Source organism: Coregonus lavaretus, assembly GCF_964263955.1.
Source record: "Coregonus lavaretus genome assembly, chromosome: 11".
Lineage (NCBI taxonomy): Eukaryota > Metazoa > Chordata > Actinopteri > Salmoniformes > Salmonidae > Coregonus > Coregonus lavaretus.
In genome coordinates this window covers 5,785,946-5,930,124 of record NC_139998.1, presented here as the reverse complement: position 1 = coordinate 5,930,124, position 144,179 = coordinate 5,785,946, and the positions used below count along the sequence as shown (strand labels likewise).

At 43.4% G+C, this 144,179-nt stretch overlaps 5 protein-coding genes and 1 long non-coding RNA gene across 14 annotated transcripts in view; 4 read left to right on the top strand and 2 right to left on the bottom strand.

Moving 5' to 3' along the window:
- LOC311137383 (histidine ammonia-lyase-like) overlaps positions 1–17,920 on the top strand; it is a 19,909-nt gene extending 1,989 nt beyond the window's left edge. For 2 of the 9 annotated variants that reach the window (XM_084171842.1, XM_084171841.1), the window contains exons 2-6: positions 4,625–4,652; positions 4,744–4,818; positions 7,666–7,813; positions 8,093–8,215; positions 17,116–17,920. In XM_084171842.1, the coding sequence (XP_084027968.1) occupies positions 4,804–4,818; positions 7,666–7,813; positions 8,093–8,215; positions 17,116–17,177 (348 nt within the window). In that variant the 5' untranslated portion in view covers positions 4,625–4,652; positions 4,744–4,803 and the 3' untranslated portion in view covers positions 17,178–17,920. Of the gene's footprint in view, positions 1–4,562; positions 4,653–4,743; positions 4,819–7,665; positions 7,814–8,092; positions 8,216–16,738; positions 16,763–16,829; positions 16,891–17,031 lie in introns of those variants that run through there. The other 7 variants (XR_014613946.1, XR_014613947.1, XR_014613948.1 and 4 more) reach the window with 7 other exon arrangements.
- Positions 17,921–27,498: 9,578 nt separating this feature from the next.
- LOC311137363 lies at positions 27,499–29,001 on the top strand. Its single transcript, XR_014613945.1, has 2 exons — positions 27,499–27,795; positions 27,974–29,001. It is a non-coding gene; the product is annotated as an uncharacterized lncRNA (long non-coding RNA).
- A 6,147-nt stretch (positions 29,002–35,148) lies between these two features.
- Positions 35,149–36,497, bottom strand: LOC311136832 (small nuclear ribonucleoprotein F-like). The gene is made up of 4 exons (XM_084171120.1): positions 36,443–36,497; positions 35,987–36,112; positions 35,694–35,758; positions 35,149–35,430 (listed from the first exon to the last, which is right to left on the bottom strand). Exons 1-4 carry the CDS (start codon positions 36,443–36,445, stop codon positions 35,361–35,363), a joined length of 264 nt encoding a protein of 87 aa, XP_084027246.1. The 5' UTR covers positions 36,446–36,497; the 3' UTR covers positions 35,149–35,360.
- Positions 36,498–58,279: 21,782 nt separating this feature from the next.
- On the top strand, positions 58,280–66,642 carry LOC311137006 (netrin-4-like; the record flags this gene model as incomplete). Its single annotated transcript, XM_084171334.1, has 5 exons — positions 58,280–58,394; positions 58,801–58,989; positions 60,600–60,672; positions 61,170–61,339; positions 66,446–66,642. 5 exons carry the CDS (start codon positions 58,280–58,282, stop codon positions 66,640–66,642), a joined length of 744 nt encoding a protein of 247 aa, XP_084027460.1.
- A 6,459-nt stretch (positions 66,643–73,101) lies between these two features.
- LOC311136896 (methionine aminopeptidase 2-like) lies at positions 73,102–85,990 on the bottom strand. Its single transcript, XM_084171210.1, has 11 exons — positions 85,814–85,990; positions 84,920–85,036; positions 84,475–84,537; positions 83,143–83,245; positions 82,396–82,557; positions 81,228–81,409; positions 80,405–80,499; positions 79,964–80,060; positions 78,042–78,145; positions 75,750–75,865; positions 73,102–74,042 (listed from the first exon to the last, which is right to left on the bottom strand). Exons 1-11 carry the CDS (start codon positions 85,965–85,967, stop codon positions 73,790–73,792), a joined length of 1,446 nt encoding a protein of 481 aa, XP_084027336.1. The 5' UTR covers positions 85,968–85,990; the 3' UTR covers positions 73,102–73,789.
- A 7,255-nt stretch (positions 85,991–93,245) lies between these two features.
- Positions 93,246–137,084, top strand: LOC311137005 (FYVE, RhoGEF and PH domain-containing protein 6-like; the record flags this gene model as incomplete). Its single annotated transcript, XM_084171333.1, is given in 22 exon segments — positions 93,246–93,392; positions 99,441–99,569; positions 99,654–99,717; positions 109,050–111,237; positions 115,526–115,667; positions 115,838–115,936; positions 116,862–117,013; positions 118,162–118,318; positions 118,446–118,533; positions 120,189–120,239; positions 122,013–122,071; positions 122,163–122,303; positions 122,495–122,578; positions 123,585–123,664; positions 130,916–131,018; positions 131,250–131,288; positions 131,290–131,409; positions 131,677–131,782; positions 132,406–132,500; positions 132,686–132,814; positions 136,658–136,812; positions 137,048–137,084. Coding segments are annotated over 22 exon segments (4,365 nt in total).
- Between the last annotated feature and the right edge of the window lie 7,095 nt (positions 137,085–144,179).

Sequence of the window (144,179 nt, the reverse complement as noted above, 5' to 3'; positions counted from 1 at the left end):
CGGCGTTGGGCAGACGGGCAGTTCAGGCCCCGTTGGGCAGACGGCAGACTCTGGCCGTCTGAGGCGCACCGTAGGCCTGTTGCGTGGTGCCGGAACTGGAGGTACCGGGCTGAGGACACGTATCACAGGGCTAGTGCGGGGAGAAGCAACAGGGCATGCTTGGCCCTGGGGACGCACCGTAGGCCTGATGCGTGGTGCCGGAACTGGAGGTACCGGACTGAGGACACGCATCTCAGGGCTAGTGCGGGGAGTCGGAACAGGGCATGCTGGACCCTGGGGACTCCCATAACGCCTAGTGCGGGGAGCCGGAACAGGGCATGCTGGACCCTGGGGACTCACCTCACGCCTAGTGCGGAGAGCAGGAACAGGCCGGGCTGGGCTGGCGACGCGCACCGTATCCCTGGTGCGAGTGGCCGGAACAGGCCGGGCCGGGCTGGCGAAGCGCACCGTATCCCTGGTGCGTGGAGTAGGAACAGGCCGGGCTGGGCTGGCGAAGCGCACCGTATCCCTGGTGCGTGGAGTAGGAACAGGCCGGGCTGGGCTGGCGAAGCGCACCGTATCCCTGGTGCGTGGAGTAGGAACAGGCCGGGCTGAGCTGGCGAAGCGCACCGTATCCCTGGTGCGTGGAGTAGGAACAGGCAGGGCTGAGCTGGCGACGCACACCGTATCCCTGGTGCGAGTGGCCGGAACAGGCCGGGCCGGGCTGGCGAAGCGCACCGTATCCCAGGTGCGTGGAGTAGGAACAGGCCGGTCCATACCGGGAACACACACCACTGGCCTCAACCGAGGATCAGGAACGGGCCGGACCGAACTGGTTACACACCCCAGTACCTCACGCCGTGCCTCAACACCTTCCCTCTCTGCTTTACCCAGTAGCCCCCTTGACCTGGTAGCCCACTGAATCCTACCCTTCTCTGCCTCCGTCAGCCCCCTTAACCTGGCCGCCTTCTGACTCTCCCTTGTGGCAGCCTCCTGCTGCTCCGTCGCCCAAGCCATGTGCCCCCCCCCAAAAATTTATTGGGGTTGCCTCTCGTCCTTACGACGTTGAACCTGCTGCCGCCGATGCTCCTCTCTTGCCAGGGCCTTGATCTTCCCCCAAGGTCCCTTGCCTCCGAGCATGTCCTCCCAGGACCACACTGTGCCCACCTGGGCCATCGCCAGCCTCTCCATCTCCTTGCCCGGCGCCTCCTCCCATGTCCAGTCACCTTGCTCCTGGACACGCTGCTTGGTCTTTCTTTGGTGGGTTTTTCTGTCACGATCGTGTGAAGGATGAGACCAACGCGCAGCGTGTTGAGTGAACATCGTAGACTTTATTGAGTTAAAGCACGAATAAACAATAAACCACGATCATGAAGTTCCACGGTGCACTCACCGTAACGGAAACAAAAACCCACAACCCCACAGGAAAACATACAGAAATAAATATGGCTCCCAATCAGAGATAACGAGCCGAACAGCTGACACTCGTTACCTCCGATTGGGAGTCATTGAACAAACCTAGAAATACAACCAACAGAAAGGCAAACCTAGAAATACAACACCAAAACAAAAGACACCCTAAATGAAAATAACAACCCTGGCTCAACAATCAGAGTCCCTGGAGCCAGAGTGTTACATGCAGATAGCACTGCTGTGTGATCTGAAAAGTCATAGTCAATCGATCAATAATATACTAATACTTTTAGCAAAAATGTTTATTTTCAATTTACAATCTGTAGAAACAATGAGAATAGAACGGTTCTGAACTTTTGTAAAACATCACAGTACAGTTAAAAAATATATGGCAAATAGAAATCCAATATGGATGGTGTTAAGAGATAGATGGGTGGTGTTGAATGGAGTTGAAGGATGTGACTAATAACAACTAACAACAACTAATAACAACAAGATAACTAATGTAAAGCATACTGTGTCCATAATAAGTATATAGGTTGAGAGCTTTTGTGAAAGAGCACAGTTAGAAAGATATGGCATATAGAAGCAAACCGGATGGACATCATGAAAATGATCGGAGAGGTTGAGGGTAGAGGAAGTTCATGAGTAAAAACAAACCAAATAGAATTATTGTAAAATTGACTGTGTCCAAAAAATGTATATAGTATGTATAAGCTGGAAGTAGAGGCCTAACCATTGTTGTTCACTAGTTTACTCCAATTAAGGAAGGGGTGGTGGGGTTGGAAAGTAATAAAGGGAAATATATATATTTTTAAAGGATATATATATATATATATATGTATGTATGTATGTATATATGCGAGAAAAAAAACATATGGGGGATTGGAAGTGATGCAGACAATTACATTGATGGAAGTTACAATCTATCTGCAATATTAAAGCTGATCTACCCCCCCCAAAAAAAAAACAAAAAAAAAACGTATCACCTAATTTGTTGTGTACCAATTATAGTCGTTGGGGAAATTATTACAGAAGGTATAAAAATGGAATAGAACAAGTACATTTCCTCAGGTGGAACGAAAACATGACCATGTTCCATGCATGCCTAATGAAATTAATGCGATATAGAAAATTGCAGGGGATTGAGCCAATTAAGCCAGCCAGCAGCGTGTGTTTCCTTGGAATATTGTCTATGATTAGGTGTACTGACTGATATTATCTATTGTATAGTTTATATTGATATAATACAATTTACAGTGCCTTCGGAAAGTATTCAGACCACTTGACCTTTTAAACATTTTGTTACTTTACAGCCTTATTCTAAAATTGATTACATTGTTTCCCCCTCATCAATCTACACACAATACCCCATAATGACAAAGCAAAAATAGGTTTTTAGAATAATATTAATAAAAAACGAATATGAAATATCAAATTTACATAAGTATTCAGACCCTTTACTCAGTACTTTGTTGAAGCACCTTTGACAGTGATTACAGCATCGAGTCTTCTTGGGTATGATGCTACAAGCTTGGCGCACCTGTATTTGGGGTGTTTCTCCCATTCTTCTCTGTAGATCCTCTCAAGCTCTGTCAGGTTGGATGGGGAGCGTTGCTGCACAGCTATTTTCTGGTCTCTCCAGAGATGTTAGATGGGGTTCATGTCCGGGCTCTGGCTGGGCCACTCAAGGACATTCAGAAACTTGTCCCGAAGCAACTCCTGCGTTGTCTTGGCTGTGTGCTTAGGGTTGTTGTCCTGTTAGAAGGTGAACCTTTGCCCCAGTCTGAGGCCCTGAGCGCACTGGAGCAGGTTTTCATCAAGGATCTCTCTGTACTTTGCTCTGTTCATCTTTGTCTCGATCCTGACTAGTCTCCCAGTCCCTGCCACTGAAAAACATCCCCACAGCATGATGCTGCCACAACCATGCTTCACTATAGGGATGGCGCCATGTTTCCGCCAGATGTGACGATTGGCATTCAGGCCAAAGAGTTCAATCTTGGTATCATCAGACCAGAGAATCTTGTTTCTCATGGTCTGAGAGTCTTTAGGTGCCTTTTGGCAAACTCCAAGTGGGCTTTCATGTGCCTTTTACTGAGGAGTGGCTTCCGTCTGGCCACTCTTACCATAAAGGCCTGATTGGTGGAGTGCTGCAGAGATGGTTGTCCTTCTGGAAGGTTCTTCCATCTCCACAGAGGAACTCTAGAGCTCTGTCAGAGTGACCATCGGGTTCTTGGTCACCTCCCTGACCAAGGCCCTTCTCCCCCAATTGCTCAGTTTGGTTGGGTGGCCAGCTCTAGGAAGAGTCTTGGTGGTTCCAAACATCTTCCAATTAAGAATGATGGAGGCCACTGCGTTCTTGGGGACCTTCAATGCTGCAGACATTTTTTGGTACCCATCCCCAGATCAGTGCCTTGACACAATCCTGTCTCGGAGCTATATGGAAAAACCCTTCGACCTCATGGCTTGGTTTTTGCTCTGACATGCACTGTGAACTGTGGGACCTTATATAGACAGGTGTGTGCCTTTCCAAATCATGTCCAATCAACTGAATTTACCACAGGTGGTCTCTAACCAAGTTGTAGAAACATCTCAAGGATGATCAATGGAAACAGGATGCACCTGAGCTCAATTTCGAGTCTCATAGCAAAGGGTCTGAATACTTATGTAAATAAGGTATTTCTGTTTACAAATATATATACATTTGCAAAAATGTCTAAAAACCAGTTTTCTCTTTGTCATTATGGGGTATTGTGTGTAGATTGCTGAGGATTTGGATTTATTTAATCAATTTTAGAATAAGGCTGTAATGTAACAAAATGTGGAAAAAGTCAAGGGGTCTGAATACATTCCGAAGGCACTGTAAATAATATATTTGTAGCCATTGAAGGAGATGACAAGTGTCCAGACTTTGTTCCATACCAGCCTGGAGTTTCACACCTGCGTCCTTATTGTGCTTGATCAACTGCTCATGTAAATGTTGGAATGGAATTTATTACCAAGATAAGTATTTGTATTATGAGTATAATTTCACTTCAAATGTGTGTCATACATTTTCTACAAATCTCATATTAGTTGTCATAATAAATGTGAGCTGGGTTGTCATTATGCATTCACATGTCAAAATATGTCATAGTACTTACGGTCATTGATTGAGACACCATAGTCATTTGTGGGTTGATATTGTATATAGCATAATTTCTGGTCCATATCCTTAACCACTATCAAACAGAACAGCTGCATACAGAGAATCAGACGATGTGAGTATTATTGTCTCATGACAAATGTTATTTCCTCATATTCTATAATTAACAAGTGACCATGTGTTGAACAAACACTCTCTCTCTTTAGTACCTTTTCTTAGATGGCAAAACCCTGACTTCGACGGACCTGGTGAATTTAGGAAGGGGTATGTACAAGATTAAGGTAATTATTTATTTTCCCCTAGTTATTTATTTAAAAACGTATTATTCATTTTGGCAATATCTCTAGCAAATGTAGGCCAAATAGTTGTTTGTATTTGCCATTTTGAAACTGTTTCACCAAAAATGTATAAACAGTTGATCACCAAAAACAGATTAAAGGTAATGATCAACAAGCTTGTAGTCTAGCTGTGTTATCATGACAGTAACGAGCTGATAAGGCCATAAGTAAACAGGAAAACGCTCATCCAGGAGGCAGCGCTCCTAGTGGCCGGGGACTTTAATACAGGCAAACTTAAATCCGTTCTATGTCATTTTTACCTGCATATTAAATGTGCAACCAAAACTCTAGACCACCTTTACTCCACACACAGAGACGCATACAAAGCTCTCCCTCACCCTCCATTTGGCAAATCTGACCATAACTCTATCCTCCTGATTCCTGCTTATAAGAAAAAACTAAAGCAGGAAGCACCAGTGACTCGGTTAATAAAAAAGTGGTCAGATGACGCAGATGCTAAGCTACAGGACTGTTTTGCTAGCACAGACTGGAATATGTTCCGGGATTCTTCAGATAGCATTGATAATTCCAGCTCTCACAGACCTGTTAGTTTTTCTTTAAGAAGCCCTCCTGTTCTCCACTCATTACCTGTATTAACTGCACCTGTTTGAACTCGTTACCTGTATAAAAGACACCTTTCCACACACTCAATCAAACAGACTCCAACCTCTCCACAATGGCCAAGACCAGAGAGCTGTGTAAGGACATCAGGGATAAAATTGCAGACCTGCACAAGGCTGGGATGGGCTACAGGACAATAGGCAAGCAGCTTGGTGAGAAGGCAACAACTGTTGGCGCAATTATTAGAAAATGGAAGAAGTTCAAGATGACGGTCAATCACCCTCGGTCTGGGGCTCCATGCAAGATCTCACCTCGTGGGGCATCAATGATCATGAGGAAGGTGAGGGATCAGCCCAGAACTAAACGGCAGGACCTGGTCAATGACCTGAAGAGAGCTGGGACCACAGTCTCAAAGAAAACCATTAGTAACACACTACGCCGTCATGGATTAAAATCCTGCAGCGCACGCAAGGTCCCCCTGCTCAAGCCAGCGCATGTCCAGGCCCGTCTGAAGTTTGCCAATGACCATCTGGATGATCCAGAGGAGGAATGGGAGAAGGTCATGTGGTCTGATGAGACAAAAATAGAGCTTTTTGGTCTAAACTCCACTCGACGTGTTTGGAGGAAGAAGAAGGATGAGTACAACACCAAGAACACCATCCCAACCGTGAAGCATGGAGGTGGAAACATCATTCTTTGGGGATGCTTTTCTGCAAAGGGGACAGGACGACTGCACCGTATTGAGGGGAGGATGGATGGGGCCATGTATCGCGAGATCTTGGCCAACAACCTCCTTCCCTCAGTAAGAGCATTAAAGATGGGTCGTGACTGGGTCTTCCAGCATGACAATGACCCGAAACACACAGCCAGGGCAACTAAGGAGTGGCTCAGTAAGAAGCATCTCAAGGTCCTGGAGTAGCCTAGCCAGTCTCCAGACCTGAACCCAATAGAAAATCTTTGGAGGGAGCTGAAAGTCTGTATTGCCCAACGACAACCCCAAAACCTGAAGGATCTGGAGAAGTTCTGTATGGAGGAGAGGGCCAAAATCCCTGCTGCAGTGTGTGCAAACCTGGTCAAGACCTACAGGAAACATATGATCTCTGTAATTGCAAACTAAGGTTTCTGTACCAAATATTAAGTTCTGCTTTTCTGGTGTATCAAATACTTATGTCATGCAATAAAATGCAAATTAATTACTTAAAACTCATACAATGTGATTTTCTGGATTTTTGTTTTACATTCCGTCTCTCACAGTTGAAGTGTACCTATGATAAAAATTACAGACCTCTACATGCTTTGTAAGTAGGAAAACCTGCAAAATCGGCAGTGTATCAAATACTTGTTCTCCCCACTGTATGTAGCTTCTTAGTGCTATGTAGCTTCTTTGAGCAGTATTTGGACAGTGACACATTTTTTGTTGTTTCGGCTCTGTACTCCAGGACTTTGGATTTGAAATGATACAATGTGGGTGAACCATTTAGAAATTACAGCACTTTTTGTACATGTTCCCCCCCATTTTAGGGAACCAAAAGTATTTGGACAAGTTCACTTATATGTGTAGTAAAAAGTTAAGTATTTGGTCACATATTCATAGCACAGAATGACTACATCAAGGTTGTGACTCTACATATTTGTTGGATGCTTTTGCTGTTTGTTTTAGTTGTGTTTCAGATTATTTTGTGCCCGATAGAAATGAATGATAAATAATGTATTGTGTCATTTTGGAGTCACTTTTATTGTAAATAAGAATAGGATATGTTTCTAAACACTTCTACATTAATGTGAATACTACCATGATTACGGATAATCCCGAATGAATCGTTAATAATGATGAGTGAGAAAGTTACAGACGCACAAATATCATACCTCCAAGACATGCTAACCTCTCACCATTACAATAACAGGGGAGGTTAGCATTTTTGGGGGGGTATGATATTTGTGCGTCTATAACTTTCTCACTCATCATTATTCACGATTCATTCAGGATTATCCGTAATCATGGTAGCATCCAGATTAATGTAAAAGTGTTTAGAAACATATTCTATTCTGCACTTTAACCTCATAGTCATTGTCCAAAGTGCTGGAGTACAGAGCCAAAGCAACAGAAAATGTGTCACTGTCCCAATATTTTGGGAGCTCACTGTATGTGCCCCTTGTCATAGTTTGTCTGTGTGTTTAGACATGCAATATCTAACTCCCGTTCCTCTATTATTCTCTCTCTGTCTATAGGTCCTGGATTTCTTGGCTATAGGTGTGTATGAGCTGGCAGCCATCAGTCAGAGAAGGATTGAGCGGCTGTGTAACCCCACTCTCAGTGAGCTGCCAGCCTTCCTAGTCAATGGATTCATGATCGCACACTGCACCGCCACTTCCCTGGGTTAGTGTACGATGGCTTACATACAGAATACTATACTTCCCCTACATTTCTGAACTAGCCTTGTCCTGGATCTGTTTGTGTTGTATAGCCAACTCCTATGCCAAACAACAACTATAGGAGTTGGCAAGACAGCACAACGAGAATACCATGAGACTTCCATTTGTTTTATTTAATTAGGAGATTCCCTTTTGGCCAATTCCCAATCCCTATTCCCAATAGGTTGCTCCTAAATTCATCCATAACCTTTCATTAAACTGTATATCCTCTTCCCTTGTGTAGTTTCAGAGAACAAGGTGCTGTGCCACCCGTCTTCAGTGGATTTCCTGTCCACAGAGGACCACGTGTCCATGGGAGGCTGGGCTGCTAGAAAGGCCTTGAGGGTAGTGGAACACGTGGAACAAGGTAAGAAACTAACCATTCATTTGGACTTGATACAGTAGATATTCATCTTTTGAATATTTGTTACTGTTGAAAGTAAGCAATATTTAAATACTAGATATTAATTAATTAGTTACAGTTGAAGTCGGAAGTTTACATACACTTAGGTTAAAGTCATTAAAACTAGTTTTTCAACCACTCCACAAATTTCTTGTTAACAAACTACAGTTTTGGCAAGTCGGTTAGGACATCTACTTCGTGCATGACACAAGTAATTTTTCCAACAATTGTTTACAGACAGATTATTTCACTTATAATTCACTGTATCACAATTCCAGTGGGTCAGAAGTTTACATACACTAAGTTGACTGTGCCTTTAAACAGCTTGGAAAATTCCAGAAAATGTTGTCATGGCTTTAGAAGCTTCTGATACGCTAATTGACATAATTTGAGTCAATTGGAGGTGTACCTGTGGATGTATTTCAAGGCCTACCTTCAAACTAAGTGCCTCTTTGCTTGACATCATGGAAAAATCCAAAGAAATCAGCCAAGACCTCAGAAAAAAATTGTAGACCTCCACAAGTCTGGTTCATCCTTGGGAGCAATTTCCAAACGCCTGAAGGTACCACGTTTATCTGTACAAACAATAGTACGCAAGTATAAACACCATGGGACCACGCAGTCGTCATACCCCTCAGGAAGGAGACTCGTTCTGTCTCCTAGAGATGAACGTACTTTGGTGCGAAAAGTGCAAATCAATCCCAGAACAACAGCAAAGGACCTTGTGAAGATGCTGGAGGAAACAGGTAAAAAATGATCTATATCCACAGCAAAACAAGTCCTATATCGACATAACCTGAAAGGCCGCTCAGCAAGGAAGAAGCCATGGCTCCAAAACCGCCATAAAAAAGCCAGACTACGGTTTGCAACTGCACATGGGGACAAAGATCGTACCTTTTGGAGAAATGTCCTCTGGTCTGATTAAACAAAAATAGAACTGTTTGGCCATAATGACCATCATTATGTTTGGAGGAAAAAGGGGGTTGCTTGCAAGCCGAAGAACACCATCCCAACCGGGAAGCACGGGGGTGGCAGCATCATGCTGTGGGGGGTGCTTTGCTGCAGGAGGGACTGGTGCACTTCACAAAATAGATGGCATCATGAGGAAGGAACATTTTGTGGATATATTGAAGCAACATGTCAAGACATCAGTCAGGAAGTTAAAGCTTGGTCGCAAATGGGGTTTCCAAATGGATAATGACCCCAAGCATACTTCAAAAGTTGTGGCAAAATGGCTTAAGGACAACAAAGTCAAGGTATTGGAGTGGCCATCACAAAGCCCTGACCTCAATCCTATAGAAAATGTGTGGGCAGAACTGAAAAAGCATGTGCGAGCAAGGAGGCCTACAAACCTGACTCAGTTACACCAGCTCTGTCAGGAGGAATGGGCCAAAATTCACCCAACTTATTGTGGGAAGCTTGTGGAAGGCTACCCGAAACGTTTGACCCAAGTTAAACAATTTAAAGACAATGCTACCAAATACTAATTGAGTGTATGTAAACTTCTGACCCACTGGGAATGTGATGAAATAAATAAAAGCTGAAATAAATCATTTCTTAAAATAAAGTGGTGATCCTAACTGACCTAAGAGAGGGAATTTTTACTAGGATTAAATCTCAGGAATTGTGAAAAACTGAGTTTAAATGTATTTGGCCAAGGTGTATGTAAACTTCCGACTTCAACTGTTCCTGTCAGATTTTCTCTCTAATTCACACATAAATATTGGTTTGGCTGGGTTCATACACAAAGCAGCAAAAATAAGGAAATCATTTAATTTGTTCCAGCCTGGGCTGGGGCATGCATGTCTGCACAAGGTTTCAATTGTTTGTTGAATAGAATTCCCACCACGAGCTGTGTGTATCAAATTGATCACTCATTCAAAACCTCAACGTTATCTGCTTTTGATCAGAGTAGTATTATGGTCATGTCAATAGTGAGCAGCAAACAATGGAAGTTAATAAGGATCATACTGATGTTTATGTAGTAGAAGGGTTGTTCAACTTACAGTGGTTGCAAAAGTATTCACCCCCCTTGGCATTTTTCCTATTTTGTTGCCTTACAACCTGGAATTAAAATGGTTTTTTGGGGGGTTTGTATCATATGATTTACACAACATGCCCACCACTTTGAAGATGCCAAATATTTTTTCTTGTAAAAAATAAAAAAATAAAAACTTGAGCGTGCATAACTATTCACACACCTATTTAAATGTTTCCCCTTAAACCACTCAAGTGTTGCTTTAGCAGTATGCTTAGGGTCATTGTCCTGCTGGAAGGTGAACCTCCGTCCCAGTCTCAAATCTCTGGAAGACTGAAACAGGTTTCCCTCAAGAATTTCCCTGTATTTAGCGCCATCCATCATTCCTTCAATTCTAACCAGTTTCCCAGTCCCTGCCAATGAAAACATCCCCACAGCATGATGCTGCCACCACCATGCTTCACTGTGGGGATGGTGTTCTCGGGGTGATGAGAGGTGTTGGGTTTGCGCCAGAATGCTCAATTTTAGTCTCATCTGACAAGAATACCTTCTTCCATATGTTTGGGGAGTCTCCCACATGCCTTTTGGCGAACACCAAATGTGTTTGCTTATTTTTTTCTTTAAGCAATGGCTTTTTTCTGGCCACTCTTCCGTAAAGCCCAGCTCTGTGGAGTGTACGGCTTAAAGTGGTCCTATGGACAGATACTCCAATCTCTGCTGTGGAGCTCCTTCAGGGTTATCTTTGGTCTCTTTGTTGCCTCTCTGATTAATGCCCTCCTTGCCTGGTCCGTGGGTTTTGGTGGGCAGCCCTCTTTGGTGGGCAGCCCATTTTTTAATAATGGATTTAATGGTGCTCCGTGGGATGTTCAAAGTTTAGGATATTTTTGTATAACCCAACCCTGATCTGTACTTCTCCACAACTTTGTCCCTGACCTGTTTGGAGAGCTCCTTGGTCTTCATGGTGCCGATTGCTTGGTGTTACCCCTTGCTTAGTGGTGTTGCAGACTCTGGGGCCTTTCAGAACAGGTGTATATATACTGAGATCATGTGACACTTAGATTGCCCCCTCAATGTCCAGAAGAGGTGGAGGGACCTCCCAAACCTCAGATTCCTGGAGCGGACCAGCCACCACCAGCCTGAGGAGAGACACATGAAACGAGGGGTTAATACGGTAATCAGGGGGAAGTAATAACCTATAGGTCACCTCGTTGATTCTCCTAAGGACTTTGAACGGCCCCACAAATCGCGGGCTCAGCTTCCGGCAGGACAGGCGAAGGGGCAGATTCTGGGTCGAGAGCCAGACCCGATCCCCCGGTACGAAGACCGGGGCCTCACTGTGGTGGCCTTCTGACAACGCACGGCGCGTTGGAGGTGAACGTGGGCAGCGTCCCACATCTCCTCCACGCGCCGAAACCAGTCATCCACCGCAGGAGCCTCGGTCTGGCTCTGGTGCCACGGTGCCAGAACCGGTTGGTAACCTAAAACACATTGGAATGGCATTAGGTTAGTAGAGGAGTGGCGGAGAGAGTTATGGGCATATTCTGCCCATGCCAAGAACACCCACCACTCCCCCGGCCTGTCCTGGCAGGAGGACCGCAGGAACCTACCCACATCCTGATTTACCCGTTCCACCTGCCCATTAGACTCGGGGTGGAACCCAGAGGTCAGGCTGAAGAGACCCCCAGACGTTCCATGAACGCCTTCCAGACTTTGGATGTGAGCTGGGGACCTCGGTCAGACACTATATCCTCTGGTACCCCGTAGTGCCGGAAGACATGTGTAAACAGGGCCTCCGCAGTTTGCAGGGCCGTGGGGAGACCGGGCAGAGGAAGGAGGCGGCAGGCCTTTGAAAAGTGGTCCACAACGACCAGGATGGTGGTGTTACCTTGGGAGAGGGGAAGATCAGTCAGGAAATCAACACTTAGGTGAGACCATGGTCGTTGTGGAATTGGTAAAGGTTGTAACTTACCCACTGGGAGGTGCCTAGGTGCCTTACTCTGGGCCCACACCGAGCAGGAGACACACACCCTCACGTCCTTAGCCAAGGTAGGCCACCAGTACTTTCCGGTCAGGCAGCGCACTGTACGACCGATACCTGGGTGACCAGAGGAGGGTGACGTGTGTGCCCAGTAGATCAGACGATCACGGATAAGAGCAGGCACGTACCGCAGCCCAGCTGGACACTGAGGTGGAGATGGATCTGTGCGTAATGCCTGCTCAATATCGACATCCATCGCCCATACTACCGGCGCCACAATGCAGGAAGCCGTGAGTATGGGGGTGTTGTCTCTGGGCCTCTTCTCTGTGTCATACAGCCGTGACAATGTGTCTGCCTTCACGTTCTTCGTACCCGGGATGTATGACAGTGAAAAATCAAACCGGGTGAAGAATAGGGCCCACCTGGCCTGGCGAGGATTCAGCCTCCTCGCTGCCTGGAAGTACTCCAGGTTACGGTGGTCCGTCCAGACGAGGAAAGGGTGTTTCGCCCCTTTGAGCCAATGCCTCCACACGGTAAAGGCTCGGACAACAGCCAACAGCTCCCGATCACCAACGTCATAGTTCTCTGCCGGGCCGAGCTTCTTAGAGAAGAAGGCACAGATGCGGAGCTTGGGTGGCGTGCCCGAGCGTTGAGATGGGACAGCGCCTATCCCTGCCTCGGACGCATCCACCTCCACTATGAAGGGTAGTGATGGATCGGGATGGGCCAGTACCGGGGCTGAGGTGAACAAACCCCTCAGTTTCCTGAAGGCCAGGTCAGCCTCAGCAGACCAGCGGAGCCGGGACGGCCCACCCTTCAACAGAGATGTAATGGGAGCTTGTTCAGTGGTCGATAATCAATGCAAGGGCGCAGACCACCGTCTTTCTTCTTCACAAAGAAGAAACTTGAGGAGGCGGGTGAAGTGGAAGGACATACAGTGGGGAAAAAAAGTATTTAGTCAGCCACCAATTGTGCAAGTTCTCCCACTTAAAAAGATGAGAGAGGCTTGTAATTTTCATCATAGGTACACGTCAACTATGACAGACAAATTGAGAAAAAAAATCCAGAAAATCACATGGTAGGATTTTTTATGAATTTATTTGCAAATTATGGTGGAAAATAAGTATTTGGTCACCTACAAACAAGCAAGATTTCTGGCTCTCACAGACCTGTAACGTCTTCTTTAAGAGGCTCCTCTGTCCTCCACTCGTTACCTGTATTAATGGCACCTGTTTGAACTTGTTATCAGTATAAAAGACACCTGTCCACAACCTCAAACAGTCACACTCCAAACTCCACTATGGCCAAGACCAAAGAGCTGTCAAAGGACACCAGAAACAAAATTGTAGACCTGCACCAGGCTGGGAAGACTGAATCTGCAATAGGTAAACAGCTTGGTTTGAAGAAATCAACTGTGGGAGCAATTATTAGGAAATGGAAGACATACAAGACCACTGATAATCTCCCTCGATCTGGGGCTCCACGCAAGATCTCACCCCGTGGGGTCAAAATGATCACAAGAACGGTGAGCAAAAATCCCAGAACCACACGGGGGGACCTAGTGAATGACCTGTAGAGAGCTGGGACCAAAGTAACAAAGCCTACCATCAGTAACACACTACGCCGCCAGGGACTCAAATCATGCAGTGCTAGACGTGTCCCCCTGCTTAAGCCAGTACATGTCCAGGCCCGTCTGAAGTTTGCTAGAGTGCATTTGGATGATCCAGAAGAGGATTGGGAGAATGTCATATGGTCAGATGAAACCAAAATAGAACTTTTTGGTAAAAACTCAACTCGTCGTGTTTGGAGGACAAAGAATGCTGAGTTGCATCCAAAGAACACCATGCCTACTGTGAAGCATGAAGGTGGAAACATCATGCTCTGGGGCTGTTTTTCTGCAAAGGGACCAGGACGACTGATCCGTGTAAAGGAAAGAATGAATGGGGCCATGTATCGTGAGATTTTGAGTGAAAACCTCCTTCCATCAGCAAGGGCATTGAAGATGAAACGTGGCTGGGTCTTTCAGCATGACAATGATCCCAAACACACCGCCCTGGCAACGAAGGAGTGGCTTCGTAAGAAGCATTTCAAGGTCCTGGAGTGGCCTAGCCAGTCTCCAGATCTCAACCCCATAGAACATTTTTGGAGGGAGTTGAAAGTCTGTGTTGCCCAGCGACAGCCCCAAAACATCACTGCTCTAGAGGAGATCTGCATGGAGGAATGGGCCAAAATACCAGCAACAGTGTGTGAAAACCTTGTGAAGACTTACAGAAAACGTTTGACCTGTGTCATTGCCAACAAAGGGTATATAACAAAGTATTGAGAAACTTTTGTTATTGACCAAATACTTATTTTCCACCATAATTTGCAAATAAATTCATTAAAAATCCTACAATGTGATTTTCTGGAGAAAATAATTCTCATTTTGTCTGTCATAGTTGACGTGTACCTATGATGAATATTACAGGCCTCTCTCATCTTTTTAAGTGGGAGAACTTGCACAATTGGTGGCTGACTAAATACTTTTTTTCCACACTGTATATACCCCTGGCGCAGGGACTCGGCGACGTATGTTTCCATAGCCGCCGTTTCAGCCTGCGACAGGGTGTACACATGACTCCTGGGAGGTACAGCGTCTACCCGGAGGTTTATCGCGCAATCCCCCACCCGATGAGGTGGTAACTTGGTAGCCTGTGTTTTAGAGAATGCGTGCGCCAAATCGAGGTATTCGGGGGGAATGTGCACGGTGGAGGTACTGTCTGGACTTTCCACCGTGGTTGCACCAACGGAAATACCTAGACACCTACCCTGACACTCTCGCGACCACCCCGTGAGAACCCTCTGCGGCCATGAGAAGGTGGGGTTGTGGAGTGCTAACCAAGGGAGACCTAATACCACAGGGAAAGCAGGAAACTCAATAATATAAAAAGTGACCTGCTCACAATGAGTCTCCTGGGTAATCATGGTGACTGGTGCAGTAACTTCCTTAACAAACCCGGACCCTAATGGTCGACTATCAAGTGCTCTGATGGGGAGTGGAATGGATAGGGGAACCAATGAAATGCCTAGCCGGTGTGAGAATGCCCTGTCCATAAAGTTCCCAGCTGCGCCTGAATCGACTAGCGCCTTACACTGGGGAACTACCATGTGATCGGGAAAGTAGATGGGTAGGAAACAGTGCGCAGCAGAGGGCTCTGAACGAGTGTGGGTGTTCGATACCTGGGGTGATGCGAGATTGCCCTGCCTGCCGCCTCCAGACCCAAAAGAGCGCTGACGACAACGTGTGGTGTACTGTCCCTTCTTGCCACCAGTGTGACACTGTCGCTGTTGTCCTCCGCTCTCTCGGATGGCGGTTCCACCCAGCTCCATCGGCTCGGGATCCGAGTCGGCCGAGGTGGGAACGGGCAGACCCCTTCCAGGACGTCCTCTGGCTGCCAGCAGGTTGTCCAAACGAATGGCCATGTCCACCAGTTGCGCGAAGGACAACATGGTGTCCCGGAAGGCTAGCTCCATTTGGACGTCCTCCCGCAGATGGCACCGGAAATGGTCGATAAGGGCCCGCTTGTTCCACCCGGACCCCGCTGCCAGAGTCCGAAACTCCAAGGCGAAGTCCTGTGCAGTCCTCGTCCCCTGCCTCAGGTGGACCAGCCCCTCGCCCGCCTCTCGACCTTCGGGCGGGTGATCGAAGACAGCCCAAAAGAGGCGAGCGAATTCCCCGTAGTTCTCCAACGCGGCTCCTCCTTCGTTCCACACCTCGTTGGCCCACTCCAGGGCTTTCCCCGAGAGGCAGGAGACGAGGGCGGACACCTTCTCCCGCTCCGATGGGGCCCGCCTGATGCTGGAGAAATAGAGCTCCAGTTGGAGGAGGAATCCTTGGCAGAGAGCCACCGTCCCCTCAAACTCCCGTGGTCGGGATATCTGGATCCCTCCGGGTGCTGGGGTGTGGGTGGCTGGATCCGGTTGGCCAGCTGGTCTCGACAGATCGGGTCCTCTCCTCTCCAGGCGTTGGACGACCTGAAGAACCCGATCCATCGCTTCCCCCAAGCTGGCCAGCATCATGGAATGCTCCTGGTCCCGTGCCACGACTCCAGGCATGCACTCCTCTCCCATTGACTCCATAGTTGCAAGGTGGGGGATTCTGTGAGAGTGTGATTTGAAGGAGTCAGGCGCAGGCGGGTAAATCACTGAATACAGAGTTTATTCCATAGGACACAGTTACGCTGGATAGCGCCAACAAAATACAGGCACATGGGGAACAATATCCCCGGAAATTGGGAAACATTGACCCAGTTACTTAGAAAATGTCCTAGGCTTACTTCTACTGACAGTAGATATTCTCTGTATGTAACTTTACAGTGATGCTGACAACAGCGGTATAGGAGTTCATACAAACAGAAAAAGATACAGAGTTAAAATACTTTTTACCTGTATGCAAGGTTTTTTTTGTTCTCTATTTTGGCATATTTCTGTGCATTGACCATTACTAAGAAATTAAAAAATGTATTCATGTGAATGATGTGTTATTTTGCAGGTCCATGAATGGTACATAACCTCCCTCTAACTCCCCCCCCCCCCCCCCCCCCCCGAGCTGCTAGCTGCCTGCCAGGGCATCGTGTTCCTCCACCCCCTGCGTACCACAACACCATTGGAGAAGGTCTATGACCTTGTACACAGCGTAGTCAAGTAAGGGAAACAGATCTGGCCAGTATGTACACATTGTAACACACATCTCAGTCCCCTGAAATTATTGAGCACATTGGTTAATATTTATCCAATGTCCCTCTTTTTCCTGTGACTCCTCTTCTCCTCATTCTCTGCCTCCAGTCTATTCTCCTCCCTCTTCTCCCTCACTCTCCACCTCCACCCTCTGTCTCCTCCTCACCCTCTCTGTCTCCCCCCTCTTCTCAGATCCTGGATCAAGGATAGGTTCATGTCACCAGACATTGATGCTGTCCATCGTCTTCTTCTAGACCAGAAGGAAAGTGTGTGGTCATTATAGATGTCACTCTGAGCCTATATTTATTCAATAAATATAAATATGGCCATTTAGTAGAACGCTTTTAACCAAGTTTGTGTATTTGATGTGATTTTTCAGGTGTGGAACGTGGCTCAGCCATACATTGAGAAGTATAACATGGAGTTCCTTCCTGAGTCCCACCCCATCTCTCCTACTGCTTTCTCATTGGATCCCCCGGCATCACCACGGAAACGAGACCGCCTCGAGTGAAATCATCGTCAATATCATCTTTGTTACAGTTCATATAAGGAAATCAGTCAATTGAAATAAATTCATTATGGATTTCACGACTGGCAATACAGATACCTTTAAAAAAGGTAGGGGTGTGGATCAGAGAACCTGTCAGTATCTGGTGTGACCACCATTTGCCTTATGCAGCGCGACACATTTCCTTTGCATAGAGTTGATCAGGCTGTTGTTTGTGGCCTGTGGAATGTTGTCCCTCTCCTCTTCAATGACTGTGCGAAGTTGCTGGATATTGGTGGGACCTGGAATACACGGTCGTACACGTTGATCCAGAGCATCCCAAACGTGATCACATTTCTGGGATCTTTTATTTCAGCTCATGAAACATGGGACCAACACTTTACATGTTGTGTTCATATTTTTATTTAGTATTGATAGAGCTTGATTTAATGTATTCAACTTTATTCAATTACTCATTTTTCAATAAATGATACTCATTTAATGCCTTAATATTACCTCAGTTATTTCATATATTCATACTTCTTTAAATTGTAATTTTGGGAACTGATCGTACACAGAAGTTACTTTGTAATTCGAGTGAGGGCTGGATTCCATCCTTATCGCAGAATTATCGCGGAAGATCCTAAATAAATTTGAAGGTAATTTCCGATTGAGCCGACAAACGCGTTTACCGTGAATGCAGTCTCCACGGACGCGGTAAATTTCAATCAAGCTATAACGGGGATCTTCTGCGATACTTCCACGATACGGATTTAATCTAACCCTAAATAATGAATTAAACCTACAATGTCCACCTGAAGAATTTAAACAGTAAACAAATATGTATTTTCGACACTGAAATTGGATTTGGTATTCCATTTTGCATTTTTACACTGCTATTTCCCCATAACTGAAGATGAACTGAAGATTCTTACAACATTAGGCCTACATGTCCACACTGTATTCTTCATGTTTATGCAAAATATGGATTATTGTATGGGGCAATATACAAACGTTTTTGAGAAAGATCATTTGAAAGAAAAATGTACTCAATAAAATTGTATTTATTGGTTTATTTTCATTTTGATAAGAGATGAAAATGCAATGAATTGAAGGTTATTTGTTGATGTAAAAATAAACAATTTACAGATTTTAAGGTTGTGTCATTAGATTTGGGGTGGGATCGCAATAAATTATTGGGGGAAAAAATGGGGTCCCCAGAGATTCTAGTGGAAAAAACCACTAGATACCACTGCTTTACATTATAGCACTCAATAAAGGGGTAATAACATGGTAATGGTTATAGTAAAATAAATATCCAACAACTGGATATTTATCACTCACTCACTCAAGTGGATTTCGGAGTTGGTGGTAGAACAAACACAGTAGCTGTGTAAATATGTATTTTCTGAGAAATGCAACTGAACAAGTTCCTGTGCAAGACATAATGCTGTGCCAGGCCATTTTATGACATGGAGAGAAACCACCCCATTGCACCCAATTGAGTGGGATTAGAATAGAATATGTAAATTATATTTATATGAAATTAGGTAATATTATCCACATTGGTAGATTTGCACTGGATTTCATTTCATTTCAAGAGAAAAAATGTAGGCCTAAGCTACTTCTGTAGGGACATGGTGGAAATAGAAGATTGAGTTGAAGTTATACAATTCTCTAGACATTAAACATTTCAATCTGTAAATCAAATCAAATCAAATTTTATTGGTCACATGCGCCGAATACAACAGGTGCAGACATTACAGTGAAATGCTTACTTACAGCCCTTAACCAACAGTGCATTTATTTTAAACAAAAAAAGTAAGAATAAAACAACAAAAAAGTGTTGAGAAAAAAAGAGCAGAAGTAAAATAAAGTGACAGTAGGGAGGCTATATATACAGTAAAATAAAGTGACAGTAGGGAGGCTATATATACAGGGGGGTACCGTTGCATAGTCAATGTGCGGGGGCACCGGCTAGTTGAGGTAGTTGAGGTAATATGTACATGTGGGTAGAGTTAAAGTGACTATGCATAAATACTTAACAGAGTAGCAGCAGCGTAAAAAGGATGGGGTGGGGGGGCAGTGCAAATAGTCCGGGTAGCCATGATTAGCTGTTCAGGAGTCTTATGGCTTGGGGGTAGAAGCTGTTGAGAAGTCTTTTGGACCTAGACTTGGCACTCCGGTACCGCTTGCCGTGCGGTAGCAGAGAGAACAGTCTATGACTAGGGTGGCTGGAGTCTTTGACAATTTTGAGGGCCTTCCTCTGACACCGCCTGGTAAGGTCCTGGATGGCAGGGAGCTTTGCCCCAGTGATGTACTGGGCCGTACGCACTACCCTCTGTAGTGCCTTGCGGTCAGAGGCCAAGCAGTTGCCATACCAGGCGGTGATGCAACCAGTCAGGATGCTCTCGATGGTGCAGCTGTAGAATTTTTTGAGGATCTGAGGACCCATGCCAAATCTTTTTAGTCTCCTGAGGGGGAATAGGCTTTGTCGTGCCCTCTTCACGACTGTCTTGGTGTGTTTGGACCATGATAGTTCGTTGGTGATGTGGACACCAAGGAACTTGAAGCTCTCAACCTGTTCCACTACAGCCCCGTCGATGAGAATATATATGTATATATATAGGCCTATGTATCTATAAATAAACAAATGGAGTTAAATACTGAACATAATTTTTTTTTGAAAGAAACCACGAAGGCCTCGTATTTCAGTGATGGAATCAATATTTCCTTGACATTCTTTTTGTAATGGCCTACAAATCAAATCACATTTTATTTGTCACATGCTTCGTAAACAACAGGTGTAGACTAACATTGAAATGCTAATTTACGGGCTTTAATATTACATTCACTCCCCTCGAAGAATGCCTGATATAAAGCTGCATTTACAGCTGTTAATTTGTTGGAAATATTCAAGCAGATTTATATCTAAACATTATTTGTTGATATTTTATGATACCATCAATAGCAATGTTTGTATTTTATGTTCTTTCAGTGAAGATAAACTGGGCACAGACGTCAGTTCAACGTCTAACTTTGATTTACATTGAGTAGTAGACGTAAATGTACATTGAGTTGTCAACTAACGGGAATTCAACGTGAAAACAAAAAATGTCACCATGTCATTGGATTTAGGTTAAAAGTTGTGAAAAATACGAAATGTCCTTATGTTGATGACTCTGCAAATCCAATCAGTTTTCGCACATTGAGTCAACATCATCAAACAGATTTTTTGGGTTGAAATGATGTTAAAACTACATTGATTCAACCAGTTTTTGCCCAAACACTGCTGCTGAATACACTATATATACAAAAGTATGTAGACACCCATTCAAATTTGTAGATTTGGCTATTTCAGCCACACCCGTTGCTGACAGGTGTATAAAAATCGAGCACACAGCCATGCAATCTCCATAGACAAACATTGGCTTGTTGGAAAGGTGGCATCCTATGACGGTGCCACGTTGAAAGTCACTGAGATCTTCATTAAGGCCAATCTCCTGCCAGTTCGTCAAATTTCTGCCCTGGTCAACTGTAAGTGCTGTTATTGTGAAGTGGAACATCTAGGAGCAACAACGGATCAGCCACGAAGTGGTAGGCCACACAAGCTCACAGAACTAGACCGCCGAGTGCTGAATTGCGTAGCGTGTAAAAATGGTCTGTCCTCAGTTGCAACACTCACTACCGAGTTCCAAACTACCTCTGGAAGCAAAGTCAGCACAATAACTGTTCGTCGGGAGCATCATGAAATGGGTTTCCATGGCTGAGCAGCCACATAAAGCCTAAGATCAATGCCAAGCGTCGGCTGGAGTGGTATAAAGCTCACCGCCATTGGACTCTGAAGCAGTGGAAACGTGTTCTCTGGAGTGATGAATCATGCTTCACCATTTGGCAATCCGATGGACGAAACTGGGTTTGTCAGATGCCAGGAGAACGCTACCTGCCCGAATGCATAGTCCCAACTGTAAAGTTTGGTGGAGGAGGAATAATGGTCTGGGGCTGTTTTTCATGGTTCGGGGTAGGCCCCTTAGTTAGAGTGAAAGGAAATCTTAACGCTACAGCATACAATTATATTCTAGACGATTCTGTGCTTCCAACTTTGTGGCAACAGTTTGGGGGAAGGCCCTTTCCTGTTTCAGCAAGACAATGCCCCCGTGCACAAAGCAAGGTCCATACAGAAATGGTTTGTCGAGATTGGTGTGGAAGAACTTGACTGGCCTGCACAGAGCCCTGACCTCAACTCCATCAAACACCTTTGGGATGAATTGGAACGACTGCAATCCAAGCCTAATCGCCCAACATCAGTGCCCGACCTCACTAAGGCTCTTGTGGCTGAATGGAATCACGTCCCCGCAGCAATGTTCCAACACCTAGTGGAACGCCTTCCCAGAAGAGTGGAGGCCGTTATAGCAAAGGGGGGACCAATTCCATATTAATGCCCATGATTTTGGAATGAGATGTTTGACAAGCAGGTGTGCACATACTTTTGGTCATATAGTGTACCTCTTAAGGAGAAGACATGGAATGACAGGTATTTAATGAGGACAAATATACAATTTGTTTGATTTTACTGTAACTCAAGTTTATGAATAACAAATACATCTAATTTATTACAGAAAGTCTGGCCGAAATCAAATAGTACAGGCATTTATTTACATAATATTCATGCAAATTGGACCATGAGAAAGGTCTATGTTCTTTCATAATGTTTTTTTTGGTTTTAAGTTTTAATATCTGTAAATCTTTGTAGTACTATGAAGGTTTGTAGACGACCTACGCTACCTTGTTTAAAGAGATGATGTCCTCTGGTAAATAGCCAAACACAACTAAAACAGGGCTCTCTAACCCTGTTCCAGGAGAGCTACCATCCTATAGGTTCACTCCAACCCTAATATAGCACACCTGATTCTAATAATTAGCATGTTGATAAACTGAATCGGATTAGTTAAAACTGGGGTTGGAGAACAATGATTACTTTAAAGGGTTACTTACAATATACATTTGCTTCAATCAGACAAAGAAGACAGTGTTGCAAAACTTAGAGGAAGGCATGCCCAGGTAGAAGTAAAGCATATACAGTATAGGTGGACTAGGGCATTACCATTAAACACTACTCTTACAATTCTCTACATACTTACTTTGGATAAAAACCACCCCTGTCCTCCTACAGCATACCAAGCAAGGGGATCCCCTGACTGAACTGAAGGCCCTTAATTAACAACAAGGTACACCTGTGCTAACAGGCCATGAGGCTGCGTTCAAGAGCTCATGCTTGTTACATCTTGTTAAAAGCACTTTGATAGGATATTTGTTGAGCTGTTTAATGAATACGCACCAGCCATGGAAACACATTTGTCTTGTCTCTGATATGCAGATGAAGACAGAAAAGCCAACAACCCATTTGCCCTTCCCATGGATGTTGACATCTTCAAAAAGAGAGTGATTGACTCTAATCAAACAACATGTATGTATAGGCTACTGTAATACTTTCTGGGACTTTTATGCATTCACTTCCAGTCTGTAGAATATAATAAAAATATTATAGAATCTGAGCAAAGATTAACAGTATGCCGCCTCTGCATAGATCAAGGCCTGTAGAGCTAATTTAGGCTTAACAAGTGTTGACAGGAATACCATTTTGAGATACAGTATAAACCCAAAAGACCAATTAGTGAAAAAAATATCAGAATTTGGCTGCCTGTCTAAACACAGACTTTGTGAATGGGTGTCAATGGCTGTGTTTACACCAAGTATTGGTAAAATATCTGATCTGATTGGTCAAAAGACCAATTAGTGGCTGCCTGTGTAAACACTGTCAATGAGACTCTGGGCTGAATTCAACCAAACTTGTTATGCTAAGCCATCATGTCTACAGTGGGTTTGATATAATTAATCTATCTCTCTATCTTCAAATGTTGTTGTTTTTTTGTATGAAAATGTTTTGCCTAAGTAGAGCTTTGAGATGACACTGTGCCAAATGAAAAGTGCTATACACATTAAATGTATATTATTATTATTATTATTATTATTATTATTATTATTATTATTATTATTATTATCTCTCTCTAGTACTCTGTCAGTGAAGCAAGACACCATCAAGAAGCTGGAGAAGGACACGGTCAAGGAGCTTCAGAGGATCAGCCAGGCTGAGAAACATCTGGAGGACTCTCTCGCCTTTGAGAAATTCATCAAGGAACACGACCTGAGCTCAGTGGAAGCTGTTACATTTTTGGTATCCCTATCATCATTATTACACCAATGAATATGAGCCTACACATGTTGTATTAGCTTTAAGAATGTCATAGCTACCTGATTGACGAATAACCAGCAAATTGCATTTACAGAAGTAGTTACAATTTGTCAGTTTACTCACAATAGGTCCACCACAGGTAGATTATAGTAAATCCAAAATTAAGTCAATTAGTTTAGTTAGTGTAACAAGAAATAAAAACATCACATGTCTATGTTAGTTTTTTTGTCTTTCTTTCCAGGGCAGAGAAAGAGACTATGATGGAAATGGAGAAAACTGCACAAATTAAAAAAGAAACTGCACAAATGATGGCGATGAAAAGGTAATGTATTACATACACAGACCATGTCCAGGTATCCCACTAAACAATTACCAATATTATAATAAAAAAATCGTAAGGTATCTCATTCGAGACGGATTTGAACCAACGACCTAATAAAGCCGATGTCACACGAAACAATCTGGACGCAATTTATGTTGCTTGCATCTGCGTTGCTCAGTGTGTCACCCCCCAGCTTTGTTGCATTGCATTGCAAGAGATAGAAATTAACCCTATTTCACGCAAAAGTTTACATGGCTCATCATATGGTTCGGTTCGGAACTCCGACCCAGTTGTCATGTCAACACAGCTGTCAATGCTGCTGCTGCAAACCACAACAAAAGAGACAAGCCAAATGGGAAATATACTGTATTTAAAAAATAGTAGACACCACGGCTAGTCATGGTTTATGTAAATGGTCTGGCAGTCAATAAATGTAATTTTAAAAGTGAACCCAGACCTTTCTCTGTCCAGTTTCAACTGAAATTGTCCAACATGAACTGCACTAGCTAGCTAGCTTAGCTTGTTGCTAGCTTGGTTAGCTAACGTTAGCTAGCTAGCTTGGTAAAACATGGTTTGCAAATAGGGAACATTCTGGCTAGCTAGCTAAATTGTACAGTCAGCATTTTGTCTATATCGATGCTGTTACAATTACCAAAGGTTTGGATGAACAAATTATTTATGAAACAATGATGTGATTTATGACAGATTTTCAATTGCGTTCAAAACACTCTCTACTCTCTACTCTGGAACACATAAGTCTACAGTGTACAGTATTTCCAAAAACCTCCACTCCACTTAACAACTTCAAACATAAACTCTGACCTGTCCAATGAGCCACATTGTTTCAAGAATCCCACAGTGCCCAAACACCCACTACTAAAAAAGATTGCAGTATTGAAACTGCAGTAAAAGTGCAGTAACTGCAGTCGACTGTAGTATTTTGGAAGCAGTAATTGCAGAATAACTGCAGTGTACTGCAGTTGAACTGCAGTTATACTGCACTGTAACTGCAGTTACACTGCAAAATTACTGCAGTAAAAAAACGGTGTTATTTTGGACAGTATTTGCAGCATACTGCAGTTATACTGCACTCTGACTGCAATCTTTTTTCATAAGGGACCCTCTCTCTTACACACACAGTGCAGTAAATAAAATCCATAGAGCAGCTTTAAAGGGGAATGGAAGCACTATAGGAGGTAAAGCTAAGCAAAGAGATGTATTCAATCCACTATTACTAATGTGCATTTAACATAAAAACATCTCTATATTTAGTATTTTGATCATCTACAAGGTTTATTTGAGCTATGGTCAGCGCCACTTTGTGTATGACCTTCAGCAACTAGCAAGCCACACAACGGCAATGAAAATTGCAACACAGTTTTTCTCCGTGTAGCCCTGTAATTAGATAACTAGCTAGCTAGTTCCACCTCAGATAGTCAATTAATACATTTTGCTGACAGATTTGTTTTTGGCATGCTTTCTTAGCTCCACCTCAGATAGCTAGACTGAAGTTGACATAGCTAATGTTTGCTGAAAAAGAAATGTCCCTGCATTAGCTTTGCTGTGTGTATATGTGTGTGTGCTGACATAGCATACAAGACAGGTACAGTGAGGGAAAAAGGTATTTGATCCCCTGCTGATTTTGTACGTTTGCCCACTGACAAAGACATGATCAGTCTATAATTTTAATGGTAGGTTTATTTGAAAAGTGAGAGACAGAATAACAAACAAAAAAAATCCAGAAAAACGCATGTCAAAAATGTTATAAATTGATTTGCATTTTAATGAGGGAAATAAGTATTTGACCCCTCTGCAAAACATGACTTAGTACTTGGTGGCAAAACCCTTGTTGGCAATCAGAGGTCAGACATTTCTTGTAGTTGGCCACCAGGTTTGCACACATCTCAGGAGGGATTTTGTCCCACTCCTCTTTGCAGATCTTCTCCAAGTCATTAAGGTTTCGAGGCTGACGTTTGGCAACTCGAACCTTCAGCTGCCTCCACAGATTTTCTATGGGATTAAGGTCTGGAGACTGGCTAGGCCACTCCAGGACCTTAATGTCCTTCTTCTTGAGCCACTCCTTTGTTGCCTTGGCCGTGTGTTTTGGGTCATTGTCATGCTGGAATACCCATCCACAACCCATTTTCAATGCCCTGGCTGAGGGAAGGAGGTTCTCACCCAAGATTTGACGGTACATGGCCCCGTCCATCGTCCCTTTAATGCGGTGAAGTTGTCTTGTCCCCTTAGCAGAAAAACACCCCCAAAGCATAATGTTTCCACCTCCATGTTTGACGGTGGGGATGGTGTTCTTGGGGTCATAGGCAGCATTCCTCCTCCTCCAAACACGGCGAGTTGAGTTGATGCCAAAGAGCTCGATTTCGGTCTCATCTGACCACAACACTTTCACCCAGTTCTCCTCTGAATCATTCAGATGTTCATTGGCAAACTTCAGACGGGCCTGTATATGTGCTTTCTTGAGCAGGGGGACCTTGCGGGCGCTGCAGGATTTCAGTCCTTCACGGCGTAGTGTGTTACCAATTGTTTTCTTGGTGACTATGGTCCCAGCTGCCTTGAGATCATTGACAAGATCCTCCCGTGTAGTTCTGGGCTGATTCCTCACCGTTCTCATGATCATTGCAACTCCACGAGGTGAGATCTTGCATGGAGCCCCAGGCCGAGGAAGATTGACAGTTCTTTTGTGTTTCTTCCATTTGCGAATAATCGCACCAACTGTTGTCACCTTCTCACCAAGCTGCTTGGCGATGGTCTTGTAGCCCATTCCAGCCGTGTGTAGGTCTACAATCTTCTCCCTGACATCCTTGGAGAGCTATTTGGTCTTGGCCATGGTGGAAAGTTTGGAATCTGATTGATTGATTGCTTCTGTGGACAGGTGTCTTTTATACAGGTAACAAACTGAGATTAGGAGCACTCCCTTTAAGAGTGTGCTCCTAATCTCAGCTCGTTACCTGTATTTAAGACACCTGGGAGCCAGAAATCTTTCTGATTGAGAGGGGGTCAAATACTTATTTCCCTCATTAAAATGCAAATCAATTTATTACATTTTGACATGCGTTTTTCTGGATTATTTTGTTGTTATTCTGTCTCTCACTGTTCAAATAAACCTACCATTAAAATTATAGACTGATCATTTCTTTGTCAGTGGGCAAATGTACAAAATCAGCAGGGGATCAAATACTTTTTTCCCTCACTGTATGTGTTATTTCATAGTGTTGATGTATTCACTATCATTCTACAATGTCGAAAATAATAAAAAATAAAGAAAAACCGTTGAATGAGTAGGTTTGTCCAAACTTTTGACTGGTACTGTATATTGCAACCTTTTTAGTAAATTAATAAGCAAATTTTTCAAACCTTGTTTTAGTTTTTTGTGCATTCCTATGTGAATAACTACAGCCAATTGATTTAATAAAATCATTAACAGTATAATTGTAGTAGCCTACTTATTAATCTCTAGTTACATGAATTAGAAATTGTATTTTGTAGGTGGCGAAGTGTGTTCAGATAGGTGAACTCGAGAGTGTACATGCCCTGTACAATAAATACATGCCCAGGAGGAACAAGTTCGGCCTACAAGGGATGTCGCAAGACTCCAAGTGGCTGACTTGGACCACAATTATTCGGTCAATTATTCGGTGGACAGACAGCAGGCTACAACAAAGGAGGGAGTGCTCCGTTTCAAGCAAGAGTTCTCCAAGGCTGCCAGGGCATTTGTGGTGAAACCCATCAAGGAGCAGACATGGTGTTTCCGGTCTGATCTTCTAGACGGCATCGTTGACCGCTGTGCCAATGGTAAATTGACATATAGATGTTGACATAAAGATAGTTGATTAAATGGTGTGAAAGAAGTTTATGCACATAGCCTAGTGGTCAACAGTACAGATGACCAAGTCAGTTTGTGATGGAAGTTCATCTGCTGGCTGAGAGGAAATTACCTAAAATGATTTGTGTAACTTATATCTGGCTCTAGGACCATCCCAGCGGACTCTCCTGAGTGCCCAAAGAGAGAGAGTGGCGGTCATCTTGGGGAAGCGGACTGGTGTTCCGAAAATGGAGAAGGAACAGGCAATTCAACAGCGAATTCAAAGATGCACCCATCCATAGAGGGAATCGGAGTGGAATTGCTTTTCCACTGATTTTTTTGAGCTGTTAAAAGGACGTGCTTCCTTGTCCCAGACCTGCTGTTTCGACTCTCTCTCTCGGACCTACTGTCTCGACCTCTGAATGCGCGCCTATGAAAAGCCAGATGACATTTGCTCCTGAGGTCTTGAACGGTTGCACCCTCTATAACCACTGTGGTTATTATTTTGATGTAAAATACATTTGATTTATTGATTGCTTGCTGTGCTGCATGCTGTGTATTCACTAACTGTCTGAGACATTTTTATAGTATCTGTGACATATTTTGGTGTGTATTTAATCTGCAATTTAACTTCTTAAAGCGGCAATCAGCAGTAGAAACAATAAAAAAAAGTGTTCTCCATGTCCCTGATTCGGTAAAAAGCTGAGGGTTGGGGCTGGAGAAATGTAACCACTCGACAGAACCATGTTTTGGGGCTATATTGTGTTTGTTTACATTTTCTTTTGTTTTTTTTACAAACAAGCTTATATTTTTGGTTCTTATGGGGTAAGAGAGTTGAACTAAGCTCACGAGGCATTTATAAGTTATATTCTTCATGAATCAATGGGTACATATCATTCATTTAAAAAGTGCAAAAATGTATGTAGCAACTGCTGATCGCACCTGGAAGGTAAGCCACTGCTGTAGTATCTATTGATCTCGTGCATGAGGCAAAGACTGGCAACTACAATCTTTCACAGCCTTTCATGTGAATCCTTTTCTTGTTTCATTGGAACGTGTAAAAGCAACGTAATAACCCTGTAATTTACTATGCATTTTTATAATCCTGTTTATGTGATCTGTTTTTACTACCATGTACCCAGTTCGCTTTGGATAAAAGCGTCTGCTAATATTATTAAAGTCTCCTTTGCCAACTAGCTGCCCAGTGTAGTTACCATTACTTTACAATAGATGGCAGCCAAAGCTAGTTTAGTTGAAGTCACTTGTCTAGCAACAGGGCCAGCAGGTTAGTGCGCGTTGAAAGTAGTTGTCTTCCATGCAAGTTTCTCTGGTTACACTTGAACCTGTTGTTATAGTGCAAACTAATACACTTTTTACATAAGGCGCTGGCATTAGACCATGTCTTGAAATAATTACAGCAGGCTAGATTTACTAAATTAACTGGTTTTATTCGAACTCAAACCCTTGCTTCTGGGTTTGCGCGCCTTATGGAAGAGACCACACATGCAGGGATGACGGCCGTACTCCTCGTCCAATTCTCCCTTGTGACAATGGGGTGAACTGGTGGTAAGCAAAATCATAAGAAAACTTAGTCTGATACCGAAACTAAATCACAATGTATTTATATTGAGCACTCCCCTATCATGCAGACAATGCAGTCTAGCATACTAGCCATCTACAGTATTTAGCTGGTAGCCTAGTTACACTGAGTGTACAAAACATTAGGAACACCTTCCCTATATTGAGTTGCACCCCCTTTTGCCCTCAGAACAGCCTCAATTTGTTGGGGCATGGACTCAACAAGGTGTCGAAAGCGTTCCACAGGGATGCTGGCCCATGTTGACTCCAATGCTTCCCACAGTTGTGTCAAGTTGGCTGGATGTCCTTTGGTTGGTGGACCATTCTTGATACACACGGAAACTGTTAGGTGTAAAAAACCCAGCAGCGTTGCAGTTCTTGACACACTCAAACCGGTTCGCCTGGCACCTACTACCATACCCTGTTTAAAGGCACTTCAATATTTTGTCTTGCCCATTCACCCTCTGAATGACACACATTCACAATCCATGTCTCAATGCTTAGAAATCCTTATTTAACCTGTCTCCTCCCCTTCATCTACACTGATTGAAGTGGATTTAACAAGTGACATCAATAAGGGATCATAGCTTTCACCTGGATTCACCTGGTCAGTCTATGTCATGGAAAGAGCAGGTGTTCCTAATGTTTTGTACACATTAAGCAATAAGGCCAGAGGAGGTGTGGTATATGGCCAATATACCATTGCTAAGGGCTGTTCTTAAGCACGACGCAACGCAGAGTGCCTGGATAGAGTCCTTAGCCGTGGTATATTGGCCATATACCACAAACCCCAGAGGTGCCTTAGAATAGAATAGAATAAAACTTAGTCCATCCAGGATGGAAATGTTTCATTAAAAGGATCACATACACATCCATTCTCACATCATACACATTTAAACCAGCCAGTCCATCATACTGCATGCACTAAAAACATAGAGGACATTGATACATTAACTCACAACTGACCGCTGTCCCAACTGTGCTGGATAGATAAGTACATATACCGATACAATTTACTTTGCATTTAGTAGTCCAACAGCACAAGGAATGAATGAATGTTTGAACACGTTCTTCTTGGCCATGGGCATTGTGAAGCGCCGGCCAGAGGGAAGCCTCTCGAACTGAGGGTGTAGAGGGTGGGAGGGGTCGCCAACGACAGCCAGTGCCTTCTTTTTGGTTGCTTTATTGCTATTATAAACTGCTTACCAACGTAATTAAACCAGTAAATTGTAAAATAAAAATAAAAATACAATTATCATACCCATGCTATACGGTCTGATATACCACGGGTTTCAGCCAATCAGCATTCAGGGCTCGAACCACCCGGTTTATAATACACATTGGAACTCAGACTCCACGCTGTCGGGACTATCCGTCTCATCACTCATAGGCTTTACAGTGTTCACAGAAGGGCGGGTCGCTCTCTGGGTCTCTGGCAGTCATCAGCTTGGTTTTCTGGGAGAGGAGGAGGAGAGCAGGCACTCTCATTAGAGGAACTGTCACTATTCTCGAGGGGAATAGTGGGGAAGGAGCACGGCCACTGTAGTGAGGTCTCTGTTGGGACTGGGAGGCTGCTAGTGCTAGCTGCTGCATAAGTAGGCCTACTAGCTTCCACCTGCGATGGTGTTTGGTGGATTTGCCACGAGCTTGATCCGATAAAGCATTTTTGTGGTGTTTATGTGCACCACTTGGTCTTGCCTTAATCCATCGTGAACAACGCACTCACTATCCACCTGATTCACCTAACTTTTTTGAACTTGATAACCAATTAGGTAAGGAGGCCGAGGCGGGCTGCTGCCGGCACCACTGAGAAATAAGCTAATTAGATGCATGTAAACTACATTACATGACCAAAACTATGTGGACACCTGCTCGTCGAACATCTCATTCCAAAATCATGGGCATTAATATGGAGTTGGTCCCCCTTTGCTTCTATAACAGACTCCACTCTTCTGGGAAGGCTTTCCACTAGATGTTGGAACATTGCTGCAGGGACTTGCTTCCATTCAGCCACAAGAGCATTAGTGAGGTCGGGCAATGATGTTGGGCGATTAGGCCTGGCTCGCAGTCGGCGTTCCAATTCATTCCAAAGGTGTTCGAAGGGGTTGAGGTCAGGGCTCTGTGCAGGCCAGTCAAGTTCTTCCACACCAATCTCGACAAACCATTTCTGTATGGACCTCGCTTTGTGCACGGGGGCATTATCATGCTGAAACAGGAAAGGGCCTTCCCCAAACTGTTGCCACAAAGTTGAAGCACAGAATTGTCTAGAATGTCATTGTATGCTGTAGCGTTAAGATTTCCTTTCACTGGAACTAAGGGGCCTAGCCCGAACCATGAAAAACAGCCCCAGACCATTATTCCTCCTCCACCAAACTTTACAGTTGGCACTATGCATTCGGGCAGTTAGCATTACCTGGCATCCACCAAACCCAGATTCGTTTGGTGGACTGCCAGATGTTGAAGCGTGATTCATCACTCCAGAGAACGCGTTTCCACTGCTCCAGAGTCCAATTGCGGCGAGCTTTACACCACTCCAGCTGACGCTTGGCATTGCGCATGATTTTAGGCTTGTGTGCGGCTGCTCGACCATTTCATGACGCTCTCGACGAACATTTATTGTGCTAACGTTGCTTCCAGAGGCAGTTTGGAACTCGGTGTTGCAACCGAGGACAGACGATTTTTACACTCTATGCGCTTCAGCACTCGGCGGTCCCGTTCTGTGAGCTTGTGTGGCCTACCACTTCGAGGCTGAGCCGTTGTTGCTCCTAGACGTTTCCACTTCACAATAACAGCACTTACAGTTGACTGGGGCAGCTCTAGGAGGGCAGAAATTTGATGAACTGACTCGTTGGAAAGGCCATTCTACTGCCAATGTTTGTCTATGGAGATACTATGGAGATTGCATGGCTGTGTGTTCGAGTTTATACACCTGTCAGCAACGGTGTGGCTGAAATAGCCGAATCCACTAATTTGATGGGGTGTCCACATATATTTGTATATACAGTGCCTTTGGAAAGTATTCAGAACCCTTGACTTTTTCTACTTTTTGTAAGTTACAGGCTTATTCTAAAATGTATTAAATCGTTTTTTCCCCTCATTGATCTACAAACAAAACAACATAATGACAGAGCAAAAACACGTTTTCAGACATTTTTGCTAATGAAAAATTTTTTAATAAAAATATTACATTTACATAAGTATTCCGACCCTTTCCTCAGTACTTTGTTGAAGCACCTTTGGCAGTGATTACAGCCTCGAGTCTTCTTGGGTATGACACTACAAGCTTGGCACAGCTTTATTTGGGGAATTTCTCTCTTTCTTCTCTGCAGATCCTCTCAAGCTCTGTCAGGTTGGATGGGGAGCGTTGCTGCACAGCTATTTTCAGGTCTCTCCAGAGATGTTCGATCGGGTTCAAGTCCAGGCTCTGGTTGGGCCACTCAAGGACATTCAGGGACTAGGGTCGTTGTCCTGTTGGAATGTGAACCTTCGCCCCAGTTTGAGGTCCTGAGCGCTCTGGAGCAGGTTTTCATCAAGGATCTCTCTGTACTTTGCTCCGTTCATCTTTGCCTCGATCCTGACTAGTCTCCCAGTCCCTGCCACTGAAAAACATCCCCACAGCATAATGCTGCCACCACCATGCTTCACCGTAGGGAATCTGCCACATTTCCTCCAGATGTGACGCTTGGCATTCAGGCCAAAGAGTTCAATCTTGGTTTCATCAGACCAGAGAATCTTGTTTCTCATGGTCTGAGAGTCTTTAGGTGCCTTTTGGCAAACTCCAAGCGGGCTGTCATGTACCTTTTACTGCTGAGTGGCTTCCGTCTGGCCACTCTACCATAAAGGCCTGATTGGTGGAGTGCTGCAAAGATGGTTGTCTTTCTGGAAGGTTCTCCAATCTCCACAGAGGAACTCTAGAGCTCTTTCAGAGTGACCATCGGGTTCTTGGTCACCTCCCTGAACAAGGCCCTTCTCCCCTGATTGCTCAGTTTGGCCGGGCGGCCAGCTCTAGGAAGAGTCTTGCTGGTTCCAGACTTCTTCCATTTAAGAATGATGGAGGCCACTGTGTTCTTCGGGACCTTCAAGGCTGCAGACATTTTTTGGTACCCTTCCCCAGATCTGTGCCTTCGACACAATCCTGTCTCGGAGCTCTAAAGACAATTCCTTTGACCTCATGGCTTGGTTATTGCTCTGACATGTACTGTCAACTGTGGGACCTAATATAGACAGGTGTGTGCCTTTCCAAATCATGTCCAATCAATTGAATTTACCACAGGTGGACTCCAATCAAGTTGTAGAAACATCTCAAGGATGATCAATGGAAACAGGATGCACCTGAGCTCAATGTTGAGTCTCATAGCAAAGGGTCTGAATACATATGTAAATAAGGTATTTCAGTTTTTTGTTTTTAATACATTTGCTAAAATTTATAAAAACCTGTTTTCGCTTTGTCATTATGGGGTATTGTGTGTAGATTGCTGAGGATTTTTTAAAAATTTGAATGAAGTCCTTAATGCAAAAAAAGTAATAAATAACATATCTACCATAATAAATGCGTAGCCCTATTCGCAAAATAAGACAGAAACTGGGTTTACTTGTGTTGACCCTCCACTACATGATCATAGGAGTTGACAAGACAGCACAAACAGATCTGGGACCAGACTAATATTTGTGTTATCATAAGCACTTCCATTTATTTCTCTCTGCGGTCTCCTCTCCTCCAAGGAGCCAGAGTTGTGTTACTCAAAGTAAACCCCAGGGACAAGCTGAACGTGCTGACTGACCTGGATGATAATAACCTGTCCTACATCCAGAACTTCCAGGGGACAGAGGAGGCCACGGACGAGATCTGCAAAACCGTCCAGCTAGCGCAGGAAAAAAATGTAAGGAAGGGCAGTTGGGCATACAATCTGTTCAATATCATAGTGTGTGACCAGGGTCATGTTCATTAGGGCACACCATAGCAAAACCTTTTTTAAACGTTTTTTTTGCCATGGGAAACAACAATGAGTGTTTTGTATTGGACAAATCCAAGTAGTCCCTCCTTGTCCCTCATTTCTTCTGTTTCATGCCTAATGAATATGACCATGATCCTTTGCATATGTGACTGCTATCTAGCCTGATCCCAGATGTATGTACTTGGCATTTGATAGCACAGACTGGCACTCAGACTAACTGCTAACAGTGTGTCCAGGATATTCTCCTTCGGAGAGTACAGGGCTGACAAATAGGGATGGGCACGGTTATTCGAATATCTGAATGGACGTTAGTGTTCGATTACTTGGGAGAGTATTCAGTGGTGTAGTGGTGTCTGAAGAAGAGGGTATACTCTTAATTTTGCTCAACATTTCCTAAACAGCCTGCCCGGCTAAGGAAAGGCACCCTGTGTGAAATATTCTATGAGAAACAGTGAGATACATTCTGAATTACCATGCCAGCCCGCTCTTAATTTATTTTCAGTTCGACTTGCCATAAGTTCGGCGTCTGAAAACATTTACTGATATAAATTAGCTTTTATATGTTAGGCCTATATTTCAGTTAGCTCAAGCCAAAGGATAAAAAAAAAATCACTATTCATAAATGTGCTATTGTCTAATGTTATTTCAGTTAGATCGATAATTAAATGTACTGTATACTTTGATTATAAAATAACTAAATTGTTTAATCTTCTTGCCTCAGTATATTATGTTATTGATTCTTAAATATGATAATTTACAGATAGAAAGTACCGGTATGTACATTGCACAAAATAATACCATAAAAAGATGTTCCTGAAAAGTGCAATATGCACAATTTTATTATCTTTGTGCCCAGAGGGGCACAACAGCTTGGTTCATCATCATATAAAAAATACATAACTGTTTTCACAACAAGATGTTTATCATAAAAAAATGAGGACTAATTCAGTGAACAAGATTAGCGCCCGGACAAAAAAACGTGGGGGGAAAAAGTAGAAGAAGCCTGCTGTAGCATTCAGTTTTCAAGCGTCTTTCATTTCACCATCCTCCTCCTCCTCTTCTACTCCTCTTATGAACAAGACATTGTTGCATCTGTGTGGAGGGGAAACATATGGAAACTGTTAGCTCAGTGCGGGCTGGTTGTATGACAGAGAGAAGGGCTAGTTCTACATGCGTGTAGCCTGGTCCCAGATCTGTTTCTGTTGTCTCGCAACTCCCTTGGTCATTGTCACACCAAACTATGATGACCATAATAGGAGTTAACAAGGCAGCACAAACAGATCTGGGACCAGGCTAATGTGTGCAATCAGCTATGTGAAGTGCAAGTAAACAAATGAGCATTCCACTGAACTTACCTGACAAGCACCTCTCCTAGGTGTCCAGCCAATGCTCCATCCACATACTCTTCAGTGTTGGCCAACTATAAATCAGAGACAATAGATTTTATAACTAGGTGTTATAGATATTAGTGGTTATTATAGATATGTTACAGATGGCAATGCAAAACCAGACATGTACATATGTATGGCTCTGGATTTAATTGTCTGCACATAAGGTAATCATTCCAGAGCATGCTGTACAATGGTGCATTTCACCATTTGAGGATAATCATGTTCACACATTTTAGACATCGGTCTGGTCCACGTACCTGCATGTTCATGTAGCTGTCCACGGACACCAGGTATCCTTTGTATTCCATACCCCACTTCAGCTTCACCATCACGGGCTTGCCAGTTAGACCATTCAGGAACGGTTTGGGATTCAGCGGTAAACTCTGAAATGATATTTATTCACGTGCTGTTATGAGACTAGCTAGCATTAATGTACATTTGATCACATTAGCTCCATCTCACAGCTAGCTACTTAGATTCCTAGCTAGTCAAACTAGCCTTTCACATACTGTGGCAGTGCAAAGCAAAAGCGGCTAACAAGTTAGCTAGCTAACTTAGATGCTAACTAGCTAGCTAGTTGGATAATCACAACAAAAGCGCACAATGCGAATTTATGATAGCTACTGTAGCTACTGGAATTTTTATGATAGCCTGGCATTTCACTACATATTATTAATTCTCATCCAACACCTCATTATATAGTCTATATTTACCATTTGTATGTTGTATGAGCGCTAACCACGACTGCACGCCGTTGTTGGTTGCAGGAAGCAGTGGTGAACTCTTCTGTTTTTTTCAATGGCGGTTGGCAACCAAAAGGTGCATGACCGCCACCAACTGGACTGGAGTGTAAATTGTAAATTGTAATTCTTCTTCTTCTTCTTCTTCTTCTTCTTCTTCTTCTTCTTCACCAGGAATCTTCAACTTCAATTGCTCCACCTCCACACTTAATGCTACCCCAGAAATCACTCCTTTCAATGGTGCCCTGTACATTTTAACATTTTAGTCATTTAGCAGATGCTCTTATCCAGAGCGACTTACAGTAGTGAATACATTTGAATACTTTTTTAATTCTGGTCCCCCGTGCTAATCGAACCCACAACCCTGACGCTTGCCATGCTCTACCAACTGAGCTACATGGGAACAAGCGCAAAGCAAGATACAGGTCTTTCCCCAAATTACGTAGCACAGAGTGGAATGTAAATCCATTACACTTTATTATACAAAAGGCAAAAGGGAGAAAAAAATAAAATAATATATATATATAAACAAAAGAAAACCCACCACCACATTCCACTACTTTGACCCTTTCTGATCCTACACCAGGCCAACAGCCTGGGAGGATGGGACACTACCATTCAACCAGGAGTGAAAGTAGAATTAATTTATTCCCCGTACGGGACCTCCTATATGAGTATTTTCTCCTAAACAAGGTTTGTTTAGCTAATAACATGAAAATGTTACTTCAAACGACTTTTGGGTGTCTTGTTAACATTTCAACAACATGAAATCCATGTCTTAAACATTGCTACAATTCAGAAATACGAAAACATTTAATAGAATTACAAATAGAATCCCTATTAATTCAATAGGATCTCCGTGGGCCTAGTCGTAAAGATTTGTCATTTAACTTTTAAAATGTATTACCTTTTGTTGTGACATAAACACAGCCAGTCATGTTTTCATCTGATTGTCAAACAATCACTTCAAAGGGCTCCTTTACTAGGCTACGAGTGCACGTTCATCCACTCGCAACATATTTCCACTCTCCAAACAGTGGTGAATGGAAAGAGACATCTGTTACATAAAACATCAAAAAGTGTAATGACATTTGGTGATTGTCATTAGGCCAGAATTGGCCAGAATTGATGTGTCCACTGCTGTCCGCGCGCGTCTCGGTGCCGGCCACTCATTTCTGCCTTGGCAAAATATCAGTGTTCTCGTCGAACCACATCGCATTTTGGAGTGTAGGCTATACCACACATTTTCAAATCCAATCGCTCATTTTTCATGCCTCTGACATGCGGTAATAATAAAAAGTGATGTACTAGCTTACCGTTTCTTTGACATTTTGTTTTAATTATTGTGATAGGCTCATGTTTTACCAGTATGGCGTACCCCAACTATTTATTTTGCCGTACCAGACCATATCGCCTTAGTTTCACCCCTGCATTCAACACTCCCTGTAACTCCTCTTCAGTAAAATCTCGTAAACTCAAGTACTTCTCTGCAGCTGCCACCATTTCTGTGGTACAGTTGATAACCATGGCACCTCTGATCCCCAGCAACATGGGCACCCCTACAGTTAACACATACCGCTACTGTCACACCAGCCTTCGCTTTGGCTCCCCTCCTGTCCAGCTCAGGCGTTCGGCGTCGCCTGCCTTCTAGCTGCTGCCTGCTGAACCTGCTGCTGGCAAACGCCCTTCACTCATCAACCCTGGACTTGTCTCGTCATCATTACACACCCCTGGTTCCAATCCCCACTCTATCACTGTATATATACTCCCTTTGTCATTTGTCTTTGTCGGTCATTGTATATGTTGCTTTTATCCTGAGAAGAATCTCTCCTACTATTGCCTGTGTACTTTATATTTTGCACTGTGGGTTCGTCCCGCTTTAAGCTATGGTGCTTTAATAAATTCAGTAGTTCTAAACCTGCGACTGCCTACTCCTCACTACACTTGTGACAGCTACTTTTACCGACACTACACATTTCTTTGTCCCATGCCCTCCTGCACACTTCTCACATCTACGAATCTCCCTCCTACACACTGCTTCAACATGACCATAAGCTTGGCATCTGAAACACCGTAGTGGGTTCGGAACAAAAGCTGTTACGGGATAACTGATATACAGTATCCTAACATTACTTTGGCAGGTAAAGACTCAGAATCAAAACTCAAAAGGACAGACAGTGACTTTTCTGTTTCACCACGCTCACCACCGGGCCTGCGTTGCACCAAACGGCGGGCGTCACAGACACCGAGAATCTTCAACTTCTGTTGATCCACCTCCACCCTCTCAGTAATCACTCCTTTCAATGGCACTCTGTTCCTGAGAGCAAAGCAATTAACAGGTATTTTCCCCAGTCACGTGGTGTGGCGTGCCCGCTCCCTCTGAGCGGAAGAAACTATTATCACAAGTACACTTCGGGTTACCTTCACCGATTCAACAGTACCCAACTCCTTTTTCACCCAACCTGACACCACAAATGGGTCAGCCAATTTCATTCCTACTGGACCAGATGTATCTTTATCTTGACCATCGGTGCGAGACTCGAGCTCTGAGATCTTCATCACAACTGCCACCTCAGGTACTCCATCCTCATTCTCTTCCAATTCACCTCCAGAGCTATTGGAGTATGGCTCATCCTGTTTGTACTTGACGCCAATCTTCCTCGATGCCCCGTTTCCCTCATTATTGCTAGCTTCATCAGGAAACACGTAACCTACTTTCAGCTATCTCTTCATGGACCCCAAACCTGGAATTACACTTTCATCAGAATCATTATCACCATCACTGTCGGAATCCTGGTTCCATGTGTCTCCATCCTTTTCCACTACTACTTTTCTTTTGCGTCTCTTGGCAGCCGCCATGGTAGGCTTCCCTCCCAAAAGGATGGGCACCTGTCTGATGCTCGTTGCTCCTACTTTTCTTGTTCCTCTTTGACTTCAGCATGGCTCCTAATTTAATAACTTTCAACTGTTGCAAGAGCCTCAATCCTCAAAGCTACGAGCCGAGCGTCACATTCTAGCTAGCACGCTCTGTGAAAACGTGAATTATACACTGATGGAACAACAGTGGTGAACTCTGAACAGAGATACTGGATATAATGATGAGATGTTTGTCTCTGCCCTAACAATGGGATTCGTTGTCCACAGAGCGGACCGGCGGGCTGTCAAGCTCAAGCCTATTCCTCTCTTTGGATTGGTGGATACATCTCGTTATTTGAATACTTTCTTAAATATTCGATGAGGGGTGTTGACGTCAACCGCCTGTATTCAACTATGCTATGCTAGCCTCATGAATATGCAAGTCCGTTTCTATGTTTTTTTCTCAAAGTTGTAACGTGCATCACAGTTAAATTAGTACAGCAGTAGCATTTCAAAACTTCTATTAGATAAAATAAGCCTCACGTATCAAAATAGCAATTCATTTTTATCTTGACAAAATTCGACGCTCTCATTGCCCCCCACACAAAAAGTCCTCACTTGCTAAATAACTAATGATCTGCTTAACATGCACAGTTTTTGGGAGGAGTAACCTTCTTGCTTCACCTCTTCTTCTCTGCTCTGTACAAAAGCTGCAATCTGATTGGTTCAATTTATGTCATCATTCATCCTGATTGGCTACAGAACCAGAAAGAACACCAGACAGGGCTTTGCGGGAAAGATTAGATGTTAATGAAACAGTTATAGTTACAGTGTTACAATCAGATACTTGATACATTATAGTCTCTCTCGCTCGCAAGACGTAGGGCGCTCCACATGGAGAAGAGACAAAATGGAACATCAGCAGATTGAGTTACAGTAATAACCACTAGGAGATAATGTTCTCACACTGATTGAAGTAGCTTACTCTCCCAACCACTGTGAATGCTTTGCATAACATGTGAACATTTTGAAATGTTATCTCCTCTTTAAAATGTATATTATATTCAGATAATGCAGCCACACAGTAGACTAAATAATGTTGGCTATTTGTGGAATTGCTCTCTCTCTCAGAAGTCTACTATTTGGTGGCTCTCATTGGCACCGTGTGCTCTCTCTCTCTCTCTCTCTCTCTCTCTCTCTCTCTCTCTCTCTCTCTCTCTCTCTCTCTCTCTCTCTCTCTCTCTCTCTCTCTCTCTCTCTCTCTCTCTCTCTCTCTCTCTCTCTCTCTCTCTCTCTCTCTCTCTCTCTCTCTCTCTCTCTCTCTCTCTCTCTCTCTCTCTCTCTCTCTCTCTCTCTCTCTCTCTCTCTCTCTCTCTCTCTCTCTCTCTCTCTCTCTCTCTCTCTCTCTCTCTCTCTCTGCAACCAACATCCACACTGATATGGGATCATGTGACTCCAAATCATACCAGGGCCTGTATTCAAAAAGTGTCTCAGAGTAGGAGTGCTGATCTAGGATCAGGTCCCCTTATTCATTATGATCCAGAAGACAATACTGATCCTATATCAGCACTCCTACTCTGAGACACTTTTTGAATACAGGCCCTGAGGAGAGATATGAGACAGATTCGTTACTCTATTATCTCTGTCTTTGAGATGGGTGCTGACAAGAAAGATCAGAGTATTTTCAATACATTGTTATTATATACAGAGCTCTACTGGGTGGGTTGTTGTTTACATTTCTTCTTACCAATCAAAAGATGTGCCTGAGGATTACACAGATAGGGTGTTAAGTGGTGGAATTTACAAGTTGATAAACAGTCAGTCCATGGAGATGCTTTTGACAGAGGCCTCTCCATTTTCAGTTACAATGAATGAAGTTCCATACAAGATTACAAGTTGTGTGTGTATGTGTGTGTGTGTGTTTGTGCTGCTGTTAGTGGTATTAATGTAATGTTTAACTCTATTGTTTATCAGATTTTACATGTAAACCTCATAAAGTCCTCGGATACAAGTAACGTGATAGAGCCTAGTCTACTGATGATGACTCAAAAAAACATTGACTATGTTCAGAATTCCTTAGCAACGGATTCAGTTACAGTGCCCAAAATCAGAGCTAGAAAAAGTAAACTGCAGTCCTGCGAGACTCGCCAATTCCCACCAGACCTGGATTCAAATACTTAGAAAATCTTTTAATTAGAGTATGCTTTAGCCTGCCTGGAGTGACAGGTGGACAGGGTTTGCACTTTATGAACGGTTCTACTGGTTCCATTGCAACAGGCAAGATGAATAAATCAGGAGAAAGGAAAGTACAACCTGAGAAACAATCTGTATCATTAAAGAGATATGTAATAAGGATACAACAACATAATGAAAACCATCCCTGATCTGCACCTGTTGTTGATGGAGAGTGACCAATCTGTTAGGATAAAACTAACCCTAGCTCCTAACCCTAAACCTAACCCTAACACTAACACTAATTCTAACCTAAACCCTAAACTCCCTAGAAATAGCATTTGACCTTGTGGGGACCAACAAAATGTCCCCATTTGGTCAATTTCTTTGTTAGTTTACTATTCAGTTTACTGGGGACTTCTAGTTACACACACATACACTCACACACACACACACACACACACACACACACACACACACACACACACACACACACACACACACACACACACACACACACACACACACACACAGACAGACAGACAGGGGCATTACTTTACACACACTTTCTCACATAGACATGGAGCCTAAAGCAGGATCACTGCGTCGGGGCGGTAGACATTCCGATCATAACGCACGCACTGATCCCAGCTCCTTCCCTATCCTCAACCCAGATTATCATCCGGTTTGGTCCTCCGTGCAGGGTCCAGGAGAGGCCCTGATTACCCCCTGTCCTGTTTGCCTGAGGGGTGGGGGGGAGAGGGGGGGGTCGGGGGGGGGGGGGGGGGGGGGGGGGGGGGGGGTCGGAAGCAGCATCCATAAAACAAACAGATGTCCTCACCTAGCTACAGCAGGCTACAGTTACTTCAGAACAGCTTGAGTTCTCCATCTGTCACTTCAACCTCAACAAAACACTTCAACACCACCCACCACCCCAAACAAACTCATAGTTTATTATTGTGTAATTATTATTTTACCATGCAATATCTAAGTATTCTACTGTTTTCCGATTACCTGACAGCTGCAAATAATATTCGATCTCTACGTAAATAATAACATCAGGTCCTTTCAGTAATGTGAATTTGTGATGCTTTTAACAACATGGTCATAAGGTTGGTGGTATCCATCACATCCTCATGCTGTGCATGGCCTTGACCCGTAGAAACAGGGACAACATCCACCCAGTGTTGTGCTGGGCACATATCCGCAACTGAAAGCACAAGGAAAACTAAGTCCATGCACTTAGCTTTTTCTACATCCTGGCTATGTCTGAAAATGTTAACAGTTAAACCTTGGAGGAGGAGGTCTGCAGTTGGAATGAATTATCAAGGATGGAGGAAGCAAGGATTTGACAGCTAGTACCGTTTTCAGACACAGCCCCTGTCTGCAATTGTCTCTCTCACCATGTGACCCTTTCACCTTGTAATTGGTTCTTAATACAGTGACACTGTGTCATCCACACTGTCATCAAGTTCCCTTATTAACAATCAATACTGCCCTTTAACCTGCAGTGTTCCTTCTATGACATTAGTAATGATTTCTCTCCTCATTGAGAAACACTACAGACACTGTCTAGGTAGGAAGAAAGTGGCTGAAAAATAATTAGTGTAGCGGGAGAGCGAGAGCTGCAACAGAGACTTGGACTGTAGGTCCTGAGGTACAGAGGCAGGCATCTAATGAACTGTGCCATAATAGCCCAGGCCTCATTCGCCATGTTACATTAGAAACCTGCTTTAACCTTACCTATTCTAACACCTCCCAAAAATTCAGGGATACCAAAAAGCTGTTATTTAGTGAAGTGTCTCATATTACAACTTGCTGATAGAAAAGAGGAAACTATAAAGTATAAAATTGGTTTATACAATGAAGTGTCTATGTAAAGAACAAGACCTTTCCCTCTGTCCCCCATATCCTCTCTTTAATAATACTGTATAATATCATATCCTCTCCTTGTCTCAATAATACTGTTAGGTCTTCATTCATGCCAAGAGGGAGATGACACGTCGCACTGTCTGGGGAGTGTGTGTACCAAGATGACACCGTACATGTCGTATAATTTGGCCCCTCTGTAGTTTCCGTTAACCCCCTTTCTCCCCCTTTGCCTTATAATACAAAATGTGGGACAGATCTGTGGTCTGGGTCTGGCTTTCATGAAGGTGAAACTCCTTCCTAGAATTCCCTTGTCTCTGCCTCGCTCGGTTGTTGCTAATTTAGGCCAGCACTCGGTCATCTGACCGGACAATCTTTCCTGTGCAACAAGAGAGGATGTCACAAGGTGAAGAGAAAGAAATATGAATGAAAACTTCCAGAACTGTCAGGGTGCACTGTTCCATGGAACGCCTGTTTGAAATATTATTCAGAAGGAAAGGTGACTAGGAGCGATACAGGCAAGAGGGGTATGAGGAAAGAGAGGAAAATTACAAGTAGCTGGGGAAATAAAAGAGATGAGGGATGACAAGAAATAAATTGGGTAGAGGACAATATAGAGGGGGTCATTTCAAGTGCCCTATAGCATTCCACATATAGCATTATACAAGGCTTTACATTACACGCTAGCCTTCTAGCATGTCTGGTTGACTGTCTGACTTTTACAGGGACGTAGACGGATTCCGTCGAGGCTGCCCCCCCTCCTGGTTCGGGCAGGCTTCGGCGTTCGTCGTCACCGGAGTACTAGCTACTGCCGATCCCATTCTCATCACTCCACTTGTCATGTCTTGTCAATCACACACACCTGGTGCTCATTCCCCTAATTAGTATGTGTACAAGTGTTCCCTCTGTTCCCCTTGTCTTTGTGAGTGATTGTTTGTTGTGAGAGCGTGTAGCTCGGTTGAGCTACTATTCACTGTGTTTATGCCAAGGTGGATGTTTTCCCTTGTAATAGTTTCATTTGACGCTTGGTGCGTTTTATTTATGCAAACGGGATAAACTCTGGACTTCGGTGTTTTACCTCCTGCGCCTGACTCCTTCATTCACACCTCGTCACCATAGAGGCATTTCTCTTTGTTCTGTATCTCTTTCATCCTGCTGCTAATGAGGGAGAGTAAAAAAGACAGACCAAGATTAGACATCCTTTCTGAAACAGTTTTCCATGCTTTGGGAATTTGTGGATTGGAAACATGTTGCTGATGCATAGTCAAAGGCTAAAGGTGCATCAACCCAGCCCTGACCCATCTAATCATTAGAGCACTCTGAACATAACCCATGAAAATGCAAAAACACACAGACATGAACCCTGTTCCCCCGAGACATCAAGCAGAATCCTGTCAGTCAGAGTTAACGAGAGAGAGTCACAGCATTCCAAGAATGTCCTGAACCTGATCCGCTAGGGTTGGGATGCCTAGGGGAGAAACATAATGCTTCTCTCTTCTCCATCCAACACAAAACACACGTACGCACACACACTGAAACATAAACACAAGCCATACAACATCGGACACACAACATCGTTGAATGTTTTGGTAACAAAACAAATTGTGGATGGAGACGAGCCTTGTTTTGACGCAGTGTTACACACACGCTCGAGTCAGGCCAAATTAAGAAAACCGAGAGAGAATGATTCAGTGAGCCAGTGACAGGTCGGGTTCAAAGAAAGAAGGATTCACTCACACACATACACAATGTGGGAGAAAAATCATGTATTTACCTGATTTGTTTAATATGAATAGTAGAGACATTTCTTAACTACCAATGCTGTGCTTTTCATAAGGATGGTTCCCTCTAGCTCCCTGCAGCTGGTCTGGGCGTGTAGTCAAGGACATGGGATAGAGATAAACTCGAGGAACATATAGACCTGTATTATTTCACTTTCTCGTTGCTTCTGAGTAACCAGGTCACATGGCATAAGACAAAGAGCCTCAGAGTGACCACAGTTTTTCAGTTCATCCTGTCTTTTGCTATCTTCCAAGGAAGCAGCTGTGTGGAGATATGGGCAGTAACGGAGCTAACGTTATCACTTGTTTGTGCACTATGACCCGATACACATAGCCACAAGAAGAAAACAAGGTAGCTCCTGATCTGCCGGGGAGGGGTGGAACCAGCCATGACTAAGCATTTTTAGATCCACTATATAAGACGTCAGCATTTCCTGTTCGTTGGGCTCTCACTCTATCCACTTGGTTGTGTGGGTATTGCGACCAGCTCCCTTATCGATAAGTTATTTGAATAAAGATTTAGTTTAAGTGGAACTCTGACTTGTGTGATAACTTTGTCTCTCCTCATTTGATAGTATAATATAATATAAATATAATATATAATAATATAAATAGTATTAATATGATAGTATTTAAAATATCCACCACAACACACACACTCCTTCCTCAAACATTATATGTACTATCAGGGGTGTCAAACTCATTCCATGGAGGGCCTAGTGTCTGCAGGTTTTTTTCTCCTTTCAATTAAGCCCTAGACAACCAGATGTGGGGAGTTCCTTACTAATTAGTGACCTTAATTAATCAATCAAGTACAAGGAAGGAGCGAAAAACACGCAGACACTCGGCCCTCCATGGAATGAGTTTGACACCTGTTTACTAACTACACACGCCAAAGAGTCAGGCCAAAGTGAGAAAACGGAGAGAGAGCAGATGATTCAGTGAGACAGTGACAGGTCGTGTTCAGAGTGAGAAGCGATTACTCCTGACCTCATGTATTTACAGCCATGACCTGAACTCTGACACCCTCACCTATTCATCTTAGCCCATCAGTCCCTCCTCCTTTCGCACTCTCTCTGACTAACTCTCATCATCAATCATCTACAGTGCCTTCAGAAAGTATTGACTTTTTCCACATTTTGTTGTGTTACAGCCTGAATTTAAAATGGATTAAATGGATATTTTGTCACTGTCCTAAACACAATACCCCATCATGTCAAAGTGGAATTATGTTTTTAGGCATTTTTACAAATGTAATTAAATGAAAAGCTGAAATGCCTTGTGTCAATAAGTATTCAACCCCTTTGTTATGGCAAGCCTCAATAAGTTCAGGAGTAAATCCCTTTGAGCATGGTGAAGTTATTAATTACACTTTGGGTGGTGTATCAATACACCCAGTCACCACAAAGATACAGGTGTCCTTCCTAACTCAGTTGCCGGAGAGGAAGGAAACCGCTCAGGGATTTCACAATGAGGCCAATGGTGACTTTAAAACAGTTACAGAGTTTAATGGTTGTAATAGGAGAACTGAGGATTGATCAACAACATTGTAGTTACTCCACAATACTAACCTAAATGACAGAGTGGCAAAGAAATGAACTTTATGTCCTGAATATAAAAAAAGCATTATGTTTGGGGCAAATTCAACACAACACATCACTGAGTACCACTATTCATATTTTCAAGCATGGTGGTGGCTGCATCATGTTATGGGTATGCTTGTCACGGCAAGGACTAGGGAGTTTTTAGGATAATAATAAATGGAATAGAGCTAAGCACAGGCAAAACCCTAGAGACAAACCTGGTTCAGTCTGCTTTCCAACACACTGAGAGACAAATTCACCTTTCACAGGACAATTACCTAAAACACAAGGCCAAATATACACTGGAGTTGCTTACCAGTGGCCTAGTTACAGTTTTGACTTAAATCAGCTTGAAAATCTATGGCAAGACTTGAAAATGTCTGTCTAGCAATGATCAACAACCAACTTAACAGAGCTTGAAGAATTAAAAAATAAATAATGTGAAAATATTGTACAATCCAGATGTGCAAAGCCCAGAAAGATTAACAGCTGTAATCACTACCAAAGGTGACTCTAACATGTATTGACTCAGGGGCTGTGAATACTTATGTAAATGAGATATTTCTGTATTTCATTATCAAAACATTTTCAAAAAATTCTAAAAACATGTTTTCACTTTGTCATTATGGGGTATTGTGTGTAGATGAGTTATAAAAAAAATCTATTTAATCAATTTTGAATTCAGGCTGTAACAAAACAAAATGTTGAATAAGTCAAGGGGCATGAATACTTTCTGAAGGCATTGTTATGATATATCAAAATAGTAACCTATTCGTGACAATGCAGTTGAACTTACGCAAACACACACACATCCAAACACGCATGCACATACAGTGTATCAGCTCTTGCTGAAAGCTCTCTTTTTCTCTTTCTTCCCCTTTGTCTGTTGACTCTGGTGATATTATCATGACGTAAACAACTGGCTCACAAATGGCTGATTATTGAGGTCAAGGGTCAGATAACCCCAGGTCCAGGGTTGTCTGCCTGACAACTGTCAGGTGATGTGTCTCTTTGTGTGTGTGTGTGTGTGTGTGTATACTGAACAAAATATAAATGCAACATGCAACAATGTCTAAGATTTTACCGAGTTACAGTTCATATAAGGAAATCAGTCAACTGAAATAAATTCATTAGACCCTAATCTATGGATTTCACATGACTGGGAATACAGATATGCATCTGTTGGTCACAGATACCTTAAAAATAAGGTAGGGGCATGGATCAGAAAACCAGTCAGTATCTGGTGTGACCACCATTTGCTTCATGCAGTGCGACACATCTCCTTCGCATACAGTTGATCAGGCTGTTGATTGTGGCCTGTGGAATGTTGTCCCACTCCTCTTAAATGGCTGTCCGAAGTTTGCTGGATATTGGCGGGAACTGGAACACGCTGTCGTACACGTCGATCCAGAGCATCCCAAACCTGCTCAGTGGGTGACATGCGTTCAATTCTCTGATAACAGGTGGACATTCCAGTTCTCATTTCCTGGTGGAACATCACCTAAAATCAAGGGAACGTTTCTCACAAGACAGAGTTTGAATAGAATTAAGTGCTATGCTATTTCCACTGTTCTCTAGGTTGACTTTAGTTGGACGGTTTTTGCGCTCCAAGTACCCATAGTCAAACGAGTAGATTCTAGAGAGAAGCGCACGTTTCAAAATAAAATTCAGAGACAAATTCAAACAGTTTTAACTCAAACTGAGCCACACCTTCAAGAATGTCATGCATTATGTCCATAGAAAAATTACTACAAACATGGAAGTGCTGCTAACTGTTTAGTTTAGAATTGTTCTTTACACCATACACATATTGGAGCTTTGGGTGTGATTGCAACTGATTCAAATGCATTTCAAATTGATCTTTACCACGCAAGACAATGTATACCGTCTGAGCATTAGACTTTTCTATCAAACAGCACCGGCAAAAGTAATGAAACCAAGGACTGCATGCATCCCCAAATTGTCTCCAGTTATTTGGCAGATAGAGTTTATGGCACTATCAGTTGAAAAAGGCAAATTTACACCATCACTCTCCAGTTGTTTAACATCATTAACCAAGGGCTCTAGAATGGCATCAAAGCCATATTTCTTTAGATCTTGATAATGAAATGACAGTAAATTAATATTAATCACAGCAGAGTTAAACTTGGGAGGCAGATTCCGGAGAACAAAATAAATGGCGCGTATCTTGTGGTCCTCTGTAGCTCAATTGGTAGAGCATGGCGCTTGTAACGCCAGGGTAGTGGGTTTGATCCCCGGGACCACCCATACGTAAAAATGTATGCGCACATGACTGTAAGTCGCTTTGGATAAAAGCGTCTGCTAAATGGCATATTATTATTATTATTATTATTATTATTGAACACCACGCTTGGATCCAAGTGGGTTTGCAGTTTCAAAGTCATCATAGTACAATTGGATCTGTAAAGCATTATGTTTTGAGAACAAGGGATGAGTCTTAAATTAACTTCCAGTACAAAAGTCTTCATAAGTGTCTTCCACAGATGTATCCCTAGGTTCATTTTCCAATAACTTACAGATTTCAGAATTGCGAGACATGAACGTCAACGTTTCCAGTATAGGAATATATACAAAAGTGTCTTTCACTGGGACTTGATCATACATGCCTGTTTGTTTATTTCGCCTGCTATCATATCTAACTCCTAACACTACTTCTACTGGCTCCACAACACTCCATTTTTGGTTCTCTTGGTTTCGGTCTTAAAACTGGCAAATGGGTTTAAAAAAATCTCGAAACTATCCTTTACAGCAGATGTAGAGGGGTTATCCATAGGCATAACTGACAGAACATCTTGTTTAATTTGGGAGTGCAGACTAGTAGTAAGCTCTTCTAAATCACACACTACTGTTGACACAACACTATTTGCAACTCCACTAGCTTGCAACTTGGCAATGATGGAGGCACACATCTTTAGCAAGACTGTCAATTTTCCTCAAAACAATCGCTTTTGAGTGTTATCATGTGGGACACCAATGTCACCACCCTTTTGTGGAGCTTCTAACTGGACTGGAAAATCAGCAACATGAGAGGGCCCTTCTAAGCTCAATGCATCAACTACTTGACCAATATTCTTATGAATACTACTCAAATGTTTTCTGAAACCTGAGTATGTTGAAAACTGCTGTCTACAACTACACTGCTCAAAAAAATAAAGGGAACACTTAAACAACACAATGTAACTCCAAGTCAATCACACTTCTGTGAAATCAAACTGTCCACTTAGGAAGCAACACTGATTGACAATACATTTCACATGAGGTTGTGCAAATGGAATAGACAACAGGTGGAAATTATAGGCAATTAGCAAGACACCCCCAATAAAGGAGTGGTTCTGCAGGTGGTGACCACAGACCACTTCTCAGTTCCTATGCTTACTGGCTGATGTTTTGGTCACTTTTGAATGCTGACGGTGCTTTCACTCTAGTGGTAGCATGAGACGGAGTCTACAACTCACACAAGTGGCTCAGGTAGTGCAGCTCATCCAGGATGGCACATCAATGCGAGCTGTGGCAAGAAGGTTTGCTGTGTCTGTCAGCGTAGTGTCCAGAGCATGGAGGCGCTACCAGGAGACAGGCCAGTACATCAGGAGATGTGGAGGAGGCCGTAGGAGGGCAACAACCCAGCAACAGGACCGCTACCTCCGCCTTTGTGCAAGGAGGAGCAGGAGGAGCACTGCCAGAGACCTGCAAAATGACCTTCAGCAGGCCACAAATGTGCATGTGTCTGCTCAAACGGTCAGAAACAGACTCCATGAGGGTGGTATGAGGGCCCGACGTCCACAGGTGGGGATTGTGCTTACAGCCCAACACCGTGCAGGAAGTTTGGCATTTGCCAGAGAACACCAAGATTGGCAAATTCACCACTAGCGTCCTGTGCTCTTCACAGATGAAAGCAGGTTCACACTGAGCACATGTGACAGACATGACAGAGTCTGGAGACGCCGTGGAGAACGTTCTGCTGCCTGCAACATCCTCCAGCATGACCGGTTTGGCGGTGGGTCAGTCATGGTGTGGGGTGGCATTTCTTTGGGGGGCTGCACAGCCCTCCATGTGCTCGCCAGAGGTAGCCTGATTGCCATTAGGTACCAGGATGAGATCCTCAGACCCCTTGTGAGACCATATGCTGGTGCGGTTGGCGCTGGGTTCCTCCTAATGCAAGACATCCTCCTAATGCAAGACACATGCTAGACCTCATGTGGCTGGAGTGTGTCAGCAGTTCCTGCAAGAGGAAGGCATTGATGCTATGGACCGCCCATTCCCCAGACCTGAATCCAATTGAGCACATCTGGGACATCATGTCTCGCTCCATCCACCAACGCCACGTTGCACCACAGACTGTCCAGGAGTTGGCGGATGCTTTAGTCCAGGTCTGGGAGGAGATCCCTCAGGAGACCATCCACCACCTCATCAGGAGCATGCCCAGGCGTTGTAGGGAGGTCATACAGGCACGTGGAGGCCACACATACTACTGAGCCTCATTTTGACATTACATCAAAGTTGGCTCAGCCTGTAGTGTGGTTTTCCACTTTTATTTTGAGTGTGACTCCAAATCCAGACCTCCATGGGTTGATACATTTGATTTCCATTGATCATTTTTGTGTGATTTTGTTGTCAGCACATTCAACTATGTAAATAAAAAAGTATTTAATAAGATTATTTCATTCATTCAGATCTAAGATGTGTTATTTTAGTGTTCCCTTTATTTTTTTTAGCAGTGTATACTGAGCACAGACCAATCTAAACTTGGAGGGATAGGAGCTATGCTCAATTCTCAACTGAGAGATCAATAACTGGCTGTTTCTGTGCAACTCTTGACAACAAAAGCACCGTAACATACATTTATCTAGTTAAGTTTTGTCCTCAACTCTTATCACGCTAGGGGCCTCTTGTTGCCTACATCAATGTTGTAGATAGTTGTCTGCACAAATGTGTAGAAGTTGACAAGAGCATCATCATATGTCAGGTTAACCTCTTAAGGATCTGACCCTTTTTTTCAATTTTTGCCTAAAATGACATACCCAAATCTAACTGCCTGTAGCTCAGGACCTGAAGCAAGGATATGCATACTCTTGATACCATTTGAAAGGAAACACTTTGAAGTTTGTGGAAATGTGAAATTAATGTAGGAGAATATAACACATTAGATCTTGTAAAAGATTATACAAACAAAAAAACATGCATTCTATTTTTTTTTTTGTTCCATCATCTTTGAAATGCAAGAGAAAGGCCACAATATAATATTGCAGTTTAGGCGCAATTTAGTGTGTGCAAAGTTTCAGGCTGATCCAGTGAAGCATTGCAATACTAGACTATTTTGTATAAAGTCTGCCCAAATGTGCCGAATTGGTCAATTTATACATTTTCAAGTACATAACTATAGAGAACATACAAAACTGATATGGTAATACAAAATGTAAGTTTACACACTCCCAGGAATGTCATACATGATGGATCATTAGCGTATACACTAACTTTCACACATCTAGATGGTATTGGTATTTTTTCACTGTAATAGCTACTGTAAATTGGACAGTGCAGTTAGATTAACAAGAACTTAAACCTTCTGCCCATAAGACATGTCCATGTCCTGGAAAGTTTGCTGTTACTTACAACAGTCATGCTAATCACATTAGCACGCGTTAGTTCAACCTTCCCGTATACGGGACACTGATCAAGTAGAGGTTAAAGACAAAAGTGGAAGACAAAGTGGGCTTTGAACAGTTCATCAAATGCACACAGACCACTAGTTACCTGGCAGGGAACAAGCCTCTTGTCCACCACGATGTAGTAGTTGTCAATCTTGCTCTGTCTTCTTCCGACCATGGCTCCCATCATGATGGTCTTCAATGCTGCAGCATGACTGCAACACACAAAGGGTATTTTTAAGTCACCCTCCACATGTTAAGACAATGAAGAGACAACCCAAAAAAGACATTTCACAACAATTACTGTATCATCTTCCCTTGTGAAAGTGCACTAGTCTGCCAAAAGCATCACTGGCACTGATCCTGGTCCTCTTCCCTCCTGCTGGTGGTGGGAGATGAAGCAGCAGCAGCAGGGAGGACATATCATTGTCCCAGTCTGAGGGCAAGAAAAGGCAAACACCCCAACTCACATAAGAATATCGCTGAGTTTGAAACATTGCACTACCCACGAGATAATCCACTTACTGGTTTCGCTGTCATTCTCTGGCAGTTTTTCGGCAGACTTCAGGAGGCGAAGCAAATCGGTGGTCGCAGTCAGGGATTTTGCCAGTTTGATGACTTTAGGTTTCAATACAGGTGTCCCACTTTAAGGAGCTTAGAGGATGTTTTATCGTCGAACATCAGCAAAAAGTCCTGATTCACCTAAAAAAAGTGGATCAACTCAACTTCATGACCAACACAAAATCATGTTCACAATCAGACAAATAGCCTGTAGTTCTGATTCCAAGACATACTACATCACTCACCAATCCTTTGATGTCCAGAAACCCGGAAAAGACTGAGGACATCTGTGCTTCTGTCTGGACTATAAACTAGCTCCTGGCGATACTGGAACACCTATCTTCTGATATATTTGTTTTTCATCAGCTGAGCGGACAAGGAATGATATGGCCTCCTTGCAAGCATCACCAACAAGCTGGTGGTCCAGGTTAGTCTTCTTCCTATGGGTTGGGCCTCCCGACTGGGGTGAAATACTCTTCTTGATGGGTCGACTTGAGGTCTTCCTTGATACCGTCTTCAGGCGATAATTCAGATATCCTTTGCCCGTGTCAGGATCATAGAAGTGTTCCTTCGATGTGGGAAAAGGTGACCAACATGGTAGTCAAATGGTTATTATTTTTAGACTTGATTCTATGACCGTTTGATGCCCCTTTCAGTCCACAGAACAAGTGTCAAAATATTAAAGCAAGCATGCTCTACCAGCACTTACATAGCCTTTGGTGGAAAAAGGATCTCTTAACGAAGGAAAGAGGGTCACAATTCCAAGAGCATAACGTTCTCTCTGTTGATGAGTGGGAAGCCTCCTGCTCAACAACATTACAGCATACACGCCAAATATGTTTAACCAACGTTTTGTTGATGAAGGTACTATATCTTTCTACAGTCTAAATGATGCCAAATAACATTAATGTATAGTTTGATTGTTTTGATCCATTCTTTGCGGCCAGATTGGCTAATGACAAGCTTACTCTTTCATGTGGCTGACTAAGACTGCAATCATCTCTCTCCTGGTTCTGTGGTCCAATGTTTTGGTTGTCTGGTACTCTAATACAGTGGGGAAAAAAAGTATTTAGTCAGCCACCAATTGTGCAAGTTCTCCCACTTAAAAAGATGAGAGAGGCCTGTAATTTTCATCATAGGTACACGTCAACTATGACAGACAAAATTAGAAAAAAAATCCAAAAAATCACATTGTAGGATTTTTAATGAATTTATTTGCAAATTATGGTGGAAAATAAGTATTTGGTCAATAACAAAAGTTTCTCAATACTTTGTTATCTACCTTTTGTTGGCAATGACACGGGTCAAACGTTTTCTGTAAGTCTTCACAAGGTTTTCACACACTGTTGCTGGTATTTTGGCCCATTCCTCCATGCAGATCTCCTCTAGAGCAGTGATGTTTTGGGGCTGTCGCTGGGCAACACGGACTTTCAACTCCCTCCAAAGATTTTCTATGGGGTTGAGATCTGGAGACTGGCTAGGCCACTCCAGGACCTTGAAATGCTTCTTACGAAGCCACTCCTTCGTTGCCCGGGCGGTGTGTTTGGGATCATTGTCATGCTGAAAGACCCAGCCACGTTTCATCTTCAATGCCCTTGCTGATGGAAGGAGGTTTTCACTCAAAATCTCACGATACATGGCCCCATTCATTATTTCCTTTACACGGATCAGTCGTCCTGGTCCCTTTGCAGAAAAACAGCCCCAAAGCATGATGTTTCCACCCCCATGCTTCACAGTAGGTATGGTGTACTCAGCATTCTTTGTCCTCCAAACACGACGAGTTGAGTTTTTTACCAAAAAGTTCTATTTTGGTTTCATCTGACCATATGACATTCTCCCAATCCTCTTCTGGATCATCCAAATTCACTCTAGCAAACTTCAGACGGGCCTGGACATGTACTGGCTTAAGCAGGGGGACACGTCTTGCACTGCAGGATTTGAGTCCCTGGCGGCGTAGTGTGTTACTGATGGTAGGCTTTGTTACTTTGGTCCCAGCTCTCTGCAGGTCATTCACTAGGTCCCCCCGTGTGGTTCTGGGATTTTTGCTCACCGTTCTTGTGATCATTTTGACCCCACGGGGTGAGATCTTGCGTGGAGCCCCAGATTGAGGGAGATTATCAGTGGTCTTGTATGTCTTCCTTTTCCTAATAATTGCTCCCACAGTTGATTTCTTCAAACCAAGCTGCTTACCTATTGCAGATTCAGGCTTCCCAGCCTGGTGCAGGTCTACAATTTTGTTTCTGGTGTCCTTTGACAGCTCTTTGGTCTTGGCCATAGTGGAGTTTGGAGTGTGACTGTTTGAGGTTGTGGACAGGTGTCTTTTATACTGATAACAGGTTCAAACAGGTGCCATTAATACAGGTAACGAGTGGAGGACAGAGGAGCCTCTTAAAGAAGAAATTACAGGTCTGTGAGAGCCAGAAATCTTGCTTGTTTGTAGGTGACCAAATACTTATTTTCCACCATAATTTGCAAATAAATTCATTAAAAATCCTACAATGTGATTTTCTAGGTTTTTTTTCTCTCAATTTGTCTGTCATAGTTGACGTGTACCTTTGATGAAAATTACAGGCCTCTCTCATCTTTTTAAGTGGGAGAACTTGCACAATTGGTGGCTGACTAAATACTTTTTTTCCCCACTGTACGTCTTGCCCACCAGGTCTACTAGTCAGGGCATCTCGGACCATCTATTAAGACAAGAGAAAAGTTCAATAATTTAGGGTTGGTTTATGCTGTCAATCTCCATGAAGAGCAAACACATAAATGGGATTATAAACATCCAATATCAGTCATTATACCTATTTTTCTGCTGCAGAGTCGATGGCCTCATCTCCTAAGGTTGTGTTGGCCTTTTTAAGATGGTCTTTCTGGAGATCTCAGGTCTAAATCGCTTGACGAAAGGGATAATGTGTCTGTGCACGAACTAGGTGTCGAACAGCCTGCAGGAGAAAATTCTGAGCACAAACAATGGAACAAAGCAATCAATCTATACAGTCATGTTATTTGATATGTGAGACTGTAGAAAGATACCTTCATCAAGATCTTTGATTGTGAGGCACAGGTCTAGATTGGCCTCAATCAGGTCCAGCAGGACATCCTCCTCCACCTCAGTTTGGGACTCATCACAAATTTGTATTTGTGCTGCTGAGGGCAGTCCAAACCTTTTTTGGACTACAGAAAGAGAGACTAATCAGAATACAGGGAGATAAGCCACCTAGGGGGCAACAGAATGGGTCTGACCCAAATCAAGCCCAAGGGTTCAATTAAGAAAATACATCAGACAGTTCATATATTCACCTTGATTTATGAAATCTCTGTTAGAGAACCCAGGCTGCAACTTCATGAACTTCTTGCATTTTTGGTATTGGACCTTCACCAACATGTTACACTGCACTCCTGCAAAACGCAATTACACACAATGTCATATTTAAAATAAATTTGGTTGCAAACATTTTATGGTGTAGCTGTACATACAGAAACAATCACACAAAATGCCCCATAATACCCTCTCCCTTTTGTCTTCCCTGCAGTTGATCAACCATTTGTTCAAAATGCCACTTTAATGATGTAACGTGTCTGCCTGCGGATCCCGGATCGGTGGCTTGGCAAGGCAATATTCCAGTGAAATCAACCATACTAACTAGCTATCTAACTAGCTACAAACAGTTACCACCACCACTCAAATCTATAGGAAAGAAACTGGCCAATACATTTCAAGCCATATTGGCTTGAACACAATGTCTGCTCTGTGATTAACAACAAGCACACACCAGAGACATGTTAATCTAAATGACAGAGGACAACCCTATCACCTCTGGCCACGTGCTCTAGCTATCTAACCTTAGCGCTAAGTTACAAGATGTTGAGGTCGGTGTCATAGCTAGCTACCTATCTAACCATTTTTGGGCAGACAAACATTCTTAGATATGCATTTCGAAGAACAAATTAGTAGATATTAGCCATGTTGTTACATTCACCTCCTGGCTAGCTACATGCTGCACCAAACAAGGCTCAAATTGATCACACCCCAATTAACACCATGCACCTGCTGCGCCACTAATTTTAGTTGGTCTCCTGAACTCAACACGCACATGTTTGAAATCACCTAGCGGTACAGCCTTTCTCTGATCCTTTTGGATTTCGATTCATTTTCTCAAATCGAATAGTTTGCTAATTTTAGCAAACAAATGAAGTTGAGACAAAGTTCCAGCCAACATGTAGCTAGATAGCTAATTAATCTATCGCTAATGTTAACCAACCACGTTTGCTAGCTAGCAACCTTTAAATCTAAACTTCGCAGATGTAGCTATATCTACAAACAAAGATCTCGACCATTCACTTAGCCGATATAACAAGTTTGGCCACCAGCTAACTTATTAAACAATGAACATATTACTTACCTTTCAATGCTGCACAATTCCAGCTGCCCTTGCACCGTCGGCAATTAGATGAAAAGGAAGTTTCAAGTTAAAACCGGAAGCTCAATCAACACTGCTCAGTGCCACCGCCCAACCTCTGTAGAGGAACTCTCACCTGGGAGTTATATTAGCACAGAGGGTGTAAAAACAACTTGATTAAACTGGCCAACTTGAAAAGCATGAAAAGCAACACTTGTTAAAACTGGCCAATTTGCTGTGTATAAGGTTGGGAAAGGCGGGGGCGGGGCTTCAACTTTTCCATATTTAAAATGTCTTATTGTCCCAGAAAAACACATGGACTTATTTCAAACAGTGAAAGACACTAATTGCCCTGCGATGGTGGCGCATACCTAAAGCCTACATTTTATGCAACAGTGATTACTGACATAAATGATATTGGATAGGTAGCACATACCGTTTATGATCGACAGTGAATGTTCAGGTGTAAGTCTCTGTCACTCTTTGTGTTCCCACCACTCCTTGTTCTAAATCTGTGTTGTGGTGTTTTGATGCGGAGGCTGTGGGCTTTACTGAAGACTAAATATCTAGCCACAGCTTTACCTCCGATTACAGGAAACCTGTTTATATTAACCGAATTATGGTGTAGTAAAACCCAATTGCTTAAACAGCATCCCACATGTTTTTCACTGTAAATGGAGGAACACCAGTGGACTAACAGTGTTGTAAAATGGCTCATCATGTAAACATTGGCAGGTAACAGTGGTTTGGAAGTCAGTCAATGAGGGGTAGGAAGATGATTTGGGATTAAGTGTGTGTGTGTGTGTGTGTGTGTGTGAACACTGTTTTCTGTCTCCCTCTTGTACTCCTGTGTGTATCTGTCTGTAACAGTAATCCAGTAATACATCTGTAATACACTGCTCCCTCTCTCCCCTGCGGCAGGTCCATGGGAGGTGAACACAAAACAGCCGGCGACCACTGTGAGCACTGTGCTCCCCTCTACAACGACCAGCCTTGGCAAGCTGCCAACGGCATCATAGGAGCACCGCATGAATGCAAGAGTGAGTCTTACAGGGCCAGGAAGGTCAATAGGCAAAACAACGTACATTACATAATATACACAGCTACAGACAGATGTCTTCACTAGTAGTTGTATGATTCAATAGGTACAGGAAATCTCATTTTTGTTATTCAGGATGCCATTGCTCTCAAGGTGATCTGTCTTTTATAGAAACATTCTCATCATGATAATTTTGTACCCTTTTCAAAATTACATCGATGCAAATATGAGTGAAACCTACTATCTGTACCTTTGAGAAAACAGATGCACCTGAAACATTGGATTAGAACGCTGTCAAACATCTTGTTATTTTTCTTGTGCGGATCAACATATTTTCATGTCGATCATTGTCGCAGTGTGAATAAGGTCTATGGGAAAAGAGAAATATATTTACTCTTTATTTTTAGAGTTTAAGTGTACCGGCCATGCAGACAGCTGTCACTTTGACCGGGGTGTGTGGCTGGCATCAGGATGCCGTGGTGGGGGTGTGTGTGACTCCTGCCGCCACAATACAGAGGGCAGACACTGCCAGAGCTGTACGAGAGGGTTCTACAGGCACCTCAACAGACCCAGCTCTGCCCCCGACTCCTGCACACGTAAGAGAACATACTTCTGCCTGCCTCTCTCGGTCCCTGTTATATCTGCTTTGTTACTATGTTGTTACCCCAGCTCTGCCCCGTCTCCTGCACATGTAAGAGAACACACTTATCCCTCTGTCTGTCCTTGTTATGATTTGTTATTTGTTTTTTAACCCAAACCCTCAGCCTCTGACTCCTGCACAAGTAAGAGAGAAATTGAATGATTTGTACCTGTTATCTGAATGATTTGTTACAATGTTATTACTCTGGCCTGACATGGGTTGCCATGGGCAACTATCTCCATGTTGATGATGGTGTCCATTGTGATGGTATCCACATTTCCCTCCCTCTTATGTCTGAATTGTCGTTACTATGTTGTTACTATTGCCTGGTATGGGTTGCCATGGTCTACATAACAGCAGTGATTGTCAATCATGGTCTTGAGTAGTTTATTTTGTGTGTAAGTTCATTTCTTTCTCCAGCTCAGCAATGAAACACCTGATTTAGCTCATCAAGGTGTTAAATGTCAGTTGATCAGTTGAATCAGGTGTGATCAGGCACTAAGCCGTAACAAAAACATTCGGTAGTGGAAGGTTAGTTATGCCCACTGTCAGCTCTGACATTATGTTCAGACATATAGGACCTTTTCGAACCACTTCGATCGCAATGCCAACTACGGTATTGCCAACTTAAACAATACTGATTCCTTTAGTCCTTTTCAGTAGAAGATCAACAATGTCTTTGGGGAATCTGACAGTAATTGCAAACAATGGAGGAATCTCCCCTGCTCCATGCGAGGCACATTTTTCCCATTCCTGTCCCTTTTCCCCAGGCATGCCTGCTCGCTGCAGCTGCTTAAAGAACAAAAAAACTGTTTTGGGGAACAAACTGGGTTTGAGAGAAAGGGAAAACACACACATGCACACGCAGGCACATACACACACACAGGCATGCACATACGTACACAGACACGGACACGGACACACACACTAAAAGCCGGTCATTCACGAGGGGAGTCCATCAACCAGTGAAAATGACAGTGTGAAGGGAGAAAGATTTACTGTTTGTTTTTACAGTAATGTGTGTGGAGTGTGTATGTGGAGTATCCTCAGGGTTAAATGCATACTCCCGCCCATCTTGTCCTGTTGCCGTGCTGCTTATGGAAGCCTGATTTCTAGTGTATCGGGAATGTACAGTATGTTTGTGTGGGTGTGTTTGTTTGTGTCTGCTTCTGTTTTGCCTGGGACGTATGGTTTGGAATGGACTTAGCGCGTATTTTCAGAATAAGTCAACAAACATATTCTGAAAGGGAAACGATAAAGAAATTGGATAAAATGCTAGTAATGTGCTAATACTACCTCCCTGTTCTGTTCTGTTTGTCCCTCCTCTCACCTTGTACCTACAGCGTTGCGACTGCCACCCTGTAGGTTCAGTGCCCTCGCTTTCAGGTTGCGATGATGCCTTCTGTAACCGTAGCAACGGGGCGTGCACCTGCAGACCGTGGGTGGGCGGTCCTATTTGTGACAAATGCATTGTGGGATTCTGGGGGTTCCATGGTTACGGGTGCAGGCTGTGTGACATGGACATCTAATGTGTATGTGTAATGTACATTCTCTCTTTCTTTCCAGAAAAATGTGAGTGTAAGGAGATGACTATTGGCAACCCCAAACTCTTCTGTGCCAAGGAGTATGAGTATGCTAGGTGGGAATAAGAAAGATACGTGTGGGAAAAGTGGGAAAAGTTCATGGGAAAAGCCTTCACAACTACATAATCTTAGCATTAGCCATGAATGCTAATGTCATAAATTGTCTCCTGTGGCTCCACCTGTCATTGTACTCCTCTTTCTCAGAGAATTTACTGTAAAAAGAGATGATAATAATCTCAGACATATGTAAAGATAACCCTGCAGACTAAAATTGAAATCTAATACATTGCACGTTTGAGGTTAGCCCACTACTATTTTAGCCAACTCCAATGGCTGTTGGTATGCATAACAACAACCATAGGAGTTGGCTATAGAGTACAAACAGATCTGGGACCAGGCTGTAGTGAATGATGCCAACTGAATTGAAAAGGAAATGCTAATACACTGCATGTTTGAGGCAGTAGTAGATGGTGCCAGCAGAATTTAATAGGGATTATGCCAACAGTACTGAACAGAGATTGATTTATCTCTTCTCTATAGTGCTGATGCTGAGGATTGTGGCGGCCCATGATCAGGGCTCCCATGCTGAGGTGGAGGTCAAGGTAAAGAAGGTCCTATACCACAGCAGCCAGGTGAGGATCCAGAGAGGTCACATCACCCTCTTCCCAGAGTCCTGGACCACCCGGGGGTGCACCTGCCGCTTACATTTTGCACAGGCAGCTGGTCAGGCAACTGGATTTTGACTACTTCCAGCCCAATCATTCTTTTTCTCTGGCATCTCTGGATGCATGCCTGCCTTGTTTGGCCCTCACACACTAGACTTATTTACATTAGATGACTCACGGCAACCTTAATCTGGTTCACCAGAGCATTCTATATTCTATATATATAGAGTGGGGAGAACAAGTATTTGATACACTGCCGATTTTGCAGGTTTTCCTACTTACAAAGCATGTAGAGGTCTGTAATTTTTATCATAGGTACACTTCGACTGTGAGAGACGGAATCTAAAACAAAAATCCAGAAAGTCACATTTTATGATTTTTAAGTAATGAATTTGCATTTCATTGCATGACATAAGTATTTGATCACCTACCAACCAGTAAGAATTCCGGCTCTCACAGACCTGTTAGTTTTTCTTTAAGAAGCCCTCCTGTTCTCCACTCATTACCTGTATTAACTGCACCTGTTTGAACTCGTTACCTGTATAAAAGACACCTGTCCACACTCAATCAAACAGACTCCAACCTCTCCACAATGGCCAAGACCAGAGAGCTGTGTAAGGACATCAGGGATACAATTGTAGACCTGCACAAGGCTGGGATGGGCTACAGGACAATAGGCAAGCAGCTTGGTGAGAAGGCAACAACTGTTGGCGCAATTTTTAGAAAATAAGTTCAAGATGACGGTCAATCACCCTCGGTCTGGGGCTCCATGCAAGATCTCACCTCGTGGGGCATCAATGATCATGAGGAAGGTGAGGGATCAGCCCAGAACTACACGACAGGACCTGGTCAATGACCTGAAGAGAGCTGGGACCACAGTCTCAAAGAAAACCATTAGTAACACACTACGCCGTCATGGATTAAAATCCTGCAGCGCACGCAAGGTCTCCCTGCTCAAGCCAGCGCATGTCCAGGCCCGTATGAAGTTTGCCAATGACCATCTGGATGATCCAGAGGAGGAATGGGAGAAGGTCATGTGGTCTGATGAGACAAAAATAGAGCTTTTTGGTCTAAACTCCACTCACCGTATTTGGAGGAAGAAGAAGGATGAGTACAACCCCAAGAACACCATCCCAACCGTGAAGCATGGAGGTGGAAACATCATTCTTTGGGGATGCTTTTCTGCAAAGGGGACAGGACGACTGCACCGTATTGAGGGGAGGATGGATGGGGCCATGTATTGCGAGATCTTGGCCAACAACCTCCTTCCCTCAGCAAGAGCATTGAAGATGGGTCGTGGCTGGGTCTTCCAGCATGACAACGACCCGAAACACACAGCCAGGGCAACTAAGGAGTGGCTCCGTAAGAAGCATCTCAAGGTCCTGGAGTGGCCTAGCCAGTCTCCAGACCTGAACCCAATAGAAAATCTTTGGAGGGAGCTGAAAGTCCGTATTGCCCAGCGACAGCCCCAAAACCTGAAGGATCTGGAGGTCTGTATGGAGGAGTGGGCCAAAATCCCTGCTGCAGTGTGTGCAAACCTGGTCAAGACCTACAGGAAACGTATGATCTCTGTAATTGCAAACAAAGGTTTCTGTACCAAATATTAAGTTCTGCTTTTCTGATGTATCAAATACTTATGTCATGCAATAAAATGCAAATTCATTATTTCAAAATCATAAAATGTGATTTTCTGGATTTTTGTTTTAGATTCCGTCTCTCACAGTTGAAGTGTACCTATGATAAAAATTACAGACCTCTACATGCTTTGTAAGTAGGAAAACCTGAAAAATTGGCAGTGTATCAAATACTTGTTCTCCCCACTGTATATATACAGTACCAGTCAAAAGATTGGACACACCTACTCATTCCAGGGTTTTTCTTTATTTTTACTATTTTCTACATTGTAGAATAGTAGTGAAGACATCAAAACTATGAAATAACACATGGAATCATGTAGTAACCAAAAAAGTGTTAAACAAATCAAAATATATTTTTTATTTGAGATTCTTCAAATAGCCACCCTTTGCCTTGATGACAACTTTGCACACTCTTGGCATTCTCATAACCAGCTTAACCTGGAATGTTTTTCCAACAGTCTTGAAGGAGTTCCCACATATGCTGAGCACTTGTTGGCTGCTTTTCCTTCACCATCTCAATTGGGTTGAGGTCGGTGGATATTTTACCTTCTTGGTAAAATAGCCCTTACAGGCGGTGTGGAGGTGTGTTGGGTCATTGTCCTGTTGAAAAACAAATGATAGTCCCACTAAGCCCAAACCAGATGGGATGGCGTATTGCTGCAGAATGCTGTGGTATCCATGCTGGTTAAGTGTGCCTTGAATTCTAAGTAAATCACAGGCAGTGTCACCAGCAAAGCACCCCACACCATAACACCTCCTCCTCCATGCTTTACGGTGGGAAATACACATGCGGAGATCATCCATTCACACACACCGCGTCTCACAAAGACACGACGGTTGGAACCAAAAATCTCAAATTTGGACTCCAGACCAAAGGGCAAATTTCCACCGGTCTAATGTCCATTGCTCGTGTTTCTTGGCCCAAGCAAGTCTCTTTTTCTTATTGGTGTCCTTTAGTAGTGGTTTCTTTGCAGCAATTCGACCATAGAGGCCTGATTCACACAGTCTCCTCTCACCAGTTGATGTTGAGATGTGTCTGTTACTTGAACTCTGTGAAGCATTTATTTAGGCTGCAAGTTCTGAGGCTGGTAACTATAATGAACTTATCCTCTGCAGCAGAGGTAACTCTGGGTCTTCCTTTCCTGTGGCGGTCCTCATGAGAGCCAGTTTCATAATAGTGCTTGATGGTTTTTGCGACTGCACTTGAAGAAACTTTCAAAGTTCTTGAAATGTTCTGTATTGACTGACCGTATGGACTGTTGTTTCTCTTTGCTTTTTTGAGCTGTTCTTACCATAATATGGACTTGGTCTTTTACCAAATCCTTTATACCCCCCCCACCTTGTCACAACACAATTGATTTGCTCAAACGCATTAAGAAGGAAAGAAATTCCACAAATTAACTTTTAAGAAGGCACACCTGTTAATTTAAATGCATTCCAGGTGACTACCTCATGAAGCTGGTTGAGAGAATGCCAAGAGTGTGCAAATCTGTCATCAAGGCAAAGGGTGGCTGTTTGAAGAATCTCAAATATAAAATATATTTTGATTTGTTTAACACTTGTTTGGTTACTACATGATTCCATATGTGTTTTTTTCATAGTTTTGATGTGTTCACTATTATTCTACAATGTTAAAAACAGCAAAAATAAAGAAAAACCCTTGAATGAGTAGGTGTGTCCAAACTTTTGACTGGTAATATATACAGTGAGGGAAAAAAGTATTTGATCCCCTGCTGATTTTGTACGTTTGCCCACAGATAAAGACATGATCAGTCTATAATTTTAATGGTAAGTTTATTTGAACAGTGAGAGACAGAATAACAAACAAAAAAATCCAGAAAAACGCATGTCAAAAATGTTATAAATTGATTTGCATTTTAATGAGAGAAATAAGTATTTGACCCCTCTGCAAAACATGACTTAGTATTTGGTGGCAAAACCCTTGTTGGCAATCACAGAGGTCAGACGTTTCTTGTAGTTGGCCACCAGGTTTGCACACATCTCAGGAGGGATTTTGTCTCACTCCTCTTTGCAGATCTTCTCCAAGTCATTAAGGTTTCGAGCCTGACGTTTGGCAACTCGAACCTTCAGCTCCCTCCACAGATTTTCTATGGGATTAAGGTCTGGAGACTGGCTAGGCCACTCCAGGACCTTAATGTGCTTCTTCTTGAGCCAATCCTTTGTTGCCTTGGCCGTGTGTTTTGGGTCATTGTCATGCTGGAATACCCATCCACGACCCATTTTCAATGCCCTGGCTGAGGGAAGGAGGTTCTCACCCAAGATTTGACGGTACATGGCCCCGTCCATCTTCCCTTTGATGTGGTGAAGTTGTCCTGTCCCCTTAGCAGAAAAACACCTGCAAAGCATAATGTTTCCACCTCCATGTTTGATGGTGGGGATGGTGTTCATGGGGTCATAGGCAGCATTCCTCCTCCTCCAAACACGGCGAATTGAGTTGATGCCAAAGAGCTCCATTTTGGTCTCATCTGACCACAACACTTTCACCCAGTTCTCCTCTGAATCATTCAGATGTTCATTGGCAAACTTCAGACGGGCCTGTATATGTGCTTTCTTGAGCAGGGGGACCTTGCGGGCGCTGCAGTCCTTCAAGGCGTAGTGTGTTACCAATTGTTTTCTTGGTGACTATGGTCCCAGCTGCCTTGAGATCATTGACAAGATCCTCCCGTGTAGTTCCGGACTCATTCCTCACCATTCTCATGATCATTGCAACTCCACAAGGTGAGATCTTGCATGGAGCCCCAGGCCGAGGGAGATTGACAGATATTTTGTGTTTCTTCCATTTGCGAATAATCACACCAACTGTTGTCACCTTCTCACCAAGCTGCTAGCGATGGTCTTGTAGCCCATTCCAGCCTTGTGTAGGTCTACAATCTTGTCCCTGACATCCTTGGAGTGCTCTTTGGTCTTGGCCATGGTGGAGAGTTTGGAATCTGATTGATTGATTGCTTCTGTGGACAGGTGTCTTTTATACAGGTAACAAACTGAGATTAGGAGCACTCCCTTTAAGAGTGTGATCCTAATCTCAGCTCGTTACCTGTATAAAAGACACCTGGGAGCCAGAAATCTTTCTGATTGAGAGGAGGTCAAATACTTATTTCCCTCATTAAAATGCAAACGAATTTTAAATATTTTTGAAATGCTTTTTTCTGGATTTTTTTGTTGTTATTCTGTCTCTCACTGTTCAAATAAACCTACCATTAAAATTATAGACTGATCATTTCTTTGTCAGTGGGAAAACGTACAAAATCAGCAGGGGATCAAATACTTTTTTCCCTCACTGTATATATATATATATATATATATATATATAATATATATATATATATATATGTATATATATAATAATATATATATATTTTTTTTACATTATGCCGATTTTAAGCCTGGCTAATGATCGTCTCTATCAGGATCCATTATCAGTCAATAGATTAATTAATTAATTAATCATAATTAGAATTAATTAATTAGAATAAATTGACCCTGCCCCCTCTATTCTCCTCCCCCAGGATCAGAGTACCTGGTGGGGGGTCACGAGGACTGGAGGATGGGTCATCTGCTGGTTAACACCAAGAGCCTGGTCAAACCCTGGAGACCCAGTCTGGGACTTAAGCTCCTGCACCTCCTCAACAAACACTGCAGCACCTCCTCCTCAAGGAAGACTGCTGTGGATAGACTGCTGAACATGCACATCTCCAGCTCGTAGAAGAAAGACTAGAGCCGTGCCGTGGAATGAGACGAAGAAAGGGTTGGACAGAGGGATGCAGAGTAAAAAAGCATCCATGTTTTGGTGGATTGGATGAGAAGAAGCAATTCTTTGCTTTTGCCATGTAGGCCCTCACTGACTGTTGCATCCCTACAGTCAGGAAAGCCATAGAGCCAGGAACACACTCTCTGAAATAATGACTTCCACACCAGGAAGATGATGGATGGTGTTCTGTGCGGAATGGTCCTGTATGGCTGTCGGAAAGAGTGTGGCACCAAGGTTGTGGGTTCAATTCCTGCAGGGATCATAAACGAAAACATGCAAAAAATGTATGCACATTTTAAAAGTGTCTGCTAAGTGGCATATATTCTATGATAAAAGGCAGTTGCACATCTTCTTTTACAGGAAGAGGAAAACAACTCTCTACAAAGGAAAGGCCAGATATCATCATGAGTGAAGGTTTGCTGGATGAAGAAGAATGATTGATTGAGCTGACTTTCCCTTCTGATCTTGAGCTTCCAGTACTAAAAGCCATAAGATCCACTGGTCTGGTTTGAATTCAGTTTTTATATGTTGACTGAGCTCTCCAAGGTTTGGACTCCAGACTGTTTCATCTTCAGTTCCAGCAGTTATTGGCGGTAGACCCATGAAAGCATCAACATCATTTGAATGTGTGTGTATGCACACGTCTGTGTGTATATACTCACTGTCCTTGGCTGAGAGGATATATATATACAGTGGGGAAAAAATGTATTTAGTCAGCCACCAATTGTGCAAGTTCTCCCACTTAAAAAGATGAGAGAGGCCTGTAATTTTCATCATAGGTACACGTCAACTATGACAGACAAATTGAGCATTTTTTCCCCAGAAAATCACATTGTAGGATTTTTAATGAATTGATTTGCAAATTATGGTGGAAAATAAGTATTTGGTCACCTACAAACAAGCAAGATTTCTGGCTCTCACAGACCTGTAACTTCTTCTTTAAGAGGCTCCTCTGTCCTCTAAATACTTTTTTTCCCCACTGTACAGTACCAGTCAAAAGTTTGGACACACCTACAGTCATGGTCAAAAGTTTTGAGAATGACACAAATACTAATTTACACAAAGTCTGCTGCCTCAGTTTTGATGATGGGAATTTGCATATACTCCAGAATGTCATGAAGAGTGATCAGATGAATTGCAATTAATTGCAAAGTCCCACTTTGCCGTGAAAATTAACTTAATCCCCCCAAAAAACATTTCCACTGCATTTCAGCCCTGACACAAAAGGACCAGCTGCCATCATGTCTATGATTAACACAGGTGAGAGTGTTGACAAGGACAAGGCTGGAGATCACTCTGTCATGCTGATTGAGTTAGAATAACAGACTGGAAGCTTTAAAAGGAGGGTGGTGCTTGAAATCATTGTTCTTCCTCTGTTAATCATGGTTACCTGCAAGGAAACACGTGCTGTCATCATCGCTTTGCACAAAAAGGGCTTCACAGGCAAGGATATTGCTGCTAGTAAGATTGCACCTAAATCAACCATTTATCGGATCATCAAGAACTTCAAGGAGAGAGGTTCAATTGTTCTGAAGAAGGCGTCAGGGCGCCCAAGAAAGTCCAGCAAGCGCCAGGACCGTCTCCTAAAGTTGATTCAGCTGCGGGATCGGGGCACCACCAGTGCAGAGCTTGCTCAGGAATGGCAGCAGGCAGGTGTGAGTGCATCTGCACACACAGTGAGGCGAAGAATTTTGGAGGATGGCCTGGTGTCAAGAAGGGCTGCAAAGAAGCCACTTCTCTCCAGGAAAAACATCAGGGACAGACTGATATTCTGCAAAAGGTACAGGGATTAGACTGCTGAGGACTGGGGTAAAGTCGTTTTCTCTGATGAATCCCGTTTATGATTGTTTGGGGCATCCGGAAAACACCTTGTCCAGAGAAGACATAGTGAGCGCTACCATCAGTCCTGTGTCATGCCAACAGTAAAGCATCCTGAGACCAATCATGTGTGGGGTTGCTTCTCAGCCAAGGGAGTGGGCTCACTCACAATTTTGCCTAAGAACACAGCCATGAATAAAGAATGGTAACAACACATCCTCCGAGAGCAACTTCTCCCAACCACCCAAGAACAGTTTGGTGACGACCAATGCCTTTTCCAGCATGATGGAGCACCTTGCCATAAGGAAAAAGTGATAACTAAGTGGCTCGGGGAACAAAACATCGACATTTTGGGTCCACGGCCAGGAAACTCCCCAGGCCTTAATCCCATTGAGAACTTGTGGTCGATCTTCAAGAGGCAGGTGGACAAACAAAACCCCACAAATTCTGACAAACTCCAAGCATTGATTATGCAATAATGGGCTGCCATCAGTGAGGATGTGGCCCAGAAGTTAATTGACAGCATGCCAGGGCGGATTGCAGAGGTCTTGGAAAAGTAGGGTCAACACTGCAAATATTGACTCTTTGCATAAACTTAATGTAATTTTCAATAATGCTTGTAATTATACTTCAGTATACCATAGTAACATCTGACAAAAATATCTCATAACACTGAAGCAGCGAACTTTGTGAAGACCAATACTTGTGTCATTCTCAAAACTTTTGACCACGACTGTACATACATACACACACACAGAAAGCTCTTTACCCTCTCTGACCTGTTATTGTAAAAGAGAATGTCTTTATTTAACAAATGTATCTAAACCCTTGTTATGTGGCAATTCGGTAGAACTCCAACCAGTCATCCAGGATATTGCATACTCTCCTCTGAAGACTCAAATCAAATCAAATCAACTTTTATTTGTCACATGCGCCGAATACAACAGGTGTAGACCTTACCGTGAAATGCTTACTTACAAGCCCTTAACCAACAATGCAGTTTTAAGAAAAAGACGAGTTAATACAAATATTTACTAAATCAATTAAAGTAAAAAATAAATAAGCAACAATAAAATAACAATAACGAGGCTATATACAGGGGTTACTGGTACCGAGTCAATGTGCGGGGGTACAGGTTAGTTGAGGTAATTGAGGTAATATATACAGTACCAGTCAAAAGTTTGGACACACCTACACATTCCAGGGTTTTTCTGTATTCTTACTATTTTCTACATTTTAGAATAATAGTGAAGACATCAAAACTATGAAATAACACATATGGAATCATGTAGTAACCAAAAAAGTGTTAAACAAATCAACATGTAATTTCAAATAGCCACCCTTTGCCTTGATGACAGCTTTGCACACTCTTGGCATTATCTCAACCAGCTTCATGAGGTAGTCACCTGGAATGCATTTCAATTAACAGGTGTGCCTTCTTAAAAGTTAATTTGTGGAATTTCTTTCCTTCTTAATGCGTTTGAGCCAATCAATTGTGTTGTGACAAGGTGGTATACAGAAGATACCCCTATTTGGTAAAAGATCAAGTCCATATTATGGCAAGAACAGCTCAAATAAGCAAAGAGAAACGACAGTCCATCATTACTTTAAAACATGAAGGTCAGTCAATACAGAACATTTCAAGAACTTTGAAAGTTTCTTTAAGTGCAGTCGCAAAAATATCAAGCGCTATAATGAAACTGGCTCTCATGAGGACCGCCACAGCAATGGAAGACCCAGAGTTACCTCTGCTGCAGAGGATACGTTCATTAGAGTTACCAGCCTCAGAAATTGCAGCCCAAATAAATGCTTCACAGAGTTCAAGCCACAGACACATCTCAACATCAACTGTTCAGAGGGGACTGTGTGAATCAGGCCTTCACGGTCGAATTGCTGCAAAGAAACCACTACTAAAGGACACCAATAATAGGAAGAGACCTGCTTGGGAAACACGAGCAATGGACATTAGATCGGTGAAAATGTGTCCAAATTTGAGATTTTTGGTTCCAACCGCCTTATCTTTGTGAGACGCGGTGTGGCTGAACGGATTATCTCTGCATGTGTAGTTCCCACCGTAAAGCATGGAGGAGGAGGTGTTATGGTGTGGGGGTGCTTTGCTGATGACACTGTCTGTGATTTATTTAGAGTTCAAGGCACACTTAACCAGCATGGCTACCACAGCATTCTGCAGCGATACGCCATCCCATCTGGGTTGGGCTTAGTGGGACTATCATTTGTTTTTCAACAGGTCAATGACCCAACACACCTCCAGGCTGTGTAAGGGCTATTTGACCAAGAAGGAGAGTGATGGAGTGCTGCATCAGATGACCAGGCCTCCACAATCCCCCGACCTCAACCCAATTGAGATGGTTTTGAATGAGTTGGACCGCAGAGTGAAGGAAAAGCAGCCAAAAAGTGCTCAGCATAAGTGGGAAGTCCTTCAAGACTGTTGGAAAAGCATTCCAGGTGAAGCTGGTTGAGAGAATGCTAAGAGTGTGCAAAGCTGTCATCAAGGCAAAGGGTGGCTACTTTGAAGAATCCCAAATATAAAACATATTTTGATTTGTTTAACACTTTTTTAGTTTGTACTTGATTCCATATGTGTTATTTCATTGTTTTGATGTCTTCACTATTATTCTACAATGTAGAAAATAGTAAAAATAAAGAAAAACTCTTGAATGAGTAGTGTGTCTATTTGAATGGAATTGATGGAGAGAGACTGCTCGCGCATGCTCTGATTTAAAGCAACAATATTCGAGTGACAGGCTGTTTTCTACGTTCATAGGCCTTCGTTCATTGTGAACTGCACTCCATACTGAGATGGGCTGTCTGTCCCCACCATCAGCGTTCATTGATCATACAGAGAGCAGAGAGATGGCCTTAGAGAAGGCAGATTTAATTAATAATTTAACAGTTCCATTTCACGTCATGCTGTTGATATAAATAATTTATTATAATTTACTGGTTTCTCGCAGTTATTTATCCCGGGAAAAGGGAGTGGTTTTGGGCGGTAGATCTCGGTAGATCTCGGTAACCGAGTTCCCACCATTCAACCATAGACTGGGACTCAGTAGGCCCAAACAGGTAGAAGAGAGAGAACAGAAGAGAGAATTGTAAAAAACATTAAAGGGATAAATCGGCTAATCTCTTCAGTTCCCTGAGCTCCCCCTCTTGCCTGTGTGTGTGTGTGTGCTCCCCCACTCCCCTGTCTGTCTGACAGAGGGAATACTCTAGAGCACTGAACTGACCAAGACGCTCTCAGTTTAGAAATGAACTGACTCCACGCATGTCCTCTCTCAACCATTATATCTGATGTAATTGGATCTTTGTCAGGTTTAAGGTCGAAATATAACATAACGAGGTCTGCCTACTGTCATGGTGGTGTGTCTTCATAAGGCCTACTTCTGTTTCATTCAGGGATGTAGTGGTAGAAAAACTGGTGGGTAAACCCTGAGTGCCTTGGGTAAAAAGAGGTGATACCCTAATGCAATATATTTATTTTATTGGGTGCAATTGTGGTCAAATCATATGGTTCACTGCAGCGGAAGAACTCTGGCGAAGTTAAGAGATTAATATGTACTCAGCATTTGAAAGGTGAACTGAGTTTACCCTCCGCTACAACACCGATTCCACTCCATATCAGGTTGTTGTGGGAGACTTAAGTTAGCTAACAGAAACTAACCCCCATGCGCTTCTCTCATTAGTAAACAACCCAACAACCCCTTATTAATCCCCAAATAAACATTGAGCTACTTAAAGTAAGGGATGAATTGACTTCACTGTGTGTCTGATCTAGATCTTGAGGGGCTGACAATACATACAGTATTTGACCCAGACTCAACAGGCATAAGAAGTCCTGTGTTGCTGTCTCTAAGGAGTAGCTAGGTCAGTAACTGCTGGCCTGGTCTGGCTGGAGAGACATGATGTATTCCTTTACTATGACATAATCAGTTAGACTATGTCCTTGTACCAAAGACTATTAACGGGAGGGAGTTTGGACATAAATGGGATGGAATTTGCATGTGGCGGATAATGTTGTGATGGGATACATGAATCATATCACAATCATATCATCTGTATCTTGTATATAAAATGTGATGCCTTATACTGTAACTGTATGCATTAAGAGTCACGCCCATGGCCTATGTCCTATATTTTTGTATTAAATGGACATAAATGGGTTGGAATTTGCATGCTGTGAATAGTGCACAGGTATGGGATCCAATGGTTATGCATGTCATTATCATAGCATTCGTTTTTTCCACATACCCTATGATGCCTTACGTACTACTGTATATGCATAACGTTTCATAGACATGCCTATGGAGTATGTCTGACATTTGTAAGAATATGGTCTTGATTTGACTTGTTGCTATCTTAAGGTTAGTAACAAGTCTATATTTGAAGCACAATTGTGTAATGTGGAATTCTGTTAGTTGTCTTGCCTGTGAACTAACTGAAGAGTACATGTAATAATATCGCCCTCCTTTGGTTAAAAATGAAAATACAATATTATAAACCCTTGTCTTTCACTGAATACAGTGGCTATCTGATGATGCAGTCAAATATGAAGACCATAGAAACAAAGACAGATGTAAGATTTGTAACAATACCATTTCTTTATTTTTAAAAATGGCTCAAAATAAAATACAGTGGACAAACAAAATATAGAAATATAAATATTTTCATAGCAGGTATATATATTTTCCACAGGTTCTTTCCAAGTCATTGAAGCTTTTCACTATTAAGTAACATATTGAGGTGTTCACCCAAAACATAGGGAGCAATTTTGCATATTTCATTTTATTCTAAATAAGCAATACAGCAATCAATTAAATATGATAAACAAAACGACAAGATTCTTCTTCTTGCTTTTTAGATGCCCTTAGTTATTGGCTTGATCCTTTGAAATAATACATGTAATAAGTAAGCTACTGCCTTGACACCAGTCTCATACTCTTGCTAAAACTCTAAGCTACTGAAGGTTTCGATTCAGGCAACATAAAATTATGTCACAACAACGTTGAATAAATGTTATGTGTCTAGTGAGGATTCCTGTCTGTTTTTTTACTGGGTTGTGTTCATTCGGCACCAAACGGAAGAAGAAAGAAACTAACACAGAGGGACTAACTGGACTTGTCCAATAAGAAACACTCAATCTCATTTTCTGTTGCAAAATATTTTAAAGGTTTGTGCCCTAATGAACAGGACCCTGATTTATCTTCTCTCATTCTTTCTCTTCCTGTTCTTCTTGGTTTGAGGTCAGCCGGCCTACGGCGCATGCTCAGTAGTCATCCCCGCGGCTCACCACTTCCTTACAGGTGGGCCTGAGTAGGATGGTGTGTTCATACTGGGCGGTGTAGGAGCCCTTTGTGTCACAGAGCGGCGGGTACGGGTCTATGATGCCCAGGTCACACAGGTTCTTCAGGGCCATCAGGTACTTGCTCTCTCCCTGCCGGTCCAACCAGCGGCGGCAGAATGCCAACGTCCCAAAGTTCTCATTGATCACGTTGAGCAGATGCTTGGCCCTGGGGAGTCTGACGCAGAACAGGGAGAGAGGAGGAGAGGGAACACACAGGAAAGGAGTGACAGTCACCCTTCAGCAGTGCTTGAAGTGGAATGAAAAAGGTGCCAGTACTCATTTTAATTTAGCACCGGTAATCATACTTTAGAGTGAATATTCCGGTACTCAAGCAGTAGAAATGTGAGGCGTGCACCAATGTTTTTGGAATAACAGGTGAGTACAGTCCTAATACCCTGACTACACCGGCCATGTTCTGTGCGTGAGTGTTGCAAAAATAAATGTACACATACATGTTATTCAATAATTTCATCCACACTACTTGCACGTGTCAACAAGCTTCTGCTATGCCAAACGCTAAAATAGTACTTGGTTCTGTTAAAGACCATCCTCAGCGAGGACGATACAAACCGGAAACATCCGGCTTTCAGGGATACAGTCTCTCCAACCTAGCTTTCTTTTCCCCTGAAAACTGGATGTGGGTAACCCGCTCAGGCGTTTCTTTTATGCCTGCTACGTTAGGTTAATTTGAGACGCTTAACGCGCTGCAAGTCCTGCCTCTTCCATCTCCTTATTGGTTTTCACAAAGATACAACCTCACGTGGTTGCTTGAAAGACGAACAAGGATATGTTAATCAACCCTTTTTTTGGTGGAATAATCGTTGGGAGTAGATAAACACATGATTTTTGTATGATCCGGGTCAAAATTCTACAAAGAACCAGATAAAAAGGGGAACGTGCATGATCAGGTAAAATAACAACCCAATGTTCATCTCACAGAACAAAGTGCTAGCAACAGCTATCTACCTAAATGTTCATGAATGTTTCATGTGTGTTTCGACCTGTCCCCAAATTAATATAGTTGGTTCACAGTTTGTTTTGGTATTTTAACCTGCGTGTCAAGATCGTATCTGGTGGGGATAGACAAAATCAACATGCTCTCGATGGCGCACGTGCGGGTCTGGTGTAGCCATAGTGTAAGAATAATTCACAAATCTTTATCACATAATGAGTAGTTATTTGGGAAGCAAGATCATTTGTAAAGCAGTCATTCTGCACAGTGTTGATGCCCTTGTGTGCCATGAGTGTCTCTGATGTCTTTAACAGAGTCAAGACAAAATTACATCTACAGAGTGTACAAAACATTAGGAATACCTTCCTAATATTGAGTTGCACCCCCCTTTGTCCTCAAAACAGCCTCAATTCGTTGGGGCATGGACTCTACAAGGTGTCGAAAGCATTCCACAGGGATGCCGGCCCATGTTGACTCCAATGCTATCTACATTTGTGTCAAGTTGGCTGGATGTCCTTTGGGTGGTGGACCATTCTTGATACACATGGGAAACTGTTGAGTGTGAAAAACCCAGCAGCGTTGCAGTTCTTAACACTCAACTGGTGCGCCTGGCACCTACTACCATACCCCGTTCAAAGGCACTTAAATGTTTTGTCTTGCCCATTCACCCTCTGAATGGCACACATAAAAATAATTATTTAACCTGTCTCCCCTTCATCTACACTGATTGAAGTGGATTTGACAGGTGACATCAATAGGGGATCATAGCTTTCACCTGGTCAGTCTATGTCATGTAAAGAGCAGGTGTTCCTAATGTTTTGTACACTCAGTGTAGAATTCTACTTAGCATTGATGTTCAGTATCATCATTCAGCATTCAAATCAGGTAAGGCTCGCACTCAGCGAGCACCGATCGAACCGAGTGACCAACCTTATTGGCACGTGTCCAACGTTGAAGTTTTTCATGTAATGCGAGCATTCCATGTCATCGTGAACCGCTCCCCTCCCAGTGCTGCCAAATGTCTCGATTGCATACACCTCACCTTCCTGTGGAGCAGAAGGGTAGAGGAGGACACAGTAAACTCAGCAGATCCTAGAAACAACTGCTTGACCGTAATCCATCTGCAACTCACATAAGACCAAAGTCCTTCAAACTGAAAGCCACTATTGGCAATTGGGAACAGCCACAAGGAGAGAAACCCACAGCACTTTTTATAGGAAATGTCATTGACAACCTTCTGGTAACGAATGCAAATCTTTACATTTACATTTACATTTTACGTCATTTAGCAGACGCTCTTATCCAGAGCGACTTACAGTTAGTGCATACATTATTCTTTTTAATTTTCATACTGGCCCCCCGTGGGAATCAAACCCACAACCCTGGCGTTGCAAACGCCATGCTCTACCAACTGAGCTACCTCCCTAGAGATTAAATGTAATTTTTTTACAAGAATCAACATCATAGATGAGCAAACATTTCTGTTAATGTCATTACAGTTACTCCATCATCTCTTATAGTGTTCTTACACACACAATCTGGGTGTGATCTATTGAAGAGGTCTTTATCACACACACACACACACACACACCAATCCCTCCTTCCCCGCACACATACACACAGAGCTCATCAGCTCTCTATCGGGTTGTTGTGGTTGTTCAAGGCCCTGGGGTATTAACTGATAACACTGTGACACCCTCCCTCTCTGTCTGCTCAGATAATCCCTCAAAGTGAGAGCAGCCCCGCGGGCACGCCCCGCTGACACCACTACACTCCACATAGAGAGAGACAAGCACACACCAGCAAGCAAGCACACCACACACACACTCACACAAAGAGGGTAACGGCCCTAACGCACCAACACTCACTCCAGCTAAAAATATAACCCTCAAAGATGCCACATCAGCAACTCATTGCCTCTCTCCCTGGCTTCGCTGGAAACATCAGCAAAACGCACCACTCAGCAGCTTGCCAATTAAAAAGGGCCAATTCTGTCCAAACTGAGTTAAGCATTGCAGCTGTCTGTGTGAGCGAGGGTGGTGAATAGGCTATGGACCTCTGTGACATCACCCAACGTGGTTCCTATCTGCCTCAGATCATCTCAGACCCGGTAGCCTGATCCCAGATCTGTTTGTGCGGTCTTCCCAAATCCTTTGATCATGTTGCGTTGAGTTGGCAAGACAGAACAAACTGATTTGTGACCCCAGGCTAGTGGACCTCAACCTCACCCAACATGTCAATCCTCAACCTACTCAGATCCAGTAGCCTCGTCCCAGATCTGTTTGTGCTGTCCTGCCAACAATGACCACAGGAATACAAGACAGCACAAACAGATCTGGGACCAAGGTACACATCCTGGGGCAGGTATCTATGCAATATCTTCTCCTTTAGTGAGGTAAATGGTCATTAGTTGACTTTGAGTGGTGAGAACTCGATGCGCTTCGAGATGCAATAAGGAGATGGAGTTTCAACAAGTGGTGCTACTCACTCCTTGATGCTTCTGGCTGGTAATGTGATTAAAGGTGTAATTAAAGCACCGAAGAGGGTGACTAAGAAGGTGTTGGAGTGTGTGTGTGTGTGTGTGTGTGTGTGTGTGTGTGTGTGTGTGTGTGTGTGTGTGTGTGTGTGTGTGTGTGTGTGTGTGTGTGTGAGAGCGAGAGAGATGTGAATCTGAGCTCATCTCGACACTGTGTTGTAACTCTACACAGCCTAGAGATATTCTTTCAATAACACTTAATCAAGGGTTTTAATGATATGCTACTTCAAGAGAAACTTTTTTAAAAGATAGAAATTCTGAACTGATTAAACTTGCATGAGAGGAGATGTGTACCATGAGTTTGTTGTTGCAGACATGGCGGGAAAATAATAATAATAATAATAATAATAATAAGAAGAAGAAGAAGAAGAAGAAGAAGAAGAAGAAGAAGAAGAAGAAGAAGAAGAAGAAGAAGAAGAAGAAGAAGAAGAAGAAGAAGAAGAAGAAGAAGAAGAAGAAGAAGAAGAAGAAGAAGAAGAAGAAGAAGAAGAAGAAGAAGAAGAAGAAGAAGTTTTACTAAATTGTATCCAAAGTCACATCTCAAAAAACCTTCTGTTCAAATGAATAAGAGACAAGTTTAACGAGTTCAGCTCAGCCTCTGAAAAGACCGGAGCCTGTTTGATTAAATTGTACTGAAGTATCTGAAAAGCCTTCTGTACAAATGAGCATAAGAAGATAAGGGTTACCTCCATCCTGGTAGCTTCTCCTCCCTTGACGATGGGAACAGTCTTGCCTGCGTGTATCCTGTACTGTCCGATGGAGTGGCCATTGAGGTTCCTGATTGGCTTCACTACATAGGGAAAAATAAATATATATATATATATATATATAGATACAAAAAATGTAATGTATCTATATTTATTAATATATCTGCAGTATATCTATAGTTGTAATATTTATATATCTTTATTAAGTGCATTCGGAAAGTATTCAGACGCCTTGACTTTTTCCACATTTTGTTACATTACAGCCTTATTCTAAAATTGATTAAATAGTGTTTTTTTTCCCTCATCAAACTACACACAGTACCCGATAATGACGAAGCAAAAAACGGTTTTTAGAAATGTTTCAAAAAAACGGAAATATTACATTTACATAAGTATTCAGACACTTTACTCAGTACTTGGCAGTGATTACAGCCTCAAGTCTTCTTGGGTATGACGCTACAAGCTTGGCACACTTGTATTTGGGGAGTTTCTCCCATTCTTCTCTGCATTTCCCCTCAAGCGCTGTCAGGTTGGAAGGGGAGCGTTGCTGCACAGCTATTTTCAGGTCTCTCCAGAGATGTTCGATCGGGTTGAAGTCCGGGCTCTGGCTGGGCCACTCAACGACATTCAGAGACTTGTCCCGAAGCCACTCCTGCGTTGTCTTGGCTGTGCGCTTAGGGTCATTGTCCTGTTGGAAGGTGAACCTTCGCCCGAGTCTGAGGTCCTGAGTGCTCTGGAGCAGGTTTTCATCAAGGATCTCTCTGTACTTTGCTCCGTTCATCTTTCCCTCGATCCTGACTAGTCTCCCAGTCCCTGCCGCTGAAAAACATCCCCACAGCATGATACTGCCACCACCACGCTTCACCGTAGGGATGGTGCCAGGTTTCCTCCAGACGTGACGCTTGGCATTCAGGCCAAAGAGTTCAATCTTGGTTTCATCAGACCAGATAATCTTGTTTCTCATGGTCTGAGAGTCTTTAGGTGCCTTTTGGCAAACTCCAAGTGGGCTGTCATGTGCCTTTTACTGAGGAGTGGCTTCTGTCTGGCCCCTCTACCATAAAGGCCTGATTGGTGGAGTGCTGCAGAGATGGTTGTCCTTCTGGAAGGTTCTCCCATCTCCACAGAGGACCTCTGGAGCTCGGTTTCTTGGTCACCTCCCTGAACAAGGCCCTTCTCCCCCGATTGCTCAGTTTGGCCAGGCGGCCAGCTCTAGGAAGAGTCTGGGTGGTTCTAAACTTCTTCCATTTAAGAATGATGGAGGCCAGCTGTGTTCTTGGGGACCTTCAATGCTGCAGACATTTGTTGGTACCCTTCCCCAGATCTGTGCCTCGACACAATCCTGTCTCGGAGCTCTACGGACAATCCTTCAACCTCATGGCTTGGTTTTTGCTCTGACATGCACTGTCAACTGTGGGACCTTATATAGACAGGTGTGAGCCTTTCCAAATCATATCCAATCAATTGAATTTACCACAGGTGGATTCCAAACAAGTTGTAGAAACATCTCAAGGATGATCAATGGAAACAGGATGCAGCTGAGCTCAATTTCGAGTCTCATAGCAAAGGGTCTGAATACTTATGTAAATAAGGTATTTCTGTTTTTAATTTGTCAAAATGTGCAAAAATGTATAAAAACCTGTTTTCGCTTTGTCATTATGGGGTATTGTGTGTAGATTGATGAGGAAAAAAAGAATGTAATCCATTTTAGAATAAGGCTGTAACGTAACAAAATGTGGAAAAAGGGAAGGGGTCTGAATACTTTCTGAATGCACTGTAGATAAATATATCTGCAATATATCTGTAATTGTAATTTCCCACATCAAACCAGCAAACATAAAGAGGCAAACAGTTTCCTAAATAAACAAACCAACAGACAGACAGACAGACAGACAGACTGATACCTTGGTATGTTTTCCCATCTATCTCCACCTCATAAGACTCCATGACCTCCTGGATGGTTTCACCCACGTCACACAGACGCACATCTATCCCTGCACACTGGGAAAACACTTTAAACTTAAACATGCTCTCTCCACAGGGATCACAAACGGACAAGAGTTGACAGTTACACAAGCATTCATCAACCATCTCTACACAGCTCATTATCAGACGAGTGGTGAGTGAGAGTTACATCACATATCCTCTGATGTTAGCTGGCATCCAAGATATGGTAATTTATCCAAAGCGGCTTACAGACCTGTCGACATTAACATACAGTATATTCAGTATTCGTGGCCCATGTGGGAATCAAACCCACAGCCCTAGTGTTGCCAGAATCATGCTATAACCGACTGAGCAATTGGAACCAAAGTAATAGTGCATGGATGAATGGGTTGAGTTACTTTGATGCCTGTGTTGGTAGCATCTCTCACAGCCTCCAGTAGTCTGTCATACTTTGGGTTGAAGGTCACGGTAAAGGCACAGTCAATGATTCGACCTAAAACACCAACAACATGAACATAAGGAGGTGATGCTTTATCTGACGTCTTGTTTCAGCTGGTATTGTAATATTCGAGGAGTGTAATTACTAGGTAATTATCATGTAACTACAGTACCATTTTACCATTTTATATTTAAACAAGTGTATCAGGTATGGCAAGACAGTAAAAGAGGGACACTCAATCCTGCTTTTGGAGAGACTGCAGTACTCCAGGTGTTTGTACCAGCTCAGCAGTAGAACACCTGATTCAGCTCATCAAGGTGTTGAAAATCAGTTGATTAGTTGAATCAGATGTGATGGGATTCAATTGCTGGAACAAAAACCTTCAGTATTGCGGATTGATCTATTATTGCTTTAAAATGCAAGTGCAACCAGATACAGACATAAGGCCGGGTATCTGTAAAGCCCTTTGTGACAACTGCTGATGCAGAAATGGCTTTATAAAATACATTTGATTGATTTGAGACATATATTACACAAAACAAAACCACAGACATAGACTTTAGGAGGTCAGGTTATTGTAGAGCACTTTGTGGCAACTGCTGATGTCAAACAAGGTTTAGAAATACATTTTATTGAGAGCTTGATTCAGTGCCATTTCTGACCATTTATGTTCGTGACAAAGTTTATTTATATAAATGTGATTGATTGATTGATTGAAGTATCACAAAACATAACTACAGACTGAACAGAAACAGAAACTGAGTGTCAGTGTGCTGACTGACCGTTTATGTGCGTGCCAAAGTCTATCTTGCAGACGTCGTCATACTGCAGTACTGTGGGGTCTCCAGCGTTGGGGGTGTAGTGGGCAGCAACGTGGTTGATGGAGCAGCCGGTGGGGAATGCCAGGCCAGCCTTCAGACCATTCTCCTTGATTAGCCTCCTACTGCAGTCCTCCAACCGCTCACTGTGACACACAGACAGCTGTCAGGTTTAACATTCAGGATATGTTCACTTCAGCAACATACAGGTAACTGCCACAATAAAGGAAACGCCAACATAAAGTGTCTTAATAGGGCGTCGAGCCACCATGAGCCAGAACAGCTTCAATGCACCTTGCCATATATTCTACAAGTGTCGACACCATTGTTACATGAGTAATTCCATCATTTGGTGTTTTGTTGGTGGTGGTGGAAAACTGTCTCAGCACCACTCCAGAATCTCTCATAAGTGTTCAACTGGGTTGAGATCTGGTGACTGAGACGGCCATGGCATATGGTTTACATAGTATTCATGCTCATCAACCCATTCAGTGACCACTCGTGCCTTGTGGATGGAGGAATTGTCATCCTGTGGGGGCATAGCCATGGTAGCCAAAATAATGGCCAAAAGAATGGCCTGCCCAGCATTTGTATACATTACCCTAAGCATGATGGAATGTTAGTTGATTAATTAGCTCAGGAACCACACCTGTGTGGAAGCACCTGCTTTCAATATACTTTGTATCCCTCATTTCCTCAAGTGTTTTCATTATTTTGGCAGTTACCTGTAGGTTAACCGTACAATTTAATAAAGTCTCACTCATAGAGCAGTCCTCCAACCACTCACTGACAGGCAGGGACCACAGCAGACAGGGACAGGTGTCACATTCAGGATATTTTCACTTCAGCAACACAGGTTAACCATGCAGGTTAACAAAGTCTCACTCAATGATCCTCAATGCTGCTCCTATTGCACTCCAGTAATTAATCAAATCAGGTGTTTCACTGCTGAGCTAGGACAAAAACCTACAGTACTGCGACTCTCCAGGTGCAGGATTGAGAATCACTCAAATATCTCAAATACATCAATAAACAATATGACTGAAGTGAACAACAGCCAAGTACAGTACAGTAGTATCACATGACCGTTTGTACAGTACCAAGGCCTATATGATTTGTGAATGAACCTCACCAGATGTCAATCATGGTCATCCCAGGTTTGATCCAGGTATTCACGTAGTTTCGGACCTGTCTGTGGGCCTCGGCAGCCTGACGGAAGTCACTCCACATCTCCTCGTTAGCCTTGTCTAGGACCCTCTTCTCCTCATGGGTGGTCCTCCACGCTGCACTGCGCCTGGTGGGGAGGAACACACACACCCACCGGCGTGCGCGCACACACACACAAGAAAACACACATGGAGTCACATGGAGACATACACACACAGACATGTATGGACACTCTCTCTCTCTCTCTCTCTCTCTCTCTCTCACACACACACACACACACACACACACGCACACATGCCACAGACAGCACATTCTTTATCGTCTCATTATGCAAATGTTTTCTAATGGGATTATGATGTCAAACAACAAGTTCAGGAAATGATGCAGCATTCACTGCAGTTTATAATGCAGGTATACTGTAGATTAACATACCGGTAGTGTGAGTACATTTTAATGCAGTGTATGCAGGTATAGATGAGTTTGTGTCTCTAATTCATTCTTTTATTTAACCTTGATCAAACCAATAAAGTGAATAAAGACAGAATTGTTGTGAATACAATGTTATGTTATCTTGGGTGACTGAGGCACATCCAATATTTTTATTAGGTTTCAGAATATGAAGTATGATGGACTATAAAAACCACAGAGGCCTCGATAAGATCTATGGCCACCACACTGCATAAGGCCAATGCACTTGGTAGAGGTGACATACCCATCTTTAGATGGGGGATATTCACACTCCTCTCCCTTTGGGAAGTCTCCACTGGGATACAGCTCACAAATAGGGATGGAGGGAGGGTCAGTCTGTCCCTTCACTGTGTCCCAGATAGGAGAGGGAAGGAGAGGAAGGAGAGAGGGGAGGACGAGAAGAGAGGAGGAGAGGTAGAGAGAGGTTAGCCTCTGCAGATGTGCAACACATTGTTGCTGTCAGGGTATCTGATGCGGATGTGGTGCGGAATCAAGTGCAGGACACAGGAGCTAAGTCAAACCAGTCTTTACTTGAAAAGACAAAATAACAAACGGGTCGAACCAACCCGGAGGCGAACAATACGCAACAGTGCGTAAAACACAAAACCGACTGCGCACGAAAACAACAGTGCGACGGTAACACTAGCGACTGGCAAAAAGTGAACAGCACCAACAGACAGGTGAAACCAATTACACACAACACATGACAGAAACAACGAGAACTTATAGGACACATAATCAACACTAAACATGAACAGGTGTACCAAACAGACCAAACCAAACAAACATCGAAAACAAAGAACGGTGGCAGCTAGTACTCCGGAGAAGACGACCGCCGAAGCCTGCCCGAACAAGGAGGAGGAGCAGCCTCGGCCGAAACCGTGACAGTTGCTATTAGCAACACATGGTCACATATGGTCACAGCACATGCTACAGCAGGGTTCCCCAATAAGCGGCCCGAGGGTGATTTTATTCGGCCCCCCAAGTTTTCTGAGCAAAAAAAATATATAATAATAATAATAATTTGAGTTATTGGACATAAAAGACTGTAAAATCACCAGGAAATTAGCTCAAAGTGATTTTAATTTAGGAAATCTGTTCCCCAATATTTCTACGCACAAATAAAGAGGCATATGTGATTGCATCCCAATGTAATGAAGGTTTGAAATTATTCTGTATATGTCAAATATTATGTCTGTTTGGGATTCTTGCGGTCAATTTGCAGTATACAAATTATTTATAATTATGTTCCGGCCCCCCGACAATCCGCTCAAGGGAAAATCGTCCCAATGCTGAATGTAATTGGGGAACCCTGTGCTCCAGGGTGTATGACAATATATGCTTACACGGTAGCTACCGAATGTATAACGTTATGTGTATAACATTACAGGTGTACAAACAGTCTACTATGAGGCGATCTCTTCTCAAGAAACAAACCTCCTCAGGTCAGAAAATGCCAATATGTTTTGTATTCCATCTGTGAGCCATCAAAGGTTGTCCTGTATCCACTGATGTAACAAAGGGAACTCAAACCATGCGGTGGAGGAAGAAATGCCCACATCAAGAACAAACTCACCTCCTTTCTTCTTCTTCTTCTTCTTCTTCTTTTTCCCTGCCGAGTTCTCACCCTCTTCTCCATCTGTCCAAAACATTCATTGTTTATTCTCTTAACAAACATGACGTGTTCAGTCACAATTCACAGTGTTTGCGGTTAACTGTTAACACATAAGAAGTTACATTAACGCACCGCCACAGCAGATGCCAACTCATGTCAGGTCAAATTCTGAGTTTGTTGGATAAAAGGGCCAAATCGGGACTTCAAGATCCGCATGAGAACGATAATGACAATGATGAAGATAATGATGATGAAGTCAAAGAGGACTTTAGAAGTGGTTCAGTCACAATACCCAGTGCAGTTCTTGCAGTTAATGTAGTTTGTCAATGCACCAAGCCCATGTCACATGTTGAGTATGAGTATGATGATGGTGAATGATGATGAAGTTGAAGTTAAAGAGTCGTACCATCCACTCCATCCTCCTTCTCTTTGTCCTCCAGCAGAGCTTGCTGCTCCAACTGTTTCGTCACATCACCAACACCTCCTCCGGTATCTCCATCCCCCTCAGCCTCATTTGTCCCTGCTGCAAAGTCATTCACACACACACACACACACACACACACACACACACACACACACACGTGCACACACACACACTCAGTGAGTAAATTGTTCATGGTTCTGAGTCATTTTGAGAAAGTGCATCTACTGTGATCAGAACTTGGCAGGAGCCATGCATAATTTCTATCTATCTATACCTTAGGAATCAATATCCCAAGGGCATATGTAGGTACCTTGCAGCATTATGCCATGCCATTTAGCCCTTCAGAAACGGGACTACTCTAGTCTATAGAGCAATAGTTAAACATGCTCCAGAAAATAAGATCAAGTCCACATGTGTTTTTACAAGATAAGATAGCCTATGCTTGTCACATAGTTTTGTCAGCAATTATTTTAATGCTAGAGCATGCTTTCTTTTTATCCCTAGTGGGCTCTTTTATAAGGCAAGGCAAGTGCTGAAAAGTACTGGAATATCACTGTCATGTACAGACAATTTATATGTTATCTGCCTATTCCTGTTTAAAGCAACATCCTTCAATATTCGAATTTGACAACATTCCATCAAACCAATAGAAGAAGAGACATTTCAAGCCTCGAGAGGGGCATTGTCCCGTTTCCAGATGTGCATCTGCCAGTCAGCCCTCATAACGGGACCGGGACCGGGACCGGGACCCGGTGTTCACTTACAGGTATGGGACAGCTGTGACTTTCCTGCTTTTTTACGCTATGGCACAAATGGGAGCCCTCAATAATTGGCTATTTCCAAAACGGCATTTATCCACAATGTTATGCGTCTTACCTGCGGCAGCAGTCTTATTATTTTTCTTTTTTCTTCTCTTTTTCTTCCCTGATTCCGAGGGCTCCTCGTCCTCTTTCTCTTCATTCTCGCCGGCGTCCCCATTGAGAACTTCGGGCGCCTCCAGTTCAGGCTGCACTGTCTCGAGCTCCGCCATGATCGGCGGCAGGAATGAAGTGACGCATAAACTGCTGGGAGCCTCCAGTGGCCAGATTCTGAAACAGACATCAACTGCAGCATGTGTCTGTGCTCGAGGCAGAGCCTACCTGCCTGGGCAGAGGCAGCTGAGCCATTAAACAGCTATAAGGCACTTTGTGCAATTTCTTGACCTCAAAAGAGAAAACTAAGCCCGTCCTATCTTAATGACAAGATATGAGTGTAGGCTAGTGCATTAATACTGTTTGGAGTGTCTGAGTTTGCGATTCTATACTAACTTTGTTGATGTTTGTGTTCCAACATAGGTCCATTTCAAGGTTATAGTATGAAAAATTATGTATTATTAAAGTCAACTAGATTATCAAATGTACATACACATTATTACAATGACACTAGTCATTCAAATGAGTAAGAAATAAAGAATAAAAAGAGAGCCCTTGATCCAAAGTGTATTTAAAATGACATATAAAATTACTAAGTCTATGAAATGTTATCATCACTCAGTAGCCAACAGCTGGCATGGGACACTTCTGATGTCCTCAGTGAATGGCCCATAAGGGATGCAGGCCAGAATCAAATCACCACTTTATCATCGTGAACAATTATCATCCAATTATGTCCTAGCGCTTCCATCTCAAATTACTGGGCTCTCTTTGTGCACTGGGGGACGGGGACCGCTTTGTTTCGCATAACTTGTGTTTGCAAGTTATCAAGCGCTCGAGCCACATTCTATTTTTAGAATAGGAGTGATCCGGTGGTTTGTATTGTCGCTGTTATGCTTTCAGATAGTCTACAGGATTGGATCATTTCTGGTGCGTGAACACATTTATAGACTGCCCGAGCGCATTGTATCCAAGCAACAAGCTTCCGCAAAATCAAACTAAAAGGATGAAGGTTACATTTACAGGAAATGAACAGGGAGGTTTGGCCAATGTTATTCTGACTGACACCTGTACTCGCTTCTCTTCTTCTACTGGGGTTCAAATGTGTGTCTTTGGCACCAGATCTAGACAATATGTTCAGTTTTTTAATACTGTTATGGAGTTTATAGTTGAGTGGAATGATTAATAATGATATATTTAAGACCCCGACCACTGTATTTCTTTGACCAGGTGAGGTAACCAATGGACATTATTATTCTATAATTATGGAATATAGAGGAAACATGGGATAATTAGGCGAATCATAACTTTACACCTCTCTTGCCAACAGGACAGGGATGCAGGGCGCCTTGAGAATGCACATGCATGGATCATTCCTTTGATTTGGCAAATGAACAGTGGTGTAAAGTACTTAAGTAAAAATACTTTAAAGTACTACTTAATAACCATTTACTGAAGTGGGCTAAATCAGGGTCACACAGAGTGTTTCTTGGTAGTCTTAAACAAATCTTTTTTTGAAACAAAAGTATTGTCACAAATTCAGGTGAGGCTGCTCCTCCTCCTTGCTCGGGCAGGCTTCGGCGTTTGTCGTCACCGGAGTACTAGCTGCCACCGATCTATGTTTCTGTTTTCTACTTGTTTTGTCTAATTTGCACACACCTGGTTCCAATCACGATAATTTGTTTCCCTATTTTACCCTCTGGTTCCCTCATGGTGTTGTGCGTGATTGTTCGTTGTTTTGTTGTCATTGACATGTTAGTCGGTATTTTCTTCCCTGTGTGGAAGATATGTTATTTACTCTTGACAAGTAAAGTACGTAGTTGACTAAGTTCTGTGTCCTGCGCCTGACTCCGTCCTACCGCTACACACTGACGCATGACAGAATCACGCACCATTATGGAGTCAGCAGGTACATCCATTCCTCCAGGATCAGTGGAGGAATGCATCCAGCAGCACTCGACCATGCTACAGACTCTTGGCACAGCCATGGATCGAGTGGTACAGACTATGGAGCGATGGGAGAGAGGGGGTTTTCTACACCTCCTTCCACTACAATTCACCCCAACACCTCAATTCACCCCACACCGTTGTCCACCCCTTCACCACCTGGATCCAGTGGGATTCGGCTCTCGCTCCCGAGGGCATATGATGGAACAGCTGCCGGGTGCCAGGGGTTTCTGCTCCAGGTGGAGCTCTACCTGGCAACCGTCCACCCGGCTCCCTCGGGATACGAGAGCGTGTCCGCCTTCATCTCCTGTCTGTCGGGGAAAGCGCTCGAGGGGCCAACGTTGAGTGGGGAGGAATAGACGCGGCATCGGTGCGCTATGAAGAGAGGGAGAGCGGCGGGGGAACGGTTGTTCCACTTCAGACAGGTGTTACGTTCTCCCCTCGGGTGTAGTTCGTCTGAGGAGGAGACGTAAATGCCTGTGCCTGCGCACACAAGGTAAACTAGATGGCTGGGGAAGAAATGTGGGGTGTAATGAACTAAAATAACCAGACAACAACCAAATCTCAAGGTTAGCCCTCGGGGGACGTTTAGTAATGTACTTAAACAAAATATACAACACCCATAAAGAAAAGGTCCCTCCTCTTCTACACACCTAAACCTTCCTATCACACTCTAACCCTAACCCACTTTCCTGCCTGTTTACCAAAAAGTACAGGGGTGACACCCGCCCGGCTAACCTAGTGTGTAAAACAATGGGTTATCTACGTGGGAATGTACACCCATGGGAAGATCTACCTTTCCCTTCTCCAGGACCTAGGTAGGGTGGAGTACATCAGGAGGACAGGCTGGAACACAAACAAATACCCAAAAAGCCAAACAACAAGTTTTCTCTCCCCCTCTCTTCGAGCTCACACGGCAAACAGGTATACTCTCATCAATCAGCTACAGCTGCCAGGACTGCGGACCGAAGCCACGCCCACCATCGTCAGCCGCAACTCAGCACACCTGTAATGCCCAGAACACACAAACATACTACACAGGAAAATGGGGAGATAGAAAAACACGTCACACGTAACACAGGGGAAGAGGAGCGCACAGGACTTTGCACTGGACTTCAGGACCTTGGCAGCCAGCGCGGGATAGAATGAGAGGGCCCTGATCGACCATTACCGATGCAGCCTACGGGAGGACGTTCGTCGGGAGCTGGCCTGCAGGGACACCACCCTTAACCTGGACCAGCTGGTGGATTTATCGATACGACTGGATAACCTGTTGGCTACCCGCGGATGTCCGGATCAGGGTCCGTCCAGTCCATTCCCCAGCACTTCCGACCCTATACCGATGGAGCTCGGAGGTGCTGATCAAAGGGTGACCGGAAGGGGGGCTGTTTCCTGCACCAACTGTGGCCGCAGAGGACACACTGCTGGTCAGTGCTGGAAAGGGTCTTCAGGGAGTCGAGGCAGCAGGCAGGGCACTGGTGGACCATCCCAGGGAGTAGGCACCCGACTCACCCAGAGCTCCCTGTTGCGCACATGTGTGTTTACGTAGAATTTCCTGAGTTTTCCCCAGCATAAGGCACTCGTAGATTCAGGCGCAGCTGGGAATTTTATGGACCGTCTATTTGCACATAGATTAGGGACCCCTATTGTGCCTGTTGATGTGCCCTTCCCTATACATGTTGTATTTTAGATAGTCGCCCTTTAGGGTCAGGCCTGATTAGGGAGGTCACAGCTCCACTCTGGATGAAAACGCAGGAGGGTCATGAGGAGAGAATTAGTCTCTTCCTGATCAATTCTCTTGCGTTTCCCGTGGTGTTGGGGCTTCCCTGGTTAGCCTCTCATGACCCCAATATTTTGTGGCAACAGAGGGCTCTCAAGGGATGGTCCCGTCAGTGCTCGGGGAGGTGTGTGTAGGTGTTTCCGTAGGTGCAACTACGGTGGAGAGTCCAAACCAGGTCTCCACTATGCACATTCCTCCCGAATATGCCGATTTGGTTCTCGCCTTCTGTAAAAGTAAGGCGACTCAAATGCACCATGGCATCAGAGCCAGATCGAGGCACTGCGGTGGATGAATGGTTTCGGCGCTCGGAGGAGACCTGGAACGCTGCCCATGTACGCCTGCAATGGGCTATCAGGAGACAGAAGGTGAGCGCCGACCGCCACCGCAGTGAGGCCCCGGTGTATGCACCGGGGGACCGGGTCTGGCTCTCGACTCGAAACCTGCCCCTTCGCCTGCCCTGCCGGAATCTTTTTTTGAAACAAAAGTATTGTCACAAATTCAGCCGAGGCTGCTCCTCCTCCTTGCTCGGGCAGGCTTTGGCGTTCGTCGTCACCGGAGTACTAGCTGCCACCGATCTATGTTTCTGTGTTCTACTTGTTTTGTCTAATTTGCACACACCTGGTTCCAATTACGATAATTTGTTTCCCTTTTTTACCCTCTGGTTCCCTCATGGTGTTGTGCGTGATTGTTCGTTGTTTTGTTGTCATTGACATGTTAGTCGGTATTTTCTTCCCTGCGTGGAAGATATGTTATTTACTCTTGACAAGTAAAGTACGTAGTTGACTAAGTTCTGTGTCCTGCGCCTGACTCCGTCCTACCGCTACACACTGATGCATGACAAATATACACCTCACACACATGGTTATGGGTTTAAAGAAAATAAGATACCTTTACCATGTCATATATAGAGTTCAAATGTATTCAATTTTGAGTTTGCATCCCAATACTACACTTTATATACATCACAGAAGACTGAAATATAGCAAAACCGTTTGACATAGAAACACTGGATTTTTGGCAGGTTTAAAATTTTTTTTTTTATTAATTATGAAATAAAGAAAAATATGAATAACAGTCCACCCATGAGGCGACTAGGTCATTTGACTGCAGGGCTACATAGTTATTTTGGGGTATCTGTACTTTACGTTATTTACTGTTTATATTTTGGACAACTTTTACTTTTACTCCACTACATTCCTAAAGAAAAGTATGTACTTTCTACTCCATACATTTTCCCTGACACCTAAAAGTACTTGTTACATTTTGACCCTTACAAAAAAAGATTGCAGTTTTGAAACTACAGTAAAAGTGCAGTACCTGCAGTCGACTGTGATATTTTTGTCACGACTTCCTCCGAAGCTGCCTCCTCTCCTTGTTCGGGCAGGCTTTGGTGTTCGTCGTCACCGGCCTTCCCAGCCACTGCCGCTCCTCATCTCATCATTCAATTTGTTTTGTCTTGTTTATTACACACACCTGGTTCATATCCCCTCATCAGTTCATATCCCCTCATCAGTACCTGTATAAGTATTCCCTCTGCCCCCCTTGTCTTTGTGTGTGATTGTTTATTGTGGAGGTTACATTAGCTCAGTGGAGCTATATTGTTTTGTATTGCTGGGATAGTCGCCCGTGTGCCTTGTTTTCTCCAGTGCTCCGTATTTCCGCACTGGAGTGTTTTACGCATTGCTGCGTCCCGCTGTTCTGACGGAATAAACAATTTATTCTGTGATTTACCCTCCTGCGCCTGACTCCTTCTAAATCACCCGCCACAGAATCACACACCCAACAGCATGGAGTCAGCAGGAAACGGGAATATGCCTGGAGTCGTGGAGCAGGTCCGGGAGCATGCCAACATGCTAGCCGTCTTGGGCGAAGCGATGGATCGGGTTCTCCAGGTCGTCCAACGCCTGGAGAGGAGAGGACCCAACCGGATCCCAGCACCCAGAGGGATTCACCTATCCCGACCGAGGGAGTACGACGGGACAGCGGCCCGCTGCCAGGGATTCCTCCTGCAGCTGGACCTCTATTTTTCCACCGGCTCCCTCGGAGCGGGAGAAGGTGTCCGCCCTCGTCTCCTGCCTCTCTGGGAAAGCCCTGGAGTGGGCCAACACAGTCTGGAGTGAAGGAGGAGATGCGTTGGACAACTACGGGGCGTTTGCTCGCCTCTTCCGGGCAGTCTTCGATCATCCTCCTGAAGGAAGAGAGGCCAGCGAGCGCCTGGTCCATCTGAGGCAGGGGAGGAAGACCGCGCAATACTTTTCCCTGGAGTTTAGAACTCTAGTGGCGGGGTCCGGGTGGAACGAGCGGGCCCTCATCGACCACTTCCGGTGCAGCCTGCGTGGTATCCAGCTGGTGGACAACCTGCTGGCTTCCAGAGGACATCTTGGAAGGGGCCTGCCCGTATCATCCCCCTGCAACCCGGATTACGTTCCGATGGAGCTGGGTGGTGCAGCGATCCGGGAGAACGGAGGATGACAGATCCAGTGTCACTCTTGTGGCAAGAGAGGACATTCTGCTGCACACTGTTGTCAGAGTTCTTCTGGGTCTGGAGGCGGAAGGCAGGGCACTCTCGCGTCACCCCAGGTAGTGCAAACCCACACTCGATCAGAGACCTCTGCTTCGCACTTCACCATACACGTCAACTTCCCTGAGCACACGGTAGTTCCCCAGTGTAAGGCGCTGGTCGAATCAGGCGCAGCTGGGAACTTTATGGACAGGTCTTTAGCTGATAGGTTATGTATTACATTGGTTCCCCTACCCATTCCATTGCCCATCAAATCACTTGACAGTCGACCATTAGGGTCAGGTTTTGTTAGGGAGATTACAGCACCAGTCACAATGATTATGCAGGAGACCCATAGGATACTTTTTATATTATTGAGTCCCCTGATTTCCTGTTGTGTTGGGTCTTCCCTGGCTCGCACTACACGACCCCACCTTTTCATGGCCGCAGAGGGTTCTCACGGGGTGGTAGCGAGAGTGACAGGGTAGGTGTCTATCTATTTCCGTTGGTGCAACCACGGTGGAAAGTCCAGACCCTACCTCCACCGTGCGCATTCCCCCCGTATACCTTGACTTGGCGCAAGCGTAAAATAAAATAAACTAGAAAATCCTGCTGTCTGGTTTGCTTAATATAAGGAATTTGAAATGATTTATACTTTTACTTTATTTTTTATACTTAAGTATATTTTTGCAATTACATTTGGTTTTATACATAAGTATATTTAAAACCAAATACTTTTAGAATTTTACTCAAGTAGTATTTTACTGGATTACTTTTAATTTTACTTGAGTCATTTTCTATTAACATATCTTTACTTTTACTCAAGTATGAAAATTGGGCAGGCCTACTTTTTCCACCACTGCAAATGCTGGTGCACTTTTGGCAACAATCAAAAGGTATATCCTTTATCCAAAGTAGGTATTTATGGCTAATGCATTTAGAGTATTAAGTCTGTTTTTGTTGTTGTTGTTGCTCTATGGTTAATACAATTATTGTAATTTTTTTGCATTTCTATATTTTCTATTCTTTACATTTATTGATAGCCTTTGCTATGTGTGTGAGTGTGTTGAGGATAAGGATGAGGTATCAAAGTAAAAAAAATGACAAACTGACGAAAATGCACACAAAGTGCAAAATAAAACCTGATACCTCCCCGCTGTTAACGGAGCAATGAACATGGGTGGTGGGAGGAATCTGGAGGCCGCCACCATGCCAACCGTGCCAGCCGTGCCAGTGGACTGGCTGGATGACATGAACCCAATGGATACAAACAAGCATGTGGCGAGTTTGCTTCTACAGTACCAGAGGAACGAGGAGGTATGTATTCCACACAGGCTCGTTAACGTTCTGAATTACTCATGGAAGGAGTACGTCAAACCATCTTGCCAGTTAGGTGTTGGCGGTGGGAGTGATGATGGCGGGAAACCTCGCAAATCGAAGGGCTGCATGAACTTCTGATGACACTCTTCGGCAAATGACGGGAAAGAGAAAGACTAAAACAAAACCTTTCAAATATTCCAGGCTGGAAAATGGGTCTGCGAGACACCCTCAAGAATCGAATCTACCAAGAGAGCATCAGTTTCCCATTTACACAAAGGTTAGTAAACCCTCAACATGAACTCATCACTCACTGCATTATCTGACCTTTTAAGACCTTAACACAAGGCCTATTTGGTTACCAGGGTGAGGGAGGGGCTAGTTTTACGTTTTTCAAGTTTCAATTAGTCATATGTAGGCTACAGGATACAGACGGTACACACTGTCCAATGAAATGCTTACTTGCATTTCGTTCGGGCTAGGTTGGTTTACAGGAGAGATTGCTAGCACTACAGGCCACAGGTGTGTCTATAAAGTGTTAATCAGTTAATCAGTGCCCTGTGACTTTCTCTCTTCAATAATTCCGACACACACTCACCTGGGGTATTATGGTTATTACTCAGACAATGAATCAATGCTTAACTCAAAGGTCCCGGTTAGCCCTTTAAGTGATCATTTAGAAATACATGCATGGCCGGCGTTAGAAATACCATTTAGAATTCATGCAGGGCCTACTTTACCTCCTTGCATCTTAGGCCAGACAGCATCAGATACATGGGCTACATACTGTATAGCAGTGTTTCCCAACCCTGGTCCTCGAGTACCCCCAACAGTAAAAAAATGTTTATTGTAACCCTGGACAAGCACACCTGATTCAACTAATCACCAAGCCCTCAATGAGCTGAATGAGGTGTGTTTGTCCAGGGCTACAACGAAAATGTGTACTGTTGGGGGCACTCAAGGACCAGGGTTGGGAAACACTGCTGTATTGAAAGACAGAGGGGTGCGGTTTCGCTCGCTCTGATAATTTATCTGAGATTGATGCGTCTTTCTGTCGTTGTGCGCCTCGGTCAAATACATTATCAATATTTAAATATTTTTATGAAGTACGTTAGGGCGGGCCAGGTCCCATAAGGCTCACCCAAAATGCCGGCCCTGCATCTATTTCTAAATGGTCACTTAGCCCTAGTGAGATAGTTTCAGTCACTGGCGAAATGGACGAAAGTTGGCGGGTGCACAATGAACTGTTCGGAAGCTGGAATTATTTTGGATGAACGTGCGAAGGTAACCTACTTTTTGAAGTGATTTGTATGACAATCAGATGAAAACATCATGACTGGTTGAGTTCACGTCCTATTAAAAGGTAATACATTTACAGTTAAATTACATGTTTTTACTATAAAAACCAATTTTTTAAAAATTGTGCAGGCGCTTCTGTGAAAAAAACGTGCCCCCCTATGGAAATCAAATGCCCGTCCAACTGATTTGTTGTGGCGCCAGGCCCTGAATACATTATCTGTTTTCTGTATCTAAGATACCATTCCCATAAAGCTGTCGTGTTTTTGAAGGATTTCCCTCCAGCTCATGCACCCAGTACGAGAAGTTTCTCCATCTCTTCAAAAACCAGTGAAGAACAAGGTATGACATTATCACACACCTTACACTGTATTACTCCTCGCTCTACGCAGTCAATGTTCCTAGTATAGACCATTAGCAGTGCTGCCCTAGCTGTATCCGCTGTACCAAACTGAGTCACAGCTGGAACCCAACCCCAAGGTCCCGGGTTCAATTCCTGCAGGGATCCCAAATGTATGCACTTACTGTACTGTAATTAACTTTGGATGAAAGCAATTTCCTAAGTGAAATATATGAATATATATTATAGCTGAGTGAGTGGTAGATGTACATGTATAGTACATGTAATGTACCCATGTTGTGCCCTTCAGCAAGCCACTTAACCTCACAACATGCTCTCTATCCAGGGGCGCTGCACTACAGCTTGACCTCTCAACTGTGTGTGTGTGATGTCTACAATTCCGTTGTTTGCTGTAACGTGGACAATAAAGTTGTACTGTATTGTTTGTGCATGTTGTCCATGCAGGTTGGATTGTCCAGTCAAAGGAACCAACCTGTGAGGAGCCTCAGTGGACTAGCCTGTATCAGTGGGTGGTTGAGAGGCGACAGTTGGCTAGGATCCCCATGTATGGACTTATATTCTATTCTATTCAATTCTACTCTATTCTATCTATTTCTACACCTTTGCCTGCGACACAACATACCCACATTTCCCATAGTTGCTGTTTCAATTACTTTGAATGTGTCACTTTACATGTGTGTGACCTCTCACTTCACTCTGACTCAGGTGGTGCTCTTTCTCATGAAGTTTGACTTCATTTAATACAGAAAATTGCAGACAACCAAGCAGAGAATGGCCTAAACAAACCACCCATCCTCCGCCACTATGGAGACATCAAATTAGGAGGAGAAGGAGGAGAAGGAAGGGGAGGAGGAGTAGGAGAAGGAAGGGGAGGAGGAGGAGGGGGAGGAGGAGAAGGAGGAGAAGGAAGGGGAGGAGGAGGAGGGGGAGGAGGAGCAGGAGGGATGGCCTGGCGTTCACTGTGGAATGGAATGCCTCAAATACCAGAGATGAACAAGGACCAGGAACCACCACAGCAGAAACTACCCTACAGGATCAACGATGGCTCCTCCTTCATATAAGATGGTTTCCCAACTAGGGCTGTGTTTCATTCCAGGATGTTTCCTAGCCACTGCCTTCATTCACTAACCTTCACAGATCTGACAGCACTGGGTATGTTAAACCAATATGACAGTTGTCTGAAGATCTGTGAAGACAATGAATCAGGGCAGTGGGGAGGGAACATCTTCCTGAAATTAAATGCAACCTTAATGTCTAAATCTCTGATATCTAAATCTAAATATGTTCACGTAGCCAGCTACCCGTCTGGTCATGTAGCAGTGTGCCAGAGCCACTCTGGTCTGCCCTGTGGAGGGTTCTATACCAAGGTGTTCAGTGGCCACCTCAGCCTTGTTATACTGGCCAGGATCACTGCAGTGGGAAGAGGCACCATCACACACCCACTCAGGTAACGACATGCTAAATGGTTAAAGACTTAACAGATTTTTCAAACTATAAAGTTTAAAAAAATAAAATGTCATTAAAGATACAGTAGGTTCACTAATAACAGCATACCGTAAACACTATATATACAAAAGTATGTGGACACCCCTTCAAATTAGTGGATAAGATTATTTCAGCCACACCTGTTGCTGATAGGTGTGTAAAATCGACCACACAGCTATGCCACCTTTTCAACAAGTTAAATCTCTGCCCTGCTAGAGCTGCCCCGGTCAACTGTAAGTGCTGTTATTATGAATTGGCAATGTCTAGAAGCATCAACGGCTCAGCTGCGAAGTGGTAGGCCACAGAAGCTCACAGAACGGGACCGCTGAGTGTTGAAGTGCGCAGCGCGTAAAAACCGTCTGTCCTCAGTTGCAACACTCACTACCGAGTTCCAAACTGCCTCTGGAAGCAACGTCAGCACAAGAGCTGTTCGTCAGGAGCTTCATGAAATGGGTTTCCATGGCCGAGCAGCCGCACACAAGCCTAAGATCACCATGTGCAATGCCAAGCATGGGCTGGAGTGGAGTAAAGTTCGCCGCCATTGGACTCTGGAGCAGTGGAAACGCGTTCTCTGGAGTGATGAATCACGCTTCACCATCTGGCAGTCTGACGGACGAATCTTGGTATGGTGGATGCCAGGAGAACGCTACCTGCCCGAATGCATAGTGCCAACTGTAAAGTTTGGTGGAGGAGGAATAATGGTCTGGGGCTGTTTTTCATGGTTCGGCTAGGCCCCTTCGTTCCAGTGAAGGGAAATCTTAACGCTACAGCATATAATTACATTCTAGACGATTCTGTGCTTCCAACTTTGTGGCAACAGTTTGGAGAAGGCCCTTTCTTGTTTCAGCATGACAATGTGAGGTCCATACAGAAATGGTTTGTCCAGATCGGTGTGGAAGAACTTGACTGGACTGCACAGTGCCCTGACCTCAACCCCATCGAACACCTTTGGGATGAATTGGAATGCCGACTGCGAGCCAGGTCTAATCGCCCAACATCAGTGCCCGACCTCACTAATGCTCTTGTGGCTGACTGGAAGCAAGTCCCCGCAGCAATGTTCCAACATCTAGTGGAAAGCCTTCCCAGAAGAGTGGAGGCTGTTATAGCAGCAAAGGGGGGACCAACTCTATATTAATGCCCATGATTTTGGAATGAGATGTTCGACGAGCAGGAGTCCATATACCTTTGGTCATGTATTGTATCTGGCTCGAAGGACCAGTTTGTAATAATGAATGAATAGCGCTGAGCTAGTCTCCCGGTTCAGGTAAGGTGGATCAGTGGATCACTAAAGTTTAGGGACAAAACATAGATAACTTGACAGGATCTTGAATGTCACCACTGCCTAATGTCAGTAGCCAGTAGGCATTGTATTGCTTATTGTGCCATTACTCGTGACAAAAAAATGCTGTGCCACTGAATGTCAAGGAACATAGAGTAAAGCAGAAATAAATGGAGCGTATTGTGACCTGCTATGACATCCCTACCTTTCTTTTTGTCCACAGTGGGACAGTTACTGCCATGTGGGATCAGAGTGGTGGGCTGATGTGTGAACAAGATGGAGCTGTCACGGAGGAATGGACCTGGCAGGCTGGAGTGAAGGAGAAGATGAGGAGCAGGGTTGGGGTCAATTTTAAAGTTCAGTCAATTCCGGAAGTAAACTGAAATTCCACAAATCTATGTAAATGTGCTACTTTTTGTCCTGTAGTCTCTTTAATCTGACCTCACCTAACCTAAAGGTAACCATAACAGAGAGTAAACCATCAGCCCAGTATAGTTGACATCTAATCTCTGTAATCCTTGGCTCTATAAGGCCCTTCACTGACAAGCCCAGTCAAAAAGAGTAAGTTGCTGGGCAGCCCAGTCATATGAGAGTCTCTGGGAGATCTGAGTGTGTGTGTGTGTGTGTGTGTGTGTGTGTGTGTGTGTGTGTGTGTGTGTGTGTGTGTGTGTGTGTGTGTGTGTGTGTGTGTGTGTGTGTGTGTGTGTGTGTGTGTGTGTGTGTGTGGACCAGAGAAGGGGATTGAAACAAAGCAGGGGATGTGGGGCTTGACGGGTGACCCACCGGTCCCAACCCGATACTCTGCCTCTGACAAACCTATGATACTCCAATTACATAATGGCTGATGTAAGGCCCATTTCAGTTCTAAAGTGGGTTATTGTCTCTATTGTAATAATAACTTTTAATAGAGAAATGAAAATCATGAAGTATTTATTGAATATTTCATCAGCTATCACAATGGAGAGGTGAGGAGTGTCAGTTAGGAATCTACCTACTGGACACAGACGACAGTCCAACATCTAGAGATTTACATTTGATCCAGTTGTCAACTAACGTGAATTCAATGTAAAATCAACAAGAATTTGAACCATGTCATTGGATTTAGGTTAAAAGGTAGGTGGAAAATACAAACATTTAAGAAATGCCTTTACGTTGATTACGTTTCTCAAATCCAATCAGTTTTCCACGTTGATTAAACATCATCCCATTGAATGTTTTTGTTGAAATTATATGGAAACAACATTGATTCAACCAGTTTGTGTCCGGTGGGTACCTTGTGGTTTAATTATGGTTAAGCTAGGGTTAAACGAAGAGGCAGTCCCCACTTTTGAGTATTTTTACTATGTGTCTTGCCAGGTGTCGGATCAGATCTCAGTGCGGCTATTGAGTGGTACCTGTGCCATCCTCAGCTTTAGGAGTCAGAATGAGTGTCCAGCTGCCACCGTCTCCCCTGCCGTCCAACATCACCCCAACTAAAGAAACTGTGAGGACACAGCACATCTGTTAGATATACAGTAGAGCTCTTTTTAAATGTAATGTGTTAAATATGTCTGTTGATCTGATTGGTGAATGGTTGAAGATGGCCAAAATTGATTGTTGAATCATGCGAGTTATGGTTGTGTCGTAGGCCTGTCTGCCAACGGAGGGGATGCTATTGACCTCTCTGGCTGCTCAGGCGCTCTCCCTGGTTAAGAAACACCAGAAGACTCAGAGGCCCCAGGGTCAGATTGTTGATTGCAAGAAGGCACTCAAATTTGTAGGAGACTTTAACAATTAAAAGGGGGAAAAAATAGTTATTTCAGGTAAAGAAATTCACCCAATGTGAATCCTTCTGTGTAAGGTATCAGTGCGTTCCAGTGAGGTCCTACAGATGGCCCGGGAGGTGGAGAAGCTGGAAGAACCATGTCTGCTGCTGCTACTCTCTGTTTATTCTCAATTATCTATGCAGTCACTTTACCCCTACCTACATGTACACTACCAGTCAAAAGTTTGGACATACCTACTCATTCAAGGGTTTTTATTTTTACTATTTTTTACATTGTAGAATAGTAGTGAAGACATCAAAACTATGAAATAACACATATGGAATCATGTAGTAAACAAAAAAGGGTTAAACAAATCAATAGCCACCCTTTACCTTGATGACAGCTTTACACACTCTTGGCATTCTCTCAACCAGCTTCACCTGGAATGCTTTTCCAACAGTCTTGAAGGAGTTCCCACATATGCTGAGCACTTGTTGGCTGCTTTTCCTTCACTCTGCGGTCAGACTCATGCCAAACCATCTCAATTGGGTTGAGGTCAGGGGATTGTGGAAGCCAGGTCATCTGCTGCAGCACTCCATCACGCTCCCTCTTGGTAAAATAGCCCTTACACAGCCTGGAGGTGTGTTGGGTCATTGTCCTGTTGAAAAACAAATGATAGTCCCACTAAGCCCAAACCAGATGGGATGGCGTATCGCTGTAGAATGCTGTGGTAGCCATGCTGGTTAAGTGTGCCTTGAATTCTAAATAAATCATAGACAGTGTCACCAGCAAAGCACCCCTGACCATAACACCTCCTCCTCCATGCTTTATGGTGGGAAATACACATGCGGAGATCATCCGTTCACCCACACCGCGTCTCACAAAGACACGGCGGTTGGAAGCCAAAATCTCAAATTTTGACTCCAAACCAAAGGACACATTTCAACCAGTCTAATGTCCATTGCGCATGTTTCTTGGCCCAAGCAGGTCTCTTCTTCTTATTGGTGTCCTTTAGTAGTGGTTTCTTTGCAGCAATTCGACCATGAAGGCCTGATTCACACAGTCTCCTCTGAACAGTTGATGTTGAGATGTGTCTGTTACTTGAACTCTGTGAAGCATTTATTTGGGCTGCAATTTCTGAGGCTGGTAACTCTAATGAACTTATCCTCTGCAGCAGAGTCTCTGTGGCGGTCCTCATGAGAGCCAGTTTCATCATAGCGCTTGATGGTTTTTGCGACTGCACTTGAAGAAACTTTCAAAGTTCTTGAAATGTTCCGTATTGACTGTCCTTCATGTCTTAAAGTAATGATGGACTGTCGTTTCTCTTTGCTTATTTGAGCTGTTCTTGCCATAATATGGACTTGGTCTTTTACCAAATAGGGCTATCTTCTATATACCCCCCCTACCTTGTCACAACACAACTGATTGGCTCAAATGCATTAAGAAGGAAATCAATTCCACAAATTAATTTTTAAGAAGGCACACCTGTTAATTGAAATGCATTCTAGGTGACTACCTCATGAAGCTGGTTGAGAGAATGCCAAGAGTGTGCAAAGCTGTCATCAAGGCAAAGGGTGGCTATTTGAAGAATCTCAAATATAAAATATATTTTGATTTGTTTAACACTTTTTTGGTTACTACATGATTCCATATGTGTTTTTTCATAGTTTTGATGTCTTATACAATGTAGAAAATACTACAAATAAAGAAAAACCCTGGAATGAGTAGGTGTGTCCAAACTTTTGACTGGTACTGTATATATTACCTCAATTACCTCAACTAACCTGTACCCCAGCACATTGACTCGGTACCGGTAACCCCTGTATATAGCCTCGTTATTGTTATTTTATTGTTGCTTGTTTATTTTTTACTTTAATTGATTTAGTAAATATTTGTATTAACTCGTCTTTTTCTTAAAACTGCATTGTTGGTTAAGGGCTTGTAAGTAAGCATTTCACGGTAAGGTCTACACCTGTTGTATTCGGCGCATGTGACAAATAAAAGTTGATTTGATTTGATTTGAGTCTTCAGAGGAGAGTATGCAATATCCTGGATGACTGGTTGGAGTTCTACCGAATTGCCACATAACAAGGGTTTAGTTACATTTGTTAAATAAAGACATTCTCTTTTACAATAACAGGTCAGAGAGGGTCAAGAGCTCTCTCACATGGTCCACTGCTTTTCTAAATCCTATATACTTACTTATATACTGCAGCAAGTCCTAGTGGACTGATATGGATTAGTACCAACTGAAGAGTTTCTAAAGTAAACCCAGAAAACATTCACACCCCTGCGCCAGACCCCTCCTGTCATTTCAAACTCCCTCACTGCCCAATGAGAGAGGAGGAACAAGAACAGGACCATGCCTATCTCTCACTTGATAGGTTGATTTACCTACATTTACAATAAAATATATACATATAATTCCACTCTGTTGAGATTACCTTTCACTGACTTGCATGTGCAAATAAATTCATTAGAGTTAACTGCACCTCAGATTGCAGCCCAAATAAACTCAGCAAAAAAGGAAATGTCCCTTTTTCTGGACCCTGTCTTTTAAAGATAATTCTGAAAAATCCGAATAACTTCACAGATCTTCATTGTAAAGTGTTGAAACATTGTTTCCCATGCTTGTTCAATGAAATAAACAATTAATGAACATGCACCTGTGGAACGGTCGTTAAGACACTAACAGCTTACAGACGGTAGGCAATTAAGGTCACAGTTATGAAAACTTAGGACACTAAAGAGGCCTTTCTACTGACTCTGCAAGAAGTCATGAGGACTGCAGATGTGGCCAGGGCAATAAATTGCAATGTCCGTACTGTGAGACGCCTAAGATAGTGCTACAGGGAGACAGGACGGAGAGCTGATCGTCCTCGCAGTGGCAGACCACGTGTAACAACACCTGCACAGGATCGGTACATCCGAACATCACACCTGCGGGACAGGTACAGGATGGCAACTACAACTGCCCGAGTTACACCAGGAACGCACAATCCCCCCATCAGTGCTCAGACTGTCCGCAATAGGCTGAGAGAGGCTGGACTGAGGGCTTGTAGGCCTGTTGTAAGGTAGGTCCTCACCAGACATCACTGGCAACAACGTCGCCTATGGGCACAAACCCACCTTCGCTGGACCAAAAAGTGCTATTCACTGACGAGTCGTGGTTTTGTTTCACCAGGGGTGATGGTCGGATTCGCATTTATCGTCAAAGGAATGAGCGTTACACCGAGGCCTGTACTCTGGAGCGGGATCGATTTGGAGGTAGAGGGTCCGTCATGGTCTGGGGCGGTGTGTCACAGCATCATCGGACTGAGCTTGTTGTCATTGCAGGCAATCTCAACGCTGTGCGTTACAGGGAAGACATCCTCCTCCCTCATGTGGTACCCTTCCTGCAGGCTCATCCTGACATGACCCTCCAGCATAACAATGCCACCAGCCATACTACTCGTTCTGTGCGTGATTTCCTGCAAGACAGGAATGTCAGTGTTCTGCCATGTCCAGCGAAGAGCCTGGATCTCAATCCCATTGAGCACGTCTGGGACCTGTTGGATCGGAGGGTGAGGGCTAGGGCCATTTCCCCCCAGAAATGTCTGGGAACTTGCAGGTGCCTTGGTGGAAGAGTGGGGTAACATCTCACAGCAAGAACTGGCAAATCTGGTGCAGTCCATGAGGAGGAGATGCACTGCAGTACTTAATGCAGCTGGTGGCCACACCAGATACTGACTGTTACTTTTTATTTTGACCCCCCCTTTGTTCAGGGACACAGTATTCAATTTCTGTTAGTCACACGTCTGTGGAACTTGTTCAGTTTATGTCTCAGTTGTGGAATCTTGTTATATTCATACAAATATTTACACATGTTAAGGTTTGCTGAAAATAAATGCAGTTGACAGTGAGAGGACGTTTCTTTTTTTGCTGAGTTTTAAATGCTTCACAGAGTTCAAGTAACAAACACATTATTTATTATTTTTTATTTCACCTTTATTTAACCAGGTAAGCCAGTTGAGAACAAGTTCTCATTTACAACTGCGACCTGGCCAAGATAAAGCAAAGCAGTGCGATAAAAAAACAAAAAAAACAGAGTTACATATGGGGTAAAACAAAACATAAAGTCAAAAATACAAACAGAACATATATATACAGTGTGTGCGAATGTAGTAAGTTATGGAGGTAAGGCAATAAATAGGCCATAGTGCAAAATAGTTACAATTTCGTATTAACACTGGAATGATAGATGTGCAAAAGATGATGTGCAAATAGAGATATTGGGGTGCAAATTAGCAAAATAAATAACAATATGGGGATGAGGTAGTTGGGTGGGCTAATTTCAGATGGGCTATGTACAGGTGCAGTGATCGGTAAGCTGCTCTGACAACTGACGCTTAAAGTTAGTGAGGGAGATAAGAGTCTCCAGCTTCAGAGATTTTTGCAGTTCGTTCCAGTCATTTGCAGCAGAGAACTGGAAGGAACGGCGGCCAAAGGAAGTGTTGGCTTTGGGGATGACCAGTGAGATATACCTGCTGGAGCGCAGACTACTGGTGGGTGTTGCTATGGTGACCAGTGAGCTAAGATAAGATGGGGATTTGCCTAGCAGTGATTTATAGATGACCTGGAGCCAGTGGGTTTGGCGACGAATATGTAGTGAGGGCCAGCCAACAAGAGCGTACAGGTCACAATGGTAATTTCCTCTCAATCTTAAATAAACATGCCCCATTCAAAAAATACAGAACTAAGAACAGATATAGCCCCTGCTTCTCCTCAGACTTGACTGCCCTTGACCAGCACAAAAACATCCTGTGGCGTACTGCATTAGCATCGAATAGCCCCCGCGATATGCAACTTTTCAGGGAAGTTAGGAACCAATATACACAAGCAGTTAGGAAAGCAAAGGCTAGCTTTTTCAAACAGAAATGTGCATCCTGTAGCACTAACTCCAAAAAGTTTTGGGACACTGTAAAGTCAATAAGAGCACCTCCTCCCAGCTGCCCACTGCACTGTGGCTAGGAAACACTATCACCACCGATAAATCTGCAATAATCGAGAATTTCAACAAGCATTTCACTATGGCTGGCCATGCTTTCCACCTGGCTACCACTACCCCGGCCACCAGCTCTGCACCCTCCGCTGCAACTTGCACAATCCGGACCCTTTCTTTCTAAAACTAGCAGCCGAAATTGTCGAAAGCCAAGTTAACAAACAGTTCACCGACCATTTCGAATCCCACCGTACCTTCTCCGCTATGCAATCCGGTTTCCGAGCTGGTAATGGGTGCACCTCAGCCACGCTCAAGGTCCTAAACGATATTATAACCGCGATCGATAATAGACTGTACTGTGCAGCCGTCTTCATCGACCTGGCCAAGGCTTTCGACTCTGTCAACCACCGCATTCTTATTGGCAGACTAAATAGCCATGGTTTCTCAAATGACTGCCTCGCCTGGTTCACCAACTACTTCTCAGATAGAGTTCAATATGTCAAATCGGAGGGCCTGTTGTCTGGACCTATGGCAGTCTCTATGGGGGTGCCACAGGGTTCAATTCTTGGGCCGATTCTATTCTCTGTGTATATCAATGATGTCGCTCTTGCTGCTGGTGACTCTCAGATCCATCTCTACGCAGACGACACCATTTTGTATACATCTGGCCCTTCATTGGACACTGCGTTAACAAACCTCCAAACGAGCTTCAATGCCATACAACACTCCTTCCGTAGCCTCCAACTGCTCTTAAACACTAGTAAAACTAAATGCATGCTATTTAATCGAACGCTGCTGGCACCGCCCACCCGACTAGAATCACTACTCTCGATGGGTCTGACCTAGAGTATGTGGACAATTACAAATACCTAGGTGTCTGGTTAGACTGTAAACTCTCCTTCCAGACTCACATTAAGCATCTCCAATCCAAAGTTAAATCTAGAATCGGCTTCCTATTTCGCAACAAAGCCTCCTTCACTCATGCTGCCAAACATGCCCTCGTAAAACTGACTATCCTACCGATCCTTGACTTCGGCGATGTCATTTACAAAATAGCCTCCAACACTCTACTCAGCAAATTGGATGTAGTCTATCACAGTGCCATCCGTTTTGTCACCAAAGCCCCATATACTACCCACCACTGTGACCTGTACGGTCTTGTTGGCTGGTCCTCACTACATATTTGTCGCCAAACCCACTAGCTCCAGGCCATCTATAAATCACTGCTAGGCAAATCCCCACCTTACCTTAGCTCATTGGTCACCATAGCAACACCCACCCGTAGTATGCGCTCCAGCAGGTATATCTCACTGGCCATCCCCAAAGCCAACACCTCCTTTGGCCGCCATTCCTTCCAGTTCTCTGCTGCCAATGACTGGAACGAATTGCAAAAATCTCTGAAGCTGGAGACTCTTATCTCCCTCACTAACTTTAAGCATAAGTTGTCAGAGCACCTTACCGATCATTGCACCTGTACACAGCCCATCTGAAATTAGCCCACCCAACTACCTCATCCACATATTGATATTTATTTTGCTCATTTGCACCCCAGTATCTCTATTTGCACATCATCTCTTTCATCTCTATCATTCCAGTGTTAATACTAATTGTAATTATTTTGCACTATGGCCTATTTATTGCCTTACCTCCATAACTTGCTACATTTGCACACACTGTATATATATTTTCTGTTGTATTTTTGACTTTATGTTTTGTTTTACCCCATATGTAACTCTGTGTTGTTGTTTTTATCGCACTGCTTTGCTTTATCTTGGCCAGGTCGCAGTTGTAAATGAGAACTTGTACTCAACTGGCTTACCTGGTTAAATAAAGGTGAAAAAAATGTTTTATTTGATTTGTGGAGTTGTGAGCCCCCTAGTGGACATGTTGCGAATGACCAGCAATAAGCAAATTTGTACATTGGCGGTCACAGCGTGGATTTCACAGGCAGAGTTGATAACATCGGAGCGGATCAGTGCAGCGCAACTGTTGCTTGTTCAGGATCAGAAGAAGAAACGTTACAAAATCTTTAAAGGGTGGATCGCAAGATGACTTACAAAGTTTTGACAACACACTTGAGTCTTGACAAATATCAGAAGGAAGTAAGCCGGCGGTTTCCCTTGGAAGAAAATGTTTGAGAAGCCAGCCGGAGGAGTGTTCGGCATTAATCATCATAATGAGCGCAGGTGAATTGACAGGCTGTAGTTGATGAGAAATATTAATTTATTTCGATTGGGTTAGGCCGAGCATTTGAAAAGCAAGCTTAATTTACCTGTGTAGAGAATAGACATTACACAAACCTTATTATAGTCGCCTATTGACTTAAACAATAATACATTTGGGATTATATATATATATTTTCACAGGTAAAAATAATAATCACCACATTGTTGATTTGGTGGCCCTAGTGCATAGGCCTACAGTGTAGGTTAGTTTTGATTGTCGTTGTGCCTGCAGTATTGGGACAAAGTTGAATGCAAACAACTACAGAGCATGTATTTTAGGGGTTAACTCCCAAATGCCTGTGATGAGTAAAAATTCATCAACCAATAGATTCTTAATATAATGTCCATCAATCACAGTATACTCTTATTTTGTTTTTGTGTTGCAATAAGAAAAGGTAACTGTTCTCTTTGCTTTCAGTTGACTGTATTACATTGCATTGTTTTGTTTAGAAAAGTGGCACACTCAGATCAGGCCAAACTGAGTGGGAATAAATAATACAGAATAACAGTGTGGTTTTCAGACTGCTGATTTGCTCAAGGACAAGCCAAACCACCACCTCTCTCCCTTTGGATGCCTTTATCTCTATTTGTGTCAGCAGTTCAGTTCTATACTGAACAAAAATATAAATGCATAAATTTCTACGTTTTTACTGAGTTACAGTTCATATAAAGAAATAAGTCAATTGAAATAAATTCATTAGGCCCTACTCTATGGATTTCACATGACTGGGCAGGGGTGCAGCCATGGGTGGGCCTTGGAGGGCATAGGCCCACCCACTGGGGAGCCAGGCCCAGTAAATCAGAATGGGGACAGAATACTTCAGACAGAAATACTTCTCAGCTCACTAACAGGGACATAAACAAATTTGTGCACACAAGCTTTTTGTGCATATGGACAATCCCTGGGATTTCTTATTTCAGCTCATGAAACATGGGACCAATGCTTTACATGTTGCGTTTATATTTTTGTTCAGTGTACATGTTGCAGCTTTTGTCCTCAGCAGCTTGGGGACCTTGTTTGCAACACACACTTGTGTGTATCCCAGTGAGCACTCGCCTCGTGGACTCCTACACATATTTAAAAACACTGGATTGGCGTAACCATGGGATAGCGGGAGTTTCCACCATATTTCTTACACCAGTCCTTTCCTTTTAAATCCATGAGGAGAAGTGAACAAGTACAGAAGGGTGGAGAATTGGAACGGAGCTACTCCGTCTACTTGACCACTCAGCAGCAGACTACTGTACTGCTGTGAAGTGTGTGGAGAAAACAATAGTATTGTGATATGCCTGGTATGTTTGAATCAATTTTGAATTCAATCACTTTTTGACAGCACCCCTTTTGATTTTAACGAAACCTTCCATACATTTTTTCCCATTGTATTAGTGCTCAGAAATGGACTTTTTGGACCTGAATGCCAAAACATTCAAGAGATAAAGGTGCTAAAAGTTGACCCATTTTGCATACACCACCATACCATGAGACCTCCATGTCTTCATCACTGGAAAATATAATCGGTTGAGATTGATATAATTTAAAAGCTTACAAACAGGATTGTCAAACTATTTATTTTTTATTTTTATAAAATGTGTTATCCTTCAACATAATTATCTAAAAACGAGCATATTTCTATTTGCATACGTTGTAGCAACTCAAAAAACTTAGATGATGTTAAACAGGGTCTAAGCTACAACATATGCAAACATGAAAAAAAATCTGAGTGTGCGCTTTTAGATCGTTAAAGGATAAAAAATGACAATTTACAAACACTGTTTGTAAGCATTTAAATATCAAAGTCAATCGTTTCTATTTTCCAGTGATGAAGACATGGATGTCTCATGGTATGGTGGGGTATGCAAAATGTGTAAGCTTTGAGACCCTTTATCTCCTGAATGTTTTGGCATTCAGGTCCAAAAAGTCACTTTCTGACCACTTCTTCCACGGCCAAATGTATGAAAAGTTTTGTTTAAATCAAAAGGGATGCTCTCAAAAAGTGATTGAATTCAAATGGATTTACCCGTATGCCAACCCCCTGAGTGGAAATGTGCACGCACACACACAGGAAAGGTCTCTGACCCCTTTCTCCTTGTTAGCCCAGCATCTGTCAGCTTTTACAGAGCATTTCAATGTCATTTCTATTCTACAGTTCTGGGATTTTCAATTATTAATTCAATGTAATTTTTAGAGTTCTAACTTTTACTTTCAGTTAAGACTGTTTGACATGTAAGAGGGTGATGGTGTCACTTTTCCTTTGTTTTTAATGCCAGTTTCTCTCGCTCTCCAGGCATGCAGAAGCCACCGGTGGCCCCCAAACCAAAGATCACTCAGCCCCAGAAGCCAGGGCCCTCTCCCTCCTCGGCCCCCAAAAGAGATGGCCTCTATCTGGCTTCCCCCGGTACACCAAAGAAGGTTAAACCAGTTGTGGCCCCCAAACCACCATGCCTCACCACTGCAGTGGAGTCCAAACCGCTCTTATCAAAGACTGTACATCACAATCAGACCACAGTGAAAGATGGTCAGAGACCATCGGAAATGTCCAGAAGTATAGATCTTCTGAACTGCAGAAATGGAATACAGCAGCAACAGAACAAGAAACCAGATTGGGATTATATTATTCATATTTGTCTGTGTAGCCAGAAGAACTGTTTGTGTGTGGGGAACGATAACATGCCAGATGTAGTGATTGACCAAATTGAAAAAGACTTGGAAACGTTGCATTACAAAGGCAAAATGGAGGAATCCAGAATAAAGCTTGTTCCCAGATCTCGATCTCGAGAGAACAAAGGAGACCACAACAAGAGCCAAGCAGTTAACAACACTTTACCAGACGTCTGTGTACAGGCTGTGTTGCTGTCCACCAATAACCACCTCTTAAACACAAATCAGAACGTCAACTCAGACATTGGGACGTCATCACGCCCCGACATAAAGTGCCCTCTTCCTCAGGAGAGCACCCAGAGCAATGAAGCCAACGGTGGTGGTGACACCATCACCTCCTGTTGTTCTATTGATAGAGACACTGGCAAGCCCAATCAAAACCCAGCTGTCCATAGGAAGCCTCTCCCCCTCCCTGTACCATGGAAACCCAGGAAGTCTGCCCTGGTTGGACAGGAAGACCCAGAGGAGGGGAGGGAAGGGAGAGAGACAATAGTCAGAAAGGTGAAGGTGTCACTGGAGAGGAAGAGCAGCCCGTCTCTGTCTGTCAACGCACCAACTGCTCACGCACACAACATTCCTGTCCGCACCAGTGAAAGCTGGCAGGGTCTTTCATCGTCCAGGACACCCTGCCCTCCACCTGCACCTGCTCCCTCTTCCAGAAAGAAAGCCTTTCTGTCTGAACCTGAGAAGGGAGCACAGACCTCTGCCACCTCCTCCCATCCGCACCTCCCTCAGGATGTAACGGAGGAGAATAAGGGATGGGTGGATGACTGTGTCTGTGAAATGGAGTGTTCAGTAGACAAGGAGGTGATCCATGGTGTGATTACCTGTCATCCTTACTCGACCGGTTTGCCCAACCAGCTGGAGCTCAACTCCAACTGCCACTCGCCTCTCACCGTGGCAACCAGCTGGAGTTCCGAGGAAGATGGGGTGGCTCAAAGCAAGATGTCCGCCGTCCCCAAGAAACCACAGAGACACAGCTCCCCGGCAGCATTGGTACTGGAGAAGGAACTATCAGAAGAGGGAAAAGGGGAGAGAGGAAAGACCTCAGATAGTGATAATGATGGATGTGTACTCGCTAAGGGCGGTCAAGATGGCAGGGCTCTAAATGTGAAAGCTATGAGAGCACTCCCTGCAACCCCAGGGGAGCGACCAGGACCAGGAAGGAGCATCCTTCAGACGCTGGTATCACCTGTCTCTCGTAAGAACAGCATTGGTGAAACACTGACGCTGTCCAAGCTGCCTCGCTCCACCCTGGGGAAACAGAGAGCCAAGTCCTTCTCCTCTGCCGACTTCACCCGCTCCGAGGGACAGAAATGGAATTCCTTCCGGAGGCTCCTGGAGCTGAAGCTCTCTGTCAAGATGCTGCCCAAGCTGCTAGACAATGGAGGCCAGTCTGTAGACTGCACTGCAGCTTACGCAGAGGCTGAGCAGTGTGTGGATGGGGGTGGCCAAGATATGCGTTTTCAGGATCACCTGGACGTATCGGGCGCTCGCAGGTTCTCCTGTCCCCAGCTTGGGGTGATTGAGGTGGGGGTGGAGCAGAGCGTGGACGAGTTCCATTACCCCGGAGCGGCGCAGGCTCCGGAGGTGGAGTATGAGAATGTGCCTTATTACGAGGAGTTACCTGAGTATATCATCCTACCTGTGGGACTGGGACTGGGAAGTGGGGGGCCGGTGGGTACACCTCCCGACCAGTCGGACTGGCACAACCACCTGTATTATGATGATGATGATCATATGTACGAGGAACCGGAGCCGTACCATCCCCTGGAGAAAGACACTGAACATCAACAACAGAAGCATAGTGAGAGGTATTCTTGCTCTTTTTGTCGTCTTTCTCTCTTTTTCTTTCTTTTAAAGGGTTAAACATATTTTGTGTGTTTTATTGGAGAGAGGAGAGATACTGTAGTGGGAAAGATGGATGAAGAGTGAAAGTGTCACGAAGGCAGTGGGTCTGATTCGAACCCACAGCGATACAAAGTGACTCAAACTCTATTTGAGCGATTCCACGCCATCGTGGACGGGAAATATTTTTGTTATCTCAGATTATTCTGGCAAAAATATTATTATGATTATTTCAAAACTGCCCTTTTTGATTTTGTTCATTTTTAGACATATTGTTTAAAAGAATATACTCTACAAGTTTCCAGATTGGGCTCTCTGGTACTTTTGAAAGTATGACCCATTTTATACATAGAGATTGATATTATAGGTCATTAACCAATCACAGCCTTCCTTTAGGATTGTACATTCAGCAAATCACCAGCAGAGAGTTCCCTTTAAATCCATTTTCCACATCACTCTTTTGGTGGTGCTCCTATAATTGATCATTAGTATGTTGTGTTGGAAACTCTACTGAGGCTTGTTCTGTCTTAGTAGCACACCTTTCATAGGTTGGTGGTTATATTTGTAATGTATGTATGAAAAGTAGTTTCACTTACAGTAACAGTCAAAAGTTTGGACACACCTACTCATTCAAGGGTTTTTCTTATTTTATTTTAGAATAATAGTGAAGACATCAAAACGATGAAATAACACATATGGAATCATGTAGTAACCAAAAAAGTGTTAAATAAATCAACATATATTTTAAACTGTTACAGACCCATATCCATCCTGCCCTGCCTTTCAAAAGTTTTTGAAAGCCAAGTCAACAAACAGATCACCGACCATTTCGAATCCCACCGTACCTTCTCCGCTATGCAATCCGAGCTGGTCATGGGTGCACTTCAGCCACGCTCAAGGTCCTAAACGATATTATAACCGCGATCGATAATAGACAGTACTGTGCAGCCGTTTTCATTGACCTGGCCAAGGCTTTCGACTCTGTCAACCACCGCATTCTTATTGGCAGACTAAATAGCCTTGGTTTCTCAAATGACTGCCTCGCCTGGTTCACCAACTACTTCTCAGATAGAGTTCAATGTGTCAAATCGGAGGGCCTGTTGTCTGGACCTATGGCAGTCTCTATGGGGGTGCCACAGGGTTCAATTCTTGGGCCAACTCTTTTCTCTGTGTATATCAATGACGTCGCTCTTGCTGCTGGTGACTCTCAGATCCACCTCTACGCAGACGACACCATTTTGTATACATCTGGCCCTTCATTGGACACTGTGTTAACAAACCTCCAAACGAGCTTCAATTCCATACAACACTCCTTCAGTAGCCTCCAACTGCTCTTAAACACTAGTAAAACTAAATGCATGCTCTTCAACCGAACGCTGCTTGCACCCGCCCACCCGACTAGAATCACTACTCTAGACGGGTCTGACCTAGAGTATGTGGACAACTACAAATATCTAGGTGTCTGGTTAGACTGTAAACTCTCCTTCCAGACTCACATTAAGAATCTCCAATCCAAAGTTAAATCTAGAATCGGTTTCCTATTTCGCAACAAAGCCTCCTTCACTCATGCTGCCAAACATGCCCTCGTAAAACTGACTATCCTACCGATCCTTGACTTCGGCGATGTCATTTACAAAATAGCCTCCAACACTCTACTCAGCAAATTGGATGTTGTCTATCACAGTGCCATCCGTTTTGTCTCCAAAGCCCCATATAATACCCACCACTGTGACCTGTACGCTCTTGTTGGCTGGTCCTCACTACATATTCGTCGCCAAACCCACTGGCTCCAGGCCATCTATAAATCACTGCTAGGCAAATCCCTGCCTTATCTTAGCTCATTGGTCACCATAGCAACACCCACCCGTAGTCTGCGCTCCAGCGGGTATATCTCACTGGTCATCCCCAAAGCCAACACCTCCTTTGGCCGAAATTCCTTCCAGTTCTCTGCTGCCAATGACTGGAACAAATTGCAAAAATCTCTGAAGCTGGAGACACTTATCTCCCTCACTAACTTTAAGCATCAGTTGTCAGAGCACCTTACCGATCACTGCACCTGTACACAGCCCATCTGAAATTAGCCCGCCCAACTACCTCATCCCTATATTGTTATTTATTTTGCTCATTTGTACCCCAGTATCTCTATTTGCACATCATCTCTTGCACATCATTCCAGTGTTAATACTAAATTGTAATTATTTTGCACTATAGCCTATTTTATTGCCTTACCTCCATAACTTGCTAAATTTGCACACACTGTATATATATGTATTTCTGTTTCTGTATTTTTGATTTTTGACTTTGTTTTGTTTTACCCCATATGTAACTCTGTGTTGTTGTTTTTTTATCGCACTGCTTTGCTTTATCTTGGCCAGGTCGCAGTTGTAAATGAGAACTTGTTCTCAACTGGTTTACCTGGTTAAATAAAGGTGAAATAAAAAAAAAATAAAAAAAATATTTGAGATTCTTCAAATAGCCACCCTTTGCCTTGATGACAGCTTTGCACACTCTTGGCATTCTCTCAACCAGCTTCACCTGGAATTATTTTCCGACAGTCTTGAAGGATTTCCCACATATGCTGAGCACTTGTTGGCTGCTTTTCCTTCACTCTGCGGTCCGACTCATCCCAAACCATCTCAATTTGGTTGAGGTCGGGGGATTGTGGAGGCCAGGTCATAAATAATAAAAAGAATATGCCACTTAGCAGACGCTTTTATCCAAAGCGACTTACAGTCATGCGTGCATACATTTTTGTGTATGGGTGGTCCCAGGGATCGAACCCACTACCCTGGCGTTACAAGCGCCGTGCTCTACCAGCTGAGCTACAGAGGACCACATCTGATGCAGCACTCCATCACTCTCCTTCTTGGTAAAATAGCCCTTACACAGCCTGGAGGTGTGTTGGGTCATTGTCCTGTTGAAAAACAAATGATAGTCCCATTAAGCCCAAACCCGATGGGATGGCGTATCACTGCAGAATGCTGTTTTCTAAAAACCTGTTTTCGCTTTGTCATTATGTGATATTATGTGTAGATTGATGAGGAAACATGTTTATTTAATCCATTTAAGAATAAGGCTGTAATGATGTAAAAAGTCAAAGGGTCTGAATACTTCCCGAATGAACTGTATCTATCTACAGTCCAGTGGGATTTATGTTGTGTGTGTGTGTGTGTGTGTGTGTGTGTGTGACCCTTCCCTCAGAAACATCCAACATTTACAGTTGTGTCCTCTAGCAGTTAGCCTTATCCAGAGTGATGATTACATGGACTATCATTTTCACGTAACACTGTCTGTCACTCTTTTAGTGGTTTGTCATGACCATTTTAGCATCGAGGCCTATTCTTGTCAGACTTTTAAGGTATGGATCAGTATTATCGGTACTTGAACAACTGGCATTAAGCGCAGCACAGTTGGCGTTTGAAAATGTAAAGCAGCTCAGGATTACAGTTTGTGTAACAGTGTTTAGGGTTCTGTGCCTTGAACCAACAGCTTAGTGTGTTAGTCAGGCCACTTTGTTTCGGAGTGCAACAATCACATGCATCTAACACATGTTGAGCCTCTCAAAAATACAGCCATAGCATAGAATCTCTACTGTAAACAGGGCATGGCCTCAGTATGCACAGAGGAGACTACTTGAGGTAGCCACTCACCATGGCCCAGTTCTAAACCAGTACCTAACAACAATAGTTCTGCTACGCCTTTTGCTTGGCTAGGTGGTGTTTTCGTCATATTACAGCTTGTTGGAGTCAAGGGCCTAGGATTAGGGTAGAGATACCTGTTTGGAACCAGGCCTTTCTTATGTTTGGGTTGGCCTGTGACACCTATCCAAACCTTTCCTCAAGATCAAGTCAACAAGCAGCTAGGAGTAGAGAGGAGTGACCAGTTTGGAGCCGAGCTTTCTGTAATATTTGGGTTGGCGATAGTGTGGACATCCAGCCAAACCACTCTGACCCAAGGCAATAGTTTTTCTCTGTCTGTCATACATCTATTTCCTTTGTGTTCTCTGTGGTCACTCCAGGAAATGTTGGAATACTGCTGGACTGATGATTTTTCTTGTTCTGTAAGAAAGACACCTCCCTGAGTGTGATATGCTTACTCAGGCGTTTTATACCAACAAACCTCTCCTTCCTCTCTCCCTCTTTCACTGTCCTACTTTTATTTCACACTCTCCTCCACCCTTTCTCTCTCCTAGGTGTGTGTTTAGTGTGTGTTTGCGTATGTGCATTACTGACTAATCTACTGTCCTCCCAACAGGAGCTCTATAGATGAGGATATTGGCCAGATGGATGATGGACAGTCTAATGAGGATGAGGACATCATGGTTCACAGCTTGGATGAGGACGATGACAGTTCCTCCTCCAGCAAAGGAGAACCTGAGCAGCATGGGGAGAGGGGGGTGAGCTGCTAGAAAATAGATAGAAAATATGCCACTTAGCAGATGACTTGATATAAAGTTACTTTCAGTACAGTGAGTGCAAATCTAGTATATGATCCCTGCGAGAATGGAACCCACAATCTTGGTAAAAATGTAGTGATTGACTTAGTGTGTACCTGTGTTTGTACTAGGCTGACAGTGGTGCCAAGGAGAGCAAGATAGTTCACATTGCCAGGGAGATCATGAGCTCCAAGAATGTATTTGTCAATGTCCTGAAGCTTCTCCATATTGTAAGTATTTTGCCATCTTTGTGCTACATTTGATACAAAAAACAACGCGTTGAAAGACGTATCATACTCTACAGAACTGTGGCTTGTGTTTTACTGTACATATTATGAAATATCTAGTGAGAACTCCAGTATGTACTGTAAGTGAGACTCCTCCGTGTGTGTTGATTATGCTAACTACTGGGGCACAGTCCACCATGAGGGACTTACATTGGGTTTCTGGACCGTACACTACTTTCCTAGTTCCTCTCATCCGCATGGCTTACATTTCAGTATCTATCAGTCCTTTTAACTTAAACGTATGGTGCTCCACTGACACATTGATATTTCATGAACGTGGGGGCGCTGATTTGAACCCTGGTCCCCCCCTCTCTTCTGTCAGCTGAGCAGTGCAGTATGACTGTGAGCAGATGTAAACCACAGGAGATCCCTGCTACAGGGCCTTGGCCCCTTAGAGCCTATCTGGCACTGTATGTGTTGTGCTCTGCCCTGTAAGCAGTTGCTGTGCTGTCCGAGTTGTCCCATAAACCACAAAACAGCATCAAACACCTCCACCACCATCATCAGAAAGAGAAGCAGAAACAGCTTTCCCTGAGAGCCCCAAGGCTTTCCTCCTCTCATCCCCTCTTACTCCCCTCCTTTCCTGCTCCACTCTGGGTGTGTGTGTAGGGGGAGGGGGGGCTTTTAAAGTAAGACCGTTTGGTATAGAGGTCAGAGGTTGAGGATGGCTCATTCTTATGGCTCAGATCTAAGTGCATTGAAATGTTCCAAACTTGGAACATTTGGTGTGGTGTGCTTGCAGCCTAACACTTTTTACTGTGAAAAAAAAAAGAAAGCTATACAAAGACATTGTGTGTCCGTCTGTGTGTTGTGTGTCCTGTGTCTCTCTCTGTCTCTCCCATTGACCCGTCCATCGCTCCCCCTACAGGACTTCCGTGATGCGGTGGCAAAGGCGTCTCATCAAAGTGGGAAGCCTATTATAGAGGAGCGTATTCTGAACCAGATCCTGTACTACCTTCCTCAGCTCTATGAACTGAACCATGACCTGCTCAGCGAGCTGGAGGAGAGGGTCACACAATGGTAGTAGAACTGTACAATTGGAATTTGTGTATTCTAGTTATTCTAATGCTATGGCCAGAAGCAATAGTACCTGAATTAGAATTAGAATTATAGAATTAGAATTATAGAATTAGAATTATAGAATTAGAATTATAGAATGAGTCTATTTCTATGATCCGGGCTATTATTCTAAACTTTTCTCATAGGATTGCTAATCTAGGATCAGACCCCCCCCCCCTCCCCTGTCCATATTATCTTATTCATTATGATCAAAAAGACTAAACTCATCCTATATCAGCACTCCTACTCTGAGATGTCTGTGAATACGGGCCCGGAACCACCACTAGCACTCATATCCATCACCATCACCATAAATTACAACTATGACAAAAGAATATCGCCTACATACATCACTGACATCAAACACACATCTATCATTCCTGACACAGGCGGCCAGTGGCACCTTAATTGGGGAGGACAGGCTTACAGTAATGGCTGGGACGGAATAAATGGAATGGTATCAAACACACCAAACACATGGTTTCCATGTGTTTGATCCCATTCCATTCACTCCATTCTGCCATTATTATGAGCCTGTCCTCCCCTCAGCAGCCTCCTGTGATAATAATAATAATAATATGCCATTTAGCAGACGCTTTTATCCAAAGCGACTTACAGTCATGCGTGCATAAAACATTTTTTGTGTATGGGTGGTCCCGGGGATCGAACCCACAACCTTGGCGTTACAAGCGCCGTGCTCTACCAGCTGAGCTACAGAGGACCAGTGATTCCTGAGGTAAACCACAGATTAAGGTGTAACTGTCAACTAAAATGCCTGCTCCATCTTTTCCCAATACTGTGATAATTCTAACCCTGAAATAAAGGTTTTAAAGACATCTTGCTCTCTGTCTGACTGTGCTTTTTTGACCTGAAGGGTATACTACAAAGCAGGATCAATGAATTAGCCAGCTAACTTCGATACACAACCATAAATAACCACACATTTTCAGATTAAGAAAGCTAAACTTAGATATGTGTTTTTGGTTGTTGATTCAACTATATCATGCCCATTTCAAGCGTAACTCCTTATTCTTAAGAAAGATATGTCAGAATATTTCGGTAAATTAGCTGGCAAACTCATTGATCCTACCTTGTAGTATACCCCTCAGGGACGAGCATGGTCGGCTAGCGGACATCTTCGTGAAGAAAGGGCCCTATCTGAAGATGTACTCGACATATATCAGAGAGTTTGAAAATAATGTGGCTCTACTGGACGAGCAGAACAGGAAGAACCCAGCCTTTGCTGCAGTAGTGCGGAAATTTGAGGTAAACGGACTGGGGAAACCTATTTTCTGTGTGTGTGTGTGATTTGTTTAAAGTTAAAGGTGTGTGTATCTTTGTTTGTTAGTCGATCTGTGAGTGTGTGTACTAAAGTGTTTATTCTTTGTCTCAGGCTAGTCCCTGCTGTGCCAGCCTGGCTCTGAAGCATTACCTACTGAAGCCTGTTCAGAGGATTCCCCAGTATCAGCTGCTGCTCACAGGTAACTAAGGTGTCTCTCTGGTTTCACAGACAAGCTTAGTCCTGAGTGGTGTACTACAAATAGGATAACTAGCACGGGTTCCATCCAATTGGCGACAGATTTTAATATGAATATTCTAGAATCCGCATAAAGAAAATATGTGCATTTTCCCACCAGTGGTATGTTTCCACCAAATGGACTTGTTGCGGATAAAAATCAGTGCGTGATGATGTAGTGCACAAAAAAAAAGTGCAATGTGTTTCCATCACATTTTCAACTCTACCGACAGTTCTGTCACAAAAATTGTTGCGTTAAATAGCAAATGTGCCTACTCTGGTCTTGGCACCTGCGCTCTAGGCAACAGTTCACAGATACAGTGCGGGTAGGCTGTGCAGGTTGTCTAGTCTACATGATCAGATTATTATGGATAAGAGCGAGAATATTTGTATTTGTCAAATGGCAGTCAAGCATCGATCATTATGTCACCAGAATAAGTACCTTGATATTTATTGGAAAGCAGCATTAAGCTCATCACCGTGCACTTTCACCCCCCTGTGAAGTTCATCATAAGTTATTTCATCTGTAGCCTAATAAACTGCATGGTTTCCAGAGTCGTAGTGGGAGGACCACACACCATATCATCGCGTGACTCCAAATTTAATTTGATATGATGGTTATTATGTCAATATTTGCGCATAGGCATTTCCACCGCCATTTCCCACATAGTACATTTTACAGACACAAAAAGATCCCACCATGTCAAACGAACAAATTATCTGTCAGCATTTATAAAATTACACCCAAACTTCCGGTTTCTATCATAGCTGTCGTGATTTTTCTATATACGATATGACTACTCGCATAAAAACTGTGGATAGAAACGTGGTTAATGAGTTCGCCAGCTAACTTGGATAAATAACCGGAAATAACTATTGATTTTCTAGTTTATTAAGAATGCTAAACTTATGTGTTTTTGGTTCTTGAGTCAATCAGACCATGCCCATTTCAAGTTTATCTATAAAAAAATAAAAATAAAGGCATTTCAGAATATTTAGGCAATTTAGCTGGCTAATTCATTGATACTGCTTGGTAGTGTATACCCCTCTGGACTAAAAGGCATACTCAATGGAAAATGTCTTCAAAAACACATAGAGAAATGTAATAACACTTTGACAGATCATTGCACAATAACACCCAAAATAACCGCAAAAAACAGTAAACAACTCAACACATTCACACGGCCAAGTGTTGAATTTGTCGTACACTGCCATCTACTGGTAAAATAAGTGCACTGCAAACATAATTCTTCACCTATTCAAGCCAGTCAAAATAAGATTTTGAAGTGCGGTCAAAATCTGATTTGGTGGCAAAACAAGCTTTAGCATGAGTGAGGGTTTAGCATCCCATGAGCTTATTGGACTAAAGGACGCACAGCTCTGAACAGTGCCAAAATGTGAAGAATGTCTCTCGCCATATCACTCTTGTATAATTCCACTACACAAGCACATTTTGGATGTTGTATACTAGGATATTTGATTGTTAGATTACATTCCAGGAATTTACTACACAATACAAGACACTTGTATTGACCTATTGTACTGCCAATTGTCTGTTCCTTGTATTATATCATTGGGTTGAGCATGTTCCCTGTTCTCTAAAATGGTGTGTAATTTCAGACTACCTGAAGAACCTGTCTCCAGACTCAGCAGATTACAAAGACACGCAAGGTATAGCGAAGCACTTGGTTTCATGGTCAAGGATATCCCTGCATCATTCTAGATGCATTTATTTTACATGTACCTCTTAGTAGAGCAAATGGAAGAGCCGGTTCCAGGCATAAGTGACATAAGCAGCTGCTTAGGGCCACCGACCGCTAGGGGGCCCCCGACCCAATTGTATTATTTAAAAAAAATAGGAACTCAGTCGGGGTCTCAACTTACTATTGAGAGTAAGAATACGCAATTTCGAAATTTGGTTGTACTTCAGCAGTTTTTCTCTTATGTCAGTCACTGACAGCCACTCAATTAGCCATGTCAGCTAACAATTTTTAGATTGGTAGGTAGTCTAGCCAGCTATCTAAACTTGTAGTAATCATGACTGAATACCGACCGGGCACGCAGGGCACGTGCCCAGGGGCCCTGACCTCCAGGAGGCCCTCATTGATTTTGTTAGTCATTTTCACTCAGAAATCATAATAACATGGCATAAGTCCTTACAAAATGAATAGAATTGCAGCAAATTAGCTGTAAAACTGCATTTCTTTTCTCTCTGTCCCATTGCAAAATGTGTGGAATTGCAGAAAACTTGCTTTAAAGGTACAATGCAGCCGATTTTAACTCAATATCAAATCATTTCTGTTTAACAATTAAGTACCTTACTGTGATTGTTTTCAATTAAAATTGACAAAAATAAACTTCTTAGCAAAAGTTTTGCTAGGACTGTCTGGGAATGGTCTGAGTGGGAGGGTAAAACTGAAAATTAGCTGTTATTGGCAGATATGTTTGAAACTCTCTTTCTTATTGGTGTATTTACTAATTTACTGCATGGGAATGTCACCATGGAAGGCCAAAACTACATCCCACCAAAATAGGCTGAAATTTCAGGCGGTCTTTTCAAACAGCTCTTACACTAAAAGGGCATTATCAGCATTTTCACAATTTCACAGTATTTTTATTCCACCCTCATTGTATGTGTATGTACAGTACCAGTCAAAGGTGTGGACACACCTACTCATTCAAGGGTTTTTCTTTATTTTGACTATTTTCTGCATTACTGAGTTTGAATGTAGGCCTTGAAAGACATCCACAGGTACACCTCCAATTGACTCAAATAATGTCAATTAGCCTATCAGAAGCTTCTAAAGCCATGACATCATTTTCTGGAATTTTCCAAGCTGTTTAAAGGCACAGTCAACTTATAATATGTAAACTTCTGACCCACTGGAATTGTGATACAGTGAATTAGAAGTGAAATAATCTGTCTGTAAACAATTGTTGGAAAAATGACTTGTGTCATGCACAAAGTAGATGTCCTAACCGACTTGCCAAAACTATAGTTTGTTAACAAGATATTTATGGAGTGGTTGAAAAACGACTGTATGTATGTATGTATGTATGTGTGTGTGTGTGTGTGTGTGTGTGTGTGTGTGTGTGTATATATATATATATATATATATATATATATATATACACTGAACAAAAATATAAACGCAACAATTTCCAAGATTTTACTGAGTTACAGTTCATAGAAGGAAATCAGTCAATTGAAATAGATTCATTAGGCCCTAGTCTATGGATTTCACAGGACAGGGGTACTACCATGAGTGGGCCTGGGAGGGCATAAGCCCACCCACTTGGGAGCCAGGCCCACCCACTCGGGAGCCGGGCCCAGCCAATCAGAATGAGTTTTTCCCCCACAAAAGGGCTTTATTACAGATAGAAATACTCCTCAGATTTTACAGAAATAGTAGCCTAATTCTGTATCTCTATATCCACCCACAGCAGCCCTTGGCATAGTGAAGGAGGTAGCGAACCATGCCAATGACATCATGAAACAGGGGGTGAGAAGAATATATATATTTACCCATCTCTAAGATCCGTAGCTTTAAGAGTCTTGCTTGAATATTAGATAATAATCTTTCTCTCCTTTAGGATAACTTCCAGAAACTGATCCAGGTTCAGTGCCGTCTGAATGGTCACCATGAACTCGTCTTGCCTGGGAGGGTGTTCCTGAAAGAGGGTGTTCTGATGAAGCTCTCTAGGAAGGTCATGCAGCCCAGGATGTTCTTCCTGGTGAGTAGGAAATGAAATGAGCCTGTCTTAATTTGGCACATTCAGATAGTGCCCCTTTGATCATTTTCTTCCGTTTTGTCAACCTAGTCAACCTAGTTGTGCCTCCTTTCTGCCTGCACAGGTTTGTTCTTGAGTAATGGAGTGTCTTGATGAGCAATTCGAGTGAACAAAATGATTGTATTTTTATCTAGTTCAACGACACATTGCTGTACACCACCCCTGTTCAGTCTGGACAGTTCAAACTCAACAACATGCTCTCACCGGCTGGGATGAAGGTAGGAACTCCTGATTGTGTCTTAAATGGCACCCTATTGCACCTGTGTCATTTTTTAACCTCACATTCAATCATAGTTTTATATGTTCTTCCACCACAAAACTACTCAGTGGCCGGTTTATTAGGTACACCACCCCGTTAACGAAGATGGTTCGCTCCTACAGACAGTGAGTCACGTGGCCGTGGCTTGCTATATAAAGCAGGCAGATAGCCCTTCATTTACTGTTCGATTGAACGTTAGAATGGGCAAAATGAGTGACCTAATCGACTTTGAACGTGATATGATAATCGTCGATGCCAGGGCACTGGTTCCAATATCTCAGAAACGGCCGGCCTCCTGGGCTTTTCACGCACAACAGTGTCAAGGGTTTACTGAGAATGGTGCAACAAACAAAAAACGTCAAGTCAGCAGCAGTCCTATGGGCGAAAACCGCTTGTTGATGAGAGGTCGAAGGAGAATGCCAAGAATCGTGCAAGCTAACAGGCGGGCCACACACAGGCAAATAATGGCGCAGTACAACAGTGGTGTGCAGAACGGCATCTCGGAACGCACAACTCTTCGGTCCTTATCACGGAGGGGCTATTGCAGCAGACAACCACACCGGGTTCCACTCCTATCAGCTAAAAACAAGAAGAAGTGGCTACAGTAGGCACGCAATCACCAACACTGGAGAATTGAGGAGTGGAAAAACATCGCCTGGTCCAACGAATCCCGGTTCCTGTTGCGTCATGCTGAAGTCAGGATTTGGCGTAAGCATGGCCCCATCCTGCCTGGCGTCAACGGTACAGACTGGTTGCGGTGGTGTAATGGTGTGGGGAATGTTTTCCTGGCACACGTTCGATCCCTTGATACCAATTGAGCAACGTTTCATTCCCCCAAAGAATTCAGGCTGTTCTGGAGGAAAAGGGTGGTCTGACCCGGTACTAGATGGGTGTAGCTAATAAACTGGCCACTGAATGTATATTATCTTGTAATAGTTTTATGTTAACAATTAATTTAATTGCAGGTGAGCAAGCCTAGCCAAGAGGCCTATCAGAATGAGCTGACCATTGAGAGTGTGGAACGCTCCTTCATACTCTCTGGCAGGTAAGAATGTAACGCTATGCTACACTATGAACTACTGTTCCCTGAAGGAGGGAAATGAGGTTCAACATACTATGGGGAGTCGCATCCTTGCGGCTTTGATAAAAGGAACTTAAATCACGCCTGACAAGGCCAATGAAATCTGCGCCTCACTGGAAGCCCCGTCTTCCACAGGTGATAAGCGTGAGGTACGGATTAATTTATTCCGTTTAAAACCGTGTGGGGCAGTGTGGGGCCAAACAGGTGTTGTACCTTGTTTCCCTCCTCCAGGAGGTAGTCACCTGGAATGCATTTGAATTAACAGGTGTGCCTTGTTAAAAGTTAATTTGTGGAATTGCTTTCCTTCTTAATGCGTGTGAGCCAATCAGTTGTGTTGTGACAAGGTAGGGGGGTATACAGAAGATAGCCCTATTTGGTAAAAGACCAAGTCCATATTATGTCAAGAACAGCTCAAATAAGCAAATAGAAACGACAGTCCATCATTACTTTAAGACATGAAGGTCAGTCAATACGGAACATTTCAAGAACTTTTTCTTCAAGTGCAGTCCCAAAAACCATCAAGTGCTATGATGAAACTGGCTCTCATGAGGACCGCCACTAGAATGGAAGACCCAGAGTTACCTCTGCTGCAGAGGATAAGTTCATTAGAGTTACCAGCCTCAGAAATTGCAGCCCAAATAAATGCTTCACAGAGTTCAAGTCACAGACACATCTCAACATCATCTGTTCAGAGGGGACTGTGTGAATCAGGTCTTCATGGTCGAATTGCTGCAAAGAATCCACTACTAAAGGACACCAATAATAAGAAGAGACCTGCGCAGGCCAAGAAACACGAGCAGGCTGTGTAAGGGCTATTTGACAAAGAAGGAGAGTGGTGGAGTGCTGCATCAGATGACCTGGCCTCCACAATCCCCCGACCTCAACCCAATTGAGATGGTTTGGGATGAGTCTTACGGCAGAGTGAAGGAAAAGCAGCCAACAAGTGCTCAGCATACGTTGGAACTACTTCAAGACTGTTGGAAAAGCTTTCCAGGTGAAGCTGGTTGAGAGAATGCCAAGAGTGTGCAAAGCTGTCATCAAGGCAAAGGGTGGCTATTTGAAGAATCTCAAATATAAAATATATTTTGATTTCTTTAACACTTTTTTGGTTACTAAATGATTCCATATGTGTTATTTCATCATTTTAGGAGCGTCAGGTAATTGATATGCAGTGTGCTCCGCGCCACTGTCCATACACCCCGAATTGAGCTGCCATCGTACAGTGCACCCCACCCTAGGGGGGATGTGTCTGTTGTGATCACCCTGCGTGTTACAACTCAACTCATGGGAGGCCCCCTGACAATAGCAGTGGGTGCCACCACTGGGCCAGACCCTGTAGGCTCTATGGGTACACCAAAAGCGATCGGTTTAGGCTGTGAAATGCATCTAGGTGAGCAACTTGCACTCAGCACTGGAAAGGCCGCAGCAACAATAGCCCCAGGCGAACGGCTTCTATCACAGAAGCCATCATCCCCAGTAGACCTAGGCACTGGCGAAAACACCCAGCTGAGATTTGGTTAATCAGAGCCAGAGTGAGTCGAACTCGAGTCCCAGAAACGGAATGCGCTGAGATGGAGTCAGACAGCTAATTTTCTGGTTTCCTATGAAGCCTAGAGACTGAGTATGGGACACCAGCACGTATGCGTGTAACACTGCTTTCCCCCAGACCGTCAACTGTAATAGCCGGCGGCTCGTAAGCATTCTGAATTCATAGACTCTTACGTGCTTGCTGAGGACCCATAGATCTAGAACGGGGCGTAAAGTCCCGACCCCTTTTAGGAACCAGGATTTACCGGCTGTACCAGCCGTCCTGGAGCCGACATAGAAACCACTCCGATTGCCTGTTTCTGGAGACGGAATATTCCCTCACTCAAAACGGAGGCCTCGGGACCAGTCGATGTGATGACCCCGCAGGAGTGTGGGGGACGCGCAACAAATTGTACCCTGACGTCACTATTCACACGATCCAGAGCAACACTGCACATGCAAGCCGTTGGTTCGAGCAGAGAACGAGCCTCCCGTCAATTGCCATCTGAAGGAGTGGGACGCCACATTGTGGACAGGGAGAGATTGGTTCTTCTCGACCACCATGTGTCTGGATGTGGAGAAGGAACACTTTCCATTGAACCCATATGTGGGAGACGCAACACTTTTAACACCGATGATCACTTGAACTTTGGGTTGACAACTGTGTTTATGCGCCACTTCTGTCCCATCAAGCCTCACTCAGTTTAGGCAGTAAGATGCGTCCCGGCACCCAGCGCTGTACCGCACACGTTTAAAAATAGACTCAGGGAAAAAACGCTATCATGAAGGTTATCATGCCCACCAGTCATAGGTACCGGTGCCACAGAACCTTGTAACACAGCTGGAAAAGGGACAGACAGCTCTGTACGATTTGTAATTTAATCTAATTACCAGGAATAAAACCAATTGTTTATAGAACCCATAAACTCTATCACTAAGCACCTCATAGGGACTAGTGAGCTGCTGGCAGGAATCGGCAATGAATCCCAGTAATGTGCCACCTATGGGGAGGAGTGCCCCCTTGTGGACAGAGTGAATCGCCCAACTCCTTACTCTCACCCTGGGGAGATTTACACTACATGTCAAAAAGTAGGTCGACACCTAATCGACGAACCTCTCATTCCAAAATAATGGTCATTAATATGGAGTTGGTCCCCCCTTTGTTGCTATAACAGCCTCCACTCTTCTGGGAAGGCTTTCCAATAGATGTTGGAACATTGCTGCAGGGAATTGCGTCCATTCAGCCACAAGCATTATTTAGGTTGGGCACTGATGTTGGGCGATTAGGCCTGGCTCGAAGTCGGCGTTCCAATTCATCCCAAAGGTGTTCGATGGGGTTGAGGTCAGGGCTCTGTGCAGGCCAGTCAAGTTCTTCCACACCGATCTCGACAAACCCATTTCTGTATGGACCTCGCTTTGTGCAGGGGGGCATTGTCATGTCGAAACAGGAAAGGGCCCCAAACTGTTGCCACAAACTTCTAAGCATGGAATCGTCTAGAATGTCATTGTATGCTGTAGCGTTAAGATTTCCCTTCACTGGAACTAAGGAGCCCGAACCATGAAAAACAGCCCCAGACCATTATTCCTCCTCCACCAAACTTTACAGTTGGCATTATGCATTGGGGCAGGTACGTTCCCCTGGCATCCGCCAAACCCAGATTAGTCTGTCGGACTGCCAGATGGTGAAGCGTGATTCATCACTCCAGGGAACACGTTTCCACTGCTCCAGAGTCCAATGGTGGCGATCTTTACACCCCTCCAGCCGACGCTTGGCATTGCGCATGGTGATCTTAGGCTACTCGACATGGAAACCCGTTTCATAAAGCTCCTGATGAACAGCTCTTGTGCTGACATTGCTTCCAGAGGCAGTTTGGAACTCGGTAGTGCTTGTTGCAACCGAGGACAGACGATTTTCAGCACTCGGCGGTCCTGTTCTGTGAGCTTGTGTGGCCTACCACTTCGCGGCTGAGCCGTTGTTGCACCTTGACGCTTCCACTTCACAATAACAGCACTTACAGTTGACCGTGGCAGCTCTAGCAGGCCAGACATTTTATGAACTGACTTGTTGGAAAGGTGGCATCCTATGACGATGCCACGTTGAAAGTCACTGAGCTCTTCAACACAGGCCATTCTACTGACAATGTTTGTCTATGGAGATTGCATGGCTGTGTGCTGGATTTTATACACCTGTCAGGTGTGGCTGAAAACGGGTGTGGCTGAAATAGCCGAATCCACTAATACTTTTGGCCATGTAGTGTATGTAACAGAGGGAGTATTAAACATGGACAAGCTTCCAACCTAAGTTGCGCTTCCACAAGTCTGTATAGTGTGGATGAAGCCCGGCCCCTTATGGACATAGGGGGCTCCGTCAATGGCTGACGTAGCACCCCGTTTGGCCGTAACCAAACGTGGGGGTACTGACATCATGTTTTTGTGGAGGGGCGCACTGGTCGCTCGGATACGTGCTAAGGTCCCTCTGTTTATTATCTATGCATAGTCACTTTGCCCCTACCTACATGTACATATTACCTCAACTACCTCGTACCCCCCAGCACATTGACTCGGTACCGGGTCAATACCCCTTGTACAGTTGAAGTCGGAAGTTTACATACACCTTAGCCAAATACATTTAAACTCGCTTTTTCACAATTCCTGATATTTAACCTAGTAAAAATTCCCTGTCTTAGGTCAGTTAGGATCACAACTTTATTTTAAGAATGTGAAATGTCAGAATAAAAGTAGAGAGAATTAATTATTTCAGCTTTTATTTATTTCATCACATTCCCAGTGGGTCAGAAGTTTACATACACTCAATTAGTATTTGGTAGCATTGCCTTTAAATTGTTTAACTTGGGTCAAACGTTTCGGGTAGCCTTCCACAAGCTGCCCACAATAAGTTGGGTGAATTTTGGCACATTCTTTCTGACAGAGCTGGTGTAACTGAGTCAGGTTTGTAAGCCTCCTTGCTCGCACACGCTTTTTCAGTTCTGCCCACACATTTTCAATAGGATTGAGGTCATGGCTTTGTGATAGCCACTCCAATACCTTGACTTTGTTGTCCTTAAGCCATTTTGCCACAACTTTGGAAGTATGCTTGGGGTCATTGTCCATTTGGAAGACCCGTTTGCGACCAAGCTTTAACTTCCTGACTGATGTCTTGAGATGTTGCTTCAATATATCCACATAATTTTCCTTCCTCATGATGCCATCTATTTTGTGAAGTGCACCAGTCCCTCCTGCAGCAAAGCACCCCCACAGCATGATGCTGCCACCCCCGTGCTTCACGGTTGGGATGGTGTTCTTCGACTTGCAAGTGACCCCCGTTTTCCTACAAACATAGCGATGGACATTATGGCCAAACAGTTCTATTTGTGTTTCATCAGACCAGAGGACATTTCTCCAAAAAGTACGATCTTTGTCCCCATGTGCAGTTGCAAACCTTAGTCTGGCTTTTTTATGGTGGTTTTGGAGCAGTGGCTTCTTCCTTGCTGAGCGGCCTTTCAGGTTATGTCGATATAGGACTCGTTTTACTGTGGATATAGATACTTTGTACCTGTTTCCTCCAGCATCTTCACAAGGTCCTTTGCTGTTGTTCTGGAATTGATTTGCACTTTTCGCACCAAATACGTTAATCTCTAGGAGACAGAACGCGTCTCCTTCCTGAGCGGTATGACGGCTGCGTGGTCCCATGGTGTTTATACTTGCGTACTATTGTTTGTACAGATAAACGTGGTACCTTCAGGCGTTTGGAAATTGCTCCCAAGGATGAACCAGACTAGTGGAGGTCTACAATTTGTCTTGGCTGATTTCTTTTGATTTTCCCATGATGTCAAGCAAAGAGGCACTGAGTTTGAAGGTAGGCCTTGAAATACCTCCACAGGTACACCTCCAATTGACTCAAATTATGTCAATTAGCCTACCAGAAGCTTCTAAAGCCATGACATCATTTCCCTGAATTTTCCAAGCTGTTTAAAGGCACAGTCACCTAAGTGTATGTAAACTTTTGACCCACTGGAATTGTGATACAGTGAATTATAAGTGAAATAATCTGTCTGTAAACAATTGTTGGAAAAATTACTTGTGTCATGCACAAAGTAGATAGTTTGCCAAAACTATCGTTTGTTAACAAGACATTTGTGGAGTGGTTGAAAAACTGGTTTTAATGACTCCAACTTCTACTGTATATATCCTATTTATTTTTATTGTGTTACTATTTTCCCTTTAGTTTATTTAGCAAATGTATCTTACTTACTTTTTTAAAGCTCTGCATTGTTGGTTAAGGGCTCGTAAGTAAGCATTTCATTTTAAGGTCTACACCTGTTGTATTCGGCGCATGTGACAAATACTATTTGATTTAATTTGCTCCGGGGTTACCCGAGCCAACTGCTCGGAGGCTGCTTCCTCATCGGAGATGCACGCACTCCCTCCAACTCCAGGAATTGGAAATAGGAATGGGATTGCCATAACACCGGGGGAAAGCCAGAAAGCTTCATTCGCCAGATGTTATGCATGATAGCCGACGTTAGCAATGAGGCTACTAGTCTAAGCTAGCCTAGCTTGCCTCTTTGAGCACAGCACAGTCCATTTAGAATAACCAAGCGACTTAATGCTAGCTGCGTATACTAAACAAGAGAGCTACCCAAGCAATTCCACAGTTAGGAAACCAGAATAACTAATAGTAGCCTGCTCGCCTTGGCAAGTTAGCTAACCTGGCTAGCACGCTATGCAGCGCTTGTTAGCTAGCCTGGTCTCGAAAGTCTACGCAGGACCAGATCACCGAAGTGGGACCTGGGCCCTCCATCAATAAGTCTGGGAAGAGAGGCAAGCGGTGCTTAACCAAGGCAGACACAGGCGGCGGGGGGATACCCACTGAACCTGGTTGCCCTCTCTCTTCGAGGAGCCTACCGTAACCGGCAACAGAGCACACAGGAGCCGGGAGAGATTTGACCCGACCAACGACCCAATCCAAAACATTGGGGCATGGTCGTGAACCCGAACCTAGCTTGATAGCCTTCGTCGTTTTGGTCGCGTTAGCCATCTTACTTATTGCTCTAGCCAGGCCAAGCAATCAGAAGAATAACTAATTGTTTGTGATTAGGAAACTTATCAGAACCATACAAACTTCAGCACACAACGTCCAGGGGGTGAGCACGCTCTACCACTAAGGGACAGTTTAGTTGGCGCAACGTAAGACAGTTTTGTGTTCTAATTGTTTGTTTTAGTAGCGTGCATCGTTCCTGTTCACACCGAGGTGAAGAGCGGAATAATTTAAGGAATTTCCGAGCTTATCACATGTGGAAGGTGGGGCTTCCAGTGAGGCACGGATTTCATTGGCCTTGTCAGTTGGGATTTTTGTTCCTTTTATCGAAGTCGCAAGGGTGCAACTCCCCATAGTATGTTGAACCGAAGTTGACTGACTGAAAGGGAACCATTCACACTTGTTATAGTGCATATGTGTTAAACGTCCGAAATTCTGAATAAATGTTCTCTACTTTCGCTAATGTATTCATGTAACTACTCATTAGTTACTTTGTCCCATAAGAAACACGGACACAAAATATGGTATCCTGTCACATTCATTTATCAGTTGCTCATATCAACTTACCCTTGCAGTAGATATAACCATTTCCTGTCCTGTCTGGTCCAGCAGTACACTGACACTTTCTGTCCTGTCTTCTTCTTCTGTAGTTCTGCGGTGGAGAGAGATGATTGGCTTAAGGCCATCTCCATGGCGATCAATGACTATACCAGGAAGAAGATCTCCTTCATCTCTAGCAAGATGCTGGAGGAGGTACTGATGAGATGATGATGATAATAAGACACTATAAGGGGTCATACATGCTCATGACAAGTCATATAATGCATTATAACTGCATCATAGTGCATTATACAGTACCTGCAGGCTTTGAGTAAGGTATTACAGAGGTGTGGAGATTGGCAGAAGACAGATTTCTGTTTCTCACAAATTGGGCAATAAAGTGTCTATTCTGTTCAATTTTATTCAATTATATTCTATGTGCAGACTGGGTCTGAGGACAGTAGCAGTGCCCCCCCCCCCCCCCCCCCCCCTTGGTTCTAAGGCCCCTATTTGGATTCCAGACCCAAGGGCCACCATGTGTATGATTTGTACCTGTGAGTTCACTCTCACCTGGAGACGACATCACTGCCGAGCCTGTGGAAAGGTGAGGGGCAGAATTAAATAAAAACATTAGAAACATTATTATATTGTATCTCTATGGATGAGGGAGCGACTTCCACTGGGACCACAAAACGTATGCCTCTGTGGATTGAAAGTTTCCACACAAACTCATTAAGAAAGGGTGTGATTTGTTGCTGTACCATACTACCACTGGTTTATGTTTGAACAATGAAACCTTTTTTAAACCTTTTGGTTTCTGTGTATGTTTATTATGCTATAATAATCATGTTTATATAACACCTACCTGTAGGTGGTGTGCCAGTCATGCTCCTCCAACAAACACTGTCTGGAGTATCTGAAGAACCAGCTGGCCAGAGTGTGTGATAAGTGCTTCATCATTCTACAGCAGCAGAGAAGTAAGTCCTGCCTCCATGTAACACACAGGTACACAGTAGAGGGCCTACTGCCCTAGCCTCTATCTTGTGTTCATGCCATACGGGATGAGGTTACCACTGCCCAGTCTGATTTGCTTCTATTCACGTAGGGTCACCATGATCATCCTTTAATTGACAGGCTACTGTCAACCACAATATACATTGAAAATAGACTTGACATTTGCTGTCTGAGCAATGTACTTGGCAACCTGCTGGTGACAAGCAAAACAGAACAGCAGAATTAACAGCGTTTTTTTTTTTTACAGATTGGCACTTGTGATAAGTGCCTCCAACGGTGTCTCCAACAATGACTTGATGTCAATAAATTATGTATTCACTTGTTTTAATCAGAAAATGACTTGTTTCCCAGACACACATCATTCAACATGGCAATGATTTATGTCAAAGTTAATCTGAGGGAGTACATGTCCAGTAAATCATTGGATGGACAACAGTACAGATTAGAATAGATCTTGCTTCCAAACAGTGATTCATTGATTGCTGTATTTACTTTATTTGTACATGAGAAATGACATGCTGAAGAACACTGTATACATTTAGGCCCAGTGATTATGGACATGTATTTTGTCTCTTCCCTTTTCCAGGTGAGCAGGCCCTGTCTACAACTCTCTCCCCTGGTGGAAAATCCTCCTTTACGTTCACCAGGAAAACAAAGAGGATCCCTGCTGGCCTCAAGGAGGTGACTAGTCTACAGCTCCATCAGATCCTACCGTATTGCTGATATCTGATACTGATATTAATCATAGTGGCTATTTTGAAAAAGGTTATACTTGCAATGATTGTAATATGTGGTTGTTTAAAAACCTCTGACTGTCCCTCTGGATAGAGTCAGTGGTCTTATTCCATGATCATTGTGTGTTTCAGGTGTCGGCCAACACAGACAACTCCTCCATGAGTGGCTATCTCCAGAGGTCAAAGGGCAATAAGAAACAGGGGAAGAGGCTCTGGTTCGTCATCAAGAACAAGGTCCTGTATACGTACGCTGCCAGTGAGGTAGGTGCTGCTGTCTGCTGTTTATTATATTGCAACTTCATCTGGGGGAGGGGTCTACTAAGCTAACATATGGAATTGTTTTAAGATGGTCATCCCAAGGATCATTAAGATATTCGATTTTGAATTTTAGGACCCCTTTAGGTACAGTGAGGGAAAAAAGTATTTGATCCCCTGCTGATTTTGTACGTTTGCCCACTGACAAAGAAATGATCAGTCTATAATTTTAACGGTAGGTTTATTTGAACAGTGAGAGACAGAATGACAAAACAAAAATCCAGAAAAACGCATGTCAAAAATGTTATAAATTGATTTGCATTTTAATGAGGGAAATATGTATTTGACCCCTCTGCAAAACATGACTTAGTACTTGGTGGCAAAACCCTTGTTGGCAATCACAGAGGTCCGACGTTTCTTGTAGTTGGCCACCAGGTTTGCACACATCTCAGGAGGGATTTTGTCCCACTCCTCTTTGCAGATCTTCTCCAAGTCATTAAGGTTCTGGTGCTGACGTTTGGCAACTCGAACCTTCAGCTCCCTCCACAGATTTTCTATGGGATTAAGGTCTGGAGACTGGCTAGGCCACTCCAGGACCTTAATGTGCTTCTTCTTGAGCCACTCCTTTGTTGCCTTGGCCGTGTGTTTTGGGTAATTGTCATGCTGGAATACCCATCCATGACCCATTTTCAATGCCCTGGCTGAGGGAAGGAGGTTCTCACCCAAGATTCGACGGTACATGGCCCCGTCCATCGTCCCTTTGATGCTGTGAAGTTGTCCTGTCCCCTTAGCAGAAAAACACCCCCAAAGCATAATGTTTCCACCTCCATGTTTGACGGTGGGGATGGTGTTCTTGGGGTCATAGGCAGCATTCCTCCTCCTCCAAACACGCTGAGTTGAGTTGATGCCAAAGAGCTCCATTTTGGTTTCATCTGACCACAACACTTTCACCCATTTCTCCTCTGAATCATTCAGATGTTCATTGGCAAACTTCAGACGGGCATGTATATGTGCTTTCTTGAGCAGGGGGACCTTGCGGGCGCTGCAGGATTTCAGTCCTTCACGGCGTAGTGTGTTACCAATTGTTTTCTTGGTGACTATGGTCCCAGCTGCCTTGAGATCATTGACAAGATCCTCCCGTGTAGTTCTGGGCTGATTCCTCATCGTTCTCATGATCACTGCAACTCCACAAGGTGAGATCTTGCATGGAGCCCCATGCCGAGGGAGATTGACAGTTATTTTGTGTTTCTTCCATTTGCGAATAATCGCACCAACTGTTGTCACCTTCTCACCAAGCTGCTTGGCGATGGTCTTGTAGCCCATTCCAGCCTTGTGTAGGTCTACAATCTTGTCTCTGACATCCTTGGAGAGCTCTTTGGTCTTGGCCATGGTGGAGAGTTTGGAATCTGATTGATTGATTGCTTCTGTGGACAGGTGTCTTTTATACAGGTAACAAGGTGAGATTAGGAGCACTCCCTTTAAGAGTGTGCTCCTAATCTCAGCTCGTTACCTGTATAAAAGACACCTGGGAGCCAGAAATCTTTCTGATTGAGAGGGGGTCAAATACTTATTTCCCTCATTAAAATGGAAATCAATTTATAACATTTTTGACATGCGTTTTTCTGGATTATTTTGTTGTTATTCTGTCTCTCACTGTTCAAATAAACCTACCATTATAATTATAGACTGATCATTTCTTTGTCAGTGGGCAAACGTACAAAATCAGCAGGGGATCAAATACTTTTTTCCCTCACTGTATAAAGAAAGATATATAATTATTTTTTTAGGAAACATTGAATTTTGCTATTAGCCCATAGAAACGCATTGGACAACAGATTCATACATGGAAAAATAGTCAAAAAATATATAAAAATGACGTTTGTTTTGAAGTGTCTGTCCTATAGCTGAGAGATTTAAGAAACTATCACACATTTTTGGACACATTTAATCTATTTTTTAAGCACTAAACTACTTCCACATATACACCCATTCATTTTTTTTTTTTACTGGTACCGGGTTTACCTTCAGGTGAGTCTTGTGACGCATGTGGGGGTTGTAGAGCAAAACCATAGACATTGTTGAGGGTTCTTTGCACAGTGCTGATATTCTCTTATTCTTAAACAAACTTTTGAAAATGACACAGACGACGGCTTCTGAGTATATGTAAAAGATCTTTAGTTTTGCAATTGCAGGCAGAAGTTAATACAGAGTCAACAGGATTTGTATAGCTCTTCAAAAGTTCTGCAAAGTGTCTAAAACAATCTCTGCTTTTTATACTAGCACTCCCTTCCCATAGCGTGATGTTTACCCCTGACCCTGAACTTGCCCTAGCAACAACAAAGTATTCTTCCTAATCCTGTCTTCCCACGAACTCAGTATCAGGGGGTGAGGTGTCAGACAGTAAAACGAGACATGTCTAAAGACAATGTGGCAATTGTGGTTGTTTCTGAGAACTTTCTGCTGTCAAGGCCTCCATAGTTTTTAATAATGTAAGCAAATGCGCATAATAGATAATATATTCTCCATCAACATTTTCGTGAGAGTCTCACCTTTCGGATGCTACAGACGTTTCCATGAGAAGACAGATTTTCGGGATTCCTCTGACAAACACCACTGTGGCCACATTTCACCGCAGATGTGGAAGGCCGATATCGGCGGATGCGGTGGATTGAGGCGCAGTCCAAACAAAAAAACATCTCTATCTTAAACAGACAGATGTTTGTATTATGCTAATTAGATTGCTGCGGGGCCGCAGAAATTTACTCGAGGGTTAACTTGAAGATGATTGTTGACACGTCAACCAGGATTAAGGGGCAGGGCAATTTGTGACTGTTTTTTTTTGTAATCAGTGGCTGTATTGGAGAGAGAGTGGTTTCTCCTGTCCAAGGCAATCAGCAATTAGTACTGGGAGGTGTGCTCTTCACTTTTGCAAGGCAGTTAGCAATTAGTGTTAGTACTTCAGTCTCCCCTGTTTTGTTTTTTTTGCACCACATACTGTCACGACTGGTGTCCCCCAGGGCTCGGTTCTAGACCCTCTCCTCTTCTCTCTATACACTAGTCCAGGCACTTGTCATCTCCCGTCTGAACTACTGCAACTCGCTGTTGGCTGGGCTCCCCGTTTTTGCCATTAAACTCCTGTAACTTATCCAGAACCTTGCAGCCCAACTGGTGTTTAACCTTCCCAAGTTCTCCCGTCACCCCACTCTTCCGCACACTCCACTGGCTTCCAGTTGAAGCTCGCATCCACTACAAGACCATGGTAACTGCCTACGGAGCAGCAGGAGGAACTGCCCCTCCCTACCTTCAGGCTATGCTCAAAGCCTACACCTCAACCGGAGCACTCCGTTCTGCTACCTCTGGTCTCTTGGCCCTAAAGGAGGGCAGCTACCGCTCAGCCCAGTCCAAGCTCTTCTCTGTCCTGGCACTCCAATGGTGGAACCAGCTTCTCCCTGAAGCTTTCACTCACACTTTACTTTCTTTTTTTTCTTACAAGCTCTGACTTTGCTGATAGCTACTTGTACTTTGCTGATGTACTTACTATGACTGTGATATGTGGTTTTCCCACCAAGATATCTTAAGATGAATGCACTTAACTGTAAGTCGCTCTGGATAAGAGCATCTGCTACATGACTAAAATGTAAATACATATCAAACACCCATCTCTTGTTAAGGGGTGCTGGGCCAAAGAAAGCTTGTAGAAATTCAGTTGATTTCTCCCCCGTGTGTGCGCGGCTTACTTCATATCTACAAATACATTTTGTGACAAAATTCCAGAAGGAAATTGTGTTTGTGTTGAACTTACCAAAATCCAACCTCTGTCTCTCTCTTGGTTTCTCCTGTGTGTTGTAGGATGTGGCAGCGCTGGAGAGCCAGCCATTGCTAGGCTTCATGTTGAAAGATGAGAAAGAGGGGCCCGGGCCTGTTCAGAAGCAGAAGTTCAAGCTCTACCACAAAAACACTCTGCACTATGTTTTCAAGGCCGATGACCGCCAAACCACCCAAAGGTAGAGTATGAAGTGAATGCCAATCATTTGATGCTATTGATTCAAGGCCAAGGGTTGGGGAATTGGGGGAGAGCTGTATGAACACAAGTATAACACTTTCACTTTATATCTGAGAGACAAATCACCATATTAGTGCTGCTCTAAATTATGATTGATTACACGTTTTCTAACTCTTACTCTCAACAATGATTTTGCACATATGTGATATTAACTGTATGTTATTGGTCTTTGACAGATGGATAGATGCATTCAAGGAAGCCATGGTGCTCTGACCATCATTCTCTGTACCTGCAGTTGATGAACTGTATCTAAGCAGTGACATTATGAAGGTGTGGCTGTGTCACTCCAAGTATGATAATGTGAATATTATTTGGATAGGCATCAATTGCTGACACAAGCATACCTAAACCCCCAATGAAGGATACGTCTAAGTGCCTGGGGCTGGGTTTCTACTAAGCTAACCTATGGAATTGTTTAAAGATGGCCATACAAAGGATCATATAGCTATTTGATTTAGAATTTGAGGACCCCTGTAAGTGTGTGTGTGTGTGTGTGTGTATGTGTATATATATAGTACCAGTCAAAAGTTTGAACACACCTACTCATTCATGGGTTTTTCTTTATTTTTACTATTTTCTACATTGTAGAATAATAGTGAAGACATCAAAACTATGACATAACACATATGGAATCATGTAGTAACCAAACAAGTGTTAATCAAATCAAAAAATATCTTATACATTTATTTTTGATTCTTCAAATTAGCCACCCTTTGCCTTGATGACAGCTGTCCACACTCTTGGCATTCTCTCAACCAGCTTCATCTGGAATGCTTTTCCAACAGTCTTGAAGGAGTTCCCACATATGCTGAGCACTTGTTGGCTGCTTTTCCTTCACTCTGCGGTCCAACTCATCCCAAACCATCTCAATTGGGTTGAGGTCGGGTGATTGTGGAGGCCAGGTCATCTGATGCAGCACTCCATCACTCTCCTTCTTGGTCAAATAGCCCTTACACAGCCTGGAGGTGTGTTGGGTCATTGTCCTGTTGAAAAACAAATGATAGTCCCACTAAGCGCAATCAGACAGGATAGTGTATCGATACAGAATGCTGTGGTAGCCATGCTGGTTAAGTGTGTCCTGAATTCTAAATAAATCACAGACAATGTCACCAGCAAAGCACCCCAACACCATCACACATGCGGAGATCATCCGTTTACCTACTCTGTGTCTCACAAAGACACTGCGGTTGGAACCAAAAATCTCAAATTTGGACTCATCAGACCAAAGGACGGATTTCCACCGGTCTAATGTCCATTGCTCGTGTTTCTTGGCCCAAGCAAGTCTCTTCTTAGTGGTTTCTTTGCAGCAATTCGACCATGAAGGCCTGATTCACACGGTCTCCTCTGAATAGTTGATGTTGTTACTTGAACTCTGTGAAGCATTTATTTGGGCTGCAATCTGAGGTGCAGTTAACTCTAATGAACTTATCCTCTGCAGCAGAGGTAACTCTGGGTCTTCCTTTCCTGTTGCGGTTCTCATGAGAGCCAGTTTTATAATAGCGCTTGATGGTTTTTGCGACTGCACTTGAATTAAACTTTCAAAGTTCTTGAAATGTTCCGTATTGACTGACCTTAATGTCTTAAAGTAATGATGGACTGTCGTTTCTCTTTGCTTATTTGAGCTGTTTATATTATGGACTTGGTCTTTTACCAAATAGGACATTCTTCTGTATACACCCCTACCTTGTCACAACACAACTGATTGGCTCAAACGCATAAAGAGGGAAAGAAATTCCACAATTTAACTTTTAACAAGGCACACCTGTTAATTGAAATGCATTCCAGGTGAGTACCTCATGAAGCTGGTTGAGAGAATGCCAAAAGTGTGCAAAGCTGTCATCAAGGCAAAGGGTGGCTACTTTGAAGAATCTCAAATATAACATATATTTTGATTTAACACTTTCTTGGTTACTACATGATTCCATATGTGTTATTTCAGAGTTTTGATCTCTTCACTATTATTCTACAATGTAGAAAATAGTAAAAATAAAGTAAAACCCTGGAATGAGTAGGTATCCAAACTTTTGACTGATACTGTATATTTTTTATGAAACATTGAATTTGGCCTTACTGCTATTAGCCCATAGAAACGCACTGAATAACATATTCATACATTGTAAAAAAAATACATCAAAAGGACGTTTTTTTAAGTGTCTGTCCTATATCTGAGAGATGTAGGAAAGATATGGAAACTTATATGGAAGCAATAAAGTACTTCTATATAAACTTCCATTCATTTTTTAAACTGGTACCGGGCTACATTCAGACGAGTCTTGTGAGGCTTGTGGGCGTCCTTGAGCAAAACATCCGACATGTACAGTACGTGTTCGTGATAGTCTCACCTTTCGATTGCGGGGTCGTGTAGCCCAAAATGTTCTGACGCTACAGACGTTTTCGTGAGAAGTCCAATTTTCAGAACGTCTCCTGGTCTGACAAACACCGCTGTTGCTCTGCCACCTTCCACCCGCAGATGCAGAAGGCCGACATCGGTGGATGTGGTGAATTGAGATGCAGCCCATGCAAAAAATCAGATATCTCTAGCTTAAACAGATGTATTCATTATGCTAATTAGCTACGTTTTTTTTGTTGTCATTTTATCATTACTGGTGTAGATCGAGTAATATCTATACATTCACAACATCTGCAGTTTTATGTATTTGCCATTAAGGTTGATTGAATTATGTCTTATTTTAATGTATTATGCAGAAAAGGCAAATCAATTAGTTGTTTTATCCCAGGGCTTGTTCTATCGGATGTGGTTGACACATAAGACCTCTTCATCAAGCCAATACAGTTATATCATCAGAGGGAAGCACAACATGAGCACAAGTCCCACCATGGAACTTTATTTCAGACACTGCATTGTGGGTAGTACAGACTGTTTGTTTGGTGCACCTAAAAACATAGGTGAAGTTGTTTGTGGGGGTAAATTCACTCATGAACACATCACACTGGAATGAAGAAATCGAATGTCGACAGTTTACCTCACAATATTCCTTTGAGGCACTCCAGCACTAGAGTGATCAATCCTTGTTATTGTACTGTGTGTAAATATTTAGCTATCATGGATATCGATTTTACATAGAATTTTAAATAAATCAAGTTGACATGTATTTGATTTTATATTTACTGGTCTGATTACGTACTAGGCTACGTGCCTATTGTAATAAATACTTTTGTATCTGTTTCGCCATCTCATATTTTAAACCAACAACAGCCCACTGGGCACAGACATAAATTCTGCATCTATTCCACGTTGGTTCAATGTAATTTAATTGAAATGATGTGGAAACAACGTTGATTTAACCAGTGTTTGCCCAGTGAGAGCCTTGTTGTGGACCTGGGTCAGAATTGCTATCTTGTTTTGTAGACGGTGAAAACTAGGCTATTTGATTTAAAGAATCTTAACTGATCAAGAGATATTATCAAAATATGGGAGGGATACTGTAAATATAGCAACGAGCAGCAATGAATGGGGTTCACAGGATGACAAAGGACACATCAGTTGTATAACAAAGCAAGCATTATCATGTAGGAACTATCTTCCTTTATGTGCAATCAGTGAAAGCATTACCATGTTTAGATCTCAATACCACAAGGATGATGCAAGTCAAGTTTAGGCTGTAGGTTGGTTATCTTTGAATGCAGCAGGTAATCATTCTTTATGGGGGAAAGTCCGACCCGAGTTAAATGCGCGTAAATGGAACGTAATTCCTTGTTTATGCACTTTTCTCTACGCGTATTCTGACCTTGAACTTAAGCATGAGAATAGCATGCTATTCATCCGCTATTCATTTAGGTTGGCGATCAACGCAATGAAGGTGTGGCGGAGGTGTGTCTACAGATATGCCGTATTCTGATCTTGATTTAATTCCCTCATCATTTCACCACATTTACGCGCGATGAATAAGGTCGAGCAACCTGTCGGTTCCAAGAGGAACATCTACTTTATTTTTTCCAATAGAAATAATACCATTCTCCATGCACTGTCATTTTCAAATTGATAACCGCTATTGATAAGAGCTAGGCAAATGAGTAAGCTGTTTTGGATAAGGGGATTGTAAATATAAATTACAATAGTTTCTGATCTATTTTACCTTATGATCGCAGGAGACAAATGTGAAACCAGTCATATGGCAGCAAACTGAAGAAAATCAACATGTCACCTTTTCCACAGTGGAGTTTATAAAATGCTGGCCTTATATTCAGGGATAAAATTTGGAGACCCAAGCTATAGGCTTCTGTATTCAAGAGCATATTACAGTATAGCGCCAAACCTACAGAGTTGATTTATGATTTATTTTAATTATATGCCCGGACTTTGCATTGAATTTTTTACAATTTGTATCATGTTAAATATTAGCCACTATCGGTAGGCACTGTCAGTTATACCTACATACATTTATACTGAACCAAAATATGAACACAACATGTAAAGTGTTGGTTTCATGAGCTGAAATAAAAGATCCCAGAAATGTTTCCAACGCACAAAAAGCTTATTTCTCTAAACTTTTGTACACAAATTTGTTTACATCCCTGTTAGTGAACATTTCTCCTTTGCCAAGATAATCCATCCACCTGACAGGTGTGGCATATAAAGAAGCTGATTAAACAGCATGATCATGGTGCACCTTGTGCTGGGGACAATAAAAGGCTACTCTAAAATCTGCACTTTTGTCACACAACACCATTCCACAGATGTCTCAAGTTTTGATGGAGCGTGCAATTGGCATGCTGACTGCAGGAATGTCCACCAAGAGCCATTGCCAGAGAATTTAATGTTAATTTCTCTACCATAAGCCGCCTCCAACGTCGTTTTACAGAGAATTTGGCAGTATGTCCAACCGGCCTCACAACCACAGACCACGTGTAACCAGGCCAGCACAGGACCTCCACATCCGGCTTCTTCACCTGCGGGATTGTCTGAGACCAGCCACCCGGAAAGCTGATGAAACTGTGGGTTTGCAAAACCGAATAATTTCTGCAAAAACTGTCAGAAACCGTCTCAGGGAAGCTGATCTTCGTGCTCATCGTCCTCACCAGGATCTTGACATTTCTGCAGTTCAGAGTCGTAACCGACTTCAGTGGGCAAATGCTCACCTTCGATGGCCACTGGCACGCTGGAGAAGGATGAATCCCAGTTTCAACTGTACCGGGCAGATGGCAGACATCGTGTATGTACTCGTGTGGGTGAGCGGTTTGCTGATGTCAATGTTGTGAACAGAGTGCCCCATGGTGGCAATATGGTTTGGGCAGGCATAAGCCACAGAGATACCGTGACGAGATCCTGAGGCCCATTGTCGTGCCATTCCTCCACCACCATCACCTCATGTTTCAGCACCAATTGGTAGATTTAAAAATACTCTGATCTTATATATTATTTAGGGTTAGAAAAGTATTTATGAATATTACAAAAATATTTGGAGAGCCTTTACAGACTAAATATATTGTAAAATCAAGAAATACAGTGGTTTGATTAATCCTGAAAGTTGCCATATTCAATTGCTCAATCAATGAAATATACCAGTAGGTGCTAATATGCATCTACTGGTATAGTGTGGCCATCTTTGAATGCATCAAGGTGAGAAAAGTGTACAATATGGGTTGAACGGTAGTCTATATAGTAGTCTATAAATCTACCCTAATAATCCTAATCATGGAACTGCGATGACAATGGTCCAGTCGTCGTGAACCATGCGCCAAGCTCCAGGTTTAAACTGCTACGAATGGTCTGCGTTCCATAAAGATTCAAATAGGTTACATGTCCCAAATTATTGCAGAACTTGTAACACGTTAGCTTAATATGATCACCTATTTCTAGAAATCCTCTGGAACAACCACACGAATTTGACAGAGGAAAGAAAGGTAAACTAACGATGTAATGAAATGATGCCAAATGTAAGGAAACTAACACTAAAGTGATAGTTATACGCTGAACAAAAATATTAATGCAACATGTAACAAATTCAAAGATTTTACTGAGTTACAGTTCATATAAGGAAATCAGTAAATTGAAATAAATTCATTACGCCCTAATCTATGGATTTCACAACTTGGAATACAGATATGTATCTGTTGGTCACAGATACCTTTAAAAAAAAGCTAGGGACGAGGATCAGAAAACCAGTCAGTATCGGGTGTGACCACCATTTGTCTCATGCAACACGATACATCTCCTTCGCATAGAGTTTATTGTGGCCTGAGGAATGTTGTCCCACTCCTCTCCAATGGCTATGGGAAGTTGCTGGATATTGTCATGAACTGGAACACACTGTCGTACATGACGATCCAGAGCATCCCAAACATGCTCAATGGGTGACATATCTGGTGAGTATGCAGGTCATGGAAGAACTGGGACATTTTCAGCTTCAAGGAACTGTGTACAGATCTTTGCAACATGGGGCCGTGCATTATCATGCTGAAACATGAGGTGATGGCAGCGGATGAGTGGCACGACAATGGTCCTCAGGATCTCATCACAGTATCTCTGTGCATTCAAATTGACATAGATAAAATGCAATTGTGTTCATTTTCCATAGCTTATGCCTGCCCATACCATAACCTCACCACAACCATGGGGCACTCTGTTCACAACGTTGACATCAGCAAACCTCTCACCCACACGACACCATACACGATGTCTGCCATCTGCCCGGCAAAGTTGAAACCGTGATTCATCTGTGAAGAGCACACTTCTCCAGCGTGCCTGTGGCCATCAAAGGTTAGCATTTACCCACTGAAGTCCGTTACAACGCCGAACTGCAGTCAGGTCAAGACCCTGGTGAGGACGATGAGCACGCAGATGAGCTTCCCTGAGACGGTTTCTGACAGTTTGTGCAGAAATTATTCAGTTGTGCAAACCTACAGTTTTATCAGCTGTCCGGGTGGCTGGTCCCAGATGATCCCACAGGTGAAGAAGCCGGATGTGGAGGTCCTGGGCTGGCATGGTTACACATGGTCTGTGGTTATGAGGCTGGTTGGATGTGCTGGCAAATTCTCTAAAATGACATTGGAGGCGGCTTATGGTAGAAACATTTACATTAAATTCTCTGGTAAGAGCTCTGGTGGACATTCCTGCAGTCAGCATGCCAATTGCACGCTTGCAATTGCAAAACTTGAGACATATGTGGCATTATGTTGTGTGACAAAACTGCACATTTTAGAGTCTCCCTAGCACAAGGTGCACCTGTGTAATGATCATGCTGTTTAATCAGCTTCTTTATATGCCACACCTTTCAGGTGGATGGATTATCTTGGCAAATGAGAAATTCTCACTAACAGGGATGTAAACAAATGTGTACACTACAT

Bases quoted from the DNA above. Each gene is read 5' to 3' on its own strand.
- LOC311136832 (XM_084171120.1), bottom strand. The intron at 35,759-35,986 runs GTACGTGGACCA...TCTGATTTATAG, and splicing joins ACAGCTACATGAACATGCAG to TTGGCCAACACTGAAGAGTA. The intron at 35,431-35,693 runs GTAAGTTCAGTG...CCCTCCACACAG, and splicing joins CTAGGAGAGGTGCTTGTCAG to ATGCAACAATGTCTTGTTCA.
- LOC311136896 (XM_084171210.1), bottom strand. From the start codon at position 85,967: ATGGCGGAGCTCGAGACAGTGCAGCCTGAACTGGAGGCGCCCGAAGTT. The intron at 85,037-85,813 runs GTAAGACGCATA...ATGACTTTGCAG, and splicing joins TAATAAGACTGCTGCCGCAG to CAGGGACAAATGAGGCTGAG. The intron at 81,410-82,395 runs GTGAGGTTCATT...TGTGTGTCACAG, and splicing joins ATGACCATGATTGACATCTG to TGAGCGGTTGGAGGACTGCA.